This window comes from Setaria viridis, chromosome 5 (genome assembly GCF_005286985.2).
Source record: "Setaria viridis chromosome 5, Setaria_viridis_v4.0, whole genome shotgun sequence".
Classification (NCBI taxonomy): Eukaryota; Viridiplantae; Streptophyta; class Magnoliopsida; order Poales; family Poaceae; genus Setaria; species Setaria viridis.
The window spans coordinates 40,523,813-40,645,708 of NC_048267.2; the positions used below are offsets into that span (position 1 = coordinate 40,523,813).

The following is a 121,896-nucleotide window of genomic DNA, read 5'->3' on the forward strand; positions in this document are numbered from 1 at the left end:
ATTGATAATATCCTTGTTCTCCAATCTCTGGTTGCTACATCCCCATGCTCGCATGCTCCCATATCATCTTAAGACTACCACACCTTTTTCTCAGTAGGAATCATACACAGGGTCAATAAACTCACTGTTGCAGCTGCAAAGGTATATCGTTCTCCTTTGTACCGCCCCCTATCTCCTACTTCTACTCCTAAGGAACTTCGCCCGCTACGCCATGGTCATCGAAGACGTCCTTGATGGTGCATTTCATTCCTTCTCGTCAAACACTATCTGCAGCTTGCCATGGATAGGCATGCATGTCCAACATCAATTTCTGACTCACTTTGTTCTACAGATCACATCGGCACTCCGCCATGCTTGCATCACCTATCATTCCTTCTCTTCTAAATTTTCTAGCTCTCAACCATCCACTGATCACAACACTACATAGCAAGACACCACCATCTCACTGCTTCTCATTGTCACTGGTGGTGATCGATCACCATGCCTTGCAAAATGGTGGTAGATTGCGTTAGGGTGATACTCGACCTAGCTAATGGCTGGGCTAGGATCGTGTCTTGGCTATGGCATCACTCACCGCCTTGCTATTGTTGTTGCGCTCCTAATCTTTATTTGCTTGTTATCATTGTGTTTCCAAGTATAGCGACTTTTGTGCAGTTGTTATCCATATCCTGCTATCTGTCTATGCTTCTTTATGGTAAATCCACTATTTTTATCCACAGTTATCATGACCCTCTCGGAATCCAACCCATGCTAACTTTTCTTCTCTCTCCTTTCTATTGATCGTAGGTGTTCCATGTAAGATGTGCTTGTCCTTCACTGCTCTAAAGCTTTTATTCATGGTTGTTGTCACGCTCTCTCAATTGCGCGCTATCTCATCGCCTTTTGGCTTTGTGCTGATCATGGTTGCATTTGGAGTTTGCTAGCAGCTTCGATCTGCAATTTGCTAGTTGTTTCCTATGTCACCTTTGTGTTCTTCTCCTTGTGCTTTCAATTGGTGGGGCGTTAAAGACTCTCAAGAATAGCTAGTGAGAAGGTTACGAAAAGGATAATAGTCGGTGACATTAAGGACTTCTCTCTCCCCTTAACGTGGAAAGTAAATTAAAATAGGAAATAATATTAATATAATTGGTAGTTTCTTTCCAATTGTATTGGATATGGACTTCAAGTCAAAGTGCTAATTTTCCTTGTTTTTTAATTCTTAATTTTTGCATATTTATTAGTCGTATTCGATATGGATTCTTTAAGTTAGTCTAGATCGTTGGATCTTTGTAAAATCCAACGGTGTATATTCTTTCCTTTTTTGATTAATGTGGGAATTTCTAGACCCTCTTGGCAAACGTGGTGGCTTCTTTTAACATTTTAACATTCCCTTAATAAGTATATTTAACTAATTATACTCAAGAATGTTTCTTATTTAAGAAATATGCTTCCCAATATCAAGGAAAATTAAAAAAACCATTTTTACATTATTTTTATATCAAATTTAGTTATTTATTAATCATGTTTTGTACAAAACTCTTTAGGTTAGTCTACACTATTAGATCATTACAAAATCCAGTGATGTAACTTGTTTTCAATTGACCTGTTAATATCTAGACCCTCTCGGATTCATGGCGAATCATGTTGAAGAAATCCCTTTGGCAAGGAAAAAAATCACGGGATACCAAACCAATTGCATTAGCGTTGTATTTACTTTGCTGATTCAGATAGATTACGTTTGTGTCGTTAGTGTTGGTCATGTTAGGTGAACTTATTTTGTGTCCATCCTAAATCTTGTTTAGAATCATACATTAACTTCACCTTATTTCGTGATAGGAGAGTGCTTTTGAATATCATATGGATGTATTTTATTGTATATGTCGTATGGAAATATGGAATCCAATGCAAATCAGATGGAAACACTAATCATATATTCTATTATTACAGCAAAGGATCAACCGAATATGACTACACCATGTACAAATCAACCATGCTAATTTTTAATATTTTAATTACACATATTATTAGTTGTATTAGTCATAGACTCTTTGACATTGTTTAGACTGTTAGATCTCATAAAATCCAATGGTATATATGCCTTTCTTTTTTCAGATTAACGTGGTAATTTCTAACCCCTTTTGGTATATATAGTTTTGCACTATATGTGATGCCTTGTATGAATTGGACTATCAGATTAACGTGGTAATTTCTAGCCCTCTCGGTATATATAGTTTTGCACTATATGTGATGCCTTGTATGAATCGGACTACTTCTCATATTCTCCTGGTGTGCCATCTCCACTCACACAACCCCCTCAAGTTGCTCCATGGCATGATCAATTGCATTACTGCTACATCCAACCTCTACTTCATCCAATATATGGAATCTCTGCTCCCGTTATCATTGTCCCACCTCCAATCACCAGCAAGGAAGCAACATAAATGTTACCCAGTGGGTTTTGAGGTATAGAAGGCCATAGGAATGGGTTAGTGTGGCTTCTACTTGTTAGTGTGGTTCCAACTGCCAGCGCTACCAGCTAGCGGTGATCGATATAGGTGGGTAACAGAGCTCGATTGTACTCTATCTCTCTCAACCCAATTTCTAGAATTGACGTTTCGCCATGCACAAATGAAAAGCCTCGTGCAGATGTGCGCTGGTTGAGGTGCTCCTCGGTGTGAGAGCATGTGAATGGACTTGGCTGGGGAGGGGGGGTTAAGATAATCGATAAAAATATAGATAGACACAACCATGACCATTTTTACTCTTTTAATATCTAAATTATTAATTGTATTAGGTACGAACTCTTTAAGAAAATAGAAACCAACTGCTAATTTTTAAATTCTGAATTTATGTATTTGTTAATCATATTCGATATAGCCATAATAGATGCGTGCATTGACAAATATGCTGCTCAGCCATAGAGTTCAAGTGACAACTGTTATCCATATCTCAACACACCTTCACCTTTATCTTTTCTTGTTGATCTCCCCCTTTTCTGTACCTTGCTCCATCGTCATCGTGTTTTCTCAATCCCATCGCCCGTGTGTTGTTTCCATACTATCCACTGTTGTTGCCCACTGCCTCGGCTCTTCATCGACCATGGTGCCGTCCACTGTTGTTGCCCATTGCCTTGGCTCTTTGTCAACCATGGCGCGTCGTATAGCTAGCCGATAGGAAGTCATTGTCTCATTTGCACCATTGTTGTGTCTGAATCACATGTCGTCGGTCGCTCAGTGCATCAGTGCTAAGCCGCATCATGCCACCTTTGCGCCTCCATGAGCCGCTTGTCAGGTTCATCCTATACGTGAGAATGTCAGATCCACCATTGCCAAAATGTAGGACCCATCAGGGTGCCGTGATATTTTATTCTCCCTTCTGTCCATGCTCTCTCTCTCCCCAATAAAACTCTAAAACTCTAGGTTTAATTCTTACCTACCTATTATATCTATTTGGGATAGAGTTGCATTCAATATGTTTTTATGAGTCGTATTCAACATGGATTGTTTGGGTCAACATAGGGCGTTAGATCTTCATAAAATCTAACAGTGGAGGTTCTCTCTCTTTTAAATTAATGTGGTAATTTCTAGCCCCTTTCGATGAACGTGGTGGCTTCTTTTAACACTATTGTATTAAGATAATAGATTGTGCCTTTGTTTCTAGGGTTGACTACAACATTTTCAATTTTTTCCCCTTATGCTAGAATATGTTGTCTGCAGAATTTAAAAAACTGCTTTAAGCATAAGCGAGATTTGATCCACCTTTTGTATTGACACACCCTTTAATTAATGTCTGTTGTAGCTGTTGTGCCCCCTATGCTATATACATTTGGATCCACCCCAGAATAAAATGCTATCCCGGACTGCACACTACAGATTTTCTCCATTAAAGTTGCTGAGGTCAAAGAGGGTCTTCATTGGCCACTGCACGTCTATGGCTTGATTGCCACCAGGGACTCTATCGATCCTAGACGCAACATTCTTTTCCACCGCATTAGGGATAACTGCCAAACCATAACTGAAGGGTTATGTGACCATGTAATCTTCTTTTTCTTTCTTCTCAATTTTCTATTTCCTTCTTATAATGATCGGTGCACTTTTTCACTGCATTTGTATGTGCAAGTACATTGAGTTCTATATATGTATATGTATCAGCTGTATATCGTGTTTTTTCTCTTTTTGCACAACTAACTCATTGTTAAAAATAAAATTGTTGGTCGCTAACTTCTATTTAGCTCTTGTTATTGTGATGTATCTTGTATGCTCTTAGTCTAGCCTTTGTATGGTCAGGTAACCGTTTTCATTGGTAATGGATTGGCTGTATCCTGCTTTCTTTGTCTTCTTTCCTTTTAAGAAACAAGACACTACTAGCTAGTGTATGTTTGAAGAACTGACAGTAATGCCAATGAAATTAGTAGGGATGAGAGAGCTATCCATTGATTAATAAATGGTGATGCCTGCAGGCTCCCTATTTGCTGTTAACTGGCCCATCTCGTGCAGTTGGGTTAATTGATCCGGTCACATTTGAAGTTCAATTGAAAGCAAGGGGAAGGACTGAGTCTGAAGATAAAGTGCTCTGCTTTGATATCTTGACTACCCAGCATGCTTCTGGTTATTTGGGGTGTCCTCCTCACATATCCACCAGTTGTTTACGCTGCAAGCAAAGCAAACTTGAGTTTGCATTTGCGGTACTTTCTCAGTCAGTTGAGGCCACTATCCGCGTCGAAATTGTTGATGGATCATGGCCAGAACACCTCAGAGGACTACTAACAACCAGCACAGCTACCATAGACCATGCACGTATTCTGCTTGTAGATTCTCAAGATGGAAGAATGCCTATCAATGGTTCTGGTGCGATTCAGCTTTCAAGACAGGTTGTTTGTGTAGAATAAAGTGGAGAACTGAAAGTTGATGCAGTGGCTTTTCAAGTTGATGATGACAACTTTTACTTAGTTGCTGCAAAAGGTTCGGTTGTTTTCAATCCTAAAGAGGCCGCAATCAGTAATGACACAATTGATCTAGGCTTCTGTAAGCTGGGAGTCACTGTTGCTTGGTCCCTCCTTGCACCTGTGGAGCATGAACCGTGGGGTCGCCCTGTGCGATGCACTCGCACGACACCACCTTCAAATGGTCCTTGATTGGTCGGTTGGACCTCTTCTACTTCAAAAGGCGCTTGATAGGCACCGTTGCAGCTTGTCACAGGCCGCTCGGTGAGAGCCCATGATACCGTGCAGCCCGGACTTTTTTTTTTTGTTTTTTAGCCTTTTTTCCGAAAGATATACGTCCCTGGTGGAACCAATTCCAAAAATGGACCCTTAGCTTGGCGCCATCCACGCTAACGCCAAGCTTACACGTCTCAGCATCAGCCACCCTAGCGCCAAGGTCCATGCGCAGTTGCTGACGCGGATGCCGACGTGGCGGGGGCTTGGCGCCGTGGATCTTGGCGCCAAGATCCACGGCGCCAAGGCTTGGCGCCAGGGTGGATCGGCACCCACGTCAGCAGCTGCGCGTAGACCTGGGCGTCAAGATGGCTGGTTGTAGCTTGGCGCCAGCATGGATGGCGCCAAGCTAAAGGTCCATTTTTGGAATTGATTCCACTAGAAGCATATTTATGAGAATCTTTCGAAAAAGGGTTAAAAAACAAAAAAGTCGGCCGTGCAGCCTCCATAAACGGAGGGACAGGCAGGAGGAGATCTGCCGCTGCTCTACCTCGCATTAGCGCTAATAATCTGCAGCCGCTCTACCTCGCTTTGGCGCTAATCTGCAGCCATGAATGGGAAAGAAACAATCTGCAAGATATCAGAATCCGTCTGCAACATATCTTACGAGATATGACTTATGAGCCTAAAAATTATCACAAGACCTGTTGATTTCCACGAGCAGCCGCTGGTAAGCACCGCCGTCGCATAGCAATTCCTCGCCGAAGGTCGCGTAGGATGAAGACGACCGGGAAAGGTTGAGACGACGGGAAAAATCGGGGCCGCTAGTGGACGCATATTCACATGCATATGAAGGTAGAATAGTATAAAATAGATATTTTTCATATTCACATATGTGACTGTACACTAAAAGAACAAAAATGTATTGTAAAGCGAAACGTGTGGGAACCTTTGTGAATTTGATAAAAAGAAAATTCATACCAAGCAATCATATATGTGCTCCTCTTTCACAGCAGAATATCAAGTACTTTACAGAAATGGTAATATGACAATGATGCATTAAAAACATTGTTCAACAGAAATATGTTAATTGGCAAGTAACGGTTTCCTCCCATTCGTTACATAGGAGTACATACTACCCGCTCCATCGACACAGAGAACAATGATTTTCGTTGGTTTTGCCTATGCACCGTTCGGGAGCCCTAGGCACGCAGGGATCGCCATGAAGGCAGGAACACCCTGGTGTGGCCACCCCATCCGAGCACGCAGGAAAAACAAAATAGAAATGTATAGTTTATTTACTTCTCCAAACAACCCTCACATGTTTCTGTCTTCTTTACCCCCTGATGATTTTCTTTATTATTTTCTTATGTTCGAGTGCAGGATGCATTTTGAATTGAAAATCCGTGAGATGACAGACGTCGTCATATCTAATTAAAGAAAAAGTTTCCAAGAATTGTTCGTGATTATTTTCATGCAAGAATCTAGTGTACCAACCTACAAAATGATTAAAACATGCATACATTTATTTGTTCATTTACGAATATTATTTCACAAAATTTGAACTCCAAAATAGATAACCCACATGAAAATGAAGAAACACAAGTTTTGTTAGAGGAGTATTGGTCACCTGCTTTAGTTTGAATAGTATGGTGGGTAAAATGAGATGGAAAATAACTTTAGAAGTTATATCCGTACAAACGCAATAATGAAATGTGAATTGGACTTTTTTATAATAATGATATAAGAGGGGAAAATAAGTATTTTTTTGGAACTTAAGAGGGGGAAAATAAGGCACATATGTGCTTAAGTCGCAACTTCTTCTTTTGGAAATAGACAAACACATCATGGAAATATGCGAGAAGCAGGAATTGGCCCAACTGAAATATCCAACTCTTATGAGCGAATGATTTCTTCTTCGACCCGTTCTTTGCATTCATCGCACGAGGTCCTCGCATCAGGTTCTATCATGTCTCATGTTATTGTCTTTTTCTGTCACCTTTTCTTTTAATTTTGTTTTTCTGGATGCATTGAGCCTAACAAAAAATGATATTTAACTGGAATCTTTTTGCTCCCACAGAAATATGTGATTCATCACAACTGAATCATAATATGCAGCATGTGAAAGGAATATGCGCGCATGCAAACATTATGCCATGAATTGCTATTTCGTCGATCGATCAGTCAAAAAGAACAGCATACAACTTGGCCAATTTTTTTTTTAAAAAAATCGATTACTTATAAGACAAATTTAGTAATTGTATATGGTCGACCGTGACAAATGACATGCCGTAAACCTTGATCAGCTCAAAACTGTCTCGATCGTACGTCATCAATGGAGATTGGAAACATCGGGGCGTTCTCAAAATGTCATGTTAACCATTGACCAAAATGGCTGTGCTTAGCCGTTCCAGGAAAAATGACTTTATTTAGTTTCAACAAAAGATGACTTTACTTTACTATGCTCCCGTCCGGCCGAAGGCCCGTATGTTTGGAATGGCCTGGTTGTCTTTTAAAATCAGCACGACTTCTCGAGGCACCCTAATCGAAGAAACACCGGCGGGAGAGCAAGCTCCAAGAGGGTTTTAGCGAGGAGCGATTGTGGTGGAACCGTCCAACTTAAACTGGTTTAAGTGTGCCTAATCGCTATTGAAATAGCAATTATACGAAACACACCTAAAACAGTGTAAGCCCGACAGTCCGTTGAGTGTCCCTAGGACGCCTCGAAACATCCACGACATGTTTCACAGACATACATCAAGATCGCTTTCACGAAGGGAAAGCATCAACAAACATTACATTTTTACATACATACAGAAGGCGCGAATTGTTACAAATCGTAGATTGAAATAAACTTAACGATGCAAGTTAGACCATTACTAGGAGTTTTGAACATAAAATCAGTCCAAGGCAAGTAATTATACAACTAAGTTTTATTCCAGGGTATTATGAGACCCGTAAATACCCTAGTTCTTCGATATTCTTCTTCGGTCATCCCCTGTTGTACTTCTGAAAATAACAACAAAGGGATCCCCTGAGTACGAGGGTACTCAATAAGACTGATCCGACTAACCAATATAGATAGATTTAAAATATTGTATGATAGCTTTATGGTGTACTAGCTGACTTACATTTTGCGAAAAAGCTTACTATTAGTGGGACCTTAGTTTTATCATTTTATTTCAGATTAGTTTTTACCTAACCAGATGAATAAAATATTTTTGAGCAACCAGGTGGAACTAAGTCATACAGCATTCTAATTTCAGGAAAAATATTATATTCAACTTGATTACTCTACAATGCTTAAGCGATAATCAAGTGCATTCATAATCAAGAATTGCGGTAATCCGGACCGATTTACATCTTGCAGGAGATACCTCATTACCCGCTATGCACAACGGATCAGGTTGTACATAACAACCTTTCGACTAGCCGTACCCAAAGATTGGAAATATGACTACACGAACCCAGGGATGCATCCCCACTTAGGACCCCACGTCTGGCCTGATCTCCATGTGACTTTCAGGCTACGCTCCTGTCTTTCCACTGCACGCCAAGCACGGGTATAAAATATTTTCAATCAGAGAGCCAACTAACCTATCAGGTTTTGCTGGTCCCCACAGACAGTAAGCAACAAGGTAAAATCATTTGATCAAAGGTTAAGACAACGAACGAGCATTAACCAAATTAACTTAGTGGACAGAACTACCATCTCTAGCTTCTATCCACCTTTCCAAAATTCCAAGCTATTTTCCTTGATTAACATATATACGTTAAAGGTTGAGTAACACAAGTTACTTTAACGGTACCTAAGCGTTACTAAGTATAGGATGTTTACTAAATAATTGAATAGGTGGCAAAGATATCCTATAAATAAGGTAGGATTATGCACAAGAGTGGTTTGCAATCAACTCCTAGACTTAATGCATAAGGAAATAACCAATAATTGGACTCATGAATAATAATTTCTGAAAGTAGATAGGCTTAGATGCACCGAGACTTACCTTGATTCACAAAAAAGTTAGTATCCTCGGAACATCCTTCCACACAAGGGATCAATTCAACAACCTCTTCGAATTCCTGAGGTTCTTCAGAGAGATCCAAGAAATCCACTTCTGAGGCTTCTATGTCTACGGTATGATGCATGCCATATTTAGAGATGAAAAACTTTTTGAAATAAAAGAATATACAACTTATCTCATGATAAAGTTGCAAGCCAACACTAATCTACCCATAAAGATTAACCCACAATTTTAATTTCTTTAACTAACCTAACTTAAGCATTTTCTTTATTTAGAAAAGGATTATAATTTATTTCTAATCTGAAAAACTTAATTCCTATGGATTAGTAATTATTTATGAATAATAAAACATTATTAACAATTTTATTCATTTTATAAAGATTAAGTATTTATTTAAATACCTTCATCAAAGGTATTAATAAATACTTAAATTTTACTATTTTATCCTAGGGTTTTAGAATTTCTAATACATAAAGGAAAATAAAATACACCTAATAAAATTGGTTTCACTAAATTTGGACAATTCTATAAATTATAATGAATAAAATATGAAAGTAGGAATTTAAATCTATTTTCTAAATCTAAAAATCAACATTATCCTGAAAACCCCCTCCCTGGACTTTTCTCACGTGCCCACGGCCTACCCCCACTCACTGACATGCGGCCCCGGTCAACAGAGCCAACCCTCGGCCTTGACCGAGAGCTGGCCGGCGGGTAAGCGCGGCAGCTCGCCGGCGACGAGGTTCCCGGTGACGGGGACACCTCCACACGACTCGCGACACTACTCGGTATCCCTTGATGGTACTCTAGGGGTGGTTGGCTTCACATCGACGATGAACTTTGCAAGACGGACGGTGGCACGACGGCGCTTGGCGGACGGCAGCGCAAAGCTTGTCGGCGGTAGCGCTAAGGCAACAAGCGGCACTGGCAGCTCTACTACGACCTAAGCAACGTAGCGCACCCTTCCACCCAAGCTAACCGTGGCCGGAGCAAGCCCCTCCACGGCGGCGGCCATGGCCGAAGCGCGGTGCATGGCGGCAATCCGGCCAACCTGGTCGAGCCCCAAGCCAACAAGCACGGCCTAAACCATCCCTAGCTCATGCGTGACCTACCTAGACCCTTGGACCATGACCAGAACTCCGGCATAAGGCATCTCCATGGCGGTGACCATTACCAGAACAAGCGGCGGACGGACCCGAGGGAGAAGGTGGTGGTGAACTGAGGATGTGGGGATGGTGGCTGTCAGGACAGGCTTAGGGGCTCAGGGCAGTGTCTCTAGCGAGGTGGAGTCGCTGGCGGTGGCGAAACAACGGCGGAGCAGGACGCCGACCGAGAGCAGTTGGAAGAGTAGAGGAGCTCGGTGAAAGGATAAACTCACCAACGGGAAGGTGATTTATACAAAAACTTACTGAAAGGATCTAGGATGTCGACTAGAGGGGGAGTGAATAGTCGAATCTGAAAATTTTACACTTAAAACAAGCTTATGAGACACTTCCAGAAATTTTCGGAGATTGTTCTGGAAATTTTCGAAATTTTCGGAAATTTTCGGAGAAATCTTCGGATTTTTCTGGATTTCTACAAAAATAACTACAACCTTAAGATTGACCTGTTAGATTTTAGATTGACGAATATAGGTTGTTCCACAGATATTCTAAGTTTTTTCAGCAAGATATAGCAGCTTCAAACACACTAGAAAAGGAGATCGAGTACAAATCCTAAATATGTTTTCTATGCAAGAATATATATAAAAGCAAGAACAACAAGCAAGAGAGACACAAGGATTTGTTACTAGAGTTCAGCTTCACACCATGAAGCTTACGTCTCCGTTGAGGACCCACAAAGGGTGGGTTTATATCATCCAGCCACTTTCCTCCCTCTAGCGACCACAAACATCAAGTTAGAGTCACTTACTCAATTAAAGGGATAATACAAACTTCCCGAGGCAGCCACAAAGCTTGGATGCTCGTTCGAGCGACGCCTAGCCGGCTAGGAGCTTGAAGCTCCAAGAGTAACAAACACGAACTACCGGCTTGACGAAGAACGAAAGTGCTCAAGAGATGGAGTTGCAGCTCACTAGCACAATCTCTTGCTCACTCACCATTTTCTCCTCAAATCCCCACCAAATCTCACAAGGAAGTCAAAGGGGAGCAAGGAGGGAACTTTAGAGTGTTTCTGTAGATCAGAACAGTACAGAGGCAAGAGAGGACGAAAGGAAGAGGGTGAGGGGGTATTTATACCCCTTCACTCCAAAACTAGCCATTATAACAAAGATTCAGAAAATTTCCGGAATTTTCTCCGGAGATTTTGAGTATCTCCGGAATTTTCCGTAAAAACTTTCAGAAAAATCCAGACCTCCGGAGACTCTTCCGAAACTTCTGGAAAAACTTCCAGAAAAATCCGGACCTCCGGAAACTCTCCACTTCTAGAATATTCCAGGAAAACTTCCGGAAAATTCCGAATCTCTCTGGTTAGCACTTCTAATTATCCCCCATGTAACTTGCAAGTGTAAATAGTATCTCTCATAGGTTTTGTTAGGTCATCTTGAGCACATTTTTCATCATCAAGATCAGAGATCACGCATCCCTCTTAATAGTGAGGCATTCATAAACTCAAATTCAAACCGAAAATAAATTTAAACTAGATAAGATGCTGCTCAACATTTCATTGCCTTTTGAGGGGTCCATCACAAGTGCTCCACGACCAATAATCCATTTAAATCTGCTTATGCACTTCAAACTTTGTTAGATACTCAAGCTTTTATCATTAAATCACCAAAACTCACTTAGGGGGTCAAAGATACTCTTCACTTACCACCCTCTCGAGTACCACATCCTGCCTGCCTGCTTGCTTTTGCGTCCCTTGCCGGTGCTGGCGCATGGCACGGCGGCGCCGCTCTTGCCATTAGTGGCAAACAGTTGTGTAGCACCGGCCGTCTCTGTTATGCTCCTCCCTTTTCTTTTCTTTCCCCAAATCACCCGAAAGTTCAGCTTAAATTGTGACCGATTTGTAATTCAAACTCCAGGAATTCCTTTAAGCAAAGTTGGAGAGGATCCTTGGTTCTACATTTGATTTATTTGCATCGAGGACCAACAACCACTCTATCACCGTGAATTTCGGTCTCAAACTTGAGCTAGGGTTCGGTCAGTTCAGAACTGAATCGCCCCCCACCATTCAGTTTCGTCAGAAACTTCAAAAACAGCTCGATGCTTCACTTTGAGTTCAAATTCAACTGCTTGAAGTTGGTTCATTTTACCCAACATCTACTGGATCTTGTTAACCATATGACAGGGGTTCCATTTTGCATATGAAATCCCAACTCTTACATACAATTTCTTCCAAAAACTCAAGATAAAGTTTGCTATTTTCCACTGTTCTTAGAACTAAACGGCGATAGCCTTTCAATTTCATCAATTAAACTGACAGTGAATGATTCCAACTTTGAGCTCCCAGAAAAATTGGAATCCTGCTCTTTCCTTGTCCAACAACATGCTCAAAATGTTTACTGGATATCATAGTTCACTTGGAATTCAAAGTCTTTCCAAGTATATATGAAAAAACTTCTAGAATTAAAATTCAAAGTTGCCTCCTTGACACTGTTTGCAGACTTAACTCAGTTTTAACAGCTGAGCTGAAAACTAAACCACTTTCAAACTTTGAACCTCCTTTAAAATATGGATTCTTTATTTTCTCTAGCCAACAACATGTCCAATATATTCATTATATATCAGAGTCCACTTATGTTCCACAACATCTCCCAGCTTCAATGAAAAATCTCCTAGAAATCACTTTCCAAATTGTCAGCTTGTCACTGTTTTTAAACTAAAAATTTTCAGATATGAAACAGTAACTTCCAATCAACCACTTTGACTTTGAATTTGAGATGCTCGTGACTTGAATTTGATTCTTCTGAATTCTAAATAACTTCAAGACTTGAATTCATATTTTTGTCAAATTTCTTCAGATCTGAATCTTGAATTTGCCTTTTTGGTCAAATTTGACCCAAAGTTGACTTTGGTCCATAATACATTCTTATCATCCAATTTCTTCATTAACACTTTAATGGTCATTCTTAAGCCTTTAGCAACCTGGTTGTTACACCACCCCCACCAGATTAGTGAGAGTAGGTTTCCCTCAACAGTCCGACCCGCACAAGCGCAATTTGCGTTAATGTTTTACTCCTAAATATATATATCGCTATACTATATTATTTTCAATCAAACCTATAAATTATTCAAATTAAAATAAAGTTTAATTAATTGTCCTTCAATAAACTAACAACTCTAAACACATAGAAGCATGCACTCTTAAGTTCACTTGTGTCATGAAACATCTCAACATATGTCATGGGCTCACTGGTCTATTAGCTTCTATGCTATATATAATCACTCACACCGTAGTTTTCCTCACAAAATATCAAAATTTACCAATGTCCTCCTATAATCATTTTTAAAACATACACACTACCATTCTTATATAGGAATAAAAATATCTTCTATATATTAAATATTTTATCTATATACATCGTCAAAAGTAAGAACCTCTATAAGATTTTTATATTATCTTATAAAAATCACATATCTATTTGATTCAAATAATATTCTAGAAAATTTCTTAGGATGGTAAAAGTTTTTATAGGTGCCCATTAGCATGCTATGTTACCTTTGCACAATCTTGAAACGGTATAATGCACAAGTATAAGAACTTCTATTCTATTTGGTATGCTTTCATCAGTCATGACATTTACATGTTGTTTTATATAGTATAAGCCACTTAAATTTCAAAAATATATATGATTAAGCGAAGTATATTTCTGTAAGTGTTCCTAAATGCCAGAATGTAGAGATCCAAAATACATGTAAAAGCATGTCGAATCCTAATCCAAACAGAATGAGTCGAAAAGAAAGAGGAGGAGTAGGCAAATGCTGAACAGAAGCGAGATTTAGTTTGAGCGTTCGGGGTGCTTGTTGTTCCTTCCAACTTGTGTCAGTGGCCGAACACCAAGCAACCACCGAATGTAGTACTATATCAATCAAGTTAGGTGCCGATGAGGCTATTTATCTTATTTCGGCTCAACTATACACGATCTAGCACAGTTACAAGTGTACCTTTAATTTTTAATGCATGCTAACTAAATTTTTTTTTCAAAAATTGGGTGTACATTTGTACACTCCTGCACCTATATTGTGTCCACCCCTAGGGAACCAGAGCTGGAACAGGTCCGGGCTCGGGTCCGGCATCATCTAGGTTAAGCTCTCGCATTTTCTTCCTCGCTGCTATGTTTATCATGTGTACGGGGAAAAAGGAATTCACTTTTAGAAACAAAACCACATTTGCTTGGCATAATTGAGGTGAAAATATCATATTTCTTATCCTATTTTGCTTCATTAATGATGTATTTGTGTTGTGTTTGGGAGAAAAGATCATCTTTTCTTAAGTTCTAGGTAGAAAATCATATATTTAGGGAGTAATTGAGGCTAATTTATTGTGCTAATCACTTGCTTACCTTGGCCGACCGATTCATTTGCAAGATATTCCTGTGTATACTATCTTGGAGGACGTCGATGACAGAGAGTTCCATAAGCTCCTGATGCAGAGGTACGACAGAATGTTTGATGTGGCATCAACTACAATCCTCGGTGTGCTGGTGACACCTCCTATGCTTCTCTCAGCCGCCGAAGTAAGGGAGGAGATGTTCACATTTCACATGGTGAAGCTGATTGGTCAGATCCGCACTGTGTTGCTTCTTTTCAGAGAAATGGATCTTTATTCTGTCTCTTTCAATCCTAGCGGCGATCCTAATTCGACTTAGTTCAGATTCTCGAATGAGCTTATTCCATCATTTCTTACTTAAGTTGTCTTGCCCTACAACTGCAGATATGGTGATCTGTAAGTATATTCAGCTTCATACAGGCATGGATTTTTTACTGACAACTACAAATCCATATTTGGTAAAATCTATATATAAGATATACAAGTCCTGGTTTCAGTCATAATTGATCCCTTGATTGGAATGGACATTTGATGTTGGATTTGGTACAGAACTTATGCAAATAATGATATTGAATTTTATAGAATAGATATTTGAAACCATGGTCAAGCGAAAATTAGTTTTCATATGATAGAATGATCGAAGAGATCATGGTGGGATAGAAATAAAATTACCAAGATATTTGACTGAGTAAGAAATTTTTGTTGATCATATGACAATTGCTGGTATAGTGATACGAGTACCACTGGATAGGTTAAAATGTTGTTGATCGAGCAAGCTCTTGATTTAAGGGGACATAATTACTGAGCTGATCACATTAAGTTAGGATTCAGAGTACTTTTAGAGTACTCTGAAATTACTGTTTCAGTGAAATTTCAGTAATATTCAGAGTACATTGAGTTAGGATTGCAAAATTACTGTTTCACGGGTCACATTGAGTTACATTTCAGTGAAATAGTAATATCCAGTATCATCACCAAAAATAGAAAATAATTCATACTGCTTTCTAGAGTTAGGATAATGATCTTGTAAAAGAATATAATGTTCTTTAGATGTATGTTATTGACTTATATTTTTGAATTAACATGGCCGTTCCATTAATAAAGTCACATTTTTGTTATTGTAGCACAAAACTAGAGATTGGATATTACTGTTTCACAGACATTATTGATGTTCTATCAATGTTTACCTTTGCAAATGTCAAAAAGAAAACCAATGAGCGCATGAGAGTGTTGTATCGCACTGGTGTTATGTTTAGTGAAACAATGCGCCTTGGTGATGCACAGCAACTTGTTATGAGAATGCTGCATCTACGTGCACGCACGCACGTTACTAGTCTTCAGGACTCAGAAATACATTCTTGGGGAGTATATTGTCTCTATGGGATACGCCATATGTGTGGAGAACCTATGTTGTACGCTATAGATGAGGCTGTTGTCCCAGGGCTCTATAATGCTAAGAAAGGAAAACATGAAATTTGGGGAATAATTGGCTGACGAAGATGTTCTGAAGATGATGACTTTCAGATGAAAAGGAGGGTGGCAGTGATTTTGGTTTTCCTTTTCGGTGAAGATTATGTGCCACACTACCTGATGTTGAAACAAAAGGTATTGGTGTGTCTTGTCAATCAAGAGTAATTTGTGTGCCGCTTTTGTTTTCCAGGGATATGTAGCGCCAGAAGAGATGAGAAAGCCTATCTTCAAAACTAGGAAGGTCAGGAGGGCAGCCACACCAAGTGCTGTAGGAAGGTGCCTACTCAGTTTCAGCGAACCAACTCTTTTTTGGTAGAATAATGTCCCTTCATGTTTTGTTTACCTTTTGGTTTTAATTGTGCTGTCTTTTTTCTTTCTTTCTTTTGCGGGATACAAAGATGGAGACTACAATGCTCAGATCGGACCTCAACACCCTCCGTGGTCAGTCATGGTTGAATGATGTTGTTATTACATTTCTATTTGATATCTTCCAATCGAACGAGTACAGATACGAAAATACCAGAGCCTGCACAAGGGTCCAAGGGCATCAAATATGTACAAAATGGCACATCTCAAGTAAAGAATGAATTGTAATGACATATTTTCAAATAGACGAATTGTAACGGTAGTTCTCCAAACTTGGATAGTTGCAATAGCATATATCCAATTAACCCAAGATCAAATCCTGAAATCCCTAATCAATTCTACATGTCAAGTAAAGAAATTGTACTAGAGAATTGGGGCTTTGGGGTATTGTAACCACGTTGGTCTTGGGATTGGCCTAGGCCGCAGAGGCGGAGGAGCTGCCGGTTCCCAAGGTGTCGCTGTGCCGCTGACGCAAGGCGAGAAGACCTGCACCTTGTGGGCCGTTGCTATATGGGCTAGCTGCTAGGCTGCCGGTGTCACGATGGCTTTTTACTAGTGTCAAGGCACGTAAACAACACAAGGGTACAAGAGCTTCGGGCAAAATCGTCGATGTCAGCTGACAAAACGATTGCACGTAGCTCCACCCCTGCTGGCCTTGAGCATCTGCATGATGCCATCCACCATATGCCGCTTTGATCCCATCTCTTCAATTCTTCATTGTGCCAAAGCAATAGGAGAGCTTTTTGTTACTTGTTTCAGTCTAGTAGTCTACTGGACGGTGTATTTTTATAAGCTGCTGCAATGTAAATTGTATTCGGTTGCAATCGATCACAGACAGTTCACAAATATGTTCAACTAATGTTCTTTATCTTAGGCGCTGGCTCTCTGATAAAGGGTTTGTTTGCATAACATCTAAAATCTTGCGAGAATGGAACTAAATGGTCTTATTATTCATTGCATGTCAAGAGGATACCAGACACTTTTATGTTATCTGAATGTTATTTGTATTAATTTGTTGGCCCGTTGAAATAGTACACGCTGATATTTTCATCACTGGATGCTTACGCCCAAGCGAACTTCACAGAAATGGGAAGGATGAGAAGTCGAGGGAGACGAACCCACAGAATTTGAAAGCATGAGTCTGATCTGGCACAAAACGAGCCATCGTATATACGAGGTTTGGTTCTCAAAACTCAAAAGCTCACACAGGATTTCAGAAGCTTATGATGAAAATAAAAGGATGTTGTACTAGAGCTCACATGGCAATACATTGTGTCAGATGATGCTCTACGAGAGATCACGTCTCATGTTTGCGTTAGCAGTCAGCAAAATTGATGGGTTACTGATAACGCTACGCCTGCTAAATTCAGCTAAATCATCTGAGATGCTGCATCAGACGTTCAGAACCAACCAAATAAGCAAAGAAAGTCAAGCTTCAGACCGTACATTGCATAATGTACATGTACACATCGATCTTAGTTCTTTACATACAAAGCACAACCCTACATGCTCAGTCAAAGGGTGAACACATCAGTACATCGCACGCTTAATTTCCAGATTACACTACAGACTGTACATGCCACACGCACGATCAGGATAAGCAAGTTCCAAACTGAAACGTTAGGTTATCCTACAAAGGCAGCGGTTCCTCCAGGCCCTGGAGGAAGAGGAACCAACCCCGGCCCAGAGCAGTTACTTCTCGCCAAGCCGCGTCACAGCATCAGGCCGAGCCGCTCGCTGGCTACGTCGCACTTGACGGGCGCGAGCCCGACGCGGCCGCGCTCCAGGTCGTACTCCACCCACAGGTTCATCTGGTGGTGGTGCCCGATCACGTACGCCGTCAGGGGCACCATGTCCGCGTTCCCGAACGTGAGGCACCACACGCCATCGCCCCCGCGCCGCTCGCCGGGGACCTTGTACAGCAGCCTGTCCCCCGCCACCGACATCTCCGCGCCCTTGAACAGCAGGGACACGGCCGGGAGCCTCGCCGACGGCGGCGGGCGCCCGGCGGGCACGCGGAAGCAGGTGTCGAACGCTTCTTGGAACGCGAAGTTGGGGTCGTCGAGCGCCGGGAGGATGGGCTTGGTTTGTTTCAAGAACTCAGCTTTCAGGGCGGAGTAGGCGTCCCCGAGCAGGAAGGTGAACTGCGTGCCGGAATCCACCATCGTCTGCCCGGCGCCGGTGTGGTCCGGCGCGAGCACCGACGCCGGGATTGGCAACGGCTTGCCGCCGACGCGGATGCCGAGGAGTTGGACCGAGTAGGCCACGCGGTCGAAGTAGGGGAGTGGCAGAGTGGGCTGGTACAGGGGCGTGTAGTTGAGCGGCAGGAAGGGGAGGTCGCTGTGGCCGAGGAGCAGCACGCCGGCGTCGTCGCGGTCGGAGATGCAGTACGAGAAGCGGCGCGTGCTGGCCTGCGACACGAAGGAGAGCGTGCCCCTGTTCATGCCCAGCAGCCCAGCAGTGGCGACGCCGTCCGGGGACGAGTCGTACGCGGAGGACATGCAGCCGAACGCGGACCGCAGCGGCGGCGCGTCGCCGACGGCGAAGACGTCGGTGGCGAGCGCGCCGTCGGAGGAGGACCCGTCCGCGTAGGACAGCGACACGCTGCACCGGCGCGAAGCCCCGTCGCAGGACGGCGGCGCCGGCAGGTCACGGGAGCTGCACTGCGGGGAGCCGCAGGGCACGGCGGCGAAGGTGCCCGACGCCCTCGGGCGGAACGACGCGCCCCTGGCGGCGGTGCTCGCGTTCCCCTGGCGTCCCGGCGCGCAGAGCAGCCAGGAGAGCTCGCTGCCGGTGTCGAGCACCATGGTGACGTTCTGCGGCGGCGTGCCGACGGCGAGCGACACGGTGAGGCTGACGTTGTGGTGGAACCGCAGCTTGCTCGGCGGCCGCGGCAGCGCCCAGGCCGGCACCTGACGCGCCCGCAGCGGGAACACGCGGGGCTTCGCCGCGGTCTTCGGCGCCCCAGCCGCGACGGGCCACGGCCTCGCGGCGGCGAGCAGGAGGAGGAGGAGACAGACGAGCAGCGGGGGCGGCATGGTGGTGATTGCGACCTGCTCGACCGGGGCCTATGCGCGCATGTGATGTGAGGGTGGCGATGCGCTCTCGTGTTGGATTCGCGAGTGGGGTTCCGCGGGCGGTGTCGCGGTGGATTTTATTGGGGGGGGGGGGGGGGGGGGGGTGTTGGCGCCCCGCGCGCGGGGGCGGGGCGCGGGCGAGTGCGCACAGGCGCAGTGCACTGGAGTGGTGGTGACTGAGATGGGATGAGGATGGGAGCCGGGAGCAGCCAGGGCGAGACGCGTGACGAGCCGCTGTCGCAGGGAAGGGGAAGCCGCGTTCTTTTGCCTGTCGTCTTGTGGGTATCGCTACCGGAGAGCGCCAGGCCGCCAGCGGGGGCTAGCCGGCTAGTCACGGATATTGTAGCACTCTACCGCTAGCAGTCTAGCACTGTGCAGCTTTCACTGCTGCATGGGGTAAAACTGCACGCTCCAGCATTTACCTGCTGGCCTATACGTTTTAGTACGTCGTGGACTTGCCAACATCGCATGAAAAGCTTGTCTACACGTGCCAAAACAAATTGTGTCCGTAATCGTGCTTGGCACATTGTCGTATTAGGCCCAGCGTCTTTGCGTTTTCGGCGCCCTCGGTTGCAAGCATTGGTGGCAATTTGATATGGCGTGTTCGTGCGTGCGGTGCGGACGCAAGGCAGTGTGTCCTGATGCCACGGCGAGATCGACAAGCAATTGATATTGCTTTTGTACCGCACTGTACCATGGCGTGATCTCGCCAGCACGACGGTTTTTCGCTTCAGATGAGCCTACTCCATTTAAACCCGACAGGTTCGACGCGGTAGTGCCATCTTTCCGGACGGCCGGATCTTTGGGCTGTTTTCCGCCGAAAACAAGCGCCTTTTTTCGTAAAAGCGCTTCGACTAATGTTCATGTACTACATCCCATGATCAACTCGGCATAGGTTCGTGTTGTGTTGTCGATCGAGAGCAAAAAGAACATGAAGAATTGAAATAAAAATAAGCTTGGACGGTGGCAGCTTGAAGTTATGAACAGCGTCGTCGTCTTCTAGATGGTATCACCGTGAGGTAGAAACTACCAAGAAAAGGAAGCAGTAAATGTATTATGTAAATGGCCGGAGTCCGGAGACTTTAAAATCCTACCGAAACCCAAGCAAGCGTCCAATCATCCGTGCCACGACGAGCCATCGGAGTTATGCTTCTCATCTACCGCCAGGACTCTGCAGGGACGGAAGTTACCAGCAGTGTGTGGGAGCTACCACCACGTCGATCGCGTACAGCTCACATCAAACGGGGTGCGGTGAATGCGATGCCTGCCTTCGTTTCCAAGCAGAGCAGGGGAGGGAGGCAGAGCATTCAAGCTACGTAACCAAGGCAAGTACCGCAGCGTAAAGGCGAGCCAGAGCGCCAAGCCTTTTCGCGCCGGGCGCAAGGCATTCATTAGCCACCCGTCAGCGCGACGCGGTTTGCCGGTTCCGGCTAGCCGCCGCGCCGGCCGGCCGGGCCGACCCTTTTTGCTACCGGCGCCGTCCTAGCCGGTGTAGGTAGGCCGGCCGGGTGCTTTGTGTAGCTACAGTAATCATGAGCCTCTCCGCTGCGCTTTGTTCGCGAGCAATTCGCAACTTTGAATCCGGGTTCTACCATTAGGCCACTCTTCTACTGCTGACAGTTTCGTTATTTTAGGGTAGGTGTGTGGTACGTGTACGTGTCTTGGTTAGCGCGGGCATAAATTCGAGGAGGAAAAGAACAGTACTGCAGCACGCGTAGTACGACAATGCGGTTTGCAGAAGAAGTTACGAAGATTTGCTCCGCTGTCTGTCCTGGCCGGCACGCTTTGATGGCCGTAAACAAAAACCGCACGGAGGACGTGCACGGCGGGCAGAGCGGGGTTACAAGCACGAATGGCCTCGGAGAAGGCGTTTGTATTCTTCCCTGCTTCTAGTACGTAAAGAAATGCGAAATGTCGTGGGGAACAACACGTTCGTAAGAGAAAAAAGAAATGGGGAACAGCACGCATTGTTACAAGGACCGAGCACGTCGTCGCGTCACTCGCTAAAACCCCTTGTTTCAGGGGCCATCCTGCACTAGTTTTTATCAGCGGTCGGTCACTCACTCACTCTACAGTAGCACTGGAGCCTAGAGGACTAGAGGAGTAGCAGCAGCTGGAAACAGCGCGCAGCTGCAGCATTTCCATCCAGCGACTCGATCGCCTTGACTTGTTTGTCGCCCATGGGCCATGCCGCCGGCTCCACGCGTCCGTGGCGGCAGCCGGCAGCTCTCGCGAAGACGCGGACTAATCGGGATCACTGGCCGCCTCACCGGTCGCATGGACCTAAATGACATCCAATCAGCAACCCAAACAATCGAACTAAACTTAAAAAAGATGCAAAACGAACGCTAACTTGCTCTGATGACGCGCCAGGCGTCAGCATGTGGGATTCGATCATTCGACGGGGGGCGTAGCTAGGTCCAACTCGTCAGCACTGACGGGGCCGGCGAACAAACTTCCTGACATGTGACGCACGCGCTGTTCTCTTCTCCCAGGATTATCCTTAGCTCGCTTCTGAATCGGGCCCTGCCACCCCGGGAGGGACCTGGGCCCTGGGGTAGGTGGAGTCATGGAGATGATGAGTGGTGCCGCTGAGAAGCACGAGCCGGCAGGCGCTGCTGCTAGTCGATATGCGTGGAGCCATGGACCATGCATCCATGATGGCATGGTCCTGGGCTCCTGGCTCGAAGACTCTCGGTCGAACCCACGTCAACGGGTGCGAGGATGGCTGGGCGGACGGACCAAGGAGTAGGGGGGGCAGGTGGTGGCGCTGGATCAGCTCGATGTAGTTGCACGGTTGGGGGTCGCTCTCGCGAGGCCATGGCTGGCTCTGGCTGATGACCCAGGGGATTGCGAGCAATCATGGCGGGCGCGCGGGGGTTTGCCGCTGGTTGTTGGCGACGCAGCGGCGGCTGGTCGGGGCGGGGAGAAGTCAGACAGCCGCCTGCGTGCGCCGCGTGCTGCTTGCGCGAGCGAAACCTGTCGTCTGGGCTGTGCGGTGCCGAGCACGGGGGCGAGCAAGCTTAATTTGCCGTCAGCAGTGGGACATTTTAGCAGCTATCATGCATGACACGCCGCGGCCCCGTGTTCATTATGGGTGCGATTGGTTACCTGTATCTCCCTTGGCCTCGCTCAGGTGATGCAACTTCAAGTTGATTGGTTTGCTGGATAAGCACTCGGGTCAGGCTCCGACCATGCGGCCGTACAGCTCGAGCCAGGGCTCTCTCGAAATATAGGACGTGATTGGATGCCTGCGGCCCCTCCATCTGGTTCCCAGGATGCAAGGTCTGCACGTTTGGATGCCTGTGCTAGGGGTTGAGCTAGGTCCCCGGGTGCAAAAGCGGCCTCGCAGCTAGGCTCCTATGGTGCAGAGAGATTGGACGTTTCTTCGAAATCTAGCTCACGCGATGCGTGCAGAAGCACGTGACCTGCAATGTTATAGAGGCTAATCACTTACTCTTGGTAACCTGCATGTGTGGTTTCATACCATCCAATAAAGAGCTCTTGCATGCTCTTAGGCTGACCACGGAGAGCCTGGTTCCTAGGAACGGACCTGGCTAGGAGCAGGCATCAATCACACCCGTAGGAATCGAGCGTTTCTTGCGAGCCTAGCCCGACTGATGCAGCATAGGGTGCAAGCACGAGCACTCAAAGGCTCCAGGCGTGGAAAACGAGAAAAAAATCAAGCAACCGAACAGCAGCTCGAAAGAAGGAACCTGCATCCTGGCTCACAGATGCGGAGTGGGCTGGGAGGGTCGGCCATCCAATCACGCCCTATATGATTTTGTGATGTGCAGCGAGAGTTTGGCTGGTAAATGGAGTTTTACTACCGCGCTGCGCACGCGGCGCCGGCGCAGACTCGCCACGCGCGGGCGTCGTCCGAACCGGTGTGTTAGTTGTAGGCTTGCAGGCGGGGCGGGATCTTAGACGAGGCCGCGTACCCACCCCGCAAAATCACCGTTCGTGGTCGGTGTCATCCAGCTGCAATTTTTTCGCGGACTAACATCAGTTTGTCTGCAAAGTCCGCGGGACGAGAGCAAAACCCGCGAGAAGCCGCAACGACCCGCATGCCGCAGCTTCATTCTCTTGCCGTCGCCCGCCGGCCTTCTCCACCCGTCATCTCATGCGCTGGGGTGAGGAACATGAGTGCAACGCGTTCTTCTTCCATGTATGTGCAGAGCCAGAACGCTTTGTCCGCCACTACCACTAGTAGATGCGGACGTAGGCGAAGCTCGAGGCCGCCGGAGAAGACAGCACCGCCGCGGCAGCTCCTCGCCTCCATCGCCGAGGCTGCCGCCGGCCGGAGAGGACCGCACCGCCGACCTCCTCCTCGCCCTCGTCTTCGGCCTCCTCGGCTTCGGTGACCGCCAGCGCCGCGGACCCTCGTCAGCCGCCGCTAGCTCGCCGCCGAGGCCGCCTCACGCCTCCGCCTCGCGCTCGACCCTGGCCGTCTCCAAGCTCGCGTTCAAGTGCGACCGCCGCGCCGAGAGCGTCGGCGACCCGGACCTCGCGCTCGTCGCCGACCGCCTCCGCCCGGGCCTGCGCCGCCTCAAGCTTCGCTCCCTGCACGCGGTCACTAACGACTGGTCACCGTGCTCGCCGCGGCGGCAGCCAACCTCCGTATGCTCTCCGCCGGCTCCTGCGCCTTCGGGGCCAAGGGAATCGAGGCTGTCTCCGCTCCTGCCTCCAGCTGCGCCTCCGCGGCCTCGCTGACTCGCATAGCAGTGGACAAATTGGTGCGTTTGTTTCTTTAGCACCTCCTAAAATTCCTATCACATCGAATGTTTAGATATTAATTACTAATTACAAAATCAATTGCACAGATAAAGACTAATTTGCGAGATGAATCTATTAAATCTAATTAGTCCATGATTTGATAACGTGATGCTACATTAACATGTGCTAATGATGAATTAATTAGGCTTAATGGATTCGTCTCGTAAATTAGCCTCCATGTGTAATTAATTTTATAATTAGCTCATATTTAGTAGTCTCCGAATATTGATATTATATGAATTTTAGTCAGTACTAAAGATCCAAACATCAAACACACTTGATGCGGACGTAGGCAGGCTGCTGCGGGTTCTGCGACCTGACCACGAAATACATGACCGTAAAGCAGATGGATTGGCCGGATTAGTGGCCAGCTGGCGAAGCCCTTGTTTAGTTGGCCAATTTAGAAGATGCAAAATTACTGTGCCAGTACTGTAGCACACTGTAGCGTTTCGTTTGTATTTGTGAATTATTGTCCAAATATTGACTAATTAGGCTCAAAAGATTCGTCTCGCAAAGTACAACAAAACTGTGCAATTAGTTTTTAATTTCATCTACATTTAGCACTTCATGCATGTACCACAAGTTTGATGTGATGGGGAATCTTCTTTTTGTATAGTGTCAAAGTTGGGAGTTGGAGGGTAACTAAACATGGCCGAATTTAATTTTGCGGCAAGCCTTTGTGAGTTAGCGGCTGCCCACAACCCGCCTCACCTGCGAGCCTAGTTAGTTGCATGACACGACACAGATGCAATTTCGCGCTAGTTTGTTAGGTCGCGTTGGTGGCCTTGTACGATTAATAAAATAATAACCCTAGCTCGTGTTCCGCCATGAGACCATTCGTTCTCTAATAACCTTTTGACAGTCGCGTTAACCAATCCAATGTGGACGTGCACCTATCTCTTGGTTGGCGCGGGCGTAAATTCAAAAAACTAGAAGTGTGGCTGCGACCGCAGTCTGCAGAGTACAGAGCACTAAAGAAGATTTGCTCCGCTGTCTGTCCTGGCAGTGGCAGGACCCTGATCACCCCCAGTAAACAAAGCGCGCGTAGTCCACCGCTGTCAGCGGGTTACAAGCACGAGTGCCCTCGGGGACGACGTAATTCCCCCACTTCCAGTAAGAATCGCCAATTTGGTCTTACAAAAAAAAGAAGAAGAATCGCCAATTTGGCGGGAAGAACAGAGAAGGGTTACAAGGGCCGAACCCACTCGTCGTCCAACACCCTGTTTCGGGGGGCGATCTGCTCGGAACAGTCATTCTTATCATCCACTGCTACTGTGGACTGCTGGTGTCTCCGAGCTACTAGTCAACGGTACTGTGAAGTAGACAATAGCTGGAAACAGCAGCTGAAGCTGCATTGGTTTAGAGGCTGCTTTCGTCGGACAAAAATTGTCACGAAACGGAATGCAGGATGCACCTGAGTCCATGCAACATGCTATTGCTCGTCTAGTCCTATCCACTCATTTTCCTATATCTATGATTGAGACGATATCGACCCAGATATTTCACGAGCATAGGGTGATTTGGCACTAGGGGGACGTTTGGATTCTGCCGCACGCTAACCCTGCCAAAGCGTCGGCGCGGCCAAAATTCGGCGGCCGATCCAGCCGCCCCAACTTGACCAGCCAAAGTGCGCCAAAATGAACTACGGGAGGCCAGGCCTGCCGAATCATAGCCAGAGTCCAAACACCGCTGAATCTACGGCCAGCTGCCAAATTTTGGCCTGGCTCGTATCGGCGCTCATCCAAACGAGCCTAGAGTCCAGCCGTCCAACCCCAAGTTGCCGGGCCGGGCGCCTCGCCCCGCCCTTGACTTCTTGCCGCCGCCGACCACCGCCCGTGCCCGTGCCCCGCGCCGGCTCCACGGCGGCTACCTATCCGGATTCCGGAGAGGACGACGACAGCAACCCTCGCAGACTAATCGGGTCGCGCGCGGTCCCTAAATGACAGCGCATCACTCATCAGCATTCAGCGATCATAACGAACTAAACGCTCCGAAATGATGGTGCCGTTCGAGCGGACTTGCTGCGCTGACGCGCTACGCATGGAGCCACGGGTGGATCGGCACGAGACTTCCAATCATTCGGCGGAGATAGGCCCATCAGGCCATCATCACACATCGGCGCTGTACTGGCGAACAGAACAAGATACCACTGACACGCGACGCGTCATGGGTGCGCTGTTCCTCTCAGGATTATTCTAGCTTTCTCGACCGGAGGCCCTGGTAGGTGGAGTCGTAGTGCAGGTGCAGCAGAGCGCCAGAGCCGGCACTTGTGCTGCTAGACTCCTGCTCGGCAATGCATGCAGCCATGGATGGACCATCCATCCGTCCGTCCGTGCCACGCCATGCCATGGTCTATTGGTCCATGTCGAAGGATGTGGATGGGGTGGCGAAGGGCCAAGGACGGTGCAGTGCTGGATCAGCTCCATCTGGTTGCGCAGCTGGGTGTCGCTCTCGCGAGACCACCACCACATCTGCTGCTGCTGCACAAGCAGTGCACAGTGCGTAGAGATGCTCTCCTTGCTCCAGCAGTCGAGCTGCCCGGTCCAGACACCAGAGGTTTTCGATCAATCATGGAGCGCTGCAGTTGCGTGTAGGTGTAGACGTGCAGTTGGGCACGCACGACGGCACGAACCAGCTGAGCTGGTGCTCCTCCGGTCCTCCCCGTCCCCGGGACCGGGCGCTCAGCTGCCTGTCTGTCCGCAGCCTGCCTACCTGCGTGCGTGCGCGAGCGGAGCATGTCATCTCTGTACCGCACTGCACGGGGCGAGGGGGCTCAATTTGGTGCCAGTCGTGGGGCCTTTTCGCCGTTTATGATGGCGCGCCGCGGCCGGAACGGCAGCGATCATTATGGTTTGGCGAGAGGGGATCGGAGTACTATGGCCCTTGAAAAAGATATCACGGCCTGTTGGACTGTTGGTTGTACTCTTGCACTAGAAGAGTGAGTGGTTCCTGATCCCCCACCGTCCACGGGCCAATTGCTTTCGGCTGCCGATGTATGAGCCAGCTGTGGTTTGATTGATCGGCGTCGGTACAAGATTTTGGGGGCGTGGCACAGTAGAAACAACGCGAGTGGCTTTATTGTCTGCTGCATGACGCATAATTGGTGCTAGTGCTGTTGTTGCGTTGTAGAATATAATAAATTGTTTGAAATAAACAATGGACCATAATGTCAAGATGGCCGAGTTGGTCTAAGGCGCCAGTTTCAGGTACTGGTCCGAAAGGGCATGGGTTCAAATCCCATTCTTGACATTTCTTTTTGCGGTTTTTTTGGAATACGTTCTAGTTCCTACTTGATCGAACTCACCTGGAGTTTCATCGTAGGATTTTTTTTTCATTGATCATCAGTAGAAATAATGTCGCTACTCCTTCGTCCTTAGATACAACAGCAATGAACAACGAGCTACGAAAACTATGAAATTCATACATAACAGATCAGAATGATGGAACTTTTGGATATGACAAGGTTTAATTTGCACTTTGCAGGCCCTCTCAGTTCTTCTCATCCGACATGGCACTTGCACTTGAGCCAAACGGATTACTGGCAACAGTCCTGCAGTACTGCCAGAAACCCTCATGTCGCAAAACTATCTACGATCTGGGTACGCTTCTGCCAGCACCAACGCGTTATGTTGTATTATACCAACTGCTCGTCCGACACGCCCACGGCCACGCAGTTGCGGCAAAACAAGGCGCCAGTTTAAGGCGAAACTTTTCGCCCTTTTAACCTTAAAAAACAGTAAAACGTCTTAAATGTTTGCATATATGTGTTCTTTCTAGGGGACTGGTTTTAACATGCTTGCTTGAAGTGATGAACTCTTCCGGCGATGCCCGCACTAGAGCTATTTGGAGTAGTTACCTTTTGGTGACGCATGAACTGGTGGAGCTTTCGGTTGTTCTGATCTGACTTATAGTCCTTGAACGGATCTAGGGCTTTATCAAAGAGCCAGTGAATTGTTTCAGTCAGTGCTATAGTACACCTTCCACTCAAGAAACAGGAACATAGCGTTTTGGACATGGTTATCTATGCAAGTATATATACATTCACAAACAAGAATGCATCAAAAGTTCATAAGGCACACAGACATGTATGCTGGAAATTGGAAATAACATGCTAGTACTACACATCCGGCACGACATCGAGGTCGCGGCTAACCAAGGCTCCTAGTGTCATCCTAGCATGGAGGTGCACCCCCTTGAACCCGCGCTGCAGCACGCGGGGCCGTACGAGCTTTCCGCCCTCGTCGAGCATCCTGACCCCGTGGATGCGCCCGGCGACGCGCCGGCCGAGGCCGATCCGGCCGCTGGGAAATCGGCACGTGACAAGGCCGTCGCGGTCGCTGGCGCCGGCGACGGGCGCCCGGCAGAGCGGGCAGGTGCCGCGGGCCTGGAGCCACGGCGCGACGCAGGGCGGGTGGTACACGTGCTCGCACGGCGTGACGGCCGCGATCACCCCGGGCTTCAGCTCCTCCATGCACACGGCGCAGTCGCGCCCCGCGGCGCGGATGGTGACGGTGGGCAAGCTGGGCGCGGGGGGCTTGATGAGACCGGCCTCCGGGTGGCAGGCGTGCACGAACGCGCCGGCGTCCACGACGTCGACGATGCCCTCCAGCGCGGCGGCGGGGGTGCCGCAGCGGGTGCAGCCGGCGACGGGTTCGCCCTGAGCGCAGGGTCGACGGAGGCGGCTGCACGCGTAGCACCAGAAAAACGCCTCCATGCCGCTGGTCCCAGGCCTCGTCGTCAACGCCAGGCGACTGTTATCTGGTGAGGTAGCAGCGAAGGATTGACGTTTGTCCCAGCGGCCGAGCCCAACATATGTCTGTATGGCCATATATTGGGTTGATGCTGGTGGACTCCGGCTCGGAGAAACGTCAGCCGCATCGAATCCGATTCTGCTGGTCCTGACTTGGAGACCAGTTTTCGTGATTTCAGCCCACAAGTATCAGAGCTGCAACCGATGTGGGCCGATTCTGTTGTTTTGTTGAGGCAAGCGAATGCGTGCGTCCATTGACCTCTTGAATAACCCACCCGCCTAGTAGACGAAACTCTCTTTACTCGCAACAAAAACAAGTACCGGGGTGATGAGCATCACGTATGTAGCAATTTTGTGTGTTCAAAGTAAAATGGCCAGAGAGAGACCTATATTTTAGATGGGAGCATACCTAATTATATATTTTTTTGACTGAAGTTAACAGAGGAAGTCCCTACCTATTTTTATAATGTGAAGAAAATTTTTACCACCCAAAACTAGGGTGTTACATTGTTGTGTCTAGACTCATCTTCACGTACATAGCTTGAGCGTAGAGTCGCAGCTACTCATTCATACTAGCCGTCAACCCATCATTGTTGAAGTTGTAATCCGGCAAAAAAAAAAAAAGGTGTGAAGCCAATCTCAAGGATAAAAGGTTTTGGTTTTCCCAATGCAACAGCGGTTCATACGGTTTTAGGGCCTGTTTGTTTGAGCTGTAGCTTTTGAGCTTTTTTAAAAAACTGTTGTTGGCTTTTTGTTCCGAGAAGCCAACACTAACTTTTAGAAGATATATTTAGCTTTTAGGGCTCAAAAAGCTAAGAAAAACTTGGAAAACTAGCTTTTCAGTTTCCCATATAAATTTAGCTTTTTTGAGTTTCTAGCTTTCCGAAAGCTGCATGAGAAATTTACTATTTGTTTGAGCTTCTAACTTTTTCACGTTAAAAAACTAGCAAAAAAACTCAACAAACAGGACAATCCATCCTCCACGGCTAGCCATCTCCGGCGAAAAGGAGTCCCGCTCCAAATCCACTGTACTTGCAGATGGCAGAAGTCCGCGGAAAAAAGCAAATATAATGTGGGCAAATGCAACACGGAATGAAATTAGAGTGCCTACTCTAATTCATGTTCACAATCGCTAATTCGTGAATGAAAATGAGCATCGCATTATATAATACAAGAGTTTCGCCGCCTGCTTGACGCATTCGCAAAGCGCAAATGTGTGACGGATATGTCAAAGAGTCTTCTACATGCAGGCGCTGCTTGTGTTATTGTACATGCTTCCATATTCATTAGCCCACCACACGTTTAAGCCAAAGTTACTACTTACCACCACAAATATTAGGTGATGCACCACGACACAATTTGTCAACTGCAGGAAAGCAAACATAAGTAATAGGAGTGAAATTAGAGTGCCTACTCTAATTCATGTTCATAGTCCCTAATTGGATGAACAAAAGCAAGTATCACATTATATAATGCAAAAATTTCGCCACCGGATCGATTAGAAAGAACTTGATGCATTCGCAAAGGACGTAGGGGGTCACCTACGCATGGTGCGCCACTCTAATGCTCTGTAGTGGAAGCTAATGTAATCTTGAACTAGAAAACTCGACCATTTACAAGACACAAATCTTGAAAACCTGACGTGGATAGGTCAAAGGTTTTCCTGAAAGCAGCCCCTCTCTTGTTATTTTACGCGCACCCATATCCACGGACCAAGAAACATGCCATTGCCAGGATCAGTTCATATACCACTAAACCCAAGTCACCAGGATCTTTCCTTCAAAGAAAAAGAAAACAAGAGCTACGATTATCCAGTTCCTTTCAAAGGTGAAATGGCACATGGATCACAGACCACCACCTTCCATTTGCGGGAAAATCACAAGACGTCCCTTCTGGGGCTTATCCAGAATTTACCCTCAAGAATGGAAGCTCGTTGCGATTTTCTTTTCGTGGAGTCCTCGTCAGAATGCCGCATCCCCAGTCCGCCACCGTCCTCGCGCTCGCGCGAGCGAATCTAGGGCCTGACACGTGGCGCGCACATCCACGTGCTTGGGTCCCACCCGGGCTCTCTTTTACCGCCGGGCCCACCTTTGACCCTAATCCTAATTAAAGAGAAGACTAAGGACAGTTTTATCGCACGGTTGCTAGACTACGAACTCGATAACTATACTAGATGAATATTACGGGGATAAAACTTCCCTCTATTAATTAACTTGCTAAATCAACAATTTTGCTGAGACTGGCACTAACGACTACTCCACCTACTAACCACGCAGTCTCCCGTGGAAAAACTAACACTTTGACCCACAACAGTTTTGAAAATCGCGTTTCCTGGACAATTTTTTAATCTCGATCCCTTGCTAAAAACAGTAAAAAATGAGTAAATTCTGCGCAGGCGGCGGGGCCCGGGGGTCAGGAAGGAGTAACTGCTGCGCCATCGCCCGCAATAAAAGTTATAAACCCTAGGGGTTCTTGCGTCAGGGGAGATCTCTGCCGTTGGCGTTCAGATCTGACGGTGGCTGCGCCGCGGAGGCTCGTGCTTATCACTCCGCCGTCTCCTTCCTCGGGCTCGCTTCCGCACTGCTGCTTACTGTGTGCTCTCTCTCTCTCCCTCCTCTCCCCATCCCCTTCTCCGAGCGGCTCGAAGCTTCTGGCGCCCGGAATGGCGCCTGCCGATCGGAGTCCAATCTGAGCCTGAGCGCTCCCGAATCGTTCCTTCCCGTCCCGATCTTCCAGAATCCCGAAGAAATCGGTGTTGGAATGGCGGCCCGCGCGCCGATCGGGCTGGTGCCGCTGGATTCCATGGTGCTTTGGCCTGGGGGGTCGGGAGAGCTTCGTCTCCTGTGACTGAGCCCTTCTTCTCGTGCTAGTTGGTGCGGGGTTGGATCGTGCAGAGCCGCCTTTACGCCGCGAGGAGGTAACTGGGCGCGGCGTTTGTACGAGCTTTCCATTTGGGGTTTCGGCGTGCTCATCCTCTCATTCTCTGTGATTTGTGCTCCTAGGGTTTGTTGGATGATGAGCGCCAGCGCCGTGGCGATGCGTGCGGAGATGGGCGGCGGCGGTGGGGAGGGAGAGCTGGAGGACGAGCTTGACGCGCTGCTTAGTTCCGGCGCCGGTGGTCAGCGGCGGCGCCCGGTAGACGCGGGCGAAAGGGAGCGGGAGCGGGAACTCAGCATGTTCAGGAGCGGGTCGGCGCCGCCGACCATAGAGGGTTCCCTGAACGCCATCAGCGGCCTGCTCCGCGGCGACGCGGAGGCTGCGGTGACGGCTGCCCCGATTCCTGTTGCTGAGGCGTTGAATGGGCATGGTGGCCTCCTCTCGGAGGAGGAGCTCCGAGCCGACCCAGCCTACCTGTCGTACTACTACTCTCACGGAAATCTGAACCCGCGGCTGCCGCCTCCGGTGCTGTCCAAGGAGGATTGGCGGTCAACCCAGCGCCTGAAAGCTGGGGTGGTTGGGGGGATTGGGGACAGGAGGAAGGTGGGGCAAGAGGACGCGGTACAGGGGACGGGGACTGCAGTGGGTAGGTCTCTATTTCCGCAGCATCCTGGTTCTGAGCAGGAGGAGGAAGCCAGGGTTGATGGTGGTGGTGCTGCTGAGTGGGTGGATGGTGGAGGGGATGGGCTCATTGGTTTATCGCTCGGGCGGCAGCGTAGCTTCGCGGATATCCTGCAGGTCTGATCTTATTTGGGTTGCAAAATCTGCTTCATTTTGTTTATGTTGAATCCTATCTTGAGTGAAGTTGAATTTAATTCGAAAGAATAGTTAGACTTAATGGCTTCTACCTTGTGCATTATTCTGGTAGCTACACTTTGCTATTAGTTGTTAATTTAGTGATATTATACATGTGAAGTTCAATTTTGAATGTGGTGTTTTAAATTATTTTCTAGATGGTTTGGGCTGCTGTTCATTAGGTTCTGGTACATGTTACTCTCATTAGGTTATGGAGTAGCATGGGGATTTCGGTACTTTTGGTCCTAACTGGAGTCGTAATTACATGGTGTCTTCAATTCCTCAGTTCAAGCTCATGCATCGGGGATGACAGTGAATCAGATTCACTTAAAGTCAGTGTTAGTGGTACAACTATTATAGTGACACGCCTGTAGGTCTTGTGAATGCCATGGTTTTAGCACCATCTTGAGATATTGTTTGTATTTTTGTAGAATTTGCTAACAAGTTTTCTTATAAAGTTTTAGACAGGAGAAAGCAAACCTTTGATGCTTGCACCCGTGTGCATGCTTCCGGATAATATTTGCTATTAGACAACTACTTTCAAAATTTTCTGTACATTCTTACCATGTCTAACTTATATATTTATGCTTTCATCTACCCATGCCTTTCTACACCTTTTATTGGACAGACATCATATTTAGTTTCATGTGGGTTGTTTCAGGACAATATTGGGCGCAGAACACCTACTTCAGAGCATCCCTCCCGTGCGGCCAGTCGCAATTCTTTTCTTGACAATCAAGAACCAGTGGATTCTGCTGAGAACCAATATTCTGTGCATACTGATATTTTGGAAGGTCATCATCCTGTTGGGAATGTGCAAAATGTCGGTGGTCGTCACAGTCTTAATGCATCCACATCTCAGACGTTTGCATCTATTCTGGGTTCATCTGTTTCCAGAAATGCTACACCAGATCCTCATTATGTTGCAAGGGTTCCTAGTCCTGGCCTTCCACCTGTTGGTGTTAGGATTACTTCCAATGAGAAGAAACTGAATTGCTCCTCTTCGCCATTCAACACTGTATCCTCAAAAGCAGTTGGGGCTGATGATATTTTATCTGCATTGTCAAGCATGAACTTATCAAAAGGTGGTACCTTGAATGGTAATAACAACATCAGTCGATCAAACTTTCAGAGAGGGACAAGTGATCAGCAGAAATTTTCTCTTGACTCACAAGCTGGAGCTGCCCAAGTCAATAATAAGCAGCATCCTGTGATGTTAGGAACTGATGATGAATATTTGGGTATGCCATCGATGTCACAACCATCTAATACTTCTTTTGCTGACGTTAACAACAGCATGGCTGGTTTAGCAGAGTTAAGAAATAGTACCAACACAAGATCAGATGGACATTTGGAAATGCAAAGATCTTCTACTTTATCTGCTCGTTCATATCAGAAGTCCCCATCATCTTCTAATGAAAGCCCGGGTGGTTCTCCAGCTCAACATCAGAATTTTGATGGTATAAATTCAGCCTTTTTGAACTATGGGCTTAGTGGATATCCACTCAGCCCAGGTTTGCCTTCTATGATTCCCCCTTTGTTTGAAAGTGCTGCTGCTGCATCTGCTATAGCTTCACTTGGTGCAGATTCAAGAAACCTTGGAAACAATATTTTAGCTTCACCTACGTTGAGCCTAACAGATGTTCATAACCTTGGTCGAGGTGGTAATCAAGCTCCCACAGGTCTTCAGTCTCCTCTTTCTGACCCGTTTTATGTCCAGTACTTGAAGGCAACGCAGTATGCAGCACAGGGAACTGGCAGCTATGGTGATCCTTCCTTGGAAAGAGGTTACATGGGTAACTCATATGGTAATTTAACTGCAGTTCAAAAAGCTTATATTGAAGCTTTGCTTCAGCAGCAGAAGCAATATGAAATGCCACTTTTAGGTAAATCAAACGCTTCAAATCATGGGTACTATGGCAATTTACCTTTTGGCATGGGCATGGCATACCCAGGAAGCCCATTGGGCAGTCCAGTTGCTTCTCCATCTGGTCCTGGCAGTCCACTAAGGCTTGGTGAGCGGAATCTGAGATTTCCTTCTAACTTAAGAAACTTGGGTGGATGGACCTCTGATCCAAGTGGCTACATGAATGAGAACTTTCCATCCTCACTTTTGGATGAGTTTAAAAGTAACAAGGCGAGAAGTTTTGAGCTTGCTGAGATCGCTGGGCATGTGGTTGAGTTTAGGTATGCTTTGTCATATAGTACCTTTCTGGAATACAGATATACTCCATATTTATCTTAAAATCTGATAAATGCCTAACTGATATCTTGATGAGCATTGTCTTGTATTTATTGCCTCTGCAAGTCGATATGTTCTCTTTTTTTTGAGGGCACGCAAGTAGATATGTTCAGGAAAGGTCAATGGTGCAAATAAATCTTGAGTTTTTAATCTATCTGATATAGAGTTTGTGTCTGCTACTTTTTGCCACAATAATTTATTGATAGTTTGAAGATGCTTTACTAACTGAACTATTTTTACTTGAGGATTATGGTTGTGGACTACTTGGATGTGACATTTTCTGATCTGCATTGGTTTTTGTAGTGCTGACCAATATGGAAGCCGTTTCATACAGCAAAAACTCGAAACCGCAACAGTCGAGGAAAAGAACATGGTCTTCGAGGAGATCATGCCTCATGCACTATCATTGATGACTGATGTATTTGGAAATTATGTGGTACAGAAGGTATTTCTTTTCTTACACCTGAAGATTCTCTGTTAGGATGAGAACTAAGCATGTTTCAAGGTTGATTGAAGATTCCGTGACTTGCATGCGTATTTTCCCAGTTTTTTGAGCATGGAAGCGCAGAACAACGGAGGGAGTTGGCTGATAAACTGTTTGGCCATGTATTAGCTCTCAGTCTTCAGATGTATGGATGCCGAGTTATCCAAAAGGTACTAAATGATTCTTGTTTGTATTTGTTACTCAACCACTCGATACAATCAGTGCTGCGAAGAGTTCTCTTTCTTGTGGGGCTTCTTTCCCTTTCTTCTCTTGCCCTTTTTCCTTAAAAAATGCACCTCGGATACAATTACCTGACCCAATCTATTTGCACATCACTGAAGGCAATAGAGGTGGTTGATCTGGACCAGAAAACAAAGATGGTTACCGAGCTTGATGGTCATATCATGAAATGTGTACGTGATCAAAATGGAAACCATGTCATCCAGAAATGTATTGAACGTGTCCCAGAAGATTCTATTCAGTTTGTAATATCAACATTCTATGGTCATGTTGTTCCATTATCCACCCACCCTTACGGCTGCAGAGTCATTCAGGTATACCTTCAAGTTCAGCGCCTATATGTAAGTGTTCTGTCCCTTCTCGTGTTGATGAGACTCACAGTTTCCTTGTCTCTATACAGAGAGTACTTGAACACTGTGCTGATCCAAAAACACAGCAAATAGTCATGGATGAGATATTGCAATCTGTATGCATGTTGGCACAGGATCAATACGGAAACTATGTTGTCCAGGTGCTTTCCAATCTTTTGAACTGACATTTTTTATTTCCAATCCTGAATAGCTATATATAATTTTACTTACTCTAATTCTTGTGTAAAATTAGATATTGCAGTATCTATGGCATCCAAACACCGTAATGCATGTGTTCTGTTTCCGTGGCCATGCCCGATTAGAAAAATTAGTTCTTCAGAAGGCTTGCATAAGCATTTCAACTGGTGACCTGTACCTGGGGGGGTCCTGTTATTTGTTTTTGTTAACAATGTTGTAAGGTAAAATGTACAAGGGACTACAAAATCAGGGTCAAAATAACAGACTACAAAACCAGGCTGAAAGGATAAGGTTGGAATAACTAGAGACATGAACAGTGGAGTAAAAAACAATTAATATATGCCTAAATCATTCTCTTGCATTGGTGTTTATTTGGGGAAATTTGCCAAAGATGCACAGATTTAAATACTTTCACTTGGAACCAAATATGAAACTCCAGAATGGTATGCTCATTGAATGCCATTCTGACTAGAGGAATTTAGCCTGGAAGGTTATCTCTTTTAATTGGTCCGGAATTATCTCTTAGATCACATTTGAAACCAGTTGGTCCTAAAGTTTGGCATATACTACGTCAATTTACAGCTAGAGACTGAAAAGAATGTATTAGAGATTGTATAGCTGACGAAAGGCTTGGCTGTTCAGTTGTTCACTGAGTTTAGGTCCAATCTTTACGTCCGAGATCCTCCTGCTGCGACTGCAGGCGGGTGTTAGAGATTGTATAGCTGTTTATAGGCTTGCCTTGTATACTCGATACCAAGTCATATCGGCTATATACATAAAGGTCAACCCCCCCCCCCCCCCCCCCCCCCCCCCCCCCCCAATGATGTTGACATGTCTCAATATCTTGTAGAAATTTAAAAATGTTGAGTAATGCAGCTGAAGTGGCTTTCATCTAACCTTTTTTTTGGAGTGATTTCAATATAATTTAGACCTGTGGTAAGCAATCAAAATAGTACAGAACAAACGATTCTCCGCTGCAGTAAAATTAGGCATTAACAGGAAGCAATCAAAATAGTCCAGAACAAACGATTCTCCGCTGCAGTAAAATTAGGCATAAACACTTCAATGTGCTGACCATCTTGGCTAGCGTTTATGTAGTTGGTTACACCAGTTTTTGGCTGAAAAAAAGGATGGTATTAGTGTCTGAGAGAATATGGGGAAACACCACACACCCTAATGAGGGAGGTGACCTTTAATATATAGCCAATATGGCTTGGTATACAAGGAATACAATCAAGTATACATGGAAAGCTATGAATCAGCTATATACGGCTATACATTGCCTAATACCCGCCCGCAGTCGCAGCGGGAGGTTTCCGGACGCAAAGACTGGACCTAAAGTCAGTGAACAGCTGAACCGGGAGGCCTTTCGTCATGATGTCCGCGAACTGATGGGACGATGGCACATGAAGGACTCGGACCTGTCCCAAGGCGACCTTCTCCAGACGAAATGGATGTCAATCTCAATATGCTTCATGCCTCGATGATGAACCGGATTGGCTGTCATGTGGGCAGCACTCACATTGTCACAGTAGACAACGGTGGTTGAACAAGGGGAATGTGGAGCTCGTGAAGAAGTTGTCGAAGCCAACAACACTCGGCAACAGCGTGAGCCACAACTCAGTATTCAGCCTCAGCACTGGATTGGGACACTGTGCTCTGGTGCTTGGAGGACCAAGACACCAGGTTGTCCCCAGGATAGACGCAGAAGCTAGAGGTGGAGTGAGTATGGGCAACCAGCCCAGTCCGCATCGGAGTAGGCGGTCGGGGATTGGACAGGGCCGCTACCAATGTTGAGCTTGAAGGACAGAGTGCCCTTCATGTAGCGCAGGATGCGCTTGATCAGCGCGAGATGAGGCTCGCGGGGATCATGCATGAAGAGGTACACCTGCTGAACTGCATACGTAAGGTCGGGTCGAGTCAGGGTGAGGTACTGGAGGGCCCCTGCAAGACTCCTGTACTCGGAGCCATCCTTGAGCTTGTCGTCGCCGAGAGCTTGGCATGAGTGTCAATAGGAGTCGCCGTAGAGTGACACTCAGCCATGCCGGCGCGCTGGAGAAGGTCCAGGGCGTACTGTCGCTGGGATATGAACAGTCTGTCGGGGGAGCGCGTGACGGAGATGCCGAGGAAGTGGTGAAGATCGCCGAGGTCCGTCATGGTGAACTCAGAGTGAAGATGAGCCATGATGTGCTGGAGTAGAGTCGAGGACGAGGCAGTGAGGACGATATCGTCGACGTAGAGTAGCAGGTAGGCGAGGCTTGTGCCCTTCTTGTAAACATAGAGGGAGGTGTCCGAGGTGGAGGCGACAAACCCGAGCTGTCTGATGAAGGAGGCGAACCGCTGGTACCAAGCCCGGGGAGCCTGCTTTAGGCCATACAATGATTTCTGCAACAGACATGGTCAGGGGCGACGGGGTCGACGAAGCCGGGAGGCTGCTGGCAGTAGACTGTCTCCTCGAGATGGTCGTGAAGAAATGCGTTCTTCACGTCCAACTGGTGAATCGCCCAAGCAAGGGAAGTGGCGATGCTGAGGACGGTCCGTATCGTCACCGGTTTGACAACTAGGCTGAACGTCTCGTTGTAGTCGACGCTGTGGTGCTGGGAGAAGCTGCGGACCACCCAGCATGCCTTGCGACGAGCAAGAGACCCATCGGAGTGGAACTTATGCTTGAAGATCCACTTGCTCGTCACAATATTGGCGTCAGGGGGCCTTGGGACGAGGCGCCGGGTGTTGTTGTCGATGAGCGCTTGAAACTCATCAGCCATGGCCGCACACCAGTTAGGATCGGCCGGGCCGCTGCGGTAGTTCGCCGGAAGCGGCGAGGACGACGTTGAAGAAGTAGTGGCCATGAGGTTCCTGTACTGCACTCGCTGGATGGCCTCGGTAGTCGAGCGATTGACGGGGCGGTGTGGCATAGGAGCTGGCGCAGGAACAGGCGCAGGAGTAGGAGCTGCCTGAGGGTGATGGCTGTAGACGAGGTGGAAGTTGCACCGAAGTGGTGGGAGCACTGGCTGGTGCGCCCCAGCGGAGGGAGCTGGCCCGCATCGGGAAGTGGTGACGCTGTTAGACCCGCCTGGTCTGAGCTGGAGCGGGGCGGTTCGGGGCGGGAGGTGCACAACCGGGCCGCAGGCCAAGATGGTGGGATCATCGTCGGTGATATGCAAAACAGCGGGTGAGGGTCGCGACTGCTCAATGTCCGGGGACGGAGCGACCAAGGCAGCAGCAGGAAGACCGGAGGGGCTCAACAAGAGAGAGTCAAGTTGAGACGGGGGAGTGGGGTGGGAGGAGAAAGGAAAGGATGACTCATCAAAGAACATGCCTGGAGATGATGTTGCATCGAGTGGTTAGGTCAAGGCAGCGATACCCTTTGTGGGAGGAAGGGTAGCCAAGGAAGACACATGCGGTGGAGCGAGGAACAAGCTTGTGGCGTGCTGTGGAAGAAAGGTTGGGGGTAGCATAAGCACCCAAAAACGCGCAGGTGGGAGTAGTCGGGAGGCTGCGCATGGAGGCGAAAAGGAATGCCATGCTGAATAGCCGAGCATGGGCGCCTATTGAGCAAATAGGTGGCGGTGGCTTGGGCTTCGGCCCAATAGGTGGTAGCCATGTAGGAGTGAATCAGCAAGGTGCGAGTCACATTATTTAGGGTGCGGAGGACACGTTAAACTTTCCCATTCTGTGGAGACGTGTATGGACACGAGAGGCGCAGGTGAATACCTCGAGAAGTCAAGAAAGATGTGAGGGTCTTGTTGACAAACTCGGTCCCGTTGTCGGCTTGGATGCTCCTAACGGGTAGGCTACACTGCGTATGGGCATAGGCGCAGAAAGCGGTAATATGCGTGGCGACTTTGGACTTGTGAGCTAGGGGAAAAGTCCAACAGAAGTGCGAGTAATCGTCCAGAATGACAAGGTAGTAGCGATAACCAGATATGCTAGCTACAGAATTCATCACAATGCACTAGCTCAAAAGGTGTAGAACTGCGGGAACTAGAATGGGAAAAAGGTAACCACACATGTTTGCCTAACTGACACGAATGACAGTATGAGTCCCTTTATTACAAATAATGGAGGAATTCTGTCTAAGAGTATCGATGGCGGCGGGACCAGGATGACCACGACGAAGATGCCACAAGCTGGAGGAGATGGCGAGGCCGGCGTGGGCTGCTATGGTGCTGGCGGCTGAAGGTATGGTGTAAAGGTCGCCGGCACCACGCGTCTGGTCGGAAAATCCTTGATAGAAAAATCAAAAGCGTCAAACTCTAGTGCAGATATTATCTATTGTAAACTGACGAACAGAAATCAGGTTAGGGATTAAGGATGGAAAAACAAGAACATTGTTAAGACGAAAGTGGGAGGTGGGGGTGGTTAGGGTGGAGTTGCCACGACACGTGATGGGTAGGGTTTGACCATTGCCGACTGTGATGGAGGAATGAGAGGGGGGAAGGCGGGAAAGAAGAATACCATCCGAGGACGCCATGTGGCCGGAAGCACCGGAGTTGACCACCCAGCCACCGTTCTGCAGCGTCATCTGGTTGAGTGCAGCAACCAGCCCTGCTTGGTCCCATGTTGGAGCCAGAGGGGACGCCTGGAGGGGAGCGAATGACGTGTGAGTCTGCGGAGGTGGTCCGAGGAGGCCTGGAGTAGAGGCACGCCAGCCCCTACCGCCACCCGTCGGGTATTGGCCGCTGGCCTGCTGGTGGCCCGGGGCGGCATAGGAGCCGGCCCCTGGGCTGAAGCAAAACCACGGGCCGGTGGGGCGTGGGAGGCCGCCGCCGTGATGGCCACCACCGGCGGGCGCCCGGTAGCCGCCACCGCCCTTCTTCTGCTGCCACCGCTTCTTGCCGCCGCCGCCGGTCTGGATAGGACCAGAGGCCGAACGTGCAGCCGGAGGACAAAGACGATGAGGCGGTCCCGGCAAGGTGGGCGGTGGTGTTGGAGACCTTCTCGTTGGTGAGGCGAAGCTCCTTCAGGGCGAGCATGTCGCGGGCTTGGGCGAAGGTCGGGAAGCCGGCGGTGGAGTTGGTGATGTCGTCGGCGGTGTTGGAGTAGCGCGGGTTGAGGCCGCGGAGAAGGTTCAGGACCAGCTGGGAGTCCTGAACGGGGTGACAATGTCACGGAGAGCGTCGGTGAGGTTCTTCATGCGCTGGCAGTACTCTGAGATGGGAGTCCCCCTGAGTCATGGAGTGGAAGTCGTGGCTGAGGAAGATCGTCCGGGATTGCTTATTGGCGTGGAAGAGGCCTTCAATGGCGAGCTAGAGAGCCCGAGTGATCTGCTCATCATCCTCCATGGCGAGATCGAGGACGGAGTCGTCGACGGAGCCGAAGATCCAGGAGCGGACGCAGCAGTCCGCTTGATCCCAATCAGGGTCGTCAGGATGGGGCGCCATGGTGCCGTCGATGTACGACTTGAGGCCAAACTTGCCGCACATGGACTTGAAGAAGGAAACCCACTTGGAGTAGCTGGAGGATTTCATCGTCAACGTCGTAGGGACGTGAGACTTGACAGAGATCGTGGCGTAGGGGTGGACGACGGCCGGTGGCGCCGGGTAGAGGATGGGGCCGCCACCAGGGGGTGGCGCCGTGCCATCGCCGGCAGCAGGGAGGGAACCGGAGCCGAGTGTAGGCTTAGGCTCAGTGGCGGGCGTGGTGGTGACGCCGGTCGCCGGCCTGGGGATGTCGGTGGGCAGGAGGCCGTCGGACAGGGAGGACTCAGCAGAGGAATCTGGAGCCATGGGAGGGGGGTGGAGCGCCGGCGCACTGGAGGAGGTGGCGCCGCCTAGGGTTAGGCGCGCCTGGGAGGTGGAGAGGAGCTGAAGGAAAGTCCCGGGACAGATTGATCCCGGTCTCGTGATACCATGTAGAGAGATAGAATATGGGGAAACACCACACACCCTAATGGGGGGTTGACCTTTATTATATAGCCAATATAATCAAGTATACATGGAAAGCTATGAATCAGCTATATACGGCTATACATTGCCTAATAATTAGTCCGCCTGGTTGTCTGAAATAAAAATGAATGTCACATTGGCTGAATAGTTATTGATTATTTATGATCTCTGCAGGCAAATTGCATGGCTAATTTTACTCAGTTTATTGCCGTTAGATAAAAAATGCTGTTAGAAAAAAGTCCTGTGCTCGTCACCAGCAATCGCTTGCTACTTGTAATGTACTGAGATACCATTCTTATGCAGCATGTTTTGGAGCACGGGAAGCCTCACGAAAGATCCATCATTATTGAAAAATTAGCTGGACAGATCATTCAGATGAGCCAACAGAAATTTGCCTCGAATGTTGTTGAGAAGTGTCTGACATTTGGCGGACCTACAGAGCGAGAAGTTCTCATAAATGAAATGCTTGGAACCACTGATGAGAATGAGCCTCTACAGGTTTGAAATTCAATCTTATATCATTAATTATGATTGTAGTTTGGAAATTAGTTACTTTAGATAAGGCCTTTTTTCAATGGAACAAAATGGGAAACTAATATATCCTAGTTTTTAGGGGAAATTGTTTTTGCTATCCGTTGGTGTTGTGATGTGATTAGCATAGTAATTGGACCTGGTCCCAGACATAAAGATTTTTTTTACATTATAAATTTGTGAAGAAAAAACATGCAAATGGTCACGAGGAAAATTTTAATCTTTTTTAGAGGGCATATTAAACTAGATAGGCTTTGAATATTTAAATCTTTTTATAAAAGTACTAGTCTCAAGAACTGCAGTAAAAAATTCTGATATTTAGGATTCTAGCTTGTGAGTTTTCTATACGGATAGTTTATCAATGCTGTGAAAACAAGTTGGATAGTTAGTATTGCAAACTAGCTTTGTCTTATTTCGAGTTAATTGACTTATTTGCTGAAGATGGCAGCTTCTTTGCTTCTGAGAAAATAACTCAAAACTGTCTAATCTTTCTTTTTTGACCTATTACAGGCCATGATGAAGGATCAGTTTGGTAACTATGTTGTACAGAAGGTACTTGAGACTTGTGATGATCAGCAACGTGAGTTGATCCTGTCACGGGTAAAGGTCCACTTAAATGCTCTGAAGAAATATACATATGGGAAGCACATAGTTGCTCGTGTAGAGAAACTTGTTGCTGCTGGTGGTAAGTTTCCCTAGCCAACTGCAGTATTTCTTTCGGTATTTCTTTTGATTAATCTTTGCTTTTTTTCATGTTTATACCGTATTAACTTAATTCTCCTTGCAATTTAAATTCAGAGAGGAGGATTGGACTTCAATCACAAAATCCTTCTTGATGGTGCAAAAATGACCATGTACAGCTAACCATGGCTAGACAGATGTACCTTCTGCCTTCTGCTTTGGGCTGCTACAAGCCGAGCTTAAAAATAAACATGTTGTACTAAGAAGTCTGTACATTTTGTAGTCTGAGCTTATAGTTATTCCAAGATGAGGCTCAGACGTTTTAATCTTACCTGATGCTGCTGCAGAGAAGATAGGCGTTCTGTATAAGTTGTAGGTGTAAAGAGGTGGAGGAAAGTCTATATTTTGCGACGAGACTGTACAAATCTGCATCCTGCGAGAGTTAGCGTCCGCTTAGGATAAGGTTTCATTGCCCGCCGTGTTTATCACTAATGGATGTTTGTAATCCTGAGTAACTGATGTAACAATTCCAGCTTCTGAAACCAGATGCGTGTTTTGTATGGAATTGCTCTTATCGGGCGTAGTTTCTTGGGCTGGGTCAGAGATATGCAATTTTTCGTATTTCATTAGCAGCTTCATAAGGTGTCATTTTCGTGCTGAAAGTGTTGAGCACGTCAACTATCCCGCCCTTAAATTGGTCCTGTTGAATTGCTGGTTGGAAGTAGTAGTTGTAAAACTTTTGACGCGGTTGTTTGTGACGTTGTAGTATTTGATTTGTGCTGTGCTATTTGTTGGAATCAATCTGGCCCACCGTGGCATGAATCATGTGGAGGCGCCGATAGGATTGGTCATTTTGATTATCTAGATGCATGGATATTATTATGCATCTAGGTATATCTAAGTATATAGTAAACTCTATGAATTAAAAAAAGTAAAACGATCTATAATTTGGATTTTCCAAAGTCAAAACGACCAGAGGGAGTAGTAGATAGGGAAGCAGATGGGTATGCGGTACGCATCTCGGTTTTTGCTATTCCATCTTTCATGCTGCGGTAATAAGTAGCATCACATCATGGGTTTTACCAGTCTTATTTGAAGCAATAGCAGCGTTCCTTTTCCCTATTTGGAAGACGCTGGCAAGCAAGTTAAACGCCAAATTGTTTTCGTGTTTAGACATTTCAACTCAACCCTTCCGCACAGAGGAGTCGCGTCTGCGGTACCAGTGTGCCATGTGAAGGTCGGCAATGGGGGTGGGTCTCGTTTTCGGGCAATTCTAATTTCTGAACCATCCCTTCTCTGCTGACACGCCACAGCAAACCTCATCGTACCCACAACTCGCTCTCAAAAAGCATGGGCTCCATCAGTCCATCGACGCCTGACGTCTCGCCATCTGTCGGCTCTCACCCACAAGTTGTTGGCGAGAGCCAGACCCCAAGTGTGCTCGTGAGTCATCAACAAGACCCTTTCACCTCAAAACAAGATTCCTCTCTTTCGATCTGCAAAGGTAGAGGAAAAAGAAACCCAATCTAAAAGTTCAACTGCAGGCTATTGAAGATAACATTCTCAAATTGCAAAGCCTTCATCCAGCAGCCCAGAATCACTCTCTACAAAAGGATTGGGTTCATCAACATCAACTTATCTTGGACAAAGAAGCTAAATTCCAAAATGCAAAGATAAAAAAAGCAATGGGTTACTGATGGAGATAGAAATACCAGATTTTTCCGACAAGCAATTCTTAAGAGAGCAAGAACAAACCGAATTCTTTTTCTGACTGATGAGGAAGGAAATCCTTTAACAACACATGATCAAATTGCCTCTTGCTTCAAAAACTATTTCACCAATCTGTTCACAAGCCAGACAGCTCGATCTCAACATCAGCCACATTATTTTAGACAACAAAACAGATCTGAAGAATCTTCATTGACTGACTTTGCGAAATCCATCCTAGATAAATCAGAACCATGGACAATTATAAAGAACATGAAGAGGGCAGCTGCCCCTGGTCCAGATGGTTTTAATGTTGCATTTTATAGGGCTTCCTAGGAATCGATTGAGGATGATGTGGTGAATCTAGTACATAATTTCTACACTACAAGTCAGTTTCCTCCTGATTTAAATAAGACATTCATTGTGCGTATTCCTAAGAAATGCTCCTGTAGCCCCTCAGGATTTCAGGCCTATCAGTCTTTGTAACGTCTTTTTTTATTTTGAAATGAGCCAGCAGGAGAGCTACTGCTATATTAAAAAAGAGGTGAGCCCGACGGGCAGAACCAACGAAAGTTCTGTACAGAATGTACACTCATTAGTCTTTGTAATGTCATTTACAAGATCATTGCTAAAAGTTTGGTTGATAGAATTAAACCTTTCCTTCCTGATAAAGTGCATTCATCACAGTCAGCTTTTATTCCTGGTAGACATATTGCTTCTCATATTATTATTGCCTAGGATATTACTCACTCTTTTGCTCTTACCTCTTGGAAACACAAAGGCTTTCTTCTTAAGATTGATTTAGCTAAAACTTTTGATAGAGTGGAATGGAATTTCATTAATGATGCTATACTTAGAGTTGGTCTTCCTTTGCAGATTGTCAATCTATTGTATTTCCACTCCTGATTTTTCTGTTCTTATCAATGGTCAACCTTCTGATTCTTTTTATTCCCAAAGAGGTATTAGGCAAGGATGTCCTTTATCTCCATACTTTTTTGTTTTGGTCATGAATGAACTTTCTTTTCGTCTTCAAACAGCTTTGCAAAATAATCACCTGTCTGGGATTGCACTAGGTCAAAATTGCCCACCCATTCATTCCATGTTGTTTGCTGATGACCTTCTGATTTGTGGTAAAGCCACTAGTGCTAAGGTTGCTCAAATCAAGCTTATTCTTGATAATTTTTGTCATGCCTCGGGTCAGACTCCTAATTGGGCCAAATGTTCTATTCTTTTTAGTAAACATGTGGATGCCTACACTAAACATGAGATTCAGAATCTTTTTCATGTCCCTTTGATGACCTCTCGCACCACTCATCTTGGGCATCCTATTATTTTCTCCTACAAAGACAGAACTCAGGCCTACAGTTTCATTCTAAGCAAATTCAGAGCTAAATTGACTGGTCTTAAGGCTAATAAACTTAATCATGCTGGAAGAATCACTTACATCAATTCTGTGCTGGCCTCCATTCCTATCTATTATATGCAGAATATTTTGGTCTCAAAAAATTTTACAGAGAAGATTAATTCCATTTTGAGACGCTTTTGGTGGCAAGGTGTTCAAGACGAGGATTCTACAAAGCCTTTTTACTTCAGGTCCTGGGAAGATATTTGCCAACCGAAATCAGATGGGGGGCTTGGCATCAGAAACATCTACACTATGAATAAGAGCTTAATTCTTCACTCTGCTTGGCTAGTTGCTACTAATAAAGATCCATTTTTAACCTCTGTTTTAAAGGCTAAATATTTTCCAAAATAATAGTTTCTGGAGAGCTTCTTGCTCTGGAACTAGATCTGCGTTTTGGTCTTCTATTTTGCAGGTGAAGCATTATCTTCATGAACATTGTGTGGTGCAGGTACACAGAGGTAACTTCAATATCTGGACTGACCCTTGGTTTGATAATTTGGAAGGTATTCATAGTCACTTGATTAATTCTCATATCAGCATGCAACTTCCCAACTTAGTTTCTGATTTGTGGAATCAAAATCAGTCCTCTTGGAATGAAAATCTTATCAACTCCAGCTTTCATCATCCAGTTGCTAATGCTATTCTTCAGGTTTCTAAGGTCTACTCTAATTCTGTGGACCAGCTTTGCTGGAAACCTTCTTCTAATGGTACCTGTTCCACAAAAGAGGCTTACAAACACTTAGCTGCTCAGAATTCTCACTCTTTGCCAAATCAGGGTCCTAGAGCTAAACTACTTTGACTTTAATTCTATCAAACAATTTCTCAGATGACATTTTGCAGGAGATTTTTACTAGGCTTTGGTATCTTTGGAAGGCAAGGAGTGACTATAGGTTCAACAACAACAAATGGTCGGTCAACAGATTGAACCATGAAGTGCAGGCGGACATTGCTACTTCTATATTGTTTAACTCACATGCAGGTGTAACAGGAAGTTTGGGCACAAGAAATTCAACTGTTAGTGATCCCATTAATCAAACTTTTCCAGTTATTATACCTTCTCTACAACTGTTACAGGATGTGCAAAGCTGCCAAGCTTGGCAACCTTTTGTTTTTGCTTATGCAGATGCAGTTCTCCAACCTGATGGGAAGGAAGCAGTTCAAGAATTGCTGGACTAGGGGTCCTGATTGATCTTAGAACTACTCCTTAGCTTGTTGTTCGCAGGTTCTTGGATCAGTGAGGGTGGATTCGGTGGTGATGACAGAACTAGCTGCTCTCCTTTTGGCGGCAAAATTTCTTTCTTTGCTGCAGGTTCAATCTGGAGGCATTGGTTCAAACTGCCTTCAAGCAGTCACTTATTTGAAGAAGAGGCTCTTGGATTCGCCATGGAAACTTCGTCCGTGGATCTCTCAGTTTCAGGACCTTGGCTCACATGATGATTTGCAAGTGACTAAAATCTCTAGAGTAACTTGGGGTCACAGTGTACATTGCTTTTAATGATAATGTAAAAAAAGTGTGCTCGTGAGTCGTGGTCAGATCGGAATCGGATCCCTGCCGTTTCGAGCAGAAAGCCCGCGCGGCGCACGCGTTGCGGTCTCTGCCTGTCCCGTCACGGTCCTCCTGCAGAAACAACATGCGCGCTCCGAGCCCGCGCGACTCGCTCCACAGCCGAAGACGCTGGTGCGCCGCAGCGCCGTGAACGCGCCCACAGATCACCGCGAGTCCGCGACATCGTCAGAAACCCAAGCCTCCTCGGCCGCGGACCATTCCATCCCAACCCCGCGCCCGCCCCGACCCCGGCGGAATATGTTATGTTATCCCCGCGCGGCGGCCGGCCCCACGACGCCACGGCACGCGCCCCCTCGTCCTCATCCTCGCCGCCACGCCAGCACGCGGGCATGGGCGCCGGCGCCGGCGGGGCGTCCGGCCGCGTGCTCGAATGGGAGGCCGGCCTCCCCGCGGCCTCCGAGCTGACGCCGGTCTCGCACCCGCTCATCACCCCGGCGCTCGCCGCCGCGTTCCGGATCAACATCGCGGGCGGCGCCTTCGCCGCCGCCTCCCCCTTCGACGACTCGCCCCTCGCGCACGACTCCCCCACCTCCCACCTGTCCTTAAGCTGCGACGAGGAGGACGACGACGACGAGGATGAGGAGGGGGAGACCGAGGACGCCGCCGCCTCCGGGAGCGGCGCGTGCCGGGGCGGGAGGGCCGGGAAGAAGGCGAGGATGGTGTGGACGCCCGAGCTGCACCACCGCTTCGTCGAGGCGGTGGCGCACCTCGGCGACAAGGGCGCCGTGCCCAAGGCCATAGTGCGCCTCATGAACGTCGAGGGCCTCACCCGCGAGAACGTCGCCAGCCACCTCCAGAAGTACCGCATCTACCTCAAGCGCACGCGCAACCCCGCCGCGCCGCAGCCGGCTCCGCACTTCCCGACGGCGTACGGTTCCCCCTTCAACCTCCAGCCGCCTTCTGATCCCTCCAGCCGGAGTGGTTACTGCGCGTTCCCCTCCCGCGACAGCGAGAAGCTCTAACGCGACCAAGCAGTAAGCAGAGCTCTACGGTTTTCAAATTTTGAATGGTTTCTGTACATTTTTAAAAACCACCCGAAAGAGATTGAGTATCTGGATTCATTTCTTCATGTGAAAAACGATATTCTCGTCTCTCCAAACTTCCAAAGTCAAATGAACCCTGTGGTGGGCCATTCAAGTACAGGTACATCTGAAACAAGATACGAACCACACTTTTCTGGTCTCAAAATTTATCAAGCCATAGCCCATGGATGTCTGTTCCGAGTTCCATTACACACTTACATTTGGGTCTCATTTTATTTGAATTGGTTGTTTGGAAATAGTATCCTCTTCCTCCGCATTAAGCTTTCTTTGGTTGCTTAACACAATTCTAATGCAGTAGCGAATATATTTGGCAATATGTTGGTACTATAGATACTCTAAAGCTAACACTTATGGCAACCTTCTATTTTGGTTTATTAGAAAGCTAACATTTATGTTTGTCATATATGGTCCATCGTTGCCAAATCAAAAGTGTATCAGTTAGTAAGCAAATTTTAGTAGTACCAGTTTTCAGTATTCATGGTGGCTAGATAGCGAACCAACTTTATGCTCACTACAAACTTGTCTCAAAGAGCAGATTAGTTATTTGAGTTCCTTTAGCCGATTAGTCAAGGAACTTGTGTTTTCTTCCTTTATATGATGATAATCCGGATTTAGTTTAGCTGATGTTGATGTGATGGGTGTATGGTTGGTGCCAGAAAAATGTCCTTGCAACAGGAACGGTCAGGTTTCCTGGTTGATCAACATGATATTCAAATAAATTTGAGGTTGGGTTTCTTCCCATCTTCCGTAATTTTAAGAATTTCGGATTTCTTCCTGCTGCAGATTTGAGGTTGGGTTATACACTAGAGTTCTACAAACATTCTTTTTGTAGAACAAGTGTTGAATCATTTTGTTTCAGTTTTCCTCGTTGATCATCATGATAGTCAAATAAATTTGTCATTTCACTGAGGGATTATTCTTCTGCGAAGGTTTCCATCTTTACTGGTGCTTCACTGTTCTGTGATCTACCATTGATGCTTTGCTTTGGTTGAACAATTATTTGCCTTTTACATAGCGTGTCCTTTCATTTCATAGATTAAAATGTGTAAAAGGCAGCGCTTTGTTGATATTGTTCCTTGCGCTACTGGCAATGACCCCACATGAACCCTTTTAATTCAGCAATGCCCACTTTCTTTTGAAACCCGACTCACATCATGGAGGTAGCCAAGGCAAAGTGGCTAATCTTATACTTTTCCTTTTTGAAATCAGCATACCCAGTGCCTGATTACCTTTACCTTGATTTTATGCCAGTTGCTTAAGCTCCAGGCTATGGGATGGAAACGGGCCAAAGGTGCGTAAGACACTGCCTGAGAAAGAGCTCATGGAAAATGAGCACGCCATATTCAGTTAGCCCGTAGGTGTTTCTTGTGAAAGAGGTATTGTCCGCACTGGAGCGACTGAAGTGCAACAAATAAATAACGAGGGTGCCAACATCACTTGGAGCACCCTCCCGGAAGACCACAGTTTTGTGTGAGTTTCTAGTGCTTGTTCTCAACATGTAAAGAGTGGAATTGTGTGCCACGGGGATTGTAAATTCTTCTCCAGGTCTTACAGTGTGAGACTCGTGTTGGAGTGCATGTATCCTGATGCAACACCATGAACATGATGCTGTTTTCTTATCAAGTTGCTAGCTACTCTGATTTATGCCACTCTGGATGGATTCTGCAAGCTACAGAGGTTGTGCAACGCCTGCAATAGTGATCACGTACAGTACAGGCTTGAAAACCATTCCAGGTAGCTAATTGCCGTCTGAACTGCAATTGACATCTGAGTAGGGTTGTAACTTTTAAATGAGCCGAACTCGAGTGAGCTGTGAGCTCATCGCCTCAAGCTTGAGTTTGTTAGAGCAATGAGCCTCAAAACCGTTTAAGCCTACAAGGCTACAACTAGCTAGGTTCAAGTTTGGCTCATTTATAATTCGAGCTGATCTCGAGTTAAGCTTATAGAGAGCCAACTATTCCTCAAGATTTTTATCAGTCATAAACTTAGTTCATCAACTAAAAAAACTTGGTTCATTAAAATCTATATAGTGATGATTAGACTAAAGCCGTTACATTACTTAATAGACTTTGAGGATTTGGACAGTGCAATTACACAAGAAAACTAGAATACATGTGCCGGTCGTAATACACGAGATTACTTGAGCTTTTCGAGCTCGAAAAGCTCACAACTTTTGAATTAAGTTTGAGCTTAACTCGTTTAGAATTCAAGCGCCGCAGAGCTGCTGCTTCTTGTTGTTGTTGTTATTGGCTAGCTACTTCCTCCGTCCCAAATTACAGGTTGTTTTAGCTTTTTTCTAGATATATAGATATTATTATACATCTAGACATAAGGTATATCAAAGTGCAAGAATCTATGAAAAACGACCGAACGGAGGGAGTACGTCCGACGATCGCCTCGTCTCCGCTGTCGACGCGGCCGTGGTGTTCAAGGACAGCTGGAAATTGGAAGTTGAACACACGGCAGAATCAGTTAGCTTTCGTGCGCGGCCCCGCAGTACAGCGCCCGGTCGCATGACCCGGGTTGGAAGATGCGCGGCTGGCGCCGTGCGCCGCCTGACCCGGGCTGGAGGGAGATGCGCGCACTGGCAGAATCAGTAGCCTCCCTCACCCCCCGTGATCTCTGCTCGAGGGCTCTACACTTCTTACTAGCCGTCCGCAGATGACGAGCCGGCGCCAGTCCACCTTGGCCGCCGAATCCTGCCGCCGCGCGGCGACAGAACGTCAGAACCTTTTCGTCAGCCGCCGCATCGGCGAACCTGCCGTCTCCACGGCCCTTGATCCTTGGTCAGCTTCCGGCTGGCGTCTCTGAAACACAGCTGGTCAGCTCGGGTACACGTTGAACTTCTGAATGAAACAGTGCAGATGATGAACGTCAGTCAGAAACCAGCTGTGTAGCCTGACATTACAAGCAACACAAGAGCGTGAAACCTGAGCCGCCGATGATCTAGCCCTCAGGCCTGGATCCTTAAACTGAGTGTGTGGGTGTGAAGCGATTGAATCTTGGCCACAAGCATGTGCAGCTTGAGCTTGTTATCATGACTTGCAGTTCACGTAGGAGGCGCAAGCTATCCGGATCTGGCTGGCATTCCGTTGAATTGCGTACGTGGGATGAGAAACAACCAACTTCAGATTTCAGAAGCAAGGAAAAAGAATGTATAATGTTTGAAAAATCAAGCGGCAGTAACCTTTATCTTAAGTGGCAATCCTTGTCGAAAGATTGGAACGGCTTAACTACTCTTTGACTACAGCAATTACAAAGGCTGGCCAAGAAGTATCGCTAGCTGGACATCGATTTTCATTCAAGTCGGGATTCTTAGAGTTGTAATATTTAAACACCTGGATTGTGAACTGAAAGTGAGAGGTGTCAATCTGAGACCGATGGTTGATGATTTGACTTGGTGTTTTAAACAAAAGAAATGATCGGATCCAAGGTCTAAGGAGTCCCTTGATCCGATCCTAATTTTGCATTGCCTCCTATTGCATCGTTCCCCGTCAGCCTCTACTCGTAGATCCTGAAAACTACCCTCCATTCTAAATTACTATTCATTTTAGTTTTTCTAAATACATAACTTTTGTTATGTATCTAGACAACATAATATATATCTATATCAAAGGTTATCTATCTAGAAAAGCTAAAACAGGTTATCTATCTAGAAAAGCTAAAACGAATAGTAATTTGAAACCGAGTAGATAGAATTTATCTTGTTTTCCTTATATGTACTATATCCCATTCTCGCAGCTAAGCCATTAGCAATCAGTCACACTGTTACAGTAAAAATACAGGTTGCTAACATTACTTAAAGAACACATCTCTATCTCCATATATAGTACCAATCTCTGGTGTACGTGATTTATGTATTTTAATACTCCACCGAAACTCGGTGCCGATAGGTCCTCTGTTACGCATAGATCCTCAAACTGAAACCAATAAAAAAAAATTCAGTACTGCCAGTACTGCTTTCCAGGGCACACAGAAATAAAAGAAGAAGAAAAGGAAAGAAAGGTCAGCAGCAGTTAACAAATCATGCCGGGAGCCGAATGATTGGCGGGGGCGTGTGCGTGAGTTGTATGCGCATATATATTTGCATCTGCGCGTTTCTCTCGAGCCGCCTCCTGTTGCCGTCCTCCTACTACTACATACAAGTCACCTCCTGCCGTGCCCATCCATTTCGTCAACTGCATGCAGCCTGACCAAGAACTCGCTTCCGATCGGTGGCCACCAAATGCGGCCACCTCCGCGAGGGTTTTGACGAGCCCAGGGACTAAATTCAAATGATAATGCGAGGAGATAACGGGGGCGAGTTGACCGGACCCCCTAACTCAGCTGCTGGCTTCAACTCGTTGTTAATCAAGCCTTGACACCCACAGGATCATTACCCGCTGCCAATCACTGTTAGGGTTTAATAATATAGAAGAAAATCATGCCCGTGACCTACCTACTGACTGTTCTGTTGCTGCTTTGACTAAGGATTAACTTCTTCTGAGTTCTGAGGCGTGGCTTGCGCATTAGAGCAACGAAAACATTATAAATTAGTTTCGAGCCATGTGAATAACGCAATCGCTCTGAGTAGGACGGTACGGTTTTCTTTTCCCCCTTTGCTAGTAGGTTCTTCCGAGATGCCTTCAGAAATGCTTATTTAGGCTCGCCTAATCGCTTAACTGCCCATTTGTTTATGGCCAGGCCTATGGATCGGATCGGAGCTACGTACCAGCCTGCGGTGCTTTGTATAAGCAGCGTGTGAACGTGCGGTGTTCGGCGCCACATGCCATTACGAGCATGGGAAACGCCTGTAAACGCACGCATTCAGTCATTGACACGACCTTGTTGCTTGTTCACTTCATGCAGATGGTGCGGATAATTTGCTTCTAGTTGACGTGTGTTTAGGACACGATTGGTACATGTGGTTTCCTCGTATGTCCTTTTAACCTCAACGCAATGCTGTATATATGCATGTGTCTTCGATATACGCGTAATATTGAGTTCTACTCCGTTCGTATTTAGTAGGTGCAGTGGATATAAAAAAGTTTGAGTTCATATTTTTTTCACTGATAGTTAGTTAAATTATGAGCACATTCAGTGTATAAAAATTGTATGGATGAATTGGCATTTAAAAGGCTTTTTAATATGATGTTAATTGTGTAGCAATTATACCTAGGAAGACTTTAAAACCCTAATATATCTAACAAAAGGAGTAATACAGACCACGAGCTCAAACACAATGTGCACCACCAATCCGAGGACTTCAACTAAAAAATGTGCATCCAATGGTCCTTCACACTAGATCAACCTCTTCTAGATGTGGTTTTGCAACTCCAAAATCTAAAAATCTTTTGTGGTATTAGAAACTTGGAATGTAAGACATGCTTATTTGCTGTTAAGAACCATATGCATACAAAGATCACTAGTTGTTTGAAACAAGCAATTTTGATTCAATCCATATGATGTGGATAGGTCAAGAATTAACTACAACAATCATTGCGTCCAAAGGTGTGATAACTCAACTCATAATTCTTCATATTGGGATTTGCTCACTGCATGCCGACATTGTAATATTTACTTATTATAAGTTCTCCTTTAATGATATGTTTATATTCATTTGAAGGATTATTAAAAGCTCCTCCTGATCCTTGTTCGCCAGCCCACGCCCTCACTTGGGAGGGGCAAAGCCACAGGAAAGGAGAGTAGATGTGGCGGTTGTCTCGTAAAAATTGGACAATGGGTATATAAATTTGTTGCTAATGTCGGATCTCAGTCTTTCGGAGATTCTCTTCCGAATCTCATAGAGTATAATTGTGTGCGTGTATTCATAAAAGTAACAAATTTGTTGCTAATATCGGATCTCAGTCTTTCGAAGATACTCATAGAGTATAATTGTGTGCGCGTATTCATAAAAGTAAATATGCACGTGTATACATGAGCGTTGTATTTGAAAAGAAGAGTAATAATAATTGCCGCTGAGATTGGATGAATTTCAAAGAATCAATCGTAGTATATATTACATTACACTATCCTTCCTTTCGCGTAACATTATGTATTTTACACCGGACTCTGTCACCGGTGTGAGACCGACGGGAGAGGGGCTCAGCCCCACATGTCGGCGTCAGGCCGCTGACAGCCACCATACGCGCAAACCAATCAACGATTTAATTTCGTTTCAACTATTGCTGCTGCTGCTACGGTCGTGTCGTCTCCATCGTTCCTAACCCGTTGAACGCACCACCACCCACCCGTTCTAACTTCTACCGGCCCCCAAAAAAATCAACTCTTCAAATCAAAGCTTTGACAAAACGCAGGAGAAAGAAGAGGAGGAAGAAACGCCCAACCGCCACGTCCGTCCGGTCCGGATCGAGTGCGTCGTTGAACGGTTCAACCGAGACGGACGGAGCCTCGCCGGCGCTCCTCGTACCAGCAGATGCAGCTGAGCGCGACGAGCACCTCGACGATGGCCGCCTCCGCCTTCTCCTTGTCCGCCCACCGCAGCGTCTGCAGCGCGTACACCCTCGGCGCGCCGTCGAACCGGCGCGTCCGGTCCATGTTCCGCTCCGCCTGCCACCGCGCCGTGTCCCGCGCCATCGGGCCCAGCCACGCCATGATGCGGTCCACCGCGTCCTTCCACCCCCGCGCCAGGCCCTCGTCCAGCGGGCCCGGGTCGCGCCACCACTCCCGCAGCTTCGACCGCACCGCCGCCCGGAGCTTCGCCGGGAGCATCTCGTACATCTCCGCGCGCTCCGCCGCGGCCTCCTCCTGCCGCCCCTCGGCCTCCATCCGGAGCAGCTCCTCCGCGGACACGATCACGTTCGCGTGCTGCTGGTCCAGCCCCGCGCCGCCGACGGTGCTGGGCGGCGCGTCCAGGAGCTTGCGCCAGTCGGTGGGGGATTTCTGGCCGGAGGGGCGGAGGCCGATGATCGGGCACGAGTTGCTCATCGGCGGGTGGACGCGGGACGGGCCGTCCCGGCGCGTGATCGGCCCCGACGACGCCTTCGCCCTCGCCGACCGCGGGTGCAGCAGCTTCGACAGCCGGGTCTGGACGCTGTCCGTGGTGGCCGACGGCAGCGGCGGCGGGAGCCCGGGCACGAACGGGCCGAAGATGGAGCAGATGCGGACGAACACGGCGCAGGCAGCGCGCGCCATGAGACCGACGGCCTTCTCGTAGCTCTGGTTCCAGAGGGACTCCTCCTTGAGGCGCTTCACCTTGAGCCGCTGCATCTTGAGCTCCTGCCGGAGCGACTCCGCCTCGGGCGAGTCCCCGGCCTGCTGCTGCTGCGCCGCCGCTGCCGCCGCCGCCGCCGCCGCTGCCTGTGGGTTCTGCGGGATCGGCCCGCTGAGGCGCCATCCCCGGACGTTCATCTTCCGCTCGGCTGATTCCATCTCGTCCAGCGCCTCCATTTCGGAGCAGAGCCTGGCCGTGGCCGCGACGAGGCGCTCCATCTTCTTGGCCTTGACCCTGAGCCCCTTGGCGACGAGCGGGTCGAGCCGCGCGTCGTGCGCGCCGGCCTTGAGGCACGAGTACACCCCGCCGAAGTCGAGGCCGCAGCGCAGGCCGAGGCGCGCGACGGCGGCCGCCGCGGCGTCCAGTGACACGACGAGCTCGGCACAGGCCAGCCTGAGGAGGAACGCCTGGTCGGTGGAGTTGAGGTAGGCGACGCCCGGCGAGCGCATGGCGTCGGAGCGCAGGCGGGAGACCTCCTGGTCCGACAGCGACCGGTGCAGCGACAGCAGCTTGGACATGGCCGCCGCCGCCTCGAACGCCAGGATCCCCAGCGACGCCTGCGGCCCCGCCGGCAGCCGCAGATCGACGGGCAACCACGGCTTCTGCACAACCATGGATGAATGAATGAGACGAATCCCCCCTCTCCCTCTCGCAGCTCAATTTCTTGCTCCTGCAAGCTAGTGCCCTGATCGAAGCTCCCCTCTCCCTCAATGACTCGCTATAACACCGGACATGGGGAAGAGAGATTCCTCTAGCCTCTATGCAGCTGCGTAGAGAGAGCTTCAATTCAACCCTGTCGGCCGAGGCCTCGCTGGTGCTGCTGTTCGCTGGTACTCCACGATCCTCCACGCGGTTTTGCGCGGGTACGGCAGGTTTGGCTGGGTTGGTATGGGTGACAGAGCCTCTTTTATACTGGCACTGCTGCGGCTAGCTCTTTCGCGCTGGGCCAGAGAAGGAACTTATTGCTGCTGCCCCTGGACCTGGAGAGATGGCTGGACAGATGGGAGAGGAGAGGGAGGTGACGATGGCGATGGTGGCGTCTGATAAGTAGCCGAGCACGAGGACGACACGGTCGCCCCCGTGGGAATGCCTGGCCCGGGTGGTAGGCGCGCGCTTACCAGACGACGGACGCAGCATTCGTTGGTTGCAGCGTCTGATTGGGGGAGCGCCGGCTTTTGTTTATTTCTGGGGATCGGGCGGGGCTTCGCGAGCTCGTGCTATTTTATTCTAGCATTTCATTCAAGCCGGCGAGGAGGATCAGTTCGGCGTTGGCCTGGCCCGGTCCGAGGTTATGGACAAAGTAAGTTGCTTAACCCACCGGATTTGAGCGTTTCCGCCACTGATGGGTCTTTGGAAGCGAACGGGTTCTGATTGGCAGGGCTGGGATTCAGAAGGAGAGATTCCGGCGGAATTTTGCGTTTCAGACGGGCTCTGTGTTTTTTTCCCCGAGACCAAAAGAAGAATTGTATTAAATCAAAGCTGAGTATATCACCATGTCACACACAGCGCTCTTGAAGAAAATAAAATTACATTATCAAGTATTGCTCGACTTCATTGTACTCATGCCTCATGCACCTCCAAATCTCAATCTCAAACTTGTACAATGATTCATATGGAAAGCCGTACAGGCATACGCACGCTCAGCAAGCAGGCTGAGAACAAGTGTCTAAACAACAACGACCAACATCCCTGTAGGCTGGATCGAGCAAAATCTTCTTCTTTCTTTTTACGTCTTTCTTCTTCCTTTTTCTGCCACCGATGAAGAAGAGAGACTGATCCCAATCTACCCAACCCAAGACTGATCAATATCAGCTCGAGGGGTAGAATTATTCTCACAAGCCTTTCATCATGGTTGGATCTAACAACGACAAAACAGAAAAGGGGTTGGAGAAAATTATTCCACGATGGCAGTAGCATCCCCGCCTCGATGTCGTCATCCGGAAATCTAATTCTCCATGTCTTCGTGCCAAGGAAGTTGCCGACGCCGTAGTTGCCGCCATCATCTTCATCGGAGTTACCGTGGACAAACCAAATCCACCCTACCTTATTGTTGTTGCTGGAAAAGAGAGGGAGGAAACAAATCTCCAATACCACGAACCGCAGCATGGAGAAATCTAAACCCTAAAACTGAACTCGATCTACTAAAACCTATTAGAGAAATGGATCCCCACTCCCTCCGACCTCCGGCGAGATGCCGGAGGTGAAGAAGGAAGGGGACCAACGGTGACGGAGGCGGAGGGCCAGCGGCGGAATCGCGGTGCCGCCCGCCGTGTCGCCCTTCGGGAGGCGATCTGGGCCCTGTGTGTTGTGACGCTGTGTTGTTGTTATCTGGAATTCACAGAATTTGGAGCCGTGTGCTGGCATACAGGGTTGACCGCTACCTGGGAGAGCGGCGGGAATTCGGAGGTTTTACTATGCGTTCATTCAAACCCGAATGCGCGTTGAACATCATCAGCTTGCTTCGTGAGTGAAGCTACGGTGTATGGCTAAGAGCCTAGGGGCGTGGCTACGTTCACATACTGTAATGTTATCGCCCATCTTTCCCGGTCTCTTCTTAAATTTCTGAAAGAAGACGGGGCACATGGCCGGGATGAGAGCTCAGCTGAATCTTTGCATATGCGCAAGGCACCTAAGCTAGTGCCTTGTTTTACTTAAGAATTAAGTTCTAATATACTTAAGTTGGACAGGTAGTACGGCTGCATGGAAGAAAGCTGCGATGATAAGAAAGTTTAATATAAAGCACATAATTCTGCTGCCGCACTGATACTGCTTTCTATTTCTGTTGTGAAAAAAAAGTTAAAGCCTCCGAGAAATGTGCAGTGTAGGCTACAAAGGAAACTGTGACCTGAAGGAGTGCGGTCGCTCACTTTTCCGCTCACCTGGTGCTTCCCTAGGACTGTTAGAGCAAGTTTAATAACGCAGCTAGCAAGCGGGTTGTAAGGTTTCTCTTAGCCTTTTCCTAGCCCACTCGTACAATGGTTAGCTCTTCACCATTAATACATGGTCCACAAGTTATTCTCATAAAGTTTCTTGGTTCCTGTGCCCAAGTCGGCTGTAAGCTTATAGCCCGCTTCTCCTCTCTCACCTCTTCTCTCTCCTCCACGTCAGCATTTAGCCAGCTTATAGCCCCCTTATTATACTTGCTCTGGGGAGGCAGTGGGCCTGTTCGCTTCAGCTTATAAGCCAGCTGAAAAGCTGAAACGGCTGATTTGTTGTGAGAGAAAAACACTGTTTGGTGGCTGATAAGCCGGCTGAATAAGCTGAAGCGAACACGCTAGTCTCTACAGGCAGCCATGACTCCCTGAGCAATTCTAATGTCAAACCCAATTGTGATAGATAAAAATAGAATATAATAATTAGCTAATAACAGAAAAAAGATCGCTTTACTAATCATTTCTTTCTTCAAACTTTGCACTGAGTTTTTTTTCCAACCCAAGAATTTCGTGAGACTTTCACCGTTTAGGTGATGTGGAGATGTTTAGCGGTAAAAGTCAACCGGGTTTACCCTGAAAGAAAGTCAATAAGCGAATTGGGCCGATTAAATCCCTTATGGTGGAATAGTTCTACTTATGTTAAGTCCAAGTCCCTAATTTAACATGAGTGCTTATGTCCGGTAATTTTTTCCAGTGGTAGGTGGCAAACGATGCTCCAACAGTAAGTATTTGTGATGGCTTTATTAATCTTAAGATTTGTCAATCTAATCTTTTGATGTGTTTATAAGGTCAGTACGTTTGTAATGGTGGGTGATATACGTGTATATGAGTGTCTGCATGGAGGGGAAAAAAGAAAGGAAAAAGTCAAATTCAGTAGCTTAACGACGCTCACATTGGAGTGATAGGATTCGATAGGGACTGAACATCCAAGTCTACAGTCTCCGCGTTTGTTACGCACTTAGGGTCTTAGGCCACGAAAATTCAACTCCAACATGTTTTATTTCCGGAAATGGGAAATATATTCGTTAACTTGTGTAAAATCGGTCTGGTGCATTTCTGTTCCAGGCCACACCCTTTGTCCGTTTACTTTGGACCTGTTCGCTTCAGCTTATAAGCCGGCTGAAAAGCTGAAACGGCTGATTTGTTGTGAGAGAAAAATACTGTTTGGTGGCTGATAAGTCGGTTGAATAAGCTGAAGCGAACAGGCCGTTTGTAAACACGGAAAATTTCCACTTTTTTGGTCAAACCAACTTGTGGCTTGCCTTGCATTGGTCTGTGGGTCACGTGTCCATAAAGACTATTTTGCATCTAGCACTCTCATAAGTTCAAAATTGTAAAAAAATTGTAGGTATTGCTCAGAAAAAACCAAGAACAAATTTGTTATAATCTAATTCCTTTTCCTTTTGGTATCAGTCCTCGCTTTTTAAGATGAAATAAGCATAAACAATACCAAAAGAGAAAGCACCATAAGTCCCTGAACTTGCACGGTATAATGAAATCTAGCAAGCACGATTACTTGCACCATGGGAACTTAATTGCCTGTACTGTTATCGATGAGATGGCATATCTGTTGGCCCATGTATAGTTCTCCTTCAAGAGAAGAGCCACACGACTACTAAGATGATAAGTCCCACGCTGATGCTTTAAAAAAAAAGTTAGTTTGTTATGGGACGCCTTTGTCAAGTGGTAATTCGAATACGATGAGTCACCTCTACGACTAATACGTTTTCTCCAAAATTCTCATCGAGAAACTTCATTTTAAAATGGGCAGTGTGAACGAAACATGGCACGCACACGACATCATGTTAATTTAGTTGGTGACCTGAAATCAAATCAGCATGATCAGGAATTCAGGATACACGCCGTGCATCAACTGAACTTCACGGTTTCATGCTGCTTGTCACCGTGGTTTCGCACATCGTGGTGACGAGGGACGTGTCTCAGGTGCCAAAGCCTTTGATGCGATTCGTCTGATCGAACGTATCTAAGGGCTTGTTTGTTTCCACCCTCCTAAAATCTTAACTTCTAAAAAATGACTAAAAACTGCCTAAAGTGCCAAACAATCCTCCTAAAAAGTTACTAAAATCTTTTAGGAGCCTCAAAAATTTTAGTCCCCCCACCCCCTCCTAAAGCCTCCTAAAATCAGATCTGACCCCACTACCCCTCATTTATTACCCTCTCTCTCCCGCCCGACTCCCGCCCGCCCGCCGCCGCCGCCGCCCAGCACCCTCAACACACCCACGCACACAGGCACGAGCCGGCAACGCATGGCCGGCCGTGGCCTTGGCCGGCGGCGGGGAATGGCAAGGCGCGGCCGGTGATGGGCGCAGGAGCATCGGGGTTTCACCACGACCTCATTTTTGCTGCTTGTTGGGGATGAGGAGGCCGAGGAGGTGGTGTTCAGCGGCGGCGCTCGAGCTTGGGCCGACGGCAATGGCGGCCGCGGGATCTGACATCCCGGCGCCAGGAGCTACGGCGGCGGACAAGGAGTGGTCAAGGGGGAAGAGGAGGGGGTCAGGAAGCCGTGGGAGGCGGCGATTTGAAGATGGTGGAGCGGAGGCCGGGGATTTGGCTGGCGGACGGGCTCTGCTCAACTCGGTGTTTTCTCGGCTGGAGGAGGAAGAAGAGATGAGTGAGAGAGAGAGAGAGGAACAGGGGTAGCGGGTTGGCCGGGATTCAAGGGGAGGGGGCGGCGCCAGCGGGAGGAGGGGAGGCGTGGTCCGCGGCCGGCGGCGGGATGGCCAGCGCCAGCGGAGGGACGGTCCAGGGCCGGCGGCGGGTGGGCCAAGCGCCAATAGCAGGGGCATGCAGGGGCATGGGGGAAGGGCATCTTGGGTATTTTACCACTTTATTATTGCCTTTAGTCACTTTTAGGAGGTGGAACCAAACATACTTTTAGGAGGTGTCAATAAACTGCCTAAAATCTTTAGGAGCTAAAACTTTAGGAGGGTGGAAACAAACAGACCCTAAGTATATTAAGAAGCTGTCAACGATATCAGAAAGAGTCTGGACATGGGAGCCTGAAAGGGAATCGGAACACTGGTCGTTCATGGGCAAGCGTCATCATCGTGCCGCAAAGATTTCTCCGATCCCCACTCCGTCCATTTCCTGGATTTGACCCGACTTTTTGGGCAAGCCGGGGCACTGCTGCGTGGAGGCAGAGGGGACGACGCGGGGGAGGAGAACTCAGCGGAAGCTGCTGGCGCCGCCGCTCATACTGAGCTTGAGCTGCTTGGCAAGCATGGCCGAGAACAGGTAGATGTCTTCGCCTCTTCGGCTCCGACCGCTGGTCGGTCCCTGTCACCCAAAGTCTCAGCTCTCAAAGCCCAACTCCGTGTGGGTTCCCCCGGTCTGCCGGGTCGTTGACGGCCTGACGCGATTGGAAACGGGACAAAAGATTCGTACGCGGGGACACAAGATTTCAAGACGAAATTGAGAAGCCCGGCTGCAGTTTTCTGGTACCACTTGTACTTGGCATTCCGGGCACTGACAGTGACGATTGGACTCCTTGTACGTACTTACTGCAGCTAAACTGGTGTCAGTGAAATTTAATCAGGCATCATCGCCCTGACCCACCATATTACTGGTAACCAGCGGTAGTCCAGTACTGTATCTGCACCTTAGATTTGGTGCGTAAATGACACTTGACAGGGTTAGGTTAAAAGCCGAAATGTGAAGGGCATTCGATGCGAAAGTACGCACGCAGGTGAAGCGCGGCCAGAGGAGCAGGTCAGACAATCCAGAATTACGGTCTCCGGTTTCACGTCGGTCAGGTGACTGGGGTCAGGTCGCCGCGCTCCAGGCTAAAACAGGCGCGCGATGACGACAAGGGCGTACCACGTACGTACGCTACGCCCCCTGCCCCGTCAGCGTTTGCGCGTGTGCCCCCCCGCACCTAGCAACACTGCAATAATTTCCGTCGCCCTCTTGCCTCTTGGTGAGTGAGTTGGTGCGGTTTCCTCTCATCTGTCATCTCATCTGAAACGGTGGACGGGAAGGCGAGCACGAACTCGAAGCGGTTGAACCGTTAGTAAACGCCGTCGCTGTCGGATCGGATTCACTCCAAAACGAGTGAGGAACAGGAGAAGAGATGGCTGATGGCCGACGGGGGAGGCCGGGGAGCGGGGAGCCCGTGCGCGTGCCGCGGCGGGAGTGGGCAGCGGAGCCTTCCGTGGCATTGCAGGTCAAAGCCGAGTGGACGTTCAGCGGAGGAGGGGAAGAAAGCAACAACCGCACAAGTGGAGGCGTGGAGCCAGGGGACGCCGATGTCGACGGCGACCGCTCAAAAGGCAAAGAAACCAAAGCGCACCAAGTTGCGCGGTCAGGATTCAGAGTGCGCGGTCAGGATTCAGAAAGCCGGGATTCTGGCCGGTTCGCGGCGTTACGCTTACGACCTGAGGTCTGTATGGCTCTTGGCATTGGACTTGGACTGGGACACTGGGCCTAGTAAACAAGTAAAAATTTTCGTCGTCGATAGCTGCTGGGGAAAGTGAGGTCCGGGGTCTGGCGTCTTGACCTTTTGTGAAAGTGAGGGAGTGCACGGAACCAGTTCAGCTTGACGCGGCGTGGCTTGTCTCTACTTCGCGGTTTCACGCAACTTCTCTTCAGTTGCCAGTTGGGAACTTTGCTTCCAGGAGGTAAACACTAGACAGGGTGGTCTTCCACGGTTCGCAGTTGACCCTACTCTGACTATCCCAGGGTTTGCCTGCCGCATACGTCGACGACTCATTTCCGGAGGCCGGAGATCTCCGTACCGCAGACGGAGCAGTGGGTTGGCACTTGCCTTGCCATCATCTGAGAAGCACGTTCTAGGTAACTTAGACGTGTTTTCGCCAAATCAAGAGTGAGGAACAGAGGATATGCTGGCCCACCAGGCCAGCTTGCAGCCCAATTTGCCACTTATTATGGGCTGCTAGTAGCTTCACTGGTCTTATGGGCCATCAGACCAGAATGGTGGGCTTCATGTTCAGTCATACATAAGGCCCTTTTCATGTGGGCTTAACTTGCGAATCCAAGGATCGTGCTGGGCCGTAGGCCCTTTTTTTTGAAAGATCCATTTGAACTTTTGAAGGTTCATCTTTTTTTCGAATAACCACGGATCTACTACCAGCCAAAAACAGGGCGTCGTTGTCCGACGGATTGTCTTTTTTAATGGTGTTCGCGACAGCTTAAAAATACAGTTATTGTTGCGCCAAAGGGCAGTGTGATGCTGGTTAAAATATAGTAGTAGCTCTTGATTAATATCTTCTTTTTTCTGTGGTTTGCAAGTATTGATAGTGAATTCTTTGATATAGTAATCAAGAAGAAGGGTCTGCGGGATTTCTCTCTTGCTAAATTTTTTTTGTTACTTGTTAGGTTCTTCTGCCGAAAACTTTGTGCTTTATTGTCTTGTCACAGAAAAGGGAAGAAGATGATTGTCTGGACCGAGGAGAAAATTATGTTCAAATGATTGGTTAAGGAATTTTATACCTACACCACGCGCACGTATTCCGTTAGACTTAAATGGTATTCATAGGGATAACATAAAAATCTAAGTTCTCCAGCCATTAAGCTCCTTTAGAAAGTTGAAGCTGTGGATAGCTAGCTATTTGTCTAGAATGGTAGTGAAGCTGCTGATCGAGAGGGACACGTACCAATACGGGGTTTGCTCATGAGCTAGCTGTCTAGCACACCATTCTCAGCCAGTTGTCAGTGTTTGGCTCCAGTTTTGCACCAAATAAATGTAGCGAGTCTCTTTTTCCCTAGAAAACAAGACCTTATTCTTTTTTTTTATTATTATAACGACGTTTCCCTCCTCGGGTCGAAATTGAAACAGAATTTCCGAATTTGGAGTGAGGAAAGCAAAAGGCATGCAGGCAGGCGCGCGCATCATACCGCATCATACCGTCGTCACTGACAGTGATTTCCAAGGCGTCAGCCATGATCTTAGGACTAAATCCTTCTTTAGTGCTCACCCCCTTTGTCCATGCGTCACGCTGTGGCCGAATGCCACACGTTGCTTCTTTCGAGCCCGTATGACGACAGCGACGGCAAGTACTATACATACTTTTCACGGAAGAGGTGCGCCCCGGTCGCTCCGTGTACGCTTGCAAGAGTTCACGAAACGTTTGTCACGGCAACAAGAAATTGATGCAGCTCCGAACAGTTGGGCAAAAGAGGCGACGCTTAGCGGCGTCTGGTTACATTTGCTTATTTTTAATACCCGTCACATCGAATGTTTAGATACTAATTAGAAGTATTAAACATAGACTATTTACAAAATCCATTACATAAGTTGAGGCTAAACGGCGAGACGAATCTATTAAGTCTAATTAGTTCATGATTTGATAATGTGTTGCTACAGTAAACATTTGCTAATGATGGATTAATTAGGCTTAATAGATTCGTAGCCTCCATCTGTGTAATGGGTTTTATAAATAGTCTACGTTTAATACTCCTAATTAGTATCTAAACATTCGATGTGACACGTGCTAAAAATAAGCAAAGGAACCAAACACCTTCTTAAACGTGCACACGAGTGACACGGCACCTAAGCAGCCCTAATTACGCCACGGTGAAACGAAGACCTGATCTAGGTGATCTGACCCGTGCCGCTCTTTTTGACTGGAGAGCTGGGAACATGCTTAGCATGCCATACTAAATATTAATCCTGTCATATCCGATGTTCGGATACTAATTTGAAGGACTAAACATAAACTAATTACAAAATTAATTGCAGAACCTTTAGACTAAATTGCGAGACGAATCTATTAAACCTAATTAGTCCATCATTAACGAATGGTACTGTAGCAACACATTATCAAATCATGGACTAATTAGGCTTAATAGATTCGTCTCGCAATTTAGCTTAGAGGTTGTGTAATTAATTTTATAATTAGTTTAGATTTAATACGTCAAATATTTGATGTGACGGGTACTAAAATTTTAATCACCTCCCAAACACCCCCTACGCTGAGTGCCAGCAGCACCATTAACCAATCCGGAGGGAGCACTGGAGCAGGAAGAAAACGGCGGTCCCTGTGGCCCTTTCACTGCCTGCCTGACTACCACTGAGGCAATGCCAGAGCGACAGTCCTTGCTGTAGCTGTCACTCCATCTACCATTGATTAAAGTTTAGATACTAAAAGTATTAATAATTAATGACGGGTCCATACAATAGGATCGTATTCCCGCGGCGCTCGGCCCATCCAGAGGCGCGGCCACAATACGCACCTGAGCCGGCCCAGCAATGCAGCGCCAGGCTGAGACCAAGATCCGACCATCGACCGAAACCTCGGACAGGGCGGCGGTCCTGACCTACCGGGCTCGATCAGGGCAGGGATCATAGTTCGATCCCGACCGGAGATGCGCCGTACCGGCCACACCACTCCCCCCGACCGGTACGGTCGGGACTGAATGGGATAACCGACTGGGGAAGCCCGCTCGATATGGGTCTAGGGAGCAGGTGGAACGGATAAGAGAAAGCGTCCAGGTCAACCGCCGTATGGAGAACCGTGCGCACGTCCTGCACAATGCCGCCACAACCTACCCACCACAACGTAGTGGCTTGACGAGATGAACAGGGATCGAGAACGGCGGCCATACCGTGCTCTATGACGTGGGTCTCGACAAGACTAGACGACACCCGCTCTCTCTCCGGCTTTGTAAGGCCGTCCCCTTGGAGTTGAAAGGGGGGGCGCTCTTTCTCTCTAGAAAGAGAACTCTGATTCTCTCCAACACATAGTGCACATTCGAGCCTCTTGTGACTCTCTTCCACTCAGACCAGAGCACGATCGGGTCTCGGACACCCCCTTCTCATCCCTCTTGTTTGTACCTCTACTGCAATCTTTAAGCACCTGGGCTCAGGAATATAGTCGACCGACCGACCCCGACTGAACGTAGGGTCCGTTGCCTGAACCAGTATACATCCTATGCCATTGTATGCTAGGCCATATCCGATCTAACGCATGGCAAAACTACTAACATTTACTTGTCGGCCAGATTCCGCACCGACAAATAAATATAGGTTAATTACAAAACGAATTGCATAAATGAAGACTAATTCGCAAGACGAATCTATTAAGTCTAATTAGTCCATGATTTGACCATATGGTGCTATAGTAAATATGTGCTAATCATAGATTAGTTAGGCTTAATAGATTCGTCTCACGAATTAGCCACGCTTATGCAATTAGTTTTATAATTAGTTCATGTTTAGTCCTTCTAATTGGTATCCAAACATACGATGTGACCCGAACTAGATCCAACCCCCCCCTAAACTTTGGTTCCTTTAGGACCTGTTTGGATCCTCAGACTAAAGTTTAGCCTTGTCACATGGAATGTTCGGATGCTAATTAGAAGGACTAAATATGAGCTAATTATAAAACTAATTGCAGAAATGCTAGGCTAATTCGCGAGATGAATCTATTAAGTATAATTAATCCATCATTAGCAAATGGTACTGTAGCACCACATTGTCAAAACATGGAATAATTAGGCTTAATAGATTCGTCTCGCGAATTAGCCTCCATCTGTGCAATTAGTTTTGTAATTAGCTTATATATAATACTCTTAATTAGTATCAAACATCCGATGTAATAGGGGTTTAGCCCCTAGTATCCAAAAAGAGCCTTAGTCCATGGACTAAATTTTAGTCCCTAGTTTGGTTCTATAGACTAAAGTCCATTAATGCAGTCGAACAAAGACGTTTTAACCCTTGTTAAGACCATCTGTTCGGGCTTATCAAACACTCCTGTGCTGTACTGCCGTGCCCTTGTTTTGCTACCGGTAGTACTACCGGCCGTGTTGTACTGCGATGTGTCCCCGACGTCGACATAGATCCGGTCGCGGACCCCTCGCCGTCACGACGGTCACTGAAGCGACGGTCGCTCGGGTGGTCACCGGAGCTGTTGCTGAAAGCAGGGGAGGGGAACCTCCGGCAAAGGTGGAGGAGCTGATCCTGCGGGTGGAGGAGCTTGAGGCGGCGGCGGTATGGCTAGGGGGAAGGAGGCCGCAGAGGAGACGACGCGCAGGCTGCGGTAGGAGCTCGACGCGAAGGGAGGGCCAGGTGGGAGGGAGGCTGGCAGCAGGGGCGGTGGGCGGGAGGGAGGCCGGTGGTGGTGGCGGCGCAGAGGGGAGCGAGCGAGGGGATGGCGGCGGAGGGAGGGTTCACGATGCGTGGGATGGACAATAAATGAGGGGTAGGGATTTTTCAGAACTTTTAATCCACTTTATGCCACCTCTTGGACTAGAGGACTAAAGAGTTCAGTCCACATTTTAATCCTCGACACTTTAGGAGCTTAATTGGGTGGAGTTTAGTCCATAGGCTCTTCGTACATGCGCCGAGATACGGCGTACGTACGGCCAGCGGTTCATCTGGACGCGTGGCCCGGCGCCGTGGAAGTGCGCGCCCCCGCCGAGTTCTCCCCACGCCGGGCCGACGGGCGGTGACTCAGCACCGGCCGCCGCTTTCGGCGCGTGGCCGCGTGCATGCACCGGCGGCCGGCAGGCACACGCAGCGTGCGCCACCCCCGCGGACCGGAGCCCTGAAGCGCAGGCCGCAGCGGCAGATCTCGTCACGGCGTGGCTTCTGCTTCTCCGCGCGCCTCGCTTTTCCCCAGGTTCACCTCCCCTCGCCCCCGCCACTCGGCAACGTGGCCACGCCAGCGCCCAACCACCGCCCGCCTGCCCGCCAGCCCCCACGCAAGCCCTCTACACGTGTCCACCCGTGCCGCGACCGACCATCCTCCCACTGATTGCGACCGTCCCCAACCACGTGTCCTTTCTCCTTGACTGCACCCGTCCTCTCACGCTCCATACCGGACTCCCCCTCACTGCCGGGTGGGCTATGTCTTTATGTGCCCCACATGTCAGTTACCAGAAAATCCTCTGGGCTCCAGCAGACTGCGGTAGGGCGGATTAAAATGGAGCCCAGATATTTTTGTGAGCAGCCCGAGGGACAGAGACCATGTGGTGGGGACCGCACCAGGCATCAATAAATTAGCTGCCGAGGGCGGGCTGCCCCACCGGCGAGCGCCACGTGTGTGCAGCACGGGGATTAGGCGATAACACCGGCGTCGTGGTCGCCGTTAACATCAACCTCCCCATGGGCCCGCCGCTGCCCGCCTCGGAAGCCGATGGTCACCACGTGTCGACCGCGCTGAGCAGGATACCCCCCACGCGTCCAGATCCGGCGGGGACGGACGGCCCCGTTGCGCCGGGGCCAGGACCACGTCGCAACAACTGTACCTGTCGAGGCGCTGCCCGTGACGGTGACGGGCACCTGCCCCTGCCCGCCCCCCTCTCCTCATCTTCCTCCGCCCTCTTCTACTGGCCCCCGAAGCCTTCGTGCCCGTTTCGCCTCGCGCTTGCGCTGCTGCTGCTGCTGCTGCTGCTGCTATTGCCCAATTTGCCATTCCATTCCATTCCGGGGGGAGGATTAGGCGCGCTCTGTTTCGCGTGGGAAGCGTGCTTCCTCGTTTAGGCCCCTCGAATTCCCGAGGGCGACGGCGACGTGCTCGGCGGCCGGGCGGAGAAAATCTAGGGAGGCTTGGGCTCGCGAGACGCGCGCCTGTACGTGGCGTACGTGCCTTTGTTGGATACAGCTGCTTGCTCTAGCTACCAATGGCCGAGATCTGCTGCGAGGAAGCCAAGTCCACGCCGGCCACCGCCGTGGCCGCGGCTGCCGCAGCGGCAGCCGCGGCAGTCGCCTCCTCGGCGTTAGAGAGGAGGCGACGCAGGTTGGAGATGAGGCGGTTCCAGGCGCCGGTGGCCGACGACGTCCGGGCCGGCAAGCGGCAGAGGTTGGCTCGCACGGCGTCCGGTTCGTGCCCCGAAGTGGTCTCGGAGTTCGAGAGGCCGGAACTGCCGGAGCGGTTGCCGAGGCACGGGGTCACCTCCGTCTGCGGCCGGCGACGCGAGATGGAAGACGCCGTCTCCATTAGGCCGGACTTCCTGCCCGGCGCCACCAAGCACCACTTCTTCGGCGTCTTCGACGGCCACGGCTGCTCCCACGTACGGCCACACACCCTGCAGTGATTTCCATTTCTGTGCACAGTTCTGTACGCTGATCGCAGTTTCGCTGCTATTGCTGTAGGTGGCGACGTTGTGCCAGGATCGGATGCATGAGGTGGTCGCCGACGAGCACAACAACGCCGGCTCCGGCGAAGAGACGGCGTGGAAGGGTGTGATGGAGAGGAGCTTCGCGCGATTGGACGAGCAGGCCGCGAGCTGGGCGAGCAGCCGCAGCGGCGACGAGCCCGCCTGCAGATGCGAGCAGCAGATGCCCTCGCGGTGCGATCACGTGGGGTCCACCGCCGTGGTCGCTGTAGTCAACCCCACCCACGTCGTCGTCGCCAACGCCGGGGACTCCCGTGCCGTCCTCTCCCGCGCTGGCGCCCCCGTCCCACTTTCCGTCGACCACAAGGTACGGCGTTCTCGCGCACCACATCACGGGGCGTTGCGCCTCCTCCCCGTCCAGCATCCTTCGTAACTTCCATGACCATGAGCTTGACGTGCTCAATTCCCTGATTCGTTCAGCCTGACCGGCCTGACGAGCTGGCGCGCATCGAGGCGGCGGGCGGTCGCGTCATCTACTGGGATGGCGCCCGTGTTCTCGGCGTCCTCGCCATGTCTCGAGCCATAGGTAAGCTCTAGTTTGAATTGGAATTGCCCTCGTCACGAAGCCGTTTCTGCCACTCGCTGGATTTGAATTGACCGGCTTGCTGCGCGCAGGCGATGGTTACCTTAAGCCGTTCGTGTCGTCGGAGCCGGAGGTGACGGTGACGGAGCGCACCGACGACGACGAGTTCCTGATCCTGGCCAGCGACGGCCTGTGGGACGTCGTGGACAACGTGATGGCTTGCGGGGTCGTCCGGGCGTGCTTCCGTAGCAACGGTCCGCCGGCGGCGCCGGCCGCTCGGGCCAACGGCGTGGCTCCGCCCGCTGGCGACGCGGACGCCGAGAACGGATCCGCGGTGGTGAAGGGCGTGAGCAAGGTGGATTCCGACAAGGCGTGCTCCGACGCGGCTATGCTGCTGGCGAAGCTGGCGCTGGCCCGGCGGAGCGCCGACAATGTCAGCGTGGTCGTCGTGGATCTCCGCCGGGGGATATGATTCTTGGAGCAGAGCAAAATCATACGCTCCATGATTGCTTGCTTTAGCCCCTTTTTTCTTCTTTTTTTCAAATCCAAGCTAATTCTTCCCCTCATTTTTACCATCCGTCCATTTTGATTTAGTATTAAGAGTAGTTCCTGACCAGATGAATATAATAGACAGCTTTTCTTCTCTCAAATGAGGAACTAAAGCTAGCTGGAACACGGAAAATGCTGATCTTGGCCTAGCACCATGTACCACCGACCGATAAGCACAACTTTTTGGTCGTAGATTACATGCCAAACATGTTGATTCCATCCTCCGATTAAACTAGATTAACTGGGCGATTGGTGCGGAAATTGGCATCACACAGCAGGAAGCTTGAGAAAGGTTTTACTTTTGGAGTGGTGACCGTGACTAGTGCCGCGAGCACGTTAAGCCGATCGTGATTGGTTGGCCGCGGCTGGATTCGGGGACAGATTAAGGCCCGGCAAGATGCTGATCTGGACGTGGGCCCGACCGTGATGGGAGCCGGCCGGCTGGATGAGTGAACGGGAATGCTCCGAAATTCTCGTTTACGGAAATATAAAATCGGACGGGCATCTTTCCAGAGCCGGGGGTCCTGAATGATGCGACCCACGAGCAATGGTTGGGGTCGACGTGTCCGGCCTATCCCTTTCGCCCCTCGGCGTCGCCAGAGCAATGGTTGGGGTCGACGTGTCCGGCCTTTCCCTTTCGCCCCTCGGCGTGCGCTGGCGACGGAGCACTCGCCCGTGTCTGTTGGGGTTGGGGGCGAGGCGATCGACCGGTCGGGTTAGGCGCCGCGAAGCCATTATTGAAGGCCCGCGCCGCACCAGCCACCACAGCCCGCGCGCGGCTTTTGGCCCGCTCCGCGACTGCGATGGCCGCCGCGCGCGCTCCCGGCCGGCGCCTCGACACGCCAGGAGTGTTGCGGCGGCGTTGTGCCGGGCCGGGCGTCCCGCGCCGCTCGCACATGGCGCGGCTGGCTGGGTGTCTCGGGGTGTTGGGAGAGAAGAGACCACGGTGGCATGGTGACCGGGTGGGGTGACTGTGTGCTGAGTCGACTCGCGTTGAATTATTGGTTCCCGTACGTAGGCGTCCTCCGGCGCCATGCCGGCGGGCCGCACGCCGAGCTCCCCAGGTATATCGGCGTTGGTGCAGGGGCACGTCGAGCCGGAAGCCACCCGGGGGGAGTGCTGGGGACGCGACAATCTTTTTTCTCTTCCCCCCATCTGCGCGCGAAGTGCCGGGCACGACGGGGCTGGCGGGAGCCGGACGTAGGATTGACACAAAAGCGAGCGCATCGCCGTCGGAGATCTAGCAAAGGAAGATATCGCATGATATGTCCGGCTATCTGCCCTATCGGAAAGGCGCGGATTTGGGACGCTCACCCGGCTCCGCAGCTGCTGTTCTTCCGTTCGGCGGTGGCCCATCGACGGGTCGGCTCCAGCTTCCCATCATCCATGCTTTTGTTGTCCACCATCGGGCGGCGACATGATGGGCACAAAGCCGTCAGGGTATAGACTCCGATGCTGCATGCTTTTTTCCTATACTGACGTTTGCTGGTGCGAAACAAGAACTGGAGCCACTGCCGATGTGAATTGCTGATAGTACTATTTCAGAACCCTTCTCTAGCCGTACTGCCCTGTTTTCCCCTGGTGTAATCTCTACCTTCTAGAGTTCTAGTCATCTTATGTACTCGCTCATAATTCGTACCTGGTGATAATAGTCTATTCAGAAAATTATGAATAGGAGATACTCCCGGAATCGATTCAATCATTCAGCCCTTCGTATATCCTACCCTAGTTGATCGTATCATTCCATCTGCTTCCGTTCTCTCCCCCTCTTTGAGCTGATGTTTCCTTCCTTGTCGTACAAAAGATGTGGAAAAACAGCCCGACGTTTGCTGGGCCCACTGATAGGCAAGTCAGGTCAAATCAGGTAGCAGTGCAGTCTCTCTCAAAACTTCTTAGCAAAGAAAGAGGCAGGCAAAGCTACACTGATTTAACCGAGCTATACATAAGCCTTTCCACATATGCGCTGATGGCAATTGAAGAAAAAAGATGATCAAGCCCACACACAGCCTAACTAACATGTGAGGCCCCTTCCTTCTCCTCCTGCTGACAAGGCGAAAAACCTTTCCATGGCTTATAGATTATAGGTACACCACTTAGGGTGGGTCACATGTTGCCTATACCATAGGTTATAATTGCATGCACCTGCAAATATTGATGCATGTTTTCAAATTTAATTAAGCATACACATTTGAGAATAATCAGTAAAATGGGTTGTACTGCTTTGGAACTTGTCATTCGAGTTCTAGTACTACTTCAATACAATAAAACCACACCGTATTGGGAGAAGTTTGCAACTTTGGGCTTTGGTGCCTTATCATACTTGTTGTGATGATTTAAACCTAAAACAACCTGAGAGATGAGAGATGAATCACAACTTCACAACACCATCAGATCCTGTTTGGATATTAAGAATTTGAAAAAATAGATTCAGTTTCCGTTTCTAGATGAACTAAATTCAGCAGAAAATTGGATCCAAAATTCAATATTCATGTTTGGGTACCATTTGGAATTGAAGTTAAAAAATAAATCCACAAATTCACTTGGGCTACATGAAGCAATCATGTTAAATTTTCTCCTGGAGTGAAATAGGATCAAATACACTACTCATCGAGACAAGAAAGAGCCAAACAAAATGCTAAAGTTGCAAACGATTTATTCATGGTCTATTTTGCTCTTGGAGCGCTAGTATATCGGGTCATACTCGACGGAGTACGTGAGATTTTATCCTAGGTTCGCCTAGTGCCTTTTGCAGTTCCACTGGATTTGCTGAGGTGAGTCAGCAAGGGCCCCGCTCGGTCTGGCGCGCCGAGCTTCGGCTTTCCGAGGTGGACACCAACACCCGGGCGGGGCCGCTACCTAATCTGCCATGACCTCGCCCTCGTCGTCGGCCCCCATCCCCTACTTCATCCTCCTCGCATCCGATCTCGACGCCGCGAGCTCGCCACACGCGGAGGCCAAGGCCGCCATCGCCACATAGCGGGCGCCGATTCGCCCCTTCTGAATCGCCCAGATCCGTCTGCTGCGTTCGCTAGGTAAGGAAACCCCCCCCGTTGATTCGCGTCTCCCTCTCCGCACATCACTTGGTCGATAGTTACAGCTTCAGGTTTTGTACAGTGCTTGACTTTTGTGATTGAGCAAAGTATTGGTAGCATGCTGCTATAGTTCGGTTATATTGTGGGTTTCATGTGGTTGCCACTTGCCAGCCAATGCCCGTGGTAAGGTTTTTATTGATTATGCAATGTGACATGCACTTAAGATTTCTTGATTGATACTTTAGCACAGTTGTACTCCTTGTTAATTCTATACTTGGAACATCTGCAAAATTGCAGAGTGTGCTTTTGACCTTGTGTGTGGACATATGGCGGGCTCCTTGTGTTCAGAGCTGTGGAACTTCTTTAGACTTTCAATTTTCACACACTGCATTTTTATTTATTTATTTATCCTGCAATAACCCTCTCTTCTGTGTTCAAGCAACATCAATTTTTTGCTCCTTGTTTGGTTACATGTTACTTGATGGCTGCAGGATTTCAGCATGGTTGATTCTGTACATGACAATATTGTGCTGCGCAACTGTGTCAAGGATATCCTTGCACAAATCAAACCAGTAGAGGATGATAGAAGCAAGCGACTATCCACAATTCAGGAGCTAGAAAATTGCATCCATTCTCTTGCATCCTTGGCGGGTAACTTACATTTTTTTTGTGGTTTCAACTGAAACCTTCTCGATTGTGTTTAAACTGGCACTTATAATCCTGATATTAGTTAAGGTGCAATATTACATCTTTGACATTGGAGCTTGAGTAGACTCTGTCCGCAGTATTGAAGATATTTTTTCACTGTATGTGCATGTTGTATCGTGGATTTCCGAGGTAGATTACTGAAAGACATTCAGATTAGAAAATATTTCTGAAAGTTAATGACAACTTCTGTTGTGTTCATAGAGAGCTTCCAGGTTATTTATTGATACAGTAAAGAGTAGAATTGCCATTTTCATCACTCAAGTTTCCCCTGATGTTCAAATTCATCCTTCAACTATTATACTCAAGTTTCCCCTGATGTTCAAATTCATCCTTCAACTATTACACTGGCCACCACACTCTTTAAACTTTCCATTTGGGCTCAATTTCCTCCGTAGCCTCACGTGGCATGACATATTGGTGTGCCAAGTAGGTTTTGAGGTGGCTTGTTCCAACTTCCACACATGCAAAGTGGCATGGCCTGTACCCAATTTTGGGTTTGCAGCTAATCTGGTTTTGATGCACGAATAATGTTCATGGTATGCTACCAAGTCAAACACCCTTGCAAATTGAAGCAATAGATTGACCCAAAATTCGGTACCTTGAGGATTTGGCATCTATCGATAAAAGTCTAATGTAGTAATTTCTGCATTCATTCACCTGGACCATCAGATGATATGCTTGATGACAGATTAAGGTCATGTGAAAAAGCCAGTGTAAAAGACACGATTCGTGCCGAGCGACTCACCTAATGGCACCCATAACTGACTAGGCATGCCGCATGGGATCAGGGACAAAATTGAGTCCAAATAAAAAGCTCAAAAGGACTATAGTGGACTGCCTGATAGTTTAAGGATAAATTTGAGCCTCAGAGGAAAGTTGAGGAAAGAATCTGGCTATTACACCTAAAATCATATGTGCTGAGCACTGGTCAAGTGAAGTTCAGATCATGTTGCATTTGAATAGTTTGGACAGTAGTAATATGAAAACATGAGTACTTGACTAAGTGAGGAGTGATAAGCTTCTGATATTTGTAACCCTAAAAAGAATAGGTTTATTTGCATGAAAATGTGGTGAGCAATGATATTGTGACAAATACTGTAGCCTCGGTAGGCAATGCCATTATGCAACGAGTAGCCTATGGCAATAGGCAACGGTGTGTTTTGTCACACTACAGCGCTACAAAATAGGAGTACTGAGATAGTAGTGGGCAAGATGATGACAATAGTAGGTGTTTGTGTTAACGAGAAGGGAGCTGCACAAGCAGCAAATGATGGACTCAATGAGCTGAACAGTTCTTTTCCTGTTTTGTAGTATCTCTTAACCAACACATCAGTTTTTGGAATCTCTTGATGACAAAAGAAAAGTTTGATACATTTATGATGATAAAGTAGGAAAAGTTTGGTACATTTATGATGACAGAATTTTAATGTCTCACTTTAAGGAATTTATTTATTTTTTCTTATACAGGTACTGCTGTCAAACCTTTTGGGTCCTTTGTATCAGATCTTTACTCAAAATCTGGCGATCTAGATTTATCAGTTCAGTTTGGGAATGGTTTAAACCTCCCTATAAACAAGAAAAAGAAGCAGAATGTCCTGAGAGAAGTTAGGAGAGCTTTACAAATTCGAGGTAACCTTGGTTATATTGCTCCCAAAATAGATAATGTATGCTATACTGCACATTAAGCAAGCATGAAAAATAGCATCCTAGATTTTGTGTCAAAGGTGTGACAGTTTTATCCATGGTTGCTTGATTCAGTATTATATGTACCATCATCATGTGATTCCATAATTATTCCAAAACTGTCTCATTTAAACTTGGTTTTATTGCTTTTACTGTATTCAGGCGTTGCTGGATATATACAGTTCATTCCTCATGCAAGAGTTCCGGTCATTCAATATGTGAGCAACCGCTTTGGCATCTCCTGTGATATATCGGTCAACAACTTTGCTGGTCGAATTAAATCTAAAATCTTCTACTGGGTGAATACTTTAGATGAGCGGTTTGGTGATATGGTTTTGCTGGTATGATCTAGTTAGCTAAGAGTTATTTTCTGCCACATTTTTTGTTGGCAAGCTGAATGCTCAGCATCATCTTTCCTTCCAGATCAAGGAATGGGCAAAAGCACAAAACATTAATGATCCAAAGAGTGGGTCCCTCAACTCCTATTCACTTTGCCTACTTGTCCTCTTTCATTTTCAGGTATTATTTCTTACGTCAATATCTCTTGTTATTCTTTACTTATTTATGGTTTCACTAAACCTCTTGCTTATTCTTACACTCTACGTTGATTTTTTAGACATCCGAGCCACCAATTCTACCACCTCTGAAGGATATTTATGAAGGGAACATTACAGAGGATATTACAGGTTAAATAGAATTCGCTTTGCATTTGATTATTGTCTAGAATAGTAGCATTTCAGTGCCTAGTTTTTTACTCAGTTCATTCACTTGCAGAAGCTACACTTTATGATGAGCAACATCTTGATGAGCTTTGTGTCACAAACATAGCAAGATATAGACTCCAGAACATGCACCAAAGAAATGAAAGTTCTCTTTGTCGTCTACTTGGGACATTTTTCAAAAAGGTACTGAACATTGAGACCCCACTATGCTGACTAACTCAGCATATTGTGATCGTTGTAGGTACTACCACTACCTCTTGCTGTTTGCATCTTGGTAAAACATGATATTAATGTTTCTTGATGTCATTCTTTTATCTCTGTTAGGCTCATTGACTCGTCTGCTACTTTGTAGTCCATCTTAGTCCGTTTTATGCTCTTCATCGTTATTACCTTGATACAAGGGTTGAATATCTGTCTTCTCTTTGGGGTTGAGCTTGGGAGGGTAAAGAAGCTTATCTAGTATGATCTGTTGTTGTTGGAACATTGTTTATTCAACTTGGGTCTTGTTTGGTATTGTACCATCCATTCTGCTTCAGCATTTCTTTAATACACATTGACTTGTGTACATTGAAGTATCTTTTATATTTATTATAGTGCTAACATTTTACTAGAATTTGTTAGATTCCCCTTGACTAGCAAGATTCTGCAGCATAGCATAGTGCAACAGCCCACTGCAAGCTGCCCTAGATTTTCCTGATCAACTAAGCCAAGAATTTCATGGATCTTTTTTTAGGGAATAGCATTTTGTTGCCAAATGATCTAATCCCTTCTCATGAGATTAGTTTATTTTGATAGGTTAAGTTGTTAAGATATTGCTGGCACAAAACACGTTAGGGATTTATGACACTGCTTTCCAACATAATTGGGTATTATTTATTTCGTTTATCAAAAGTGTACAACCATTCAATAAAAAGGCACTGCAGCATTATTTATTCATTAAAGTTTAGGTGGTTATCATATTCTGACAAGTGCTTTCATTCCTTGCAGTTTGCTCATATCAGTGCCCTGCTGGATAATGTCATATCTACTTACTCGGGCCAGATTGAGCGAATCCAGGACAACCCAAGTTGGATGACTAAATCTTACCATTTATTTGTAAGCCTGCCTGTGCATTTGGTGGTTGTTGCTGATCTTAATCTTAGCCTATGTACTTACATCCCATCTGTTTGCCATCTTTTGTTTAGGTTGAAGATCCAGTTGAGAGACCGGATAATGCAGCTAGAGCGGTTAGTATGAAAGGTCTTGACCGAATTGCTAGTGCATTCAATGATGCTTGCCACAAGTTTGACTCTCTTGAGCATATCGACCGGAAAGAATTATTGGCGTTGTTGTGTACCCCTGGTGTTGGCTTGAAGCTTGGTGGGAGAGTCACAGCTAATTATTACACAAGAACTCCACCACAAAGGAATAATCAGCATGCCAGAACTGGAGGACGTGCGGAGAGTGATCGACGTTACCAGGTATCCAGGTTTACGGGAAGCAGAACAGTTCACAAAAACCCACAGGCAAATACTACAGCGCACCAAGCAGCAGTACAATTTCGTAACCATCCACAGGTCCGCCAAACAGCAGTTGCGCACCCCAATCACAGTCCACAGAATTATACTACAGTGCATCAGACGGCACCATACCAGAATCATACTGTTCCACAGGTGTATTCTGCTCAGCCCCAAACAGCCGGACCATACCAGAATCAGTATCAGCAGGTTTATGCTGCAGGGTTTCAAACAGAAGGACCATACCTGGATCACAATCAGGTTCATGGTACAGGATTCCAAACAGCAAGACCATACCAGGGTCATAATCAGGTTTACCAAGCAGGGTTCCAACCAGCAGGAACATACCAGAACCAGAACCAACAGGTGCGTACTCCAGGGCTCCAAACCACAGGTCCTAACCAGAATCAGCAGAGGCGAAAGGGATACACATCGAATCATCAGACTAATAGGCATGCTGCGATGACAGCAAGATATGAGCCAGTTCGTGGACAGTTCAACAATGGATCAATATGGGACTCGCGATCACAAGCATCAAACAGTGCAGCTTCTCAAAGATAGCCTTCAAGATATCACTTACCAGCATAGATGGACTCCAGGAGGGTAGTAACAGATAATCTTCTGACTTTTGCATGGCAATATTCATCAATGTATGCCATGTTCGGCTTTTGCTCGACAACGGGCATCAGCTTTATGATATGAAACGTGGCTTTTGCCAGTAAACTCTGATATAAGCCTTGTGTTGTGTGGGTTGGCTATTGAGGCATCACAAACCTGTATTGCTGCATGGCTCTCTTTCTGTATGTTCTTGCTGTAAATTGCTGTTCACTAGCAGTCAGTTTACAATTACCAGATGCAGGTTGTAGTAAAGGTGAAATCTCATGACTTTGTGTCTACTTACAGCGCCTTTCATAAAATTCATTTACCGGTTACCGCATGTGCCCGGCGTTCAGAAACTTTGCGTCATGTAAACAGCATGGTTTTAGTCGAGGAAGCATATTATACCACATAGGAAGCTCGACAAAGAAAGAAAAACAGTTCAGAACATAGCTGTTTTACAACAATATCACACCAGACAGAGACACCCGGCACGCATAGACGATGAACAACATACTGTACTAAAGATGCCATGTCACTGACCATTATGGGAGATGGGCAGATGGCATGAGACAGCACTAGACCTTCAATCCTTCTTTCCGATGCCATGGGACATGTTGTAGACCCCTCTTCCCTGCGCATCGAATCGAGCACGCCGGATGTTTAAAAATTCAAACACGAGAATAAAAATGCTAGGGTATCCTAGTTAGTGGTAACAGCATGGACGCCAGATTTGCTTACGATGAGGAACAAGCTGGAGGCGGCGAGGGCGAGGGGGATGCCGACGGAGGTGACGGCGTCGTACCGGCCCTTCAAGTAGGTGTGCTTGTGGACGTTCTGGAAGTACCTCTGCAGCTCCAGCAGCTTCTCCCTCGGCCGGAACGGCGGCTCCAGCTCCGGCATCCTGCACACCACGAAATCCGCCCGCGTCGACAACCAAAATCATGGAGTTGCATACCAGCATGTCTGGTTCTCGGGAGGGAGTGTGTGTACCTGGACTCCTGGAGAGTTGTGACTTGTGAGATTGTTACCTCTGTGTACCTGATCGAGAAGAGCTCCAAGGATCTCTCAATTCTCAAGGAGGCAGCAACGAAGCAAAGGTCACTGTTATGTGCCGGAGGCGAGAATCTCTTGCAGGGGCTGTGGTTTTCAACTGGAAGGAAGCTCCCAGAAGCAAATTTTCGCAGTTTTGATCCGGGCCGTCAATCTTGGATCAAATCACACTCTCAGCCGTCCGATTGTATTGGCTTAGCGCCACCGTTACAGCCCGGTAGGGTAAGCCTTTCCCTGCCAGTCTGCCCTGCCCACTGAGGCTTGGAGCTGAGAAAGCGGCCGCAAGCAAATCCTACTCCTATCTATCCCGAACCTGTGAACCCAATCGAATGACGCCGACGGCGAGCCTCCTCCCGGCTCCACCCTTCGTCTCCATCTCCGATGCGCGCCGCCTCCAGCTCCTCCCGTGCGGCCGCTGCCGGCCTCGCCTCCGCTGTGGCGGCACGGAGTGGGGCTCTGTACGGACCCAGATGCTATCCTCTTTCGTCGGTAAGAGAGTATGGGGGAACCTTACCTTACCTTTGAATGGATTGCTCTGGTTGTGGGGTCCGTTCCTTCTTTGCTGGGCGCAATCCAACCCAAATATTTCTCCCTCTCGTGCTCTTGAGGGATTGATTTTTACCCTTCTTTGGCTTCTAAATGTAGGGAGCAGAAGATCGAGCCGCAGAAGCGTTATCTGCGCCTCCCTGTTTGGAGTTGGAGCTCCCGAAGCACTGGTCATTGGAGTGGTCGCCTTGTTGGTGTTTGGCCCCAAGGGTCTAGCAGAGGTAAATTACCTGCGTCCACAAGCCTTGCCAGCTTGGGGCTATCTGCTCTTTAACTTTGCTTGAGAGGTGGTGCTAGCAATCGTGAAACATTGACCAAGGTATAGAACTTTTCTCGATCCAAAGATAATTTAACTCCGATAATGTTATATATGGACCAGCTAATTCTTTAACCCGCTGTTCAGCCCTTTGTCCATTCAGATTCGTCCCGGCGCATACTTTTTCTTCTTCCAACTATCTGTTTAGGCCACTCGATCCGTTGAAATGCTTAGTAGCTGCTCTCTTCTTCTGAGTTTATCCATCAGCTGCCATAACTATGAGTAGCTTAATTCCTCTGCCAATCACTGTCGACCACTTGCAAGAAATGGCAATATATTTCGTGGGCTAATGAGCATGCCATGATGTCAATTGTTGAGTTACGATTAATGTAAGCATGGCAGTGGCATAGCTGTGAACTGTTTACACTTGCATCTGCCATTGGAATTGATGCCACCATTAATCAACTTTTGGCTTCAGAAAATAAACATGAGGTTAACCAAAAGAATTTCCCCTGTCGTGCTGTTCTTTTGTTGGGCACAGAAAATTACTTATCTAATGCTATGTGTGATTTTACTTGATCTCGGAACAGTTAAGTAGGCATAATGATAGTAGGTTAGGGATATCCCTGCCCTCCGAACTGGACGTGAGGATCTCCCCTCATCCAGTTCTCTGCAGGGGAATCTTTGAGCTGTTAAGTTTCTCCCCTATAGGAAGCTTTAATAGTGGAACACTATTGCAATTATGGAATTGTTATCATGACTTCCAAGCACCATCCTCACTGAATTTAGTGCCTGTAATTTCTTAAACTGTTGGGTGTACTGCCCTAACTGGAATAGTTCTAGGCAAAAGATATTGTGGGCTGTGGCACATGTGTGCGTTAAGGTTCACCTCAAACTTAATTTTAACACACCTACTCGATCTGCCAGCAATAAAAGTCAAGATGCATTCTGCCCTCTAGCTTTTCTCCAAGTTTACTTTTAAATGTTTTTCTCTTTGCTTCTGTACTTGGGAGTCATTTGCATATCAGCAAATGTTCTCTACCAAATCTATGATGTCAGGCTTGCTTTTTAGGGCATGCTTTGGATGCGCTGCTAAGTGCTAACACAAGGATTATTGGTCTCATTTGCTAACTTGTTTGCAGGTAGCCAGGAATTTGGGGAAGACTTTGCGTGCTTTCCAGCCAACCATAAGAGAGTTACAGGTTGGTTCTTGGTTTATTGTTGCAATATGTTTGATGATCTTGTTACGTAATGTGATAGGATTTTCTGCACTTAGGATGTATCAAGGGAGTTCAGGAGCACTCTTGAACGAGAAATCGGAATTGATGAGGTTCCCCCATCCTCGAATTATAGGCCCACAACAACGAATATCAACCAACAACCCGCCGCGGACCCAAGTTAGTTGATTTTACTACATCTGAAGTTCTTTTCAATGGAATCGTGCAAAACTCAGTTTAAACTTTAAAGAACTAATCTAAAAAAACACATTAGAGAATCATGCATGTCAGTCAAATGCCACAGATACCCCTTGATGCACATGCAGTGCTCTTATCCCTAGTAGTTGCTGGCAAACCTCTGTTTACCTGTACATTATCTGTTTCAGTTTTGGTCTTCCTTAGCCATTCCATTTTGTTGAATACTAACCAACAACCAGAAATATTTATTATATGCTAACAATAACCAGAAATCATTTACATCTAGAAGATGATATCGAGTCAATTAGTTGACTGATTAGCATTTTCCCTGTTATGAATTCTTTCATGTGAACTCAAGGCCCATGGCCTTTGATTATATCTCTCTTATTTATTTGGAAAAGAAAATCGTGTAGGTTCCTTGTTCTGAATTTTATCAGGAAAAATTTACTTGAAACCAGCAAGATTGTGTCATTTACTCTAGCCATTAGCTCAAAACTCAAAAGATGCACTTGCACTAGTCTACTCAAGTCATTGATTTCTGCATTGATATCATGATATGACACTGGTTCATTGCTGTCCGTCCTGCATGCAGATGCTAAACCTGAAACTGCACCTTATACTAGCGAGGAGCTCATGAAAGTAACTGAGGAACAAATTGCAGCATCAGCGGCTGCTGCCTGGAATACTCAACCTGCCTCATCACAACAGCAAGGTCTGGCATTTTAGTCTTGCAATCTTTTGAAGTATATCACATCTTTAGTAACTGAAGGACAGCTAGGTATTTTTCACTTGTAACGGGTCCCACATTGTGTTTGTCCAATTTATCATGGCCTTGCTATCAATCTGGAGATTAAAGTAACATTTTCCATATTTCAGAAGCAGCACCCACAACTCAAAGTACCGACACTGCTACATCAGGAGGGAATGATGGTCCTGCTGCTCCTGCTCCTGCTCCTGTCGCTGCGACCGAGTCCGACGCAAGCCAAGCAAAGCAGTCTGAAAAGGCGGATACTGAGCGATAAAGCTTATGGATGGAAAGAGCAAATCAGGGTGAGCATTTTGCTCAATTTTTCTGAGGTGGGGGAAGAGTTTGTACGAAACGCTTGCAGTGCTTAGGCTTATTTTGTCTCTTGTGCTGTCGTAGTAGACGTTGAAAAAGGCTGTGTATATTTCTTAGTAGTACGTCGTCCTACGCTGCCACGGCTGCTGCTTGTGCCATCGTCGTCCTCGTAACATTTCTGAGCCTGCTGTAACCACGAGGTTGTTGTATGGAACAGTGATTTTAGCCACGTTGAGATGAAGATTGAATAGGAAGGGATTGATTCGCGTTCCTTTTATTCCGGGAGAGGAAGCAAAATGGGGAAGGGTATTTATCTGTTTGATGCCAAAATGTGAATATCGGCGTATGGATAGGCAAAGTGGTGTCGACGTGGCGACGTAGCAAAGCATGGCGAGGAGGGACTTTCCAGAAGGAAGGGCGCGGCCTGGTTTCTTGTTTTCTTCCTGCATCAATCTGCCACAATCAGACGCCTCAGGAAAATATTACACACGCGAGCTCAAAGGACTAGTACTCTCCACAAGGCAAGATCGTGCTCCTCCTATACCATCACTAGCTTCATGCATGAATTAAATTCAAGCGTTTGTTCTTGCAAACTCCGTCGTAAAATCAAGCAAGATTCCTCAGCTCGTTGCATGCACGCCACTCCCCCGTCCTCCCCTGCTCCAGCCACTGCCTGTTCTGAAGAGTTTCATGCCATTTTCTTGTATTGTCATATTTTTAAAACAACTTTAGTTACATAATTATAATTATTAATTATTTCATTATTCATTTCAAGGAATATTTGATTTAATCATTGGTAGAGACCGCACAAACCAATACCCCTCCACCACAAATTATGGCGTCCACCCTCCTACTTGAGGAGATGGTAGGCAAGAGCTCCTCCCAAGTGCAATGGAGGCCGCTTACCCCGTCCAGGTAAGTATGGATCAATGTTGCACCCATGGTTTGTTTTACAGCTGCTCCTTGGTGCAGGCAGATTAGTTTACTGATTTGGGACTAAAAACTGGTGTTAATGAGCTCTGAGACGACTACGAATCGGTTAAGAGACCTGCTGTTGCTCGGCCTGTTGGGCCTTGCAAAGCCCATGCCCTTCGGTTGTCCGTACGTATAAAACCTGGCCCAAACAAGAAAACGTGCCGGAAATCGTTTCCCACGAGGCCTCGGTGCCCGGCGCTTCGGCTTCGGAAATCTTCTTTTGAGCTTTTTCCGTCGCCACCTGGGCACCTGGCTAGTGGCCGCTGCCTACTGTGTCCATGGTGCCCACTTCTCACCATCCTCCCCTCCCAAACCACTTCGACGCGAGTTCGGCGCAAGCGGAGGCAGCAGCCGCCGCCACCGCGTAGTGGCCTAACAAATGCCCAGCTCCATCCGTGGTTCATCCTCTAGGTAATTCCATTCGATGATCCGCTTCGTCCACTCCGTACCGACTCCAATCTGTGGTCCCATATTCGTCGATACTCGCGTTAGGGTTTAGCCACCGCGGCGTCGCTGTTGGTCGTGATATAAGGCGCGGCGTTTTTTAGCCCGATGAAGCAATGCGCCATGCTTGGAGGGTTCGGCTGTACTTGCGTTTGCCGACCACCACACCGTTTTAGTGCTGTGCCATTCTTATTATTTTCAATTTTGGTACGGCAAAGGTCATTATGAGGTGTATGGGCGAAACTGTACGAAAAGTTCCTCTGTGTTGTTGCGCATCTGCATGATTTTTATATGATTGATGAGAAATACTTCTTAGGCTATCATCAGCCAAACGTGCAGCGCAGAAAACAGCTGTTAGTTACTTGCTTAAGGTATCAACTGGTTGTGCTATCAGTAATTCAGTGACATATGCACAGTGTCCTGTCCTGTTGTTGTTGTTGAATGCCAACTGGGTAATACATTGCAGAAGAGTTCCTTGGATTGGCCAAGGATGCTGCTTGTGCATAGTAGCGACTCTGTTATGTTAAAATGTCTGTGCAAATTGCATTTTGGGTTTGTAGTGTCTTAGCATTTACTTGTTTTATGAAGAGGAAGGAAGCATTTGGCTTTGTTGCCTAAACTACATTATCTTTGTAATTTGTTACTAGAATGTCTTCATGTTTGTTTCAAATGCCCTGTAGTTCCATTTTGTACAACACGACTTGATCTTTGTAACATTATTTTTGTAATTTGTTAATTCTTGTTGAATTATATATATCATCTTTTTGCCGCAGGTTTTCAGCATGATTTATTCTGTTCGTAGCTTTGAGTTACTGAAGGCATGTATTGAAGACATACTCTCTACAATAAAACCAGGGGAAGATGATCGAATGAAACGATTGCGTGCAATTCAGGAGCTGGAAGATTCCATTTACTCAGTTGGGGCCTTGAGAGGTATTTGTGATTAAGCATCTGTTAAGTTTTGTTTGTGATTCTCCTGGGTGGTAGCTTTATGAAGACATGAGAAGTGACAAGCTTATAGAATTCATGATCTTAGAAAAGGGATAAGTTTGGTTTATGACCGTCCAGTAGCGATGGTTGTCAGTGCGATTGCTGTAGATGGAAGGAGGAAGGCCCCTTTTCACTTGATTTAACAAGCAAAGGCTACTTCGGACTGGCGAGTCAATGACAGATCCATGAGGCTGCCACCAACGGTTTGCTTTATCACTATATACGAGCACAAAGTTGTACTGGAATAGTTATTCGTGGGGCTAGCATAGAAGCTGCTCAAAATGGGGAACTATTAGTGTACAACAGGACTTTTGATGCTCTTGTGTTGCATTGTGCTATTTAAGAAATTTCTGTTATGGTAAATAGAAGTTAGAGAAGCTAAGACAGTACAATTTGAATGTTACTTACTTGATTTTTTCTACTTCATAAACAGGTGCTGTTGTCAAACCTTTTGGATCCTTTATATCAAACCTTTATGCAAAGTCAGGTGATTTGGATGTTTCAGTTGATCTCTGGAGTAGCTCAAGGCCTATAAGCAAGAAAAAGAAGCAAAATGCCTTGAGAGAACTGATGAGAGCTTTACAAATTAGAGGTAAACTTTCTGTGCATCTCTTTTAAATTCGTTGCATTTTCAGTATATTACTGGTCTCCCCACCCTTATTAGGGAAGTTACGTCTGTAATCTATCGTGACTGTTGTAGCTTTTGTGGGAAAAGAATGAAGGCTTTTATAAAATATAACACACTAAAATGTTTTTATTGAGCTATTCAAGAGTTAATCCTATTTTATGGCTACCCAGTTCATGATTGGTTGCTGTGGTCTGCTTGGTTGCACTGTGAAACTTAGTTGTGGGAACATTTGTTTATTCCTGGAATGTGAACCAATCATAACATCCAAAACCAATAAAAATTAAGCGGTTTCTAAAAGCATCCGCTTATAGAAAATGGAGCATCTGTGCAGATTTTTTCTATTCTCTGCCCCCTTAATTTTTACAGAAGCTCTTCTTTAAACGTTATTTCCATTGCTGATTCAGGTGTTGCTAGATGTATGGAGTTCATTCCTAATGCAAGGGTTCCAATTTTTCAGTACCTGAGCAACCAATTTGGCATTTCCTGTGATATATCGATTAACAACTACCCTGGTCGAATTAAATCCAGAATTTTCTACTGGATCAATACCATAGATGAACGCTTTGGTGATATGGTTTTATTGGTGAGCTCTATGATATCAAGTGATGGTTTTCCTCTGCTGCTCTGTTAAGTCCAAGGCTGGAATCTCAGCGTCGTGTTTCCTTTCAGGTCAAGGAATGGGCCAAAGCTCAAGATATTAACGATCCAAAAAATGGAACCCTGAACACATATTCTCTGTGCCTACTGGTCATTTTTTATTTCCAGGTGTTATTTCTTACTCAAGATGTTCTCTCTAGCTTTTGCTATTTATTTACTTATGGTTCTATCAAATTTATAGGTTAAGCTTACCTCTTATCTATTTCATTTACATCTACCAGACATGTGAGCCTGCAATTTTACCACCTCTGAAGGAGATTTATGATGGAAACGTTGCAGAAGGTAAGACTGACTTGACTTGTTCCTGGTTGTTGTCTGGCACATCTGTGCCTGGTGATTTACTGATAGCATTCACATGCAGAAACAGTGTTTTATGATGAGAAACATGTTGATGAGGTTTGTATGGCAAATATAGAAAGGTTTCTATGCCAGAACATGAGACAACGAAATCAGAACTCTCTCACACGTCTCCTCGCATCCTTTTTTCATAAGGTATCTGAATATCTGGTCTACTAAATTCCAAGTATTTCCTTCTGTCATTCGGATACGTGACAAAAATACACTGTTCATTTTTACTACATTTCCTTTTATTTGCAATAGAAATAATTGTCTTGGGGGTAATGTTTGGTCTATCATGTGAGCTCTTTGCCATATATAACTGGCTGTCTGGCTTATGTCTGATCGGTTTTGGACTCCTGTCAGGATGCTGAAGTCAAGAAACTTGGGGGTGGGGATGTTAGTTGTGCTTATCTAACTTCCTCAATGTACTTCACTGGGTTATAAATAAAACGAAACCAACATGTATAGAAGCCTAAACTAGGTCAAGCAGATCTGCAAGAATGCATTATTATGTTGTGGGCAAATGAGCTAATTTCTCGACTTCACAGAACCAGTTCTCTTTTCTTGTAGCTCAGTATATTTTCAGTAAAATTGTGTTTAAGATTACCAAAAAGGTTTAACATGGTTAATTTAAGAACACTCTAGTGTATATTTGTCTTATTTCTTTATCTGAGAGAAGCAATGTTAAGCTATCTTTATTACTTACAGTTTTTAGGCATCCGGCGCTTTTCAAGTAAGGTGATATCCACTTACACAGGCCGGATTGAGCTAATCCAGGATAACCCAAGTTGGATGGCCAAATCATACAGCTTGTTTGTAAGTATTTCCTTCACAGTGCTGTGTGTGTCTGTTGTGATCAATTTTGTTGAAAATGGCACATCTTTAAATACCACCTTTTCACTGTCATTGTCTAGGTTGAAGATCCATTCGAGAGACCTGATAATGCTGCTAGAGCAGTTGATGCGGAGGAGCTTGAACGTATTGAGCTTGCCTTCAATCATACGAGCAGTAGGTTTGTTGATGGCGCACTCGAAGACTGGGATGAATTAGTGTCGCTGCTGTGTACACCTGCTGTTGGATCTATTCTTCAGGGAGTCAGGGCCAACCGCTGCACAAATACTCTCTCCAGTCGTCAGCTGTATTCGGCAGCTAATCAATATGACAATCAACGTCACCAGCAAGCCAGAGGTTCTGCGGGAAGCAGATCAAGATCACAGTTACAGGTCTATACTACAGGACACCAGACGGCACGGCCAGACCACTATCATAAACAACCACAGGCCTATAACGCAGAGGGCATGACAGCAGGACAATATCAGAATGTCTATCGTCCAGAGGCTTATACTGCAGGGCTTCAAACAGCAGTGCCATTCCAGTACAGTGATTATACACGGTCGCACGCGGCAGGGAGCCGAACGGTAGGCCGATACCAGAATCAGCAGAGAAGGGAGTACTCGCCATACCAGCATTCTGGCACTACAAGGTATGAGCCTGCTGGTGGACGTCAGTTCCATGATGCTCCATCACGGAACTATGGGCATCAAGCCTCCTCGAGCAATACAGCATGGCAACGGTAGCAGCCATTCTGTCAAGGCGGCGGCTGCATCAACTGACTGACGAATAGAGTATCCCTGGATAGCAGCAGTTTATGTTCAGCTTTTGCGTGACGAAATGCATCTATTTATGATATTAACGTAGCTTTTGCCTGACTATGCATCAATTTATGGAAGCTTGGCTCATGTGGTAATGATGCTGATATGTTCAATTGGACCTATAGTCCTTATTCCTGTAAGCCTGTAGCTTGATGTCTTCAGTTAGTGTAATATGCAGAATATGGCTGTAAGTTAAGTAGTTAACCGACAAGCTGCAGTTTCATTACTCGAGTATGTGGCTGTTTTAAAAAACCTTGCCAGAAATCTTGCATTAACATTTTGTCAACATCGTGTTCATGATCATGGTGCGCTCATTGTGCGAGCTGCAAAACGTGCAGAAGTTGGCTTGGCATACTAGCAAAACGAAAAACGAGCGGAGAGTGGGTACTTTGCACAATTTTGTGTTCTGGTGGTAGACTGGCGTGAAACGAGCCCGTGCAGTCAGTGGTCGCTATTTTGTTCGATCTGTGCACCACGAACGATAGTTTCCCCCCTTATGTGACATTGGATCTTCTCTAAATTTTCATTTGTTTATTATTTTATTCCAAATTGAAGATGGTTTTCTACCTCATAGTTTGTTTGGAATTATTGTTGTTATTATCATCATCGTCATTATTATTAAAGATTTAAAGATTAAATTAATTAATTTATTTTTTAATTTAAGATTAAAGATTTACAGAATTAGGAGACCGGTACGGAACTAAACCGTCCTTCCCTCAAGTTGTTTACCGCGCGCCACATATAGTCCTCGATAACTCTTTTTTTTTTTGAGAGGACGATAACTCTTTTGTTATTCGGGCCTGCTCCTGTTGGCTCCCAAAGCCCATTGCAGTTGGTTAAAGTCCGTGGCCCAAACGAGAACACGGTCCTAGCTAGCGCGATGGCGGCGTCACGAAGAGTCGGGGGTGCCACGAGTGGGAGAGCGACGTGCCAGTTCCCCGCCGTGGCGAGAGCGCCCTGCGCCGCTGCGCGATGCAAGATCGGCTAGGGACGTGCCGCCGTGGTCGTGCCCTGGGACGCGGAGGTGTGACTGTCGCCACATCCCACATAGGGGGTGTTTGGGAGAGGTGTGCTAAACTTTAGCATTCCCATTTTAGTCCATTTTAGTTACAAGTGCTTCCAAACAGGTGGGTTAAAATTCAAGTACTAAAATTTAGCACCCCCATAATCCTTTAGTCACTTGGGGGTAGCTAAAACTGACTAAAATTGGTCCCCCAGACCAATTCCCCCCTGACACCCTCCCCTCTCTCCTCCTCCGCGCTCTTCTCTCTCCTCCCCGCCAGAGACCCCGCCAGACCCCGCCGCCGTCCTTCTCCGCCCACCACCTCGCTGCCTCCGCCTCCGGCCGCCCCCCCCCCCCCCCCGCCTCTGCCTCGCCCGCCGGTCCCGCCTCCTCCCGCCGGTCTTGCCGCCTCCACCCAGCCCCGCCGCCTCCGCCTCGCCCACCGGTCCCACCACCTCCTCCCCTCACTCTCTCTCTCCGCGAGGGGCACCACGGCGCCTCGGCTCCGCCGGCCTTGTTGTTGTGCCCCCCGTCCCGCCTCGCCTCGCCTTCGCCCGACCCCGCCACCACCGCCACGGCCGGATCCGAGCCCGATCGGCCCCGCCACCGCCGCCGCCGCCGGATCCTAGCCCGACCGACCACACCACCGCCTTCGCGTCGACGTCGGGGACGTCGCCGGCGAGGAGGACTCGGGCTCCTCTCCACCGCGCTCGACCTCGTGCACAACCTTCTCTGTGTTTTGCTCCATGGCTTTCCTCAGCACCCGCATCCCCTGCGTTCCCCTCTGCCGCCTCGCTTCCGCCATCGTCTCCAGGATGACGACACAGTCCATCACGTCATCCAGCTCCTGGGCGGTGAAGAGGGAGCGGGTGTTGAGGAGCGGTCGCGGAAGTCGGCGAGGTCGAAGGGGACGTGACCAAGGCGTGCCGCCACCAGTGAGAAGCAGCAGGGGCCCGACCTGAGATGCGCCACGAGCAGGGCGTGGCATTGCTGCTGGAGGAGGAGGCTGAGGGCAAGCAGAGCGGCCAGGCAGAGGAGGCGGACGGGGGAGGGCAGCGAGAGGGGTAAATCTGTCTTTTGTCAACACATGTGCTAAAATTTAGCATCCTTCGCAAACACCCCATAGGGCTAAAGTTTAGCACCCTCCTGCCAAATAGGGCCATAGCAGCGTGGCGCGTGGTCCGGCCATGAGAAGCCCCTGGCCGCCGGGCCGGGCAGGCAGTAAGCCAAGTACGGCACTTCCCGGGCATCGCAGACGGTGATGAAGGATCCTGGCATGGTGCAAACAGACAGAGAAGACAGCATGCCAGCTATAAATGTATAATAATAATAAGACCTACTAATCAATAATAGATAACTGCATCCAGAGAATACAAGGTCGATCTGAGAACTTTGTAATGCCACCAAAAGGGCTAAACATAGAGATGCTCCAACAAACAGAAACATCAGAACGCATGAACACTCGCTCGGGTGTACGACTAGACTATACAGGCTTATTTTGTAATCCCACATAATCGTCAACAGAGCAGGGAAGGGACCAGTGGATGCTGGTTCTCACCAAATAGAATCCTAGGTCACAATTACCATGACTGACGCCAGTTGTTTTAGGCGTGAAATCGACCAGACCTTCCGCAACAGCATTTTCGTCGTCCTCAAATTGTGAGGCCACCACACCAACCTTCAGTTGCCCTCCTGATTCCACAGAAACAACATTCCTTGAAAGCTCAACTACGCCGTACTTGTTGACAGACATTTTTCCATATCGAGTATCTAGTAGCACAACACCACCAAGACTGATAGGCTGTTCGGGAAACAACTTGTCCTCGATAATGATCTGGCCATGACCCACGGACAACTTTCACACGGATTGTGGCCTCAACTGATTTAACAAGTAGTGCAACTGCAAACTCAAGTTCACTTCGTTTGCAGGAGGAAGATCTTGTAGTTATGAAGGGAGAACCTCGAAAGCATGATGATGAAGATAACCGAAGACGCCGGAGTTGAGCACTTTATCTCTAGACTGGGTTTTGCACTTTGCTTTCAGTTCAACTTCGAGTGTTACTGGATCAATCAAACATTAAGAGCGAAAACGGATTTACTGATGCCGTGCGCTTCAGACTAAAGGATGGGACTGGGTTCTGCTCTATGTGATTTGGTTTCTCCTGCAAACAAAATTTTCGGTCACACAATTTAAATGGGGAACATCAAGCACCCATAATGTAATTGTGGAATGTTGTGAGTGATATCACCTTGATGCTCATGTTTTATCTTTCTTTCAGCAGACTCTTGCTTCACAGTGACCCTACTAGCATGTTGAAATATGCAATACACACTTGAACATTCTAGAAGATTGTGACTAGCTTTGTCATGCATAAGGATAAAATCATCCAAGGTAAGAAAGTTCTAGAAGATTGGAGAGCATGCATGAGCTATAGTTGTTATGCTTCATAGTGGAGTGTGGAATACTATAGAAGCATGATATTTTGGCATGGTAGAAATATCAAGAAACTAGATAAACATGAGGAGAATTCTAGATTTAGATATTTTGTAAAGAAGAGTGTGGAAGTTTGCCACATGACAACACTAAAATGATCATGATTACATATAAATAGAGGTGCTCCCCTGCCTACTAGCCATACCATAGCATAAGAGATCTCTAAGTAGGAGATGGCAAGGTAGCCATGTACTGTAGTGGTATCATCATACGATAGCCACACATAGGGTAAGCAAGTGAGTCTTGTATCAAGTTGAGTTTTGAATAAAAGTTTGAGTTTCCATATAGTATTGGTCTCTCATGTTAGTGTTAGTGTGAATGTCTTCTCGAAATATTATGGGTATATAGTCCACAGAAGAAGTGATAGCACACTACTTTGATGCCACTTCTAAGAAGTTGGTGTCAAACTTGAACTAGGGTGTGATAGCATTAAGTTTTTTGTTTTGGTGAAAGAGCTTTCCGCGTTCGCATAGAGAATGAAACCATCATTCTCGGCTACATTTCGGGGACAGGGTCAAAATCGAAGTGAGTCATTATGAGGGCGTATAATTTAGGGTGTATAATTTATAGACTTCTCCATAAGTAAGTCATTATTTAAATTAGTGAAGTTTCTTGGAAAAGGAGAAGGACCTGCTGCCCAAACTTGCCCTTGATCTTCACAATGTGAGATGTACACCGTTCCTCCTTTGCATCTTGATCATTAGATAAGGGAATAACTAGTGGTGGCAATACCGGTACTTCACTTAAATTTTGAAACTTGAAGGAATAGAATAACCCGGTTGAAGGGTAATGATACCGGTACTTCAACCACTTTCATGGAGCACATCTTCGAAATTCCTTTAAGCCTTTTTATCATGAGCTTATGAAAGCCTCTTGGGCCAGCATTTGAGCTGATTGTAAATACTACGATTTCTTGCAACAAACAAAGATATGCACTTTTGTGGGTTTTTCCCAAGCGACAGGATTCAATCAACAAACAATACACGCCTCTGAAGAATACATACTCCCTTCATCCCAAATTACTATTAGTTTTGACTTTTTAGGTACATAACTTTTGATATGTATCTAGACATAATATTTATCTAGGTGCATGTCAAATGCTATTGTAACGACCGACCCCTAATCTTTCCCAGTTAAGGTTTGATCTCAACCCTTAAACCTCCGTCAGTTGCTCTGTTGATCGCACTTAAGTGCTCAGTGTTCCGCCAGTTCCGACCCCTGAGATCCGACCCCTACTGCTTCGTTCCTTTTTCCCGACCCTGGCGAGTTCAGCCATCCGTCGGATCCTGTTAATCTTCCTCACCCGTCCGATCTTTTCCCCAGTGGACCCGCGAGACCTTTGTCCAGATCCCCCGCCTAAGCCGCACTCGAGTTGCATGACTGCCTCAGAGCCTTCCTGCCGCGTGGCTCGCCTTCTCCGACGCCACCGCTCAGTTTTGTCTCTGGCGAGCGACCGAGTGGGTTCCCGCGCCCTCTTCCCCAATAGCAGCGGAAGCCCTCTGCGCCCCTTTCTGCAGAGCCTCGCTCCCCGCGCCCATCATCACGATACCAGATCTCGGCCCCAGAGACCGATGTCGCCCGTCTTTTCCGTCCTTTCCAGCAACAGTTGCGCCGCCCGGTCGTCGCTACACGACGATTCCCCCACCGCCAACCCCGACCGCGGCCGCGACAGTCCCTTTCCCCGCTCTGTCAGACGCCGCCCGACAATCTGTTGTTCCGCGCTCTCCCCCGCGCCGCGTCCGCTTGTTCTCCCACCTGTGCGCCCTCGATCCTAGCGCCGTTTAACCGGTCGCTTCTATCACATCTTCCGCACGGCGACGCCCGCTTTCCGCCAAATCTCAACTACCGGTCTACCCGCGCCTACGCCTCCCTGACGGAGTAGCGCAATGATCGCTGGCGTCACCCCCGGAGTTCTATTGCACCGCCCGGTTTGCTCAATCGCCACCACGGTAGAGCACTCCATTGCTTCTCCCCGGCCTTCGCGCCGTTTCCCTTCTCTCTCTCCGCGACGTTTCCGTTCCTCTGCTCTCGCAGCTATAAAAGGAATGCCCCGTCGCCGGAGTCCCCTCCGCTTTTGTTGCCCTTAGTTTCCTCTAGCTCTCTGCTCAAGCTCCTAGCGCCATCCACCCAATCTTGAGAAGTTCTTCTCCCAGTTCCTTCTCAGTTCATCCAAGTCACCCCGCAGCTTGCTCCCTTGTGCTGCGCAAGAGCTCTCTTGCGATCTGCAAGAAGCACCGCCGCCGGAGCACCGCCGGCCTAGGTCCCTGCTCAAAGCTTTAGTTCCGTGCCCAAGTCTGCCTCTTCCCGACCCCAAGCTTTCCTTTCAGGAAGAAGGTGAGTGCCGACCCTAAGTCCGCCTCGACCGACCCCTCCTATCCGCCCGACCCCAGTTCCGTCTCGTCCGACCCTGTCTGTTTGCCGACCCTTGTCCGCCTCGCCCGAGGGTCTGGCTGTGATCTTTTCTTCAACTTAAGGGTGTAAGTGTAAAACGTGGGAACCCTTCAGCGCCTACGTCTGAGGATCCCAGTTATCACACCCTCTAGTTCAAGGATCAGACCACTCGTTTCTTCCCTACCCTTACCGGTTGATCAGCATCAACTCTCTCAACAGCCTTAACCTCCTGCTCTTTGTCGCAAGTTTCTGGGCTCAGGAGAGCCAGTGTTGCTGTCGACTTAAACGTTTAAGCTAACCTTTGCATTGCATCCGTGTAGAGCTGCACCTCGCTGACGGCTTCTACGAGCTGCACCCGGCGCCCGAAGAAGAAGCTGTAGCCGAGTTCCCACCCGCTGAAGTCGAAGCCGCCCCCGAAGTCGAGCAGCTTCCGCCCGCTTTGTTTGCAGGCAAGCCCCGGTTGCATGAACAATCCTACGTGTTTTGCAAGACTTGCGCATGCCTTCTGTAACATGCTTGTGCATTTACGTTTAGGAGTTGTGTGAAACCCTAGATGCATGACTCAGTGACCCATGATCTGAACACTAGCTGTTGGACCGAGTAGCTGCATTGCTTAAATAGGAACGGTAAAAGCCGAGTGATCTCCTGTCACTCGCGAGTTGTAGGAGTTGCATGTTTACTCTCCTGTTACAACTATAAGGACGATGGACGGGGCAGGGTTGGTAACTCTTTGGTGGTCGGATGATGGCCCCGTCTGTCTATGAAAACTTGCTAAGGCCCGACAGTGGTGGTGTTCGTGATCAAGTGTTTGAAAGTACTAGCCTCATACTTAGTATGGGATGAGGAAGCCTAGTACCTGATTGAACCTAGACGTGAGCGGTCGCCCCATTGTTCTTGGAACGGAGTTTCCCCTGCTGGTTGTCGCACGTGGTGGCAAAGCGTGGTCACAGGACGGCAGAGGCCGGGTCTGTGGAACCTTGCGCCAAAGGAAATGGGCCCGACACGGGTTAGGGGATCGATGGGGAAGGCCGACACAGGAAGCGACCTCCGGGTGCGCGGATGTCGTGGGGCTAGGTTCACCATGCATGGTTAAAGAACTCGAATCGATTCGTCTGCCTCTCACAGTTTGAGACTTCTTGATCGCTATGTCACCCTGAGTAAATAAGGAATCTGATGATGGCAATGATGTTGTTTTATATATACACTTGTTTGGCTCGATGATTGCTTAGAATAGGTTGCACAACCTAGACTGGTAAATGAACCTAGAACCGGAGCTAAAACTTGAAAATAGGTTACTTAGTGCTTTTGGCAAAACAAACCCCTCAGCCAAGAAGCCTTGCATGTCTAGTTGGGAGAATAGTTGGCTCCTCCCCGGTTAAGTCTTGTTGAGCTTAGTAGCTCAGCCTTGTTGTGGCTCCTGTTTTTCAGGTGAAGTTGCAGTTCCCGACCCCTCCCTTGTTGGCGCTTGGCCGCCCCAGCTCCCGCCAGGCTGGACGGTCGAGTGGGACCCCTCCTCGGACGGCGAGGAGAGGACTCAGTGATGTTCTGGCTGGCCTCGCCCGGACGTCCGACCCCGACGAAGTCTTCTGCTAGTGTTTTCCTGTTGTTTTTGTTATAAAACTCTGATGTTAAATTTTTTATGATCGAACTCTTGAGTAAGACTGTTTCAACCCAGTGGACTTGTTGTATTCTCTGTAACCGCTCACCTTCGTGTGGGTTTGCTAAACTCGATCCTGTTGAAAGTGGTTAAATCGGATGAAATCCGACGGTGCTTCGTGTTAGCTCGAGTTAATCAGGAGTGTCGCATGTCAGGCGGCTGAACTCCGGTTAATCAAGCTAATCCGAGGTGGTTCCGCCACAGCTATGTATCTAGAAAAGCCAAAACGAATAGTAATTTAGGATGAAGGGAGTATTAGTAAAGATAAAGCAATCATAGTCACACAGAGAAGAGGAAATTTTTGCTAGATTGAGCTCTAAAAATGCAACATTTCTGTGTAGATTGAATGCTGATAAAAAAGTTAAATCTTTTCTCTAACAGGGCTATCAACCAACAGAGATACACCCATGCTCTGAAACCTCATCACCCCAACATAGAAAAGAAGAAACTTTTGCTAGATTGAGCTCTAAAAATGTAGCATTTTGCGTAGATTGAGCTCTGATAAAAAGGTTAGGCCTTTGCTTTAATGAAGCTATCAACCAACAGATTAACGGGGCTATCAACCGGTAGAGATACACCAGTGCTCCAAAACCTCATCACCTCAACCCCCATCAACGAATAAAAGTGAGATTGATTTACCTTGAAGGAGCACTGCAGATGCGTGCGTACCCTCGCCTGTGCCTGCTCGAGTGTTCGCTCCATGTCCCGCAATTTCTTCTTCTCCGCTGGGTTTGCCATCACAAGAGAGACTGGGGTACACTCTCCTATCCTACGGCCGTGGAGACACAGCACGCTCGACCCTCTTGGTTACTCACTCCAAAACCCTCAACCCGTCCCTCCGTTAATCTTTGCTGTTCTGTCTCGTCTATCTCGGAAGGAAAGAGAAGCGGAGGAGTAGTGTATCATATGATGGGCCACAGGGCAAGGTTTATTTGACCCGGTGCACAGGGGCAAAAACCAAACGTATCCTAAAACTCCAGCGAAAGGGTCCGAGCCTCCGGTGACCCTTTAACAAATTTAGGACGTCAAATTTCTATCTCGAGAGTTTATGGATTTAAGTGATACTCCCTTCATCTCAAAATACGAGGCACGCACGTAATTCAAGATTCAAACTTAAATTTTTTAACCAACAATTAATCTTGTATAATAAAAACTTTATCTTAAAAAATAATATCTTTAGATTTATATTTAAAAGTACTTTCATATGGCTATAATTCTGTTACTGTAAATATTATACTATGGGAGATATTAAGAGTCAAATGTTAGTTATGGAGTCCATGCCAAGTTTGACCGTGCCTTATATTTTGGGATGAAAGAAGTATAACACAAGTATAGGGATACAATACAACAAGTTTAGTGACAGTGTATTTAACTCAATATAGAACATGAGACTAACATGAAAAAAGATCGGTGACAATAAGGCCAATGACTCCTTTTGTCACATCTACAGGGGAAAGGTCTCGTTCTTACCCCCGGAAAAATAATTGTCACCCTATCCCAACGATACTATCATGATGATACAACAAAAGAAAATGCCACGTATCCGGGAATTACACCAGTCATCATTGTACAAACGAATATGATCAATCATATTATGTTACAATTTAAAGCCTTCACCAATCCTATCTACGGAACGAATGTTAGTCTCGACAGCAGCTCTTGTGATGAGACTGGATTTCAATTCTCAACTCTGCTCAAGTAATGCAGCATGGCGAATAGCTGCCATTCTGTGGCGACAGCAACATCAACTGACCAATAGAGTCTCAGGTTAGCAGCAGTTCATCTTCAGCTTTTGCCTGACGACAAAATGGATCAATTTATGCCAGCTGCCTAGCTCATGTACGTTTGCGATGTTAGTCTAATTTGCAGATTTTTGTATCTAAATTTTAATCGCTGGCTAAGGCTCATGTACGTCTTCAGCAGTCAGTTCAGTGGAAGTTGTAAGTTAACTGAGAAACAGCGAGTTCATTGCTCGAGCAGTCTAGCTGATTGACAAAAGCTTCTTGGGGTATACATGCGGGCATGCGGCTGCGTTGTATTTTGTAGAACACCTGCTCATGAGAGAATATATGGTGCGGGGGAACGAAAGGTTTGTAGCTCCACTCCATCGATCAGTTGTATCGATGGCTATTAACTTACGCCAGTGCAGATCGTTTTATAGACAACTGAACCCCCAAAAGCCGCAATGACTGGAGGGAGAGGGCGCGGCCGGTCGGACGATTTTTCTGGAGAAACTGGGGAAGCGCCGCGTGGCTTCTTTGCCGCCGCCCGCCGCTCTCGGCGGACCGTATTGCCGTATTGGTGTGCAGGCAGGGGCTTGAACGGAACGAGGCCGGAAGGGGCTCCCTGTTCTGCAAGAGTCCGATTGTGATTTTTTTGGGGTAAAACGGAATAAAAACTTGTGTTGCACGGAAGATACGGCGCCATGTCACCGTATATCATCACAAATTATAGTTATTTTCCCAATTCAAAAAACAAGTTATACTAGAGTTTCAATTTCATTAGAACGGCAAAGTTATATAACAAATAACAAAATTATTAAGAATATATATATAATAAATTTTAAATTTAACAAATTGGTAGGAACCGCGCGAACGCGTACCCTAATTATGACGTCCACTCTCCTACTTGAGAAGATGGTAGGCTAGCGCTCCTCCGAAGTGCAATGGAAGCTGCTAACCTAGGCCATGGCTCTTCTTGGTCAACCGTTGACCCCGTCCAGGTTGCACCTGACGTTTACTTGGTATCCTTGCCCTCTTTTCCTCCAGCTATGGAGGACCGGTATGGGACTAAACTCCTCGGTCTTTATCCTCCGCACCATAGTGCGCAGTGACCTCTCGATTTGGGCTAAACTCTATAATTGTTAAGCTTGTTGGGCTCTCCGCAAGCCCATTACTGCCTGCGGAAACGCGATGGTCCAATGCCAGAAATTTGTTCCATCCCCGCGTTCGTCACTTCATTTCTGGACAGGTTCTCCGTGTGATCCAAACTTTGCCAGGTTATTCCCAGAAAAGAAAAAAAAATCAAACCTTGCCATATACCTCTGCTAAGGCTAAGTTCAGATTCCAAGTCGAATCTGACTATCTGAGTTGGAATCTCTCGGATGAGGCTTACAAATCTAGAACACTGAGGCTGATAAGAAAAAAGGCCAGTGAAACCAGGGCCAATGACTCCTTTTGTCACATCTATATATAGGGGAAAAGGTCCTCTTTCTTACCCCTGAATAATAATTCTCACTCTATTCCAACATTACTATGACAATACATCAAAAGGAAAATGCCACGTATCAGAATTACACCGACCATCATCAAACAAACGAATGATCAATCAAATTATAGTTACAATTTTAGACCTTCACCAATCCTATCTACGGAACGAATGTTAGTCGAGACAGCAGCTCTTGTGGTCAGTCTCAACGGTGCCAGAAAAGTTTTGAGCTGCTCGGCGGTTTGAAACTCCAACGGTGTCAGGCCTTTCCTGATCGGCTAATGCACCATAGGCTTGTCACACATCAAAACTTTCCGACTCGCGTATCGGCCTTCTGCCGTGTCACGTATCGTACCGCGCCACCCCATGGCGTTTGTTATCTCTTTGATCTCCTGTATAACTTCTTTCCTGTCACGAATGTAAGCCCTACCACCTGGTCTGAGTATGCGATCCATCTCCAGCAAGATGCTTGAGATGTTACACCTATAAATCGAAGAGAACATTGTCAGATGCTGATAGGGTATCTTATGCACCAGTAAACAGTCAGGAAAAGGCTTCCTAACTTCTAAGTACTGATATTCCAGCGGCATATTTACAAATTTAGTTAACAAGATGTAGGAGATCATGTATCTTGAACATAAATACACTTTCACCAAAGTGCAGACATTTCCTTTTGAAGTTCTTGCCAAGTTGGATGAAGTAAACAGGCCACAATGAAATTCATTATGAAATGAAAATAATTAAATAAAGGACCTCCTACCTTTTCTGCTCTTTTGAGAAAAGACCGAATGCATGCAGTAGATCATACGTCCTTGGGTATGTGTCAAATGGTTCACACCTGTTCATGCAGACGTTAAAAGATGGCAGCATGAGGTTCACAATGAGGCAAAACTTTCAACGCTATTGGCTGGTACCAACATAAATAATGCAAATAGCGCCGCTTAGTAAGAGACAGTTATATCAATCACAAACAAGCGGTTGATGATAATTTTAATCAGACACTGAATTTGATCTATTGTAGTATATAATTTTAAATCCAGATAAAACAGGAATGGTATTTAATCAGCTCAGGATATAAAAATTCATACCAGTCATGACCAACTCCAAGAAGCCCCCGATCATAAATTACAGGCAGTGTATTTGGTTCAGTAACAGGAACGACATTCATCACCCAACAATCAAATTTCCGGTTGATCAGGGCAGCTGCAAACCTAGATATTAAAGTTGCAGGAAAAGTTAGAATGGTAGGAATAAACAAGATCACAGTACATAAGCACATGAGTCCATTTTCATTATTGATATGTCTGAAAAGTGTAGCTTGCCACAGACCCAAGTGAAAATAGAAATACAAATCGAATATCCAAGAAAGCATTGCACTAACGAATTATGCATCTATAAAAATTCAACCCTATGGCCTCAAGAGATCCAGCTGAATTATGCAGGTGAAAAATAACTCAAACGTATAGCCATTTGAACATAAATAAAACACAACGCCTTAAAACATTTCCTTGACAGAAAATAAATATTGAATTTCCCATTCAGAAACATCATTGCTAGATAATCTTTATCAGCTCCAGTTTTTGTTTGAAATGCCAGTGGCTTTTGAGGAAAAATAACCAAACAAAGATGTGCTTAGTTACGTATTTCCACTGTAAGAGCTTTGAGCAGAAAATTACCCTCCAAATCCAGCCCTCATGTCCATTACATTCCGAAGTTTAAACTTCCTCCACTTAAAAACGCGAATATAACCTTCAAGTATGTCTTCCCAAAATTTTGTTTCTGCTTTGAAAAGCTCATTCTTTGATGAGTAGGCATCCATTTCAACGCCTTGAAGCCTCTTTGGAGGATCCATTAGACGTGCAGGCCACTGGGCAGGAGTTGGCCCTTCACCAATTTCAGGAAGTCGACTGATACATGCTTTCAGATTAACATACCTGAAACAAAACAGAATGTAAATAACAGTAAAACAATAGTTCTGCAGCAAATGCATGAATAAGGATCTCATCCTTGTGACAAATAAAAAACTTGACAGAATATGTCCATACAAACTTCAAGAATCAAGATTGCATCACTGTTGCTACCGTGCAACTAAAGTTGATATAAAGAAAACATGATTTCCCAAATAAAACTCAGCAGCAAAGAGGACATTAAATTGAGAATTCACTAGCAGACAATAATAACAGACTAAAATGAGCTAGACATATACCAGACGTCATCTGGGTTATCATCAGTATCGCAAAGTGGAGGTTTGACTGCCGGATCACGGTTCATGTAGCACGAGTTATTTAAAGGTTTCCTCCACATAGCAATATAGCCCTCTTTCTTCACAAGCTCCCAACAAAGTCGGGCAGTGAGGTCCTCCATCTCTACACAAAATTTTGTCTATAAGCAACAATTTCAGGACATACAACAAAAAATCACATACCACTAAAAATAAGCTTATCAAACTGGTAAAGCATGAAATCCAGGGAAAAAAACTTACAATTGTGTGTATTCCATAAATATTTGCAGATATTAGATAACATCTAAGAGGATTTGCAGTTTCATCTTTTTATGCATCGAACTCTTCCAAACCCTTTGCATGGAAAGATTCCTCAGTCATAATGTTAGCTTAATCAGGTACCTTATTCCTATCATATAGTTCCGCATAGATATATTACCATGAGACTATTTTGAAGTTCGGAAGCTGCTAATGCTTAGTGGAGTCAGGGCAATTCATCATGCTGATACCCTAATGCATATCATGAAATTTGACTTAATTTGTGTGAGGCCACCTAATAGTTATAGCCTTACATGGTCTTTGGTTTGAGGAATGGGGTGATCCATCACCTTCTCAATCTTCACATTTTTGTTTGGTTTGAGGAATGGAATTGTTGATCCATCACCATGTCATCCCTTACAAGCATATGGTTAATTGAATTATGAAGAATGGATTCATCCCACCAAAATTCATGGGATGACCCCATGATGGACCCTTCCATCCTAGATGAGGTCTCAAACCAAAAACTCTATTAGGCCTTGTTTGGTTAATCCCCTCCCCAAGGGAATTGAGGGGGATTGGAGGGGATTGAGGGGGATTTTGACTTGTAGGGGATTTAATCCCTCCCAACCCCCTTCATTCCCCTTCTAACCGAACAAGCCCTTAGTGATAGACAAATTCAGGTCAAAACATATACAGTGAAAAATTGACTATTTCGCATCAACAAACACAAATTATGTTTTTCACCAAGGCTATGCAGAATATGAAATAATAGAATGAGTTCCTTTATGGAACATCCTGAACTTCATAGTTCATACTAAAGAACAACTACTGAACTCAAAACATGAGTACTATTTTATCACCTTAACAATCAAGAACTACCACACAGATAGTAGAAAATACCTTTCCATGCCTCTTGCTGGGCCTCTTCATGCTTATAAACAGGTTGGGCTGCCCAAGCAAAGTAACCGCCAGCTCTAAGCAGTCTATTAACCTCCAGCAGCAGGATTCCGTCTTTAACAAACAAAAATGATGACAATGCTCAGCCAAAATCACAAACTGTATTAACAAAGAGGCATATTTATGTATGAAATCAAGTTTAACTGTGGAGTATTGGCCAATTTGTGCTTAACAATAACACTTTTTTGTATTCTTTCAATTAAAGTATAATGTTCTTCAACAATAACCAATAGATCCATTGTTACAATGATGAACTAATAAATATCATCTTCATAGACCTAAGGGAAAAAAAACTTGGGGGAAAATGGGTCAGATAAACATTCAGCTTGACAGCGAAAATACAGCATGAAAGGGAGCATATAGAATGAAAGAAAGAAAGTGCGGGGTATTGATAAAAAAAAAATGATATTATGTCACAATCAGAGCTCACCATCACGAGTCCAATTTATTCGACAGCGCGAACAATGGATAATATCAAAAGCTTGGCTGGGATATAATAATCTGTGTGTTGCAAATGCTGCTACCATTGCAGGCACACCACGTTCAAGAGCAAACTGTATCTGATTTTCATGAACATCTTTTGGAGCTATGGACAATGTCAAGACGTCACGTGAAAGTAAATATGCACCAAAACTTGCTACTCCACAGCCAACATCCAGGACAACTCTAGTATGAGATCCAAATGCAACATCTGGTACCATCTGGATGCACAGAGAGAAACAGGTCTTGCTACTTTAGAGTAAGAGTCATGATTAATTTCAAGCAACTTTAAGAATATTCGAAACTGAACCTGGGAAATCTGGTCTAGGTATTGATCTGCGCCATGAATAAATTGAGTTCCTCCTCCAGGAAATCGGAATTTGTCTTTAGCCTTGGTAATCCAATTCTGCCCACCTTTGTCGTCAACCAATCGTGTGTGAGGAACATTGCTAAACCACACCTGCAGTCGATCAAATTGTATTTATTAAGTCCTTCGGCTTGAAAAATAACCTTTGATTTCAGCAAACTAGGCTAAGTCAGTTCAATTTGATCAGTTGTACTTGTACACACATTTGCACATCAAATGCAGCATCAATCATGTTCTGGTTTTTTTAGGTTGCTGACAGAATCTGACAAGAACGCGGCCATAATAAATAAAAACCAAAGGTTCACCCTCAATTTTCGCCTAGATTGCAGATGAAGGTCAGTCTTGTTGTATCATCATTCTACTAACACTATAACTAGCGCGAATTCATAAATGTTACTACTAATCTATCTATACTATTGAAAAAGCAAAAGTAAACACCATGCGTGCTCACCTCGTCCCTGCTCTGAGGCCAGGGAATGGGCGCCTTGTACCCTTTGGGCGCCGGCACGAGGCAGCTGAGAGCCTTGTCCTTGGCAGGGCAGTGCCGCTCGAATCGCTCGCCGCGCTCCGTGGAGGGCAGCCGCTTGATCTCCTCCTGGTTGTCGAGGCAGGGTATGTACTCCCTCATGCTCTCTGGGCAGACCGGGAACCTCCCAATCCGCACCATGGGCCCGCCGCCGCCGCCGCCCGCTTCGCCAGGCTCCTGCGGCGCGGCCTCGTCGGTGGCCAGATCGGTGTCGTTGGCGTCAATGCTGCCCACGTCGAAGTCGTCCCGCATTGCGCCGTCCTCTCCGACGATGCCGAGGCGCGCGGGCGGGGGCGGGGGAGGGAGGGGAGGCGGCGGCGGCGCTGTCGTCGGCGGTGGTAGTGACGGCGGGGGCCAGGCATTGGGAGTAGGAGAAGCAGGCCGGGCGGTGGTGGTGGCGGGGATCAGGGACGGGTCGAAGGAGATGTTGGCGTTGGGGGAGAGCGCGACGGCAGGGGAGCGAGGGGCGGAGCCGGTCGCCGACGAGGAGGAGGCGGTGGAGGAGAAGAAGACGAGGCGCGGGGAGGCGTCGGGCCAGTGGTAGCCGACGAGGAAGGCGAGCGCGACGGCGAAGGCGAGGACAGCGGCGCGGAGGAGGTGCGGGCCGCGGAGCAGGTCGGCGCCGTGCGCGGCCAGGGCCTTCATGGCTGGGCCCTCCTCAGGCCTCGGGGAGTGGTCGGCGCGGTGCCTTGCTTCCCGTCTGCGTCGTCCCGGGACGACGCGGAAGGGATGGGATCGCCGAAGGGCAGTGACGAGTGAACTGGGCCACTGCAGTTTTATTAAATTAATTCATTCTTTTTACTAGGACTAGGATTAGGATAGGAATATTATTCGTTCTCAATTTTCATGACCCAGCTGTCAGCAAGATATGGGATTTGGGACATCTGGCTGCTGTGTTTATACCGGCCGTACGTGTGTATAGAATGCTTGTAGTAGTTGTGTAGATCTCGGCGTCGCGCGGCCGGCGCTGGAGCTAGCCTGCTAGTCTGCTAGAACTGGCGAATGGCCGCCTCCGCGGCGTAGAGTCCCCCAGTCTCTCCGTGGTGAATCGGGTCGCGGACGCCGGCACGTTGCTACGGAGGACGAAGACGAACGACACGACGGCGCCGCCGTCGGGCGTCGGCCGTCGCTGGCGAGGATGGCCGACGCGCCGACAGAATCTGGGCTTGTGAATATCGTTATCGTGAACCAGCCCACTAGCATAGCAATGGGTATCATCAGGCCCGTCATCTGTGTCATTAGGCCTGGATCTATGGGCCAGCGTCTATTTGAACCTCGCTAAATTTAGGCCTTTTTACTGAGCGTAGTGGCTCCAGCAGTCCTTTTCTAGCTTGGCCATCTGGCGCATCTCGCTGAGTTCGCCGAGTCCTGTACAAAATCGAACACGAACAACCCCCCCCCCCCCCCCCCTTCTAAAAATAGAGAGAAAAGAAATGCAAATCTGCGTGTTGCGATGAGCTATTTAGGCATCGCGAGCTGTGAGAAGTCGGTTCTACGCAACTTCATTTGCCGCCCCAGTAGCAGACTCTGCAGTCCTTACCTTCCAGTGAAGTTTACATTCCAACAGCACTAGTTTGTCACGTAATACATTTGACCTGTCAACGGACAAACATAAAACTGTATAGGATAGTACACCTTTCGTGCTGCGTTCCTGAATCTATTCGCTTCAGCTTATAAGCCGGTTGAAAAGATGAAACAGCTGATGTTGTGAGAGAAAAATACTGTTTGGTGGCTGATAAGCCGGCTGAATAAGCTGAAGCGAACATGCCGCTGTTCCAACTCGGCCATCCTACTCCTATCTTGGTCTCTCCCTCCCAAAAAAAACAGTTCATTCCTATCACCAGTCACCTGGAACAAATAAACTGCTAACGACAAGATTCCGCGCACCCGCTTCCAGCTGCCTCAACTTGCCTGGCATCCCACAACCGTGTACGCACGCCCCGCTACACTACCCCGCCTACCCTGCAACTAGCGTTCCGTCGGCCATCAGGCGCGATGACGAGGAACCCGGCCACCACAGCTCTCGCCTCGCCCAAGCGGCTGCCCGCTGGCCAGCAGGAGCGGCGGGCACGAGCCGTGCGCCGTCCATCCACGAAAGGCACGGGCCGTCCACGCCGAGCAGGGGAGGACCAAGCCAATGAAGAGAGCGGATGGCTCCGCGCCGCAGGGAGTCAGTCCACCACGGCACCACCTGTTCTGCCCCTCTCGGCTTTTGCCGTCGCGTGCGCGTGAAGCGTCGCGGGCGAGGGGGGCGACGGGGCGCGTGTGCGCGGGTGGGCGGCAGCAGCAACAACATCGTACGCGCGTCGCCGTCGCCGTCGCCGTCGCTCTCGGCCCTCGGGGCGCGGCTCTCCTGGGGGGCGTCGCCGTCGGCCGCGCGAAATCATCAGGGCCTGGTTACGGTGGTTGACGCGTGACGTTTTCCGCTCGCGTCTCCCGACCTCCCGTGCCGGGACATTGGTGGCGGTAAGCCGGTTTGGCGACAAACCAAGGTTTCTTTTTTGTCTAAAAGCTGAGGCCAGCACGCGCACGCGCGGCTTCCCGAAGCTTCCAGAGCTTGGCCAATCGCTGCGCACGCAACTACCGCCGCGGCCGGGGCCCGCCACAACTGCACGGGGGTTGGGGTTGGTAACGGCGTAACGTTATAAAAGAGAACCCTGAAAGTGCTTTAGGGCTGTTTTTGATACATTTAATTTTTAATTCGAATCATATTAGATATTTGGATGCCAATTAGAAGGACTAAATGTGAACTAATTATAAAACTAATTGCATAAACGAGGGTTAATTCGTGAGACGAATCTATTAAGCCTACTTAATTCGTAATTACCACATATTTACTGTATCATCACATGGGCTAATCATGTACTAATTAAGTTTAATAGGTTCGTCTCGCGAATTAGCTCTCATTTATGCTTAGTTTTATCATTAAACTATATTTAATACTTCTAATTACTATGCAAACATTCGATGTGATAGGGATTAAAGTTTAGTCTAGGGTATCAAACACCCCCTTAAGCTCCTTGCTGAATCCTGAATTCCTGATGCTCCGAGGAGGCCCTGGGAGTTGCCGATGATGAACCATCTGAAGCGTCGTGCAAGTGCGCACCAACCAAGCTAAACAAGTAGCGCCGTGCGAGTGCGCACCAACCAAGCTAAACGAGTAGGATGTAATTCAAGGGAGAGGAGAAGGAAGGTGAAGCACACGTATTAGGTTGATTTGGCTCAGACGCTTGGTGCGATTTTTTTTTAAGGCGAACAACTAGAATTTGAGTAGTACGGAGAGCGAGCGTGCATGTGAATTTCGTACTGCCAGCTCCGAAGAGGCCCTGAGAGCTGCCAATGATGAACCATGAGGAGCGCCGTGCGAGTGCGCACCAACCAAGCTAAACGAGTAGGATGTAGTTCAAGGGAGAGGAGAAGGAAGGCGAAGCACGCGCATTAGGTTGATTTGGCTCATACGCCCGATGCGAATTTTTTTAAGGCGAACAACTAGAATTTGAGTAGTACGGAGAGCGAGCGTGCATGTGAATTCCGTACTGCCAGCTTAGGTGGTGTTTAGATACGATGTGCTAAACTTTAGTAGGGTCACATCGGATGTTCGGATGCTAATTAGAAGGACTAAATATGAGCTGATTACAAAACTAATTGCACAGATGGAGTCTAATTCACGAGATGAATCTATTAAAGCTAATCAATCCATCATTAGCAAATGGTTACTGTAACACCACATTATCAAATCATGGACTAATTAGGCTTCATAGATTCGTCTCACGAATTAGACTCCATCTGTGCAATTAGTTTTGTAATTAAACTATGTTTAACACTCATAATTAATATCTAAACATCCGATGTGACAGGTGCTAAAGTTTAGTAGGGGTATTAAGTACCCCTTATTTCGCGCATTTACTGGTCCTTCGGTGTTTTGCCCTTGGTAGCACGTGATTTTGTAGCGTATGTTTATTTCAAACAAAAAAAATTGTAGCGTATGTAGTACAAGTGGAAACTTGGTTTTAGTATTTTCATTTTTTTAAAAAAAGAAAATTGGTTTTATACTTCGTACTTCTTTAACCAGGATTAACGGAAAATGCAGAGTTGAAGATGCTCAACATAGCAAAACAACGCGCGAATTGCAGCCTGGACGAAATGCATTAAACCTTTTTACAGCAGGAGGAGCATAAATTGCATCTTTTATAGAAGTCGTATAATATAACATCCTTTGTCCATCCCGAATTATGCCATATATAGTTTTTTTTGATAGAAATATGCCATATATAGTTGGAAAAACAATGGGCACAGTATAATCTCATATAGTAGGCATATTCTTTTTTGAAAATCAATAGTGGGCATATTCCAAAATTCATGCCGTGCATATTTTTAACCTACTGCGACTACAAAAGTACAGGAACAGACCACGACACATGTATGGAAGCGTATGTCATACCACACCTGACACATTTGCATATTTGAATAGAAGTATATTTACGCATACTTGATGTGATGTCAGTACAAGTATTTACTTGTGTATAAAATTAAATTACCGAGCATCATAGTTTAAGCTTTAAACCCTACCAGCATGTGGTTATCTAGTTTTTATATCCACCTTCACACCTCCCACGAGCCAAAATATAGAACTCGTGATGCGGAAACTACTACTGCACCTTATCATCTCAGCGTGCAGTATTTTAGGTAGCCTGGGGTTCTAATTCTAGCGCGAAAGCTAGCCGTCGGTACCTCACCACCGTTCTCCAGCATACTTTAATTCGTGGATGCGGCGAGCGCCGTTGGTCAAATCGCTGCCGGCCACGTCTCCCTCCGGGCACCGGCCCTCCCGAGTCAGTCCCACCCCCGCGTCTCCTGGCTCCGATCCCGCGACGTGGCTGCCGTTCGGGGCCGACACGTCCGCCCGCCAGGGCCCCCGGCCTCTGACTTCCAGATCCTTCCTGCCGCTTCCTGGCCACGAATGTCCGTCTCGATCCAGCGGCCCGGCGCGCGCCACGTGTCGGGTCCTGCCACGTCAGCGTCCGATGTGGCGCCCCCGTCCCCGAAGAAACTGATACGGCGCAGACCTCGCGGCTCTCAGCCTCACGCTTGGCCTTGGAAAAGCAAGTGGCCGCCGCTTCCCATTCCGCCGCAACCAACACCAGGGCCTTGCTTGCTCGCTCGCTTGCTTCGCTCCCATCCGCGGCCCGGGCAGGCAGCCATCGAAGAAGATAGCTGAGTAATCGACGGTGGATTCGGAGCGGCCGGGGTTCCTCGAGGAGATGAACGGCCGCGGCAGCGGCGGAGGGGGAGGGGGAGGGGAGGAGGAGATGGAGGAGGACGGCGGCGGCGGCGCCGGCTGCGCGCAGGGGGCCGGGGCGGGGGCGGAGAATAAGGAGCGGGTGGTGCTGATGTGGGGCTACCTACCCGGCGTGTCGCCGCAGCGCTCGCCGCTGCTCGGGCCGGTCCCCGTGAGGCTCCCCCCGGCGGCGGCGGCGCCCGGCGGCGATGGGTGGAGGGACGTGTGCGGCGGAGGGTGCGGCTTCGCCATGGCCATCTCCGGTGACGTCACCTCTTCCCTTCGTCATTGCTCGTGTGCTTGTGTCCTGTTGCTTTCCGTTCGTTGGTTCTGCGCGTGGGCTGTTTTAGATCTGCTGCGGGTGTCGGCCTGTGCGGTTTTTGTGGCGGATTATCGTTGGGGGGCAGGTTTTGGATGTGCGAGCTTGGCGAATTTTTGCGAACTGATGAGTAATTGGCGGTGATAATAAGGTACTGGAGGAAAGTGGTTTTGTTGGAGGATTTGTGAGTAAATTGGAAGACGGGCTGTTCCGGGACCGTTTGAAACAGCTGACTGCGAATGGGTTTGTGGAGCTTACATTGATTCGGGTTTCTTTAGACCTTGGTGATCCGTATTGACGGGTGTTCTGCTGAATTGAATTGGAGCTTAAAGTCTGAGCGCAGAGAGGTTCCCTAGCCTGATTATGCTTTCGGTATAAGAATCTCATAGGGGAGAGTTTCAATCTGAAGTAGGGATTTGCTTCTGAGTGGAAAGTAGTTTCTATGATTAAGATGATCCCAGAAGAGCCAAAGCAACATTGCTGAGTAAAGTTTCCTTAGTTTTTGTGGAACCTGATTCCTGTTATTCCATAAGGATCAAACAGCCACTGACAATAAACAAGGGTCTTCGAATGCCATTGCCTCTTAACATGGTGACAATCCTCCTTGTTTGCTGTTAGTATGTGCCTTGCTGGCCTACCATCTTCCACAAAATTCATGCAAAAGTCTCAGGTTCAAATTGTTAGTTCTATATGTCTAGCTACAGTCGTAAGAGTATAAGATTATGTTGTATTTATATGCTAATTCCTGAGTTATAGTTGCTGCCATCAAATTCGACCCAACTCTGAACCTGGCTTTCTTTTTCATCGTTCAAGAGTCTGGAAAACTCCTCACTTGGGGTTCTGCTGATGACATGGGCCAAAGTTATGTAACTGCTGGGAAGCACGAGGTATGGAAACAGTATTGATGCTTTATGCTTTCCTGCACCATGAGAGAAAACTCAGGACCTATTGTTACTAAATATAAAATATTATACCTCTCAGGAGACTCCAGAGGTTTTCCCTCTTCCTAGTGGTGTTGCAATGGTGAGGGCGGATGCTGGATGGGCACATTGTGTTGCCATAACAGGTACTAGCAATCCTGGTTCCTAGTTTTGCTCTACACGTCGCTCATAATTGTGGAATTTCTTATAATTGTTTTTCTGGAGCAGATGAAGGGGATGTCTACACGTGGGGTTGGAAAGAATGTGTTCCAACTGGCAGGGTTGTTGGAGACCAGTCTTCAGTTGGAACCATGGAGAAGGATGAAAGACAAATTGCAATGGCCACTGACCAAGGTGGTGATGCTTACTTCCTACCTTTTCTCATTCCTGCCTAAAAAATATAAGCTTCTCTACATCAATTGTTTACAGATATAACAAAGGAAACTCCATTACAGTGAGCCCCAGGTCACAGGTATCTAGGACGAGCAGTGGAGCAGCATCTGGTCCTTCTGAAAGCAGAGGCACTGACGATAGCACAAAGCGACGAAGGTTGTCTTCAGCAAAACATGGACCCGAGAGCTCAACATCTAGTGATGAAAGTCTTTCTGCACCCCCTTGTGTTGTGACATTTAATACAGGAGTGAAAATAGTGGCTGTAGCTGCTGGTGGTCGTCATACGTTAGCACTATCAGGTAACCTAGATTTGTCATTATGGCAGTGATATTTGCCTTGCAAGGAAATTTACTGACTAGAATAATATTTTCTTTGAAACTTCAGATTTAGGTCAGGTGTGGGGTTGGGGATATGGAGGAGAAGGGCAACTAGGTCTGGGTTCTAGAATCAGAACTGTTTCTTCTCCTCATCCTGTACCGTGCATTGAATCGGCACTGTACAGCAAGGATCGGCCGTCAGCTATGAAAGGTAACAAGACCGCTGAAGGGCATATCAGTAAAGTCATGGGAAATTGCGTGAGGGCCATTGCTTGTGGAGGCCGTCATAGTGCTGTAGTAACAGGTCAGTTATATTTTTTTATTCCTTGAAGTTCTTTACCATATCCATGTAGAGATATACCAGTCATTCTGGATCTCAAGCTAGTTTCAAAAGGTCGGATATAGCTCTGTGGAAAACAAGGTTTCAAATCAACATGTGTCCTCTGAAGCAGGATAGCGTAGTCTTTAGACATGCATTTTGACTTTTCAGAATAGTAGACATGTTTACTATTTACTAACTTGTTTTGCAAGATAGTAGAAAATGCAGGATCTCGTACCAAAAGGTGTTCATGTAGACACAGTGTTGTAATCCTAGGCACTACTGCTCTCTTATCCTTCAAAGCGAATTATAATTCCATAATGGTTTTTACATTACAATAAGGAAATATAACTCTAGAATCTAGTCCCAGGCTCTGATTTGCTACTTGGAGGGCTTTCTTGTCTTAAACCAAAATGCTATAGCTCAAACCACCTGCAGCTTTTCAGTTGTCAGATTGTAGCAAAGCTGCAAAGGTTTAGTTTCATTTGAACTTGAAGTTTTCCCCATAGATATCTGCAACTGTAGCAAGATCTCTCCTGTATTTTTAACACCCAACTCCTGCTTGCAGATTCAGGAGCTCTTCTCACATTTGGATGGGGGCTGTATGGACAGGTTAGCTTTTCAATCTGGCCAGTTTTGTTTGATCAAAATGATTGTGATCTATTGAACCAAACAAATACACTCAGGTAGCTAACAAAAGATATATATGTTCAGTGAGTGGCATTCTGTGTCTTAGTGTTAGATGGGTGATCATTAGAATATGGAAAATATAGTAATCTTGTACCTTCGGCTGCTAATTGCTTTAGTTCATTTTATTTGTATTTGTATATGTTGGAATTTGTATCATTATAACTAATGGGTACTATATTTTCACAATTTTTCATGCTCTAGCATATTCCATGTTAATGGCATGTTATGCTATGTGCAATAATTTCATTCGTTTTATATGTTCTATAGGATTGTTCTTTATCAATGCACTTCATTTGTGTCAACCGTGCTTTTTCTTCTTCAGTGCGGACAAGGGAATACAGAAGATGTTTTAAGTCCGACGTGTGTATCATCTATCCTGGGAATCAAGATGCAAGATGTTGCCGCAGGTCTGTGGCACACCGTATGTACATCTGTAGATGGTGATGTCTATTCGTTTGGAGGAAACCAGTTTGGGCAGCTTGGCACTGGTTCGGATCAAGCTGAGGTATGAAGTTTTTAATGTAACAGATGCTACTGCAGTTAACGCAGTTTTGATCCATAGAGATGCCCATAGTTCTCCATGAAGTAATGATGGCCTTTGACAACCGTTTGTTTCAAAATGCAGACTGTTCCAAAATTGGTAGATGCTACGAGCCTGGAAAATAAGAATGCCAGATCTGTTTCTTGTGGAGCTCGCCACAGTGCTATTATAACAGGTACGTTCAGCTGTTCTATTGTTGGTTATAGAGTTCTGCAGATGTTTCTAGTGTACCATCTTGTACCATCCTTCGCCTTAGTTACATGTTTAAACTGCTCCCATATACATATACGAGTCCTAACCCCCTTTTAATCATATGATGCTCTCATTTTAATCATAGGTTGTACTGATTGTTGTGCAGCCTGGGGTAGAATTTTTTTTTTCCAATTCTTTCATTGAGTTAAGTAGACTAGAGGAACTAAGAGCTGGTAGACCTATACTGATCCCTAGGGTTTATACTATGTAAATAGACTAGAGAAAGAACTACGAAGTGAAACAGTAAAAGTTGTAATAAATATAGGAAATGGAAAGGGCAACTGTATCGGCAGGACAATGTTTCCATCTTAGGTCGGAAAAAAGGTCTTTTGTGCTTCTGGCATCTGACAAGGATTACGAAACTTTTGCAGATGAAGGCGAGGTATTCTGCTGGGGATGGAACAAATATGGCCAGGTAGTTAACCCTTGACTCTCCTTTCATACCACTGAAGTACAAGGTTTACTTCCGTTTCTGAAATTTGAGTTTGCGTTTGCAGCTCGGCCTCGGCGACTCGATGGACAGGAACGTGCCTTGCAGTGTCCCCGTGGACACGTACCACCCGCTGAACGTGTCGTGCGGCTGGTGGCACACCTTGGTGCTCGCGGAGTCGCCTACCTGAAACCTGACAGGAATTACCGTAGATTGACAATTTTGTTAGGAACATGTAGGCTCGTGCAGGTGCGGATGCTGCATTTCATCGTGTACATACATGGCTGTGCATACAGATGTGTGTATTCATTCTTTCCGGTGCGCTCTTCAACGTGTGCAACGTAGACGAATCTTGTATCGCCCTGCGTATACAGTTGAGTAGGATTGCCTGTACAATTACGCTTGAAACTGGGTTCGCTGACGCTTGCCAAGCGGTTATGCTGCTCCCACATTGGGTAGCCGGATTACCAGATTGCTGACTCCAGACGTCCATGTTCTTCGCTACTGGAGCCTGGAGGATGGACCTGCAAAATAAGGCATACGATGTACCTCCATGTTTATAATCCTACAGCTTGAGATTTAAGTACTACTGGTTCACTACATTGAAGCCTGAAACGGCCATTGCCCTGCAGGAAAAAACCGAGACCAATATGTTTGAACAGGCACGAACTACCACTCTACCAGTAACAAAAAATGAAATCGAATACACGTCACTGATTTTAAGTTGTGCTCACTCAAATATATGTTCACCTACATAGCAACGTCAAAACTGGAGACGATAATGCCCCGTAGCAAAAACATTTATATACAACGGACGGGGGCATTTACAGGCACAAAAAAGAAAAAGAAAAGGAACAAAGTCACAGTCGACCCAGGTAGAGGGTCCGTCGGAGACGATCGGTCAGTCAGCAACTGCTTTCCTGTAAGTACACAGGCATCTGTGGTTTGCCACAGATGCTCGTGGATTTATTTGTGCTTCCATTTGCTAGCAATCCTTGTGTTAGAGCCTACGGCTGTTTCCATGTAGATTGTCCTGAAAACTTGAAAAGGCTAGTTGTGAGAACAATCAGAAGTTAAGAACAAACCTGACACTCAACAGATATCCTACAGATAGATATGTCAGCATTGAAATTTGTCAATTTAGATTGTTTCGGTCCTGGGATTATTACAGCACATTGTACACTAGATAGTTTGAACGCACAAGCTGCATACTGGACACTAAATAATCTTGCGGGGCCATGTGTCCTACAGGTAGATATGTCAGCATAGAAATTTGTCAATTTAGATTGTTTCAGTCCTGGGATTATTAGAGCACATTGTACACTAGATAGTTTGAACGCACAAGCTGCACACTGTACACTAAATAATCTTGCGGGGCCATGTGTATAGTAGAAAAACGTGTGACTAGAGAACTGAATATCTACTGAGACAGACATTAGCAAACAAGGGCAAAACTGAAGATGCACATATTTTGTGGGAGCATCAAATTTATATAACATTCCAGCTTGAGCAGTCAAAAGATCATCAGACTACCAAGGATTATCATTGAAAACTAGAAAGAACAGCATTTATCCACTCAATTAACTTACAGGAAATTTTCCTTCGATGGGAGAGCAGCATTAACACCTAAAAGCGGGGAGCCTTCGACAGGGGTCCCATTGTTGGCATTGCTGAAGGCTCCGCAATCGAAGGTCTTATTTGATGGTTGCCAACCGAGTTATTAGCAATAAGCTTATTGCCTGGGCCTCTAACACCAGCAGCATCACTTTCTGGTTGTTGCGGATCTACTGATGGCTTTACCTGTTGCAACAATGGAATTCAATCAACCTTTTGTTTGAGCATGAGGGTTCCAGAATACAAATTTCAATGTAAGTTTAACTTGTAAATCCTACAAGATACACTCAGCAAATTGACTATGATAGTCAGGATATTATTGTGAGTAGGGTCCAGGGGTTTATTGTATAGCACCAACACAGATATACGTAAGGTAAAAGAACATTAGAAAAAAGATTATGGCTCCAACCAAAGATAGGTTAATGAAGAACGATAGTATTCACAAAGTAATGTGATCTTACAGAGTTTCTTTGAGGATTCTTATCCTCCTTTGAGAATCCAGGAACGGACAAATGCCAATTTTGTTCTGCAAGATATATTGAAAATTAACAAGCAAAATGAGATGTAGTAGCACATTTCCATGAACATGTGTGCATGAGAGCGAGGTGAAGCAGCTGACCTAAGTGCAGCAACACATCCTTTGCCTCCACAACCGATGATTTCCTATGTTTTGCTAAGGTGCACGCAAATGCAGTCACCTAAAGGCAAACCCGTGTCAGCTGAATCACAAGATATCTCCGGCAGATAACATACGATCAAGTTTAGAAGATGAAGGTACTCTGATTCTGAACTCGATAGGAAATCATACTCTTAACAAATAGCAAGGCACAAAACAATTACCGAGTCAATGAAGTCATCAGCCATTTCTAAAAGTAGATCTTCCACCTCAGGGTCAAGCCTGCCTAGGGGATCTATCTGTAATAAGACTTTATGGTTTAAGAACAGACCAAAGTATTATATTCAACTAAAATAAGAAACCTTCTTCCAAAAAAAGTAGGGTGTGTATTAACTTTGCTGAAATCATGATCAGTGACATGAACAACATCAACAAAGAAGTTTAGAACAGGTAAGAAAAGATCCAGGTCATCACCTGTGCAACCAGATCTTGTATCTTCCTTTTCCCAAGAAGTTGGCTAGTTCCTTCAGCTCCCTGGCTTGCACTTCCACCAGTCATAGTTCCACCGGACAAAGGTGTACCTGGCTGTGATCCTGTATGGTTCGCAGACTTCTGCGAACCAGACGCTGAAACCCTTGGAGATTGTAGTGACTGCTGCTGCTGCTGAAACTGCTGGAGAAAATGTTGCTGCTGAATCAGTTGTTGGGCATTGAGATGTGGATGCTGCTGTTGGACTTGTGCAAGTTGCTGTTGGCTCAATCCCGTTTTCTGCTGAAGTTGCTGCATTAACATGAGTCTTTGTTGGTGCTGAAATTGTTGCTGTGGAGAAACTGGTGAGCTCATGGATGATTGCATTTGCTTCAACCACTGCTGCTGTTGCTGTTGCTGAGGCATGGACATTGCCACCATCTGTCCATTTTGCGATGATCCAGGCAGTTGTGAATTTAATGCTGTAATTGACGCTGTTCTCGACAAGCCTTGACCGGCTACTTTCTGTAAACCAATCACATATAAAAATTACGATCATTCCTTCGAAAATAACAGCTACTACAGAAACATTATACATGATAAATGTTTTTTAAAAAAAAGATATGCAAGAACAGGTTGATATGTAGCAACTTCAGTATGTACTGTGTGCAATTCTGGTTGTTACGGATCAACGGGAAATATGGATAAAGGGCACACAAGTCACAACTCTCAAGCAGTTTTATACACGGTGGTTTAAAGAAAGATCAAACACTGTGGTTAACAGACTGTTTATTACTTCTTTCAGCATGGCATATAAATATATGCTTCATAATCTTGCCACACTGCAGCATTCCTTAACATTAGTGCGGCCGGAAGACCATGTATGCAAATTAATGGAGACTATTTTTTCTTATATAGTCCTTAAACTGTCAAGGTACCTGAGGAGATAGTGCAGCTTGCTGAGATGCTTGAGGTCTCATTTGTGCATGGGCAAACCGTTGTTGGGCACCATAGGGGATAGTTCCATTTGGTCTCATCTGACTCATCCCCATAGTACCCATGACTCCCATCGGCTGCATCCCTTGCAGCACTTGAGCTGTATTAGCATTATTCAATTGTGTACCTTGTACCATGCCCTTTTGCCTTGCCTACAGGAACATAGAAGTCAATTACTCTATTAGTAGCTTCTAAGAAATAATGAAAATAATACTCTCCTTGAATTAAATCCAGCTGGCTGTAGGTACCTTAAAAAGAAACACTTTCCTCACCCAATCAAAATTCCAAAAGGCAAACTCTGGACAGTGTCATTCCTTTTAACAGGCCACTTATTCATTGTGCAATTTTTCTCGATGAAAGTATTTACAACCACGAGTAGAACTATCTACTAATAAGTATTATTGCTAAGAGATTTTATAATTGAGTTTAGATAATTTATTTTCTTTCCAGTCCACCTTCACATCCAAGAGTTTAATATTTGGTCCTTCTCTTTGTCCATGTCATGATGCAGTAAATAACTTCAAAAGAAATAGGAGTATTCTGGATTCACTACTCATTTCCTTTTAATTGAACATAGATGGGTATAGGAAACCTGTTCGACCATGCTTAACAAGCTTCGACTGCCCATGTATATTCTTGCGTGATTTTACATGTACAGGTATTTTACAAAGCTGTTTCTACCCATCAAAACGAACCTGATTGAACAGATAAAAAAACAAGGAGTCCTAACACCAAATTATGGTATAAAATTATTGTGATTGCTTCTAGCATGAGTAATTCACATTTAAAAGTCTTCCCCTCACATTTTATCCTTCTTGTTATGGTGCACGAGGAGATGCAAAATTCAGTTTACTTATGGAGGCCCCGAGGCTCCAAATTCAGTAATTCACCTGCGCCATCATCTGTGACTGGAGCCCAAAATGTGCCGCGGATGCCGCGTTTCCCTGGCCTTGCAGCATCCCCAGCTGCCCCTGCCCAAGCATGGGCGCACGCCCCGCCAGCTGCTGCTGTTGCTGCTGGCCCACCAGTCCTCCGCCGCCCGAGAAGCTCATCTGAGCGCCGTACATCCTAGCCGCCATGGCGGCGTACTGCGGGAGCTGGCTGGCGGTGGAGAGGCGGGAGGTCGACCCCGAGCGGTGGATCTGGCCGAACCCCCCAGCGCCGGCCCCCGCCTGCGTGGGCGACGGCGCCTGCAGCTGGGGCGGCCGCGGCGGGTAGTCCATGGATCCTCCGCCCCCCGAGGCGGCCGCGGCCGCCGGGTCGAGCTGCTGCGGGGAGGAGATGTGCGCGGAGAGGTCGGAGACGGTCGGGGACGGGGGGATTTGGGGGGAGAGGAGGGGGTTGGGGTTGGGGTTCTGCGGGGTGGAGACGGAGGCAGCGGCGGCGAGCTGGTCGGGCTGCGCCGGCGAAGCGGAGGCGGCCACGGGCGGCGGATCCGCCATGGCGGGGCTGTAGGGTTTCGGCGGCGGTAGTCGGACGGGGACGAGACGGACGACGCGGTTGCGTCGGGGGCCGGGGCAGGGCAGGTACGGGTTCGTGTGGGGCACTTTGACGTGTGTGCGTAGTCTTTTCGGCGGTCGAGTCAGAAGGAGGGTTAGATGCTGTCCGGGTCACTGGCGGGCGAGCCCCACGGATCATTTAGCGGATAAGAGCCCCTGTTCGAGCTTTTGCCGTTTGGTGAGGAACTTTTGGGTTCATGCTGATGCACCGGACTATACCGAGTTCCGGGCATGTCAGCAGCACACCTCGTCGAAAAAGATGTTCTACTAGAAGTTTTCTTCAAAAAAGAAAAGAAATTGCTCTGCTTTTGGATCGTCTGCACCATGCTGTAGTCACATTGGTATCGGAAAACAGCATTCGTGCAATGTTGTGGGTTCAGCTGATGAAAACCGTACATGTCAAGCACTCTTTTCATGCATGCACGTATTCACAAGCTAGCACTCTCCCGTCTTCCCCCACACAAAGCGTAGCAGCCTAGCAGCGCAGGTCTCGCAAAGTAAAACTTTTCAAGTACACGTTTGGTTTTTTTTCCCTTCCTCTCCCATGTTGTGGATTGGTTCATGTTAAGAATGTTGGATCTAAACTAATATGAATATGAACTTAACGACAGAGGATCCCTTAGCCTAAAATATAATCACATCATCTAATCTTTAGATATGAAGAGAAAATTTAGCCGGAACCTTAAATACTCATGATTTACCTCTGGACTCGGTGAAGACATTGATGCAGATGTAGAAGTGAAGATCTTGTCACCAAATTAAGAGGATCCATCTCCTAGACCTTCAATGCTTGATCGGATTTGTGGAATTATGTGATGTTGGGTTGATTATATAGCAAGTTGTATCGCAAGGGTTGTAGCCGACCGTAACAACTTACTTAGATATTTCAGATTCAGGCGATAATCATCTCTTATTAATCTCGGATTAATTCTAAGATTAATTACAAGTGGTTGGCCAAGGTCCAAGATAAATTCAAAACGAGGTCGTATGATCATAGGACACCGAGTAGCAGCAAAGCACTTATCTGGTCGATTGGTTCTGCAATTGTGCTCACGGTCCTCCTGAGTCCCAAACCTCGTCGTTTGAAACATGCCAGGCAAAATCAAACCTCGTCGTTTTGTCGTGCAGGAGGCGCACGGTGCTGTCGCTTACCAGTTCGCCATCTGCCGACCTCCTCTGCCTCTCCCTCACCGCCGACGAGCGAAGCACGGCGCGTCGCGTCAGATCCAATTCACTGCCGTCCAGGTCAGGCGTCCGGCCAGAGACCGTCGTCCGGCGGACGGCCGTCTCCCGTTGGACCCGCAACATAAACTGCCGATGCGCGCTTGGCGCCCTGCTCTGCCTACGGCCAGTGCGCACCTGGTGGGTGGGACCGTGGGAGGGGCCACAAGCCCTTGCCGTGACGGGTCATGCGCGCTCGTGCCGTCGTGCGCGACGGGGCCGAGCGCGTTCGTGATCGTGAAGCCAAGACCTCGGCTCGGGGCAGCCGGCAGCCGGGTGCGAGCTTGCTCCCGGCCCGGGAGCCATCACAACCCACACTGGTCCCGTCCAAAGACTTCCGGCCAAGCGAAGCCAAAGCCCGCTGCCCGCTGCCTCTTTTCCAACCCCTTTCCGCGTCGGCAGTCGAATTCGTCTGTGCGCGCACATCGGCCCGCGCCAAAAGAAACCCACGGCCGCGCCCGGGATTTCTGCTTCCGGCGGGCTGTCGCAGTGTCGCCTCCTCCGCGCCCCAGTCCCACCTGGAAACGGTTCAACACTGAACACTTCGTCGATCCTGCGGTGGCACCTAGCTGCGAGCCTGAGAGGCTGCAGCACCGTGTCGATAAGCTCATCACTCTCCGTTCAAGGAAGAAAATACAAAAAGGATGGGGACCCCGGACGTCTCAGGTTAATCCACTGGGTTTGTTCGCTTCAGCTTATTCAGCCGGCTTATCAGCCACCAAACAGTGTTTTCCTCTC

At 47.3% G+C, this 121,896-nt stretch overlaps 13 protein-coding genes, 1 long non-coding RNA gene, 1 other non-coding gene and 1 pseudogene across 17 annotated transcripts; 10 read left to right on the plus strand and 6 right to left on the minus strand.

Moving 5' to 3' along the window:
- Nucleotides 1–3,824: 3,824 nt before the first annotated feature.
- LOC140222912 (uncharacterized) lies at nt 3,825–4,867 on the plus strand (the record flags this gene model as incomplete). The annotated part of the gene is made up of 3 exons (XM_072294032.1): nt 3,825–4,013; nt 4,439–4,586; nt 4,791–4,867. Coding segments are annotated over 3 exons (414 nt in total), but the record flags the coding sequence as incomplete, so codon positions are not given.
- A 13,030-nt stretch (nt 4,868–17,897) lies between these two features.
- Nucleotides 17,898–19,625, minus strand: LOC117854611 (aspartic proteinase PCS1). The gene has a single exon (XM_034736840.2). The coding sequence runs from the start codon at nt 19,518–19,520 to the stop codon at nt 18,195–18,197; it is 1,326 nt and encodes a 441-aa protein (XP_034592731.1). The 5' UTR covers nt 19,521–19,625; the 3' UTR covers nt 17,898–18,194.
- Nucleotides 19,626–22,389: 2,764 nt separating this feature from the next.
- LOC140222749 (uncharacterized) lies at nt 22,390–24,885 on the plus strand. The gene is made up of 2 exons (XR_011898238.1): nt 22,390–24,295; nt 24,582–24,885. It is a non-coding gene; the product is annotated as an uncharacterized lncRNA (long non-coding RNA).
- Nucleotides 24,886–27,503: 2,618 nt separating this feature from the next.
- TRNAL-CAG (transfer RNA leucine (anticodon CAG)) lies at nt 27,504–27,584 on the plus strand. The gene has a single exon. It is a non-coding gene; the product is annotated as a tRNA-Leu (tRNA).
- Nucleotides 27,585–31,861: 4,277 nt separating this feature from the next.
- Nucleotides 31,862–43,991, plus strand: LOC117858067 (pumilio homolog 2). Its single transcript, XM_034741053.2, has 10 exons — nt 31,862–32,002; nt 32,088–32,760; nt 33,479–35,004; nt 35,363–35,504; nt 35,606–35,713; nt 35,885–36,097; nt 36,184–36,294; nt 42,523–42,717; nt 43,261–43,435; nt 43,549–43,991. Exons 2-10 carry the CDS (start codon nt 32,098–32,100, stop codon nt 43,584–43,586), a joined length of 3,171 nt encoding a protein of 1,056 aa, XP_034596944.1. The 5' UTR covers nt 31,862–32,002; nt 32,088–32,097; the 3' UTR covers nt 43,587–43,991.
- A 4,168-nt stretch (nt 43,992–48,159) lies between these two features.
- On the plus strand, nt 48,160–50,802 carry LOC117858068 (transcription factor PCL1). The gene is made up of 2 exons (XM_034741054.2): nt 48,160–49,084; nt 50,405–50,802. The coding sequence occupies exon 1, from the start codon at nt 48,353–48,355 to the stop codon at nt 49,070–49,072; it is 720 nt and encodes a 239-aa protein (XP_034596945.1). The 5' UTR covers nt 48,160–48,352; the 3' UTR covers nt 49,073–49,084; nt 50,405–50,802.
- Nucleotides 50,803–55,095: 4,293 nt separating this feature from the next.
- Nucleotides 55,096–57,546, minus strand: LOC117854886 (protein PSK SIMULATOR 1). The gene has a single exon (XM_034737150.2). It carries the CDS (start codon nt 56,978–56,980, stop codon nt 55,523–55,525), a length of 1,458 nt encoding a protein of 485 aa, XP_034593041.1. The 5' UTR covers nt 56,981–57,546; the 3' UTR covers nt 55,096–55,522.
- Nucleotides 57,547–69,545: 11,999 nt separating this feature from the next.
- Nucleotides 69,546–71,738, plus strand: LOC117857411 (probable protein phosphatase 2C 9). The gene is made up of 4 exons (XM_034740058.2): nt 69,546–70,291; nt 70,374–70,703; nt 70,817–70,922; nt 71,012–71,738. The coding sequence occupies exons 1-4, from the start codon at nt 69,902–69,904 to the stop codon at nt 71,389–71,391; spliced, it is 1,206 nt and encodes a 401-aa protein (XP_034595949.1). The 5' UTR covers nt 69,546–69,901; the 3' UTR covers nt 71,392–71,738.
- Nucleotides 71,739–74,236: 2,498 nt separating this feature from the next.
- On the plus strand, nt 74,237–80,005 carry LOC117857409 (protein HESO1). The gene is made up of 9 exons (XM_034740055.2): nt 74,237–74,500; nt 74,992–75,151; nt 76,676–76,837; nt 77,054–77,232; nt 77,315–77,410; nt 77,508–77,577; nt 77,666–77,796; nt 78,601–78,708; nt 78,798–80,005. Exons 2-9 carry the CDS (start codon nt 75,001–75,003, stop codon nt 79,668–79,670), a joined length of 1,770 nt encoding a protein of 589 aa, XP_034595946.1. The 5' UTR covers nt 74,237–74,500; nt 74,992–75,000; the 3' UTR covers nt 79,671–80,005.
- Nucleotides 78,798–80,860, minus strand: LOC117856541 (uncharacterized). The gene is made up of 3 exons (XM_034738882.2): nt 80,700–80,860; nt 80,448–80,610; nt 78,798–80,340 (listed from the first exon to the last, which is right to left on the minus strand). The coding sequence occupies exons 2-3, from the start codon at nt 80,607–80,609 to the stop codon at nt 80,293–80,295; spliced, it is 210 nt and encodes a 69-aa protein (XP_034594773.2). The 5' UTR covers nt 80,610; nt 80,700–80,860; the 3' UTR covers nt 78,798–80,292.
- A 139-nt stretch (nt 80,861–80,999) lies between these two features.
- On the plus strand, nt 81,000–84,313 carry LOC117857412 (sec-independent protein translocase protein TATB, chloroplastic). The gene is made up of 6 exons (XM_034740059.2): nt 81,000–81,248; nt 81,405–81,526; nt 82,704–82,763; nt 82,838–82,958; nt 83,569–83,688; nt 83,853–84,313. The coding sequence occupies exons 1-6, from the start codon at nt 81,089–81,091 to the stop codon at nt 83,996–83,998; spliced, it is 729 nt and encodes a 242-aa protein (XP_034595950.1). The 5' UTR covers nt 81,000–81,088; the 3' UTR covers nt 83,999–84,313.
- Nucleotides 84,314–85,172: 859 nt separating this feature from the next.
- LOC117857410 (protein HESO1) lies at nt 85,173–90,007 on the plus strand. Of its 2 annotated transcripts, none has more exons than XM_034740057.2 (9): nt 85,173–85,422; nt 86,229–86,388; nt 86,879–87,037; nt 87,478–87,656; nt 87,743–87,838; nt 87,952–88,012; nt 88,098–88,222; nt 88,778–88,885; nt 88,984–90,007. In XM_034740057.2, the coding sequence occupies exons 2-9, from the start codon at nt 86,238–86,240 to the stop codon at nt 89,644–89,646; spliced, it is 1,542 nt and encodes a 513-aa protein (XP_034595948.1). In that variant the 5' UTR covers nt 85,173–85,422; nt 86,229–86,237; the 3' UTR covers nt 89,647–90,007. The 2 variants fall into 2 exon arrangements, with proteins under 2 accessions (XP_034595948.1, XP_034595947.1); XM_034740056.2 differs by having other exon boundaries at nt 85,177–85,422; nt 88,092–88,222.
- Nucleotides 90,008–99,845: 9,838 nt separating this feature from the next.
- Nucleotides 99,846–99,991, minus strand: LOC117859389 (U1 spliceosomal RNA; annotated as a pseudogene).
- A 427-nt stretch (nt 99,992–100,418) lies between these two features.
- Nucleotides 100,419–106,036, minus strand: LOC117859029 (probable methyltransferase PMT11). Its single transcript, XM_034742199.2, has 9 exons — nt 105,211–106,036; nt 104,703–104,852; nt 104,343–104,613; nt 103,856–103,966; nt 102,680–102,839; nt 102,150–102,407; nt 101,562–101,684; nt 101,234–101,311; nt 100,419–100,956 (listed from the first exon to the last, which is right to left on the minus strand). The coding sequence occupies exons 1-9, from the start codon at nt 105,928–105,930 to the stop codon at nt 100,752–100,754; spliced, it is 2,076 nt and encodes a 691-aa protein (XP_034598090.1). The 5' UTR covers nt 105,931–106,036; the 3' UTR covers nt 100,419–100,751.
- A 4,319-nt stretch (nt 106,037–110,355) lies between these two features.
- Nucleotides 110,356–115,113, plus strand: LOC117857076 (uncharacterized). Its single transcript, XM_034739561.2, has 11 exons — nt 110,356–110,826; nt 111,696–111,769; nt 111,864–111,948; nt 112,031–112,156; nt 112,258–112,494; nt 112,580–112,816; nt 113,400–113,443; nt 113,844–114,026; nt 114,147–114,237; nt 114,686–114,729; nt 114,812–115,113. The coding sequence occupies exons 1-11, from the start codon at nt 110,547–110,549 to the stop codon at nt 114,932–114,934; spliced, it is 1,524 nt and encodes a 507-aa protein (XP_034595452.1). The 5' UTR covers nt 110,356–110,546; the 3' UTR covers nt 114,935–115,113.
- Nucleotides 115,114–115,438: 325 nt separating this feature from the next.
- On the minus strand, nt 115,439–119,958 carry LOC117857075 (transcription initiation factor TFIID subunit 12b). 2 transcript variants are annotated; one of them, XM_034739558.1, is made up of 8 exons: nt 119,329–119,958; nt 118,381–118,590; nt 117,449–117,967; nt 117,199–117,273; nt 116,978–117,056; nt 116,820–116,884; nt 116,334–116,544; nt 115,439–115,777 (listed from the first exon to the last, which is right to left on the minus strand). In XM_034739558.1, the coding sequence occupies exons 1-7, from the start codon at nt 119,878–119,880 to the stop codon at nt 116,371–116,373; spliced, it is 1,674 nt and encodes a 557-aa protein (XP_034595449.1). In that variant the 5' UTR covers nt 119,881–119,958; the 3' UTR covers nt 115,439–115,777; nt 116,334–116,370. The 2 variants fall into 2 exon arrangements, with proteins under 2 accessions (XP_034595449.1, XP_034595448.1); XM_034739557.1 differs by having other exon boundaries at nt 115,439–115,784.
- Nucleotides 119,959–121,896: the final 1,938 nt, after the last annotated feature.

Coding starts and splice junctions, on each gene's coding strand:
- LOC117854611 (XM_034736840.2), bottom strand. CDS start 19,520: ATGCCGCCCCCGCTGCTCGTCTGTCTCCTCCTCCTCCTGCTCGCCGCC.
- LOC117858067 (XM_034741053.2), top strand. CDS start 32,098: ATGATGAGCGCCAGCGCCGTGGCGATGCGTGCGGAGATGGGCGGCGGC. Junction 35,714..35,884: donor GATGCCGAGTTATCCAAAAG/GTACTAAATGAT, acceptor ACATCACTGAAG/GCAATAGAGGTGGTTGATCT. Junction 36,295..42,522: donor ACGGAAACTATGTTGTCCAG/GTGCTTTCCAAT, acceptor ATTCTTATGCAG/CATGTTTTGGAGCACGGGAA.
- LOC117858068 (XM_034741054.2), top strand. CDS start 48,353: ATGTTATCCCCGCGCGGCGGCCGGCCCCACGACGCCACGGCACGCGCC.
- LOC117854886 (XM_034737150.2), bottom strand. CDS start 56,980: ATGGTTGTGCAGAAGCCGTGGTTGCCCGTCGATCTGCGGCTGCCGGCG.
- LOC117857411 (XM_034740058.2), top strand. CDS start 69,902: ATGGCCGAGATCTGCTGCGAGGAAGCCAAGTCCACGCCGGCCACCGCC. Junction 70,704..70,816: donor CACTTTCCGTCGACCACAAG/GTACGGCGTTCT, acceptor TGATTCGTTCAG/CCTGACCGGCCTGACGAGCT. Junction 70,923..71,011: donor CGCCATGTCTCGAGCCATAG/GTAAGCTCTAGT, acceptor TGCTGCGCGCAG/GCGATGGTTACCTTAAGCCG.
- LOC117857409 (XM_034740055.2), top strand. CDS start 75,001: ATGGTTGATTCTGTACATGACAATATTGTGCTGCGCAACTGTGTCAAG. Junction 75,152..76,675: donor TTCTCTTGCATCCTTGGCGG/GTAACTTACATT, acceptor TTTCTTATACAG/GTACTGCTGTCAAACCTTTT. Junction 77,411..77,507: donor TTGTCCTCTTTCATTTTCAG/GTATTATTTCTT, acceptor TTGATTTTTTAG/ACATCCGAGCCACCAATTCT.
- LOC117856541 (XM_034738882.2), bottom strand. CDS start 80,609: ATGCCGGAGCTGGAGCCGCCGTTCCGGCCGAGGGAGAAGCTGCTGGAG. Junction 80,341..80,447: donor CCTCCAGCTTGTTCCTCATC/GTAAGCAAATCT, acceptor TTCGATGCGCAG/GGAAGAGGGGTCTACAACAT.
- LOC117857412 (XM_034740059.2), top strand. CDS start 81,089: ATGACGCCGACGGCGAGCCTCCTCCCGGCTCCACCCTTCGTCTCCATC. Junction 81,249..81,404: donor GATGCTATCCTCTTTCGTCG/GTAAGAGAGTAT, acceptor TTCTAAATGTAG/GGAGCAGAAGATCGAGCCGC. Junction 81,527..82,703: donor GCCCCAAGGGTCTAGCAGAG/GTAAATTACCTG, acceptor ACTTGTTTGCAG/GTAGCCAGGAATTTGGGGAA.
- LOC117857410 (XM_034740056.2), top strand. CDS start 86,238: ATGATTTATTCTGTTCGTAGCTTTGAGTTACTGAAGGCATGTATTGAA. Junction 88,013..88,091: donor TGATGGAAACGTTGCAGAAG/GTAAGACTGACT, acceptor ATTCACATGCAG/AAACAGTGTTTTATGATGAG. Junction 88,886..88,983: donor CCAAATCATACAGCTTGTTT/GTAAGTATTTCC, acceptor GTCATTGTCTAG/GTTGAAGATCCATTCGAGAG.
- LOC117859029 (XM_034742199.2), bottom strand. CDS start 105,930: ATGAAGGCCCTGGCCGCGCACGGCGCCGACCTGCTCCGCGGCCCGCAC. Junction 101,685..102,149: donor ATGAGGGCTGGATTTGGAGG/GTAATTTTCTGC, acceptor TTTAATATCTAG/GTTTGCAGCTGCCCTGATCA. Junction 101,312..101,561: donor CTTGGAGTTGGTCATGACTG/GTATGAATTTTT, acceptor CTGCATGAACAG/GTGTGAACCATTTGACACAT.
- LOC117857076 (XM_034739561.2), top strand. CDS start 110,547: ATGAACGGCCGCGGCAGCGGCGGAGGGGGAGGGGGAGGGGAGGAGGAG. Junction 111,949..112,030: donor ACATTGTGTTGCCATAACAG/GTACTAGCAATC, acceptor TTTCTGGAGCAG/ATGAAGGGGATGTCTACACG. Junction 114,027..114,146: donor CTGGTTCGGATCAAGCTGAG/GTATGAAGTTTT, acceptor TTCAAAATGCAG/ACTGTTCCAAAATTGGTAGA.
- LOC117857075 (XM_034739558.1), bottom strand. CDS start 119,880: ATGGCGGATCCGCCGCCCGTGGCCGCCTCCGCTTCGCCGGCGCAGCCC. Junction 118,591..119,328: donor AGTCACAGATGATGGCGCAG/GTGAATTACTGA, acceptor ATGTTCCTGTAG/GCAAGGCAAAAGGGCATGGT. Junction 116,545..116,819: donor AGAATCCTCAAAGAAACTCT/GTAAGATCACAT, acceptor TTGTTGCAACAG/GTAAAGCCATCAGTAGATCC.